Source organism: Rhinolophus sinicus, chromosome 15, assembly GCF_057876585.1.
Source record: "Rhinolophus sinicus isolate RSI-liver-muscle chromosome 15, RSI-T2T, whole genome shotgun sequence".
Classification (NCBI taxonomy): domain Eukaryota; kingdom Metazoa; phylum Chordata; class Mammalia; order Chiroptera; family Rhinolophidae; genus Rhinolophus; species Rhinolophus sinicus.
Window position 1 is genome coordinate 38,856,393 of NC_142515.1, and position 121,896 is coordinate 38,978,288.

Sequence of the window (121,896 nt, forward strand, 5' to 3'; positions counted from 1 at the left end):
CAAGGTAACTTCCATAGCTAGAAGAGACTTAATAAAGCTGAGGCAGTGGTGGGGGTGGAAGCTGCTTATAAAGGGCTCCTTAGAAGACGTGATACATGAGCTACATTTTGAAAAATAAATTCCTAGGCAATCAAGAGGGAAATGGACATTCCTGGCAGAGGAAACCTCCTATCTAAAATCACAGAGACAAGAAAGAGGTAAGTCAGTATTGGGAGCACGTTAAGTGTGAGAGGGTGTTGAGAAATCAGGCAGCAGCTCAGTTACAAAGGGCCTTGTATGATTAGCGTTAAAACTGTGGTCTAATACTTGTTAAACAGGTGACTTTGGACAAGTTACTTAACCTTTGTGAGTCTTCGCTTCCTCAAGAGTCAAATTACAGATAATATTTTCTTCTAGTGTTCTAATGAGAATTTAATGCGACAATGTTTGGTTAATTTCTTAGCATAGCACCTAGCACATGAGCTGCTATCAGGAAATATTAGTTTAATTTGGAGCATAGGGGCACTTCCACAGGCCTTTTGATCACTTTAATGGCCTTTCTATGGAGATCTAGTATAGCTTTCTTTTTAATACTTATCTGTATTTGCTAAATTTTCAATGATGAACATATATGGCTTTCATAGAATGAAATAAACCTTCTCTAATAATGCATGATTTTTTTAGTAGACAAAGACAAGCTTATTCTAAAATTTATATAAACAGGCAAAGGACTTATAATTGGTCAAATAATTTTGGAAAATAAGAATTAAAGTTGGAAGAATCACTCTATTTGATGTCAAGACTGACTTACTACATAGCTACAGTTGCCAAAAAAAAATGGTATTGGCAGAGGGTTCAACACATAGATCAATAGAACAGAGAACCCAGAAATAAACCCACACAAATATGTCAAACTGATTTTTAACAAAGGTGCAAAAGCAATTCAATGGAGGAATCATAGCCTTTTCAACAAATGGTACTGGAGAAATTAAATACACTTAGGAAAGACAAAAAAAAACTTGACCTAAACTTCACACCTTATACAAAATTAAAATACATCACAAAATCAAATATAAAACTATAAAACTTTCAGGAGAAAATCTTCAGCGCTTACAGTTTAGTGAAGAGATTTTAGAGTGACACCTGAAGCACAATGCATAAAAGAAAAATAATCATTAATTGGACCTCATCAAAATTTAAAACTTTTGCTCTGAAAAGGACTGTTAAAAGTATGAAAAGACAAGTTATAGACTAGGAGAAAATATTTGTAAACCACATATCTGACAAAGGACTTATATCTATAATATATAAAGAACTCTCCTACGACAGTAAAAAAAAGAAAAGCCAATCCAATTAGAAAATGGGCAAAAGGCATAAATAGACATTTCACCAAGTATGCATACAGATGGAAAATAAGCACACAGAAAATATTCAATATCATTAGCCATCAGGGAAATGCAAATTAAAACCATAGTGAGATATCAGTATATACCTGTCAGGATGGCTAAAAAAAATAGTGAAATTCCAAATGCTGGTAAAATGAAGAGAAACTGGATCAGTCATATACATTGCTGGTGGGAATGTAAAATAATATAGTTACTCTGAAGTCTAGTTAAGCAGTTTGGTTTTTTAAAAAAACTGAACATTCCCTCACCTTACGACCCTATAATCATACTACTAGGCATTTGACCCAGAAAAATAAAAGCCTTTACTTGCATACACATAAAAAAAATATATGCACATGAATGTTCATAGAAGCTTTATTAGTCAGGGTTCTCCAGAGAAACAGAAATAATAGGATTTTATATATATGTGTGTGTGTGTATATATATATATATATATGTGTGTGTGTGTGTGTGTATATATATACACACACACACATATATATACATATATATGTATATATATAAATATATATATATACACATATATACATACACATATATGTATATATATACATATATTTTATATATATATATTTTATATATATGTATCTCCTAATACATATATATACACACGTATATATATATATACGTGTGTGTATATATATATTCCCCTAATACATATATATACACATATACGTATATATACATACGAAGTCAGACAATTAAGTTCGCAAACTCATCCCAGAAAAAAATGCTACATACCTCATTGCTGAATATCACTACGGTCACCTTCTAAGTACTCCCTTTGGGAAGCTATGCACCAACGCCAACACCCAGTCCACCCTTCAAAGCAATGTTGGAACTCTTTTACTGGAATGGCCATCAGAGTTGTTGTCATCTTACCCTTGATGTCCTGAATGTCATCAAAATGTCTTCCTTTCAACACTTCCTTTATCTTCGGGTAAAGAAAGAAGTCATTGGGGCCAGATCAGGTGAGGAGAGAGGGTGTTCCAATACAGTGATTTGTTTACTGGCTAAAAACTCCCTCCTCACACACAGTGCCGTGGGAGCTGGTGCATTGTCGTGATGCAAGAGCCATGAATTGTTGACGAAAAGTTCAGGTCGTCTAACTTTCTCATGCAGCCTTTTCAGCACTTCCAAATAGTAAACTTGGTTAACTGTTTATCCAGTTAGTACAAATTCATAATGAATAATACCTCTGATATCAAAAAAGGTTAGCAACATCGTTGCAACAAGTTCACGAACTTAATTGTCAAAACTCGTGTGTGTGTGTGTGTGTGTGTGTGTGTGTGTGTGTGTGTGTACCAGGCATGCCAGAAAATGTGTACAAGTGGACACTTTGGTCAACGTTGCTCAAGCAGTAGTTCACCATAATCAGAAGAGTCTGGACGCTGATGGTAGGTAACCACTTTGAGCACCTCTTGTAATTGCAGAAGTCAAATGTGACTTGTAGTCATCTTTTGTCATCAGTATATATTGAGTATTATAATTTTAATACAGTTTTCCTTTCTTAAAATGTGTATACATTTTTTTGGCACCAACTATAGATGATAGATAGATAGATAGATAGATAGATAGATAGATAGATAGATAGATAGATAATTGATTTGAAGAAATTGGCTTATGAAATTGTGGGGGGCTGGCAAATCCAAAATCTGCAGGGCAGGCTGTGCCGCCTAAAGAATGAGGGGAGGTTGATTTTGCAATCTTGAGTCCAAATGCAGTCTAGAGACAGAACTCCTTCCTCCTTGGGGACCTCAATGTTTTCTCTTAACACCTTCAGCTAATTGGATGAAGCCCACCCATATTATGAAGAGTAACCTGCTTTACTCAAAGTCTACTGATGGAAATATTAATCCCATCTAAAAAAATACCTTCACAGCAACATCAAGACTGGTGTTTGATCAAATAAGTGGGTACCATAGTCTAACCAATTAACATATAAAAAAAATTAACAGCAGCTTTTTTTGATAGCCAAAAACTGAAAACAACCCAAATATGCTAAGCAAACTTGTACATCCATATCACAGAATGCACTCAGTAATAAAAGGGAACAAACTAGTGATGCATGCAACAATGTGGGTGAATCTCAAAGGCATTATGCTGAGGTATTTTTGTTTTTTTCTAACCTCTAAAGATACTATATGAGTCCACATATAGGTAATTCTTAAAATAACAAAATTATACAAGTGGAGAATAGATTGGTGGTTAGCAGGAGTTAAGAATGAGGAGAGGGGATTAGTGTTACATCCTGGACCTGCAGCTTTCTTGACATAGGTCAATCTTTAACTAAGCCTATCTATTTTATTGTCTTTTTGCATCTAAGATAACATATCCTTGGAATGTCAGAGTAATCCCTTTTTTTCCAGACCCCTCAGGGCACAGCCCACCTCACCAGAGCACGAAACCACAGAACCTCTCATTGTTATCTTGTTCCCCAAAAACCATTTCTATGTGCTGTACATGTTAATTATTAACTATCTTGTACCCACCAAAGTAAAAGATGTGTCTCTCCATTTTACTTTTTATCCAATCCCAGAGATTTCCCCACTTTTCTTTTTCCCACCCCTTTAATCTATAACAAGTGGATTTCATATAACCCTCCTTATGTCTCGTCCTTTGATTTTAATGTATAAAATATGCTGCAAAACTGCCATTCTCTGGAGCATTTTCTTTATCTGTTGAGATTTTGCTTCCTGGCAATTATCAGTTTGGCTCCAATAAACTCATTAAAAGTCTCTACTGGTCTGGACGTTTCTTACACCGACACTAACCTAATAAGTTATCTATGTTTAACCAGTATCTGTGACTTGTTCACTGTACATCAACTATATTATACAGACTTTCTATTTGCAATTTTGTGCTCCATTTTAAGAATGCATGGGCCTCTGAATGTTTCCCTAAAACTTTTAAAAGACTAATCATGGTCAGCCTTATTTGCGGACACCAAAAGAAGCTCCTAACCATAAATCTCTGTTCCCCATGCCTATCCCATGCCTAAACTCACCTAATGTTAACCCTTTACTAATTGTTATACTGGACTCTAAAAATGAAAAGGTCTTCCCCTGCTGGGCTAAGAATGGCCCTTATTGGTGTCATTTTGCAGTCGTAACATGGTGATTGAATCCCTCTCTCTCACTACTTAAAATATGTCTACAAAATCTTTGTGTTGCCTCTTGGAGGCTCTCACCCCATTTTCCATGCCTACAAAGTGAAATTCTTTCAGAGCCAGTTAGAGCCTAGAAAGAAATTCACAGGCACCCCTCGCGGCCATGATCGACAGGGTGACTTTTACCCAGTACAAAACAAAATCATCTGCAGAGTCTCTGCTGCTGTGTTAATGCCTCATTCAGCTCCAGAGCTCCAAGCCTTCCCACCCACCCTCAGGACAAAAAAGACATTGGAGCATGGCAGAGAAGGAATCAGGCCCCCTTTACAATCTCACTGTCATTGCACCGCCTAAGTAGAGCCCCGGGTCCACTTGCACCTGCATTTCTGTGGTGACACTGCTGAGGCTGCTTCCCTTGTGGGATAACGTGCCCCCGCCCCCCATAGGGGTGGACCCACCCAGGGTCCCCTAGATGCTTTTCTTTTTTCCCCCCTGATTTCCTACTCACATTGGAAGGGAGGCAGGGGATTTCCTTTGACTGACTTGGTGTTTGGCAGCCACTAAGGAATGAGACTGGCTTGTGCTAGACGACTGAGACTTGCAAACCAGCAGGTGCAGGGAGAGAACGACAGCCTGGAAGACAAAGATTCCTGCCTAGATCTATTCCTTGCGTACAATGCAACTGCAGTAATGACTACTCATACTGTGCTGGCAGGGGGAGGAACATAGTTTTTCCATTAGTAAAACTTTGATGCCGAGGGTGCTCAGTGCCCAAGGCAGAGGAATGGTGATAAAAGGAGCCACGAAGATTAAATTATAAGTAAGCACCAGGATGAAGTTGCAAGATGCCTTTCAAATGGTAATAAAATTTTGCAAAGTCCTAGGTGAGTTTTTTGAAAGTGTAAGCTGATATGCATATACATATCTTATATATATATATATGTCTATATTTTCCCCAATTAAATTGTAAATTCCTAGACAATAGGACCCCTAGAGCATCTAGTCTATTTTGCTACATGTACCAGCATTCGCTAAATTAGAGAAGGAAACTAACATTTGCTCAGTACCTAGTCTGTGTTCTTTTGCATACTCAAATTCATTCAGGTTAATCCTCACAAGGAACTCATTGGCACATCTTATTATCTGCATTTTGTAAAAGTAGAAAGGTGCTCAAAAGTTTTAGTAACATGATCAAGGACTTAGAGGCAGTAAGTGGGAGAAGTGACATTTAAATACAGGTCTGTGTGCCTCACTCTAAAACCAGGAGAAAAATCTGAGATGTCCTAAATTCAATAACAGAAGACCAGAGGGTAGAAGGAAGAGACAAGAGGGGGTTAATCAGTTAACAACTGCAGGGGAAAAGCAATGAAAGACTGCTTACATTTCTGAGGGTGGTGGTAGAACTCGGCTATTTCCTCGATTATCTAAAAGAGAATAGCCAGGCGCCACCACACCGCAGGAGCCTCCACTTCTTGCTTACACATGAATTTTCCAAAACCAATCCAAAGGAGCAAACACTTCTTCCCTCCAGACTGTGCCTCTGTCCTAGAACTGCCTCCACTTCCCCTTATTCCTCCCAGCTTATCTGTAGCCAATGTAAATTCTTTCAAAACAACTTTCATCTTTCGTCTCTGTACTCGATATATAAAGAAGCCCATTAATTCCAGGACCACAGACATGCTTGTCTATTCCACCTACCTTTGCTGATGGTTTAGTCTTCATGCCCCAGGATTTGGTCTTTTTCTTGCTAGCAATAGCCCAATAAACACTTTCTTTTAAAAAGGCTTTCAAGCCCTGGAAGTTAAGGTTTTTGTTTTACATCCGTGCTCTTTCAACAGGACCAACCAGCCTCCTAAATATTTATTCATTTAATGTCATTTCAAATGTATGCAAAATGTGTATGTGAGTACGTATATTTTAAATGTCTGAAGTAAGAAAAGTAAATCTGTACTAACCAGCACACATTGAAAGGAGAGCCTCATGATTATAGTTCTAATGACAAAAAGTTTCTTAAAAGTGCTTTCTGGATCAAGCACTACTAAGTTATGCTCCATTTTGTTGTAGTGTTCATTGAAAATGGGTAGTCCAGGTACAGCAACTCTGTATGGAGATAATTTTGTCTATAATGCTTCATCTATAATGCTAAAAATGATAATATTAGCAGGAAAGAAAAGAAGAGAAAGAGAAAAACTAAGAGGAGGAAAGAAAGGAAGGTTGATTTTATGACTTCAGGAAGAAAACTTACCCAGGTTTCAGAACACTGTGAGGTTATTGCAGAGTCTGATTTACAGCAGTTTCTAATTACAAAAATATCTTGATGAGACCTCCCATCTTGTAGGTAACGTTAGGGACTCTGTGTTGGAGGACAACACAAATTCTTTGTGACAGCAATAGAAGTTACAAGCCCTGCCCCACGCAAAATTTTTATTTCTACCCAACAAGCAATTCCAGAGGCATTTTTTTTAAATAAAAGGGTAATATAAATAAATAAATAAGTGTGTGTGCGTGTGTGTGTGTGTGTGTGTGAGATACAGTTTCTCAAATAAGCACAGCATCAGAGCTGAAATTGATACAGGTTAGCTAGCATGTCCCTAGGTAGACAGGGAGGTCCCTGGCGAAATAAACACAGACAGCCATATCCTAAAACTTCAGGTTTTGAAATCACTCCTTTGCTTCAGGACATAATGTAACAAGATCTTGAGGTTAATCATAAAATTCATTTTGGCCTGACAAATGGAGCAGATTTGATAAATAAAGAGTGGGTTACTTTGCTAATTCCTTTAGGATGGGCAAGCAGAACAAACCTGGTAGACGAATTTCATTATAAGGTGCCAGTTCCCTTCTTCAAACAAGTTCCCTTCTTCAAACAGCTCCTCTTCCCCAAGCAGGCAACAGAAGGTATAAAAGTAAGAGCTTTTGCCTCAGTCATGGGGCACCCCCCATTCGGTACTCCCCTCACGCTCGGGAGCTGCAACCTCTTCTCCTGCCTCTAATAAACTATCCTGTTCTTAAAACTTTTTGCCTCTCCCTGGTCCTTGTTTCCATTCTTTGGCTTCACGAGACACCATCCCAGCCCACACCCACAAACTTCCGGCAGATTCAACATCACTTACATCAAAATCTAATGTAGAGTAAACTGCATTAACTGCTGAAAATACTGAACTTTACCAGACACTCATACTCTTGGAAAACAAGGAAGATCAAGAAATACAATGGCTGCCACCACTATTACCCTTTTGCACTTCAGAAAACAGTTTAATGCTATTCAATGAGTTAAATAAGAAGGCCATTAGTCTGAGGCGGCCTATCCAAGCAAACCCAAATCAGGGCCTATAAATGCCTAAGGGTTATGAAATTGAAACCCAAGGACAACCAGTCACAGACAACCAACTAGGCTTTAAGTGCTAGCCAATCAATAACTTCCTTACTTTGTTGTGTGCCTTTTCTCTATAAAAAAACTCTCCCCAGCTCCTGTTAGTAGAGCACTTCTAACTACCTCTGGATTGACACTGCCCAATTCAAATAGATTTTTGCTCAAAAAACTCTTAACATTCTTAATAAGCCTCAGTTTATTTTTTAACACTGCAAAGAACCATCCTTCCACATACGACTTATGAAAGATCCATGGATAATCACCTTGTTTACTTATGACAAGGCCAGACACAGGCCCTCCAAATTCCCATTCTTTGTCTTATAAATGATTAGTTGAACTGTTTGTCCCCACTGAATAATCTGAAAAATGCCCATTAACTTGACTTGCCAAACTTTCCTCAGGCTCCTCTCCTCCCCTAGATCCCTGAACTTTGGCCGACCCTTGAGTTTAAGGAAGCACTGGAAAGCAGAAATAAAAGCCCTTAACAGCTTTTACTGAGAATCAGCTAACCACAAAAAAAGATTTTTTTTCTGCTCAACTGTTCAATCACACCGACCTGCTCACCCCACTCTCGATACCCAGTTCTTTCTAGCCTTGTTTACTCCTCCCTATAAAAGAAAGACCCTTTCTCCTTGGTCTTTGAGACACTTGTAGATATAATGGTCATAGTGTTCTCCTATTGCAACAGTTCCTTTCCTCCTATTGTAATAATCCCCCTCCCCCAACTGCAAGTCTTTTCAAATATAGTCTCTCCTTATCTAAGTCTGGATTTGTTTTTTTACTTGACACTGCTTAAGTTTATAGTTTCTAATATTTTTAGAAGTACATTTCTCCTCTGTCATATTTGCTTTTAGCTATGATTTACCTTTTATGGATTTTAAGTATTCATCCCTGATTCAGAAGCCACACGGGGAGAGAGTTCAAAGCCTCTAAGGGTATTAACAAGCTTCCCACACACTTCTTAGGTTAAAATGGAAATGAATAGGTAGGAGGGCTGCTTCCATATGCAAACACCTCCAGATAATCAATTCTATTCTAATGTCGTGCTGGCTGCAGAATCACAGCCTCTGGGGCCATTTAATTCACTTCCAGCTAATGCCTGGGGTGTCAGTGCATAACAAAGGAAAAAGAAAAAGTCATCAAACTAAAACATTTCATTAGATCACATCAAGTTAAAAGCCTGGCCAAATCCAAGATTCACGGAGCATTTTTGTCATCTTATCCTTGAACTGGCTCAAACGAAAGGTTTGCAAGTATTTACAAACTATCAACTTTGCATGCTTGAAAGCATTTGTTATCATCTAAAGTTCAAAGACATTTGCAAAAACAAAAGTGAGGATATGTAGACTGGCAGAGGATTTTTTTGACTTGTGAATTTAATAATAAAGTCATATGTAAGTTTTCAAAAATTGTAAATCACATTTAATTGCATATATTTAATGAACTGCTAATGGAAGCCATAGCTAACTTGAAACATCCAGGGTACTAGTCATAGTCACAAGGTGCTTTGACTGGTTTCTCACTCATAAGTTTCTGGTATACACTATCATGGTTACCAGAATCAGTAGTGTGATAAGAAATGTTTAACAACCAGCTCTCTGGAAAAGGGTAGGCCCTGATGTGTAGCACTTGCCAATTTGCATGGTGTAAATACTCCCACCATGGCTAATTTTAAGCTATCGGCATGACTATCCTTGAAGTTGAGGAAGAGGTGCTCACTAACACACCACACAGATACAATATAAATAACTGCAAGAGCACATATTAGGAAAATAATTAGGAAGCAATGCATATGTGTCACTTGGGTTTTAATATAACTTGTTTTTATAATTTAATGTTTAAGAATGGCTGCGTGAAACAACTGGCATGCAAAATTCCTGGAAATTCAGCAGTCAGTTTTTGTACGCTGGCATGAGCTGGTACCAGTGGACAACCGTGAGTCTAAGATCCATCCCTCACTATGGTCACAATCCCTAGAGGACTTGGTAACATTAAGACAGAAATTATTTGCCTCACAGAAATATAAGGGATTTTACAAAAGGCATATCTTATCTGTGGTGGGTTGAATGGTGCCCACCGCACCCCCCATCCCCCAAGAGATATGTCTAACTGGAACCAATGAATGTGGTCTTTTGGAAAAACGTCTTTGCTGAAGGGATTAAGTTGAGGATTTCGAGATGCTATCATCCTGGATTATATGAGTGGGCCCTAAATCCAACCTCCAGTGTCCTTAGGAGACAGAAGAAGAGAATACACAGATACACAGGGAAGGAAGCCATGTAAAGACAGAGGCAGAGATTGGAGTAATCCATCTTCAAGTCAAGAAATGCCAAGCATTGCCAGCAGCCACCAGAAGCCAGTAGAGAGGCATAGAACAGTTCTTCCTCCGAGCCTCTAAAAGGAACCAACCCTGCTGACATCTTGATTTTAGACATCTGGCCTCCAGAGCTATGAGAGAATATATTTCTGTCATGTTAAACCACCACGTTTGTGGTAGGGACACATTATGACAGCCTTAGGAAATGAACACACTACCTCATGACAATTAGTCCTGGTCAAATTGGACTTGAAAAGAGGCTTTCAAGATTTTAAAAGCTATAAAATAATAACTTGGAAAATTATGCAATACTGTAACCAGGGACAATCATTTGAAGAAGGCAGGTGAAATTTAAAGGGAAGGACAGTTTATTGCTGGTATCCATCTTATCTGAAAAAGTTATCTCAGATCTTACATTTCTCAGCTATCGCCTACATTTTATCTCCAGAGGGTCTGTTCCTGTTGAACAGAGTATTCTAGTTCTGTTAACTAGGAAAGAAAATAATAAAAGGAAAACAAAAACAAAAATTATGGTACATGAACATCCAAAAGACTGAAGAAAAAAATAGCAGATTTAAAATTTTTCTAATGATTATGATTATTAGTCTAACCACATAATTTGTGGGGCCCAGTGTGAAACTTCAAGACAGTTACAGAAGAGCATTAAACCAAGCAGGGGCCCTTCTAAGCAAAGGACCTTGTACAACTGCATAGGTCACATACCCAGGAACCCAGCCCTATTAATGGAATATCTAACATAGCCACTTACTACAGATTAGAAATTTTGATTCTTGCACTTAGTAAACTAGTCTAAAAAATTTTTTCGGAGTTTTTATTTCCATTTAGAAATGACCTGCCATGTATTTTTTGTAAATAAACACTGATATGCATTTAATTATTTTTTACATAAATGTTTATAGAAGCTTTATTCACATTCACCAAAAAATGGAAACAACCCAAGTGTCTTTCATGAGGTGAATGTAAAATGAACAGGCATAGCCATAAAATGGAATGATACCAAAAAGCAACAACATGGATGAATCTCAAAGATATGCCCTGTGAAAGAAGCCAGCTTCCAGAGGTCACACGATACATGAATACACTTATATGACACCTTGGAAAAGGCAAATCCACAGGAATGGTGAACAGACCACTGTTTTCCAGAGGTTGGGGTGGGGAATAGGCTTTACTACAAAGGGAGAAGCATGACAGAATATTTCAGAGTGCTGGAACTGCTCTATCCTGATTGTGATGGTTGTATAGAACCATGCATGTATCTAAACACTTAGGACCATACATCTAAAAAAAGTTAATTTTATGGTACGTTAATTTAGGAATACATTTCTCTTTAAAAGTGCTTCAAAAGAAATTATCCATCTGGGTTTCTACCAGAAACACTGCTTGGGGTGGGGGTGAGGGGCGCTGCCACACCTGCCTTGCTTTTCTGTGGGCCTGTTTTTCCTTCTGTGGAATGAGATCAATCCAGAGCAGTCATCTTCCACTCATTTTTCTCCCCAGCTGTGTACCTAGGCACTCCCTGTGTGGAAGGGGGGTGGAGGAACATTTGGAAAGAAAGAACATTCAGGTCCACTGGACTCTGGGCCCTCAGCTCTGGAGCAGTTGTGCTTTTGTTTGTCTCATATATTGTTTTTCTGCAGACCTCTTGATTAGAATAGCTGATCCCAAGCCATATCCCTAGGCACCTGGGGAGTTAGAACAACCCCGGATTCCAGAGTTTAGTTGAGGGGCCAACTCGTTTGCCCCTTGAGCAAGTACCCCATGGATCTCAGTGGTCAGCCAAACTGATGCACTGGTTTTAATGGTCTATGATTCTAAACAAGATGTTTGAGGGGGAGCTGGAATAATACTCCTTATTTCCCAATCCTTGGAAACACATGGATTAAACACAATGGGAACTCGGAAAAGGCTGCTAAGTCTAGACCTCCCCTGACATAGGTTCTAAAAGGACCCTACCTCCCCCACCGCACACACAGGATGATTTTTTTGGAAGAGTACTTTGTAAATATAAAATTTTACACAGATAGGGGAAATGCTGTTACGAAGACGAGTGTGCTGACCATGGACCGGCAGGAACTAAAAGTATCACTAATAACAAGAGCTGCCCTTTAAGCCCGTGCCATGTGCCAGGCACACTGGTAGTGATTATTTAATCCTCACAAGAACCCTGTAGAGAGGGGCTGTCACTGCTTTGACTGGTGAGGAACATGAACTACCAACATGCCCCAGGTTATGTGAAGAGGAAGAGACAGAGGTGACAGAGCTGAGCCCAAGCCCGCAGCTCCAAACTTCCAAGCCAAGGCCTGTAAGAGGAAAGTTTGAGGTCTGAAATCGGGCCTGCTCTCTCAGTACATGACCCCAGAGAAAGGGACTAATGCCACCTATCATCAAAGATTGGTGGGAGGTCACTTGGAGACGTTGCCATCTGTAACAGCCATCAAACTTTTAAAAATTTGATATAATGAAATACTTTCTTCAAAGCTCTCTTATGCTTAAGTCCAATCTATAACTCAGAATTGGGCCGCTATGGTTGAAGGTAGGGCCACGGGTGGCCTGAGGACGCCAGGGCTCCCAAGAGCACCACTTGAAGGTTCCTTATCCAGTAGGTTGGCACTTATTGTGAGAGGTACAGCAGCTCCAAAATGCTCTGATGCCTAAGGCTCTGGTTTTGGGTTCCAAAGAATGAGAGGGGATTCTGGCTGACTTGCTCCTGGGTAGTCAACCTGGGGAAGGCTGTAGGACTCCATACCTGCCACATGTATTGAGCACTGAGTGGGCACCACCTACCTCACCTCCTCTCTGGCCTGGCCCCAGCTGTTAATCTCGGTGTGGCACTCATATGGTAGGAAACTTATTTTTACCAACTTGACATTTAATGAGTGTTAGTCTTCAAAGACATACATTATAAGATTAAAAACTGCAGTCACCCTCCCTTTTTGCTGGCCGTTATAAAAGCCATCATCTGATATTCTGTATTGAACAAAGCAGAATGTTCAAGCTCAATCTTGGTGTAGGATCAACGGCAAATTCGCACCTCTGACGCCGGGAGTAACGGTTGGCCAGGATGGCTGTTGGGCGGCTGTCCAATGGACCTCCTCCTCACAGACGTCAGGATCACGCCCATCCGGGAGTTAAGCACGTGCACAGTGTTCTTGCCAAACAGCTTGGACTCTTCGTGAAGGAGCAGCTCTCAAGCCCAAGCGGTTGCTGAGCGGACGATGGCCGTTGCGCCCCGCTGGAGGCGCCCAGTCAGGGCGGTGCCTGGTGCCTCTTGAGGCTGCAGAGCAGAGACAGCCACGCAGAGCTGCAGGGGGCGACCCTGCCTCATCTCCGCCCTGTGGGTGTGTTCAGCCGTGGGGCCTAGGAAGTCGCAGAGAAGCAAAATGCGTGTGTCAGCCACAGGCACCTGCCCGTACTGGATGTCTTCGTATAAGGTGTTCTCCACCTCTGCCGAGACATTGATGACAGAGGTAATCTGGTTGTTGGACATCATGAGCTTGTTGTTGGCAACCACGCCGTTACTGATATACAGGCTGTTGGTGGTCTCTAAGAGGCCATTGGCCGAAGGCTGCCAGAAAACGACCCGGAGAGCCCTCCGGTGCGGTCACCAAGGCTTCAACAGCCAACGAGGAGCGAATGCAGCATCTTTCTGCTAGGCTGAGCCTACAGAAAACTCTCAATGACGGTGTCAGCGTCGGTGTCAGCGAGTAGGCTTGTTCAAGGACCAGGGGTATCACAAAGTGTCTGAAAAGGGTCTTCGGAGCCATAGTTTCCGTGCAGACACAAACCGGCAGTGCCTAGTCTTCGGAGCAACCCCTGGCCTCTGCTCCTGGGGCCCGCACCACCCCAAACCTGGCTCACCTGCCTGCAATCACCCAGGGCCCTCCTCAAAAAGTCTGTGTTGAATTTTGTTGTGCATTTTAAGTAAAATCAGATAATTCCTCCAAATTACTTAGGGAGCTTGAACTGCAGTTCACTCTTTCTTCTGAGCACAAACAGAAGAAAACCCACTTAGGCTACCATATTTGGTATTAAATTCTGAACGAAAACTATTGAGACTGGGAGTGTTTAGCTTTGAAACGGATCTTAAAGAAAATACCCTCTCTGGAAAATTTTAAAGTGGAATAAATCCCAGTGGCCTGGGATCATTTCAGTAAGGTCCATCTAAACAGTTATGACAGTTGGGCCCCCCAAAGCTAAGTAAAGGATTCCCCAAAAGCAATCCAGAAGTCAGAGGAGTCAATGTCCTCAATTACCTAGCATGTTTCACTGATTTTTCAAGAGACAGCTGTGTCTCCGTGGAAGCAAATACTGGGACTGGCTAATTGTTCTCAAGTACCTAGACAGTGCCCACTGGCTGTTGATGTCACTGATTCACAATTCACCAGACTGTAGCCTACAGGTTTTGGAGAGAGCATGACCCCACCAACACCTTGATTTTGGACTGCTGACCTCCAGAACTGAGAGAGAATAAATATTTGTTGTCTTAAGCCACCCAGTTTGTGATACTTTGTCATGGCAACCCGAGGAAACAAATATAACTCTCTAGTCTTTTACTCAGGAAAGTCTACCTTAAGGCAAGTAAGTCAGAGGAACAATATTATAGGAACAGCTTTCAATTCACTCTTTAAAAACAAAATTGTTTCCCAAACCTCACCATTTTAAATGTAATCTGTAACAAATTACGTATTACACACTTTGCAATCAATCATAACACACTCAGGGAACCCACTGCCTGAGCTAAAAACTGCTTGTCCCACCCAACATTTTAATTTTACTGAGGCAATGGAGCTCCACAAATGCCAAACCGCTCGCCAAGGGTGATGTAGCAACTTCATTATGTGTTCCTCCTCATACCTGGCCCACTGTGTTCTAGAAGTTCCTTGAGCACAAGTAGAAAAAAACCTGAGGAATGAAGAGGACACCTCATTATTGCTCACATCGGTCCCCAGATTTTGCCCTCTGACACCAGTTTAAATCATTTTGTGCAGGATGGCTGAATGCTGAAACTTCCATAAGTAATTCTGCTCATAACTCTAACTCTGAAAGCTGATAATGTGCTTCATTCAGCCTGCTGTACAAACTGAATAATTGCTCAGTGTGCTGAGACTAGGATGTGACACAATATCCTGGGTCAGGGCATAGATCTTGGGCAGGTGAGGAAGAGCATTAGCGCTTTGATATTGCCGTTAAAAGATGCAGATTTATTATTAAGCTCTCCTTGGATGGAAAGACCAGTGGTGAATTTATCAAGAAGCCTGAAATATAATGGTGAAGGGAGTGATTTCTCTGCACCTCAAATAAAATTCTTAATATTGGCCTCAAAGGTAGCCAAGATAAAATGTCAAAAAAATCTGAACACGAGGGATTTATAATTATAACTAACTAATATGTTTAGCCTAAAAAGATGTCCTCCCACTTAGGATGCCCTTCCAACAAGATGACTTTGCTGACCTAGATTTCTCACTGTGATAGTCCTATTTGCTTCCTGCCTAAATGCTAATTTAGTTTTCATGTTTCAGAAAATAATGTATCTCCCATTTTTGAGACATAACCAACAAAGTTATAAGAAACTAACTGCTCTGCCAATAAAAAGTTGCCATCCACTCTTCTTAGAAAGAAATTAGAGAATCACGTGAGTAAGCTAAACATTCAAACAACACCTCCAAGGGGGTCCAAATACTCACCTATAATCTCGTACTGAAGTTTAGATTTAAAAATCTTAAAGTGGGATAACCCCCTTGAGGCACTTACAAGAGGAAAGAGTAAGGGGGAAGTGCTGGGAAATAGCAAGGGTTCAGAAAAGCCAACAGATCTGCCTTCTAGCCCAAGGGGTTGCAGTGGTATCTATATGAGAGAGAAAAAAGGTGAGGGCCAGGAGCCAGGCAGAAAGAAAGCCAGTAACAAAATTGGGAGAAAGCGAGGAGGATCCTAGACAATTGCTTTTAATGAAATTGAAAGGGCCTAAAATGTCATTGAAGGTAGATTAAAGATATGATGTATTTTTCTTCTATAACACAGCTGTCTTTATTTATAAATTAAACAAGAAGCAGATTTGGCCCATTTAAAAAAAATGGGGGGGGGGGGTTCTTCAACATAATTTACCTCCTATTACCTCTTCTAGTCTGTCAATGCACCTGCCCTACCCTCAAGCCTAAAGCAGTCTAAAGTACGAAATTATCCATTGCAGGATTGCTATGATCAATTAAATCAATGGCAGACACCAGAGCCAACACCGGGCAATCCATTATCTAGCCATCACCCAATCAAAATGCTTTTTCAAGAATTTACGCGATATCTCACTGTACTCAGTGGGTAGAATGTAATTGAACTAAAGAAACATGTGACTCTGACTGAGCTCACCATTTTGGTGGAGACAAACGTGTAAACAGATGATAGTAATCTGCAGAAAAAGAGACTGGAGCAACAGAAAGAGGCAGACACTTGGCAGCCTGTAGTGTAAGAGTGAGAGGGGAGACTAGGTGCTTTGGTTACTGATGGCATAGCAGTCTTCAGTCACAATTTGTATGAAATATCTATAGGCACTTTGTTTCAATGAGTCCTTTTGTCAAATGTCTCTTGAGTTTTGTCAAATTGTCAAAGTCAAAGGACTTTGGCTAGAGTAGCATGATTAATTACTACCCAAATATGTTCCTACTGTAATCAGATGGCCCCTGGATGGGCAAAACTGTCTTCTAGAGAAAGACAACACTAGGAAACAAGCGGACAAAGAACAAATTATCAAAATTGTACTCTAAAATAAAATACATGTGCCTATACACATCTGCATATAAAACAGTATATTATTGATTCATTGGTATTAAATGGGACAAACTTAACTCTTGCCTTTGAAAAGCCTACAGTTAGTTTCACCCACAGATAACAATTGTTCAAAATGATCGCAAATTCCACTGGTATACATATCCGTTTTATTTCTCTTCCTTATCCTTCAAAATAATGAAGAATATTCTGAATGTACCTACAGGGAAAGCAGTGATACCTATCTGTTTCAATAAGATGAATTATAGATGAGAAATGTTGAACAGGCAAAGTGTAAAAAAAAAAAAAAGAAATTTCATCGTTTTTACAAAATACAGAGAAAAAAGTGGATCATTTTGTCCCTGAACCTTCAGTGGAAGGCAAAATGCAAAAGGTAAAATATGCTGTGAAAAGAACATTTTTTGATGCTTTTTGGCCATAACATGCAGGATTACAAAAAAAGGGAGAGAAGGGGGAGTATAACCAGAAGACCTAGATTATCAGACAGCCATCACTAGTTCTGACATGAAGACCCAAATATAATCGTTCTAATAAAGTCATATTTAAATGACATATTCAAAACTATACTCAAAATCCAATCATGCCAACGAAACAAGGATTCCCATTTTTTACTCAAGTAGAGGAGGAAAAATCTCTAGAAGAAAATGATGATGAAAAAGCTAGCAACAGCATTGTACACAGCACAGAACGGTCTGGCAGGCTGTCATTGCTGAAGCAGCAAGAGCCGGCTATCAAGGTGGCTTCATACAAGGCAGTTCTCTCCAGAGAACCCAGACACCGTAATGATGATTCAAACCAGCTAAAAAAGAAACAGTAAAGAGAAAATTTTGAAGATGTTCAAAGTATTCTCACCTTAAAAGACATTTCTAGTGCTTCAACGGAAGAGATGCTTTTGTAGGTAATTTTACATGCTTCCCTTAGAAGTTTCCTTTATAAATGGAAAAGGGTTTCAAATTATTATAGTAAAGACTATAATAGCATGTCCAGAAAGAATTAAGTCTTGTAAACAAACCATTCTGTAAAAGAGGCTGCTTGCATCAACTATAGTTACCAGACTTTTGAGTGCAGTGGGTAGAAAGTATCCATCATTATGGATAGCTATACATAAATATACATGGATAGTATATTTAAATATGAAACAGAAGATGACAAGCAGATTTGTTGAGAAGGATGAGCTCAAATGGTGGAATGGAAACTGTATAGTATATAGTATTTAATGATAAGCCCGTGTAGAGTGATGATTCAGATCTCAAGGCACAACAACCTAGTTGAGTTAATGGCTCCACTACCTACTGTGTTATCTTGGGCAAAGCAGTTAACCTCTGCAGTTTTCTCACCTAGAAAACCAGCATAAGAGGACCAATGTCATAGAGTGCTTTGGAAAATTAGGTAAACTACCACCCACAAATCACTTAGAACAGAGCCTGAGTCACAGTAAGTGCTAAATAAGTCAATGCGGTGATGAAGATGATGACGATGTGTGATGACGACAATTTCAAGTTGATGTCCTGATCGTCATCACCCTCTGTGTTCCCCAAGTCTTTTCCAATGATGTTTGGTGTGAGGAGGCCACTTTCTTGTTTCAGGTTCCCTGTAATTCTCTGTATATAATTCTTAGTTTTTGAACCTACAAAGACCTATTTCGAGTCCCTGCAAATAGTTTTTCTCCCCTTTATTCCCTGTACATGTGACCTGCTTACTTTATTTGTCAGTATAGGAATGGCATGTGTTTGTCTGTCTGAAGCTGCCATTGTTTAAACTCAGCACCACTCTCTCTATTCTTTGGCATGCCAGTATTTTAGTGGGCAGTCACAACCTACTGGGAGTCCAACTAAAATTCCCTAGAACAACATGATACGTCCTACTGTAACACCATGAAACTTTACTCTTGAATAGTAAATTATGTCATGGCTACTATTACTCATCCTACACTAGCCAAGTATTAGACTCAAACAGTGGATAAGAAATGGTTGTTAAAATAAATTAAATTATAAAGAGAGCATGAAACAGTGGTGTTTCAGGGAGCCTTTGAACAATCTGTTTCAGCCTCCTGAGACGATGGCCATTGCTGTATTGTGAAGCTTCCTTCATCTGGGAACACATAGACATTAAAAAACATTCAGTTGGAAAGAGTGATGCCACGTAGTTTAGGCTGGTCTATTCCACAAGTTACAGGAAAAGGAGGAAACAAAAACATGAGCAATTCTTTAGCCTTACATCTTACTCTGTCTAATAACACGTGAATTTTTACATGTTTGCCACCCTATCATTATTCTATTCATGGAAAAAATAAAGCCTGTCTCTCTATCCAAATAAGAAAGTAAATGTTAAAAAAAAAAAAAAAAAGTAAATGTTTTCATGTAATGCCATCATTTTACATTATTTTGGTTTTAAAAGAAGGGGCATAGGGGTGAACTCAGTCAATTGGCCACCAAGGGAATAATCTTGAGGTCATGCCCACGGAGCTAACCATGAGTGAGCCACGGATATGGTCCCCATTGCTCTGCTGGGTAAATTATTCAAGGAAAGGGACTTGACCAGCTGATGGCTCAAAAGCCAGTGGGAGTCAGATTCAATTATTCCTTAATATTATTCTTTAATATTATTCTAGACAGAAAATAAAAATTTGTTGGGGGAAGAAAAACTACCTATTTTGCGAGTTTCTGTAGTTCTTATACACAGCTCAGTCATTTGCCTCTGTTCAGATAGGTTGAAAGATACCCTCAAAGGGGCCTAGAAAACTATTACAAACACCCTTAACTTGATCTTTGGCCAAAGATGGCAGGAGTCCAGGACAGTTCACCCATGTCAAAAGGACAACAGTGTTCATGACATCGAATCTGACTGATCAAGTAAGGCAGGCCCAGTCAGCGCACCCCATGGCCCATACCATGATCAGACTGAAGACGAGGTCACACAATTAAGTTTGCGACCTTGTTGCAATGATGTTGCTAACCTTTTTTGATGTCAGAGGGATTATTCATTATGAATTTGTACCAACTGGACAAACAGTTAACCAAGTTTACTATTTGGAAGTGCTGAAAAGGCTACGTGAAAAAGTTAGAAGACCTGAACTTTTTGTCAACAATTCATGGCTCTTGCATCACAATGCACCAACTCAGATGGCATTGTCTGTGAGGGAGATTTTAGCCAGTAAACAAATAACGGTGTTGAAACACCTCCCTACTCACCTGATTTGGCCCCCAGGGACTTCTTTCTTTACCCAGCGATAAAGGAAGTATTGAAAGGAAGACATTTTGATGACATTCAGGACATCAAGGGTAATACAACAACAGTTCTGATGGCCATTCCAGAAAAAGAGTTCCAAAATTGCTTTGAAGGGTGGAGTAGGCGCTGGCATCAGTGCATAGCTTCCCAAGGGGAATACTTCGAAGGTGACCATAGTGATAGTCAGCAATAAGGTATGTAGCACTTTTTCTAGCATGAGTTTGTGAACTTAATTGTCCTACCACATACATATCAATTCCTTGAACTGTAGCCAATTTCTCAATACTACTTTCACTACTCCCACGTCAGTGCTGTCACACTCACCTACTCATCTACTACCCATGGTGACCCATCACCACTGTCCACCCAGATGGACAGCCTGCTCATCCCACTTTGTCTCCAACACCCTGCTCTGGGCCAACATGGCTCGCCAACAGATGCCTACCTTGCTAGGCACCATCTTAAGACTTTAGGGAAAAGGACTTTTCTTTTACATTTTAAAATACCCTTTCATTTCATTTGAGCTTTCAAAGACACTATGATGTAGGTAGGGTCTGTAATTTTAACCCATTTTATAAGTTAGGAAAAGTTAAAAATCTTCTCCAAAGCTACTTATTAGTAGGTAGGTACAGTCCAGAGTGTTAGATCCCTGTTCTAGTGTTGCTTCTAGGACCTTACAATGGAGTCCTCATTCATACCTCTACTCTCTAAATCCTGCCTTCAGAACCAGGAGATTTGGAAGACAGATAATCGGGCAGAATAACAAAATGGAACCTGTAAACAGCCTCTGCGGTTAAGGTGGGAACCACCATAACTGACTTCTCATTCATTTGTACTATCTGTGCCTACAAAAAAATCAACCAAACCACAATATTCTTGTTCATGTGCTTCTGATACACACCCCAAGTGCCAGGCCCTCCGATCCACTTCCCCAGTCATTCTCACAAGAGGAAGAGTTAGGGTAATGTATTAGATTCCCATGACTGCCATAACAAATCACCACAAATTTGGTGGCTTACAACCACACAACTTATTCTTACAGTTCTGGAGGCCATAAGTCCAAAATCAGTTTCAAGGTGTTGGCAGGGTCTCACTCCCTCCAGAGGCTCTGTGGGACAATCTGTTTCCTTTCCCAGCTTCTAGAGCTGCATTCCTTAGTTCATGACTCCTTCCTCCATCTTCAAAGGCAGCAGAAGAGTATCTTCAAATCTCTCTCTGCTCCCATCATCCCATCATCTTCTGCCTCTGTGTCAAATCCCCCTATGCTCCATTTTCACATCACTTTCTCTTCTATCATAAAATCTCCTGCTGCCTTACTCTTCTAAAGACACTTGTGGAATTTTAGAGCCCAACTGGATGATTCAGGATAAACTCCCATCTCAAAAATCCTTTAACACATCTATAAAATCCCTTTTGCTATATAAAGTAACATTCACATGTTCCAGGGATTAGAACTTGGATATATTTGGGGGCCATTTTTCAGCCTACCACAGGGGCCAAAGAAACTTACCTCCTACAGAGGCAAGCACTAAGCACATTCCTGCTTAGGATTTGTGCAGGAAAAGTTAGAATAAAGTTGATTTATTTTTCCAATCACAGTTAAGATAATGCCACCAGCTAAGGCATTTCAAAACATTTTAGAGAGTCGAGTATTGTTCTGCTCATTCCATTTTCCACAAAAAAAAAAATCGTTTGTTGAAATTTACCAACTAATTTTCAACAGTGCCTTTCACGTGAAGCATGTAGCTTTTCCATCTCCTATAGATGCACAGAGCCACAGAATTATCATAGAAATGAAAGTGTTTGGTAAACAGTAAATATAGTTTCCCTCAAATGCACTGTGAAAGTTTTTCCCAAGGAGTTTTGCCAAAAAAACAATTATTTTAAGCATGAAATTGAATGTTAAAATTCTAAATATGAAAAAACTCTCTGTCTCCCTTGGTCTTGGTCTTCAGGAAGGTGGGGATAGGTACTCTAAAAGCACAAGAATATGCAATTTGTTTTAGTTGTTCCTGATGTCTTTTATTATGTTTATATTTTACTCTAGAACGTTTCAAATAAATGCAAAAGCAAACAGAATGATATAATGCCATGTACCAATCACCAGCTTTCACAGCTATCAACATTCTGATACTATCATTCCATATACCTCCCATCACTTTATTTTTCTGGATTATTTTCAAACATATACCTCTGGACATCATAAAAATTTCTCCTTAAAAATTAACTTTTATCACCAAAAATTAGGCCTTTTAAAAATATATACCACTACATCAATGACACATTCAGTACAATTAAAAATGATTCATTTATAGTTTTCAATACTAGTTGGTCTTCAGTCAGTTACTTCCACTTGTTTCAAACATACCTTTTAGCAAGTGGTTTGTTCAAGCCAGAATCCAAACAAGGTTATTATTATTTTTATTTTTAAATTCTCTATAGTTTCTACAGTTATTTTATTTTTCCTTTATTTTTCTTTTCTTTTCTTTTTTTTTTTTTTTTTTTTTGTATCTTTTCTCCTTTTTCTTGATCTTGCCAAAGGTCTACCAGTTTTGGTTTGGTTAATCTCTATTATCTTCTGTGGTTATAGTCCTTTTTTTAATTATTGTGATAAAATCGACCACTTTAACTATTTTTAAGTGCACAATTCCATGGCATTAAGTACATCACAATGTTGGGCAACAATTATCTCTAATCATTTCCAAACTTAGAAATAAACAATTTTACAAGGAAACCCAAGACAGTGACGTTAGCTCTTCAAGACAAATTCTATCCTGAAAACAGGTTGAATGCAAACTTCAGAGGAGATATTTGCAAACTCATTAAAAGTTTCTAATTTCATGCCAATTTTAAGCACTCTGACCTAGATCACAGTTAGGTAGCTTTAACTGCCATTTAATAAATGTCATTTACAAGAAGGGTGTACAGCTACATTAAATCCTCATCCAAATAAACTGTCAGGGTCCCACCCTGAGGTAGAATCCTATTAGGTATTGATCTTTTCTATTCAACACCCCATCAAACAGCATCATATAGTAAATGAAATTGCTGATTGCATCCCAAGGCTCATAAAATTATAAAGCTGCTTATAATGACCAACTCACTAATAAATAGCATCTCAGTTTATAAGCACGGGTTTACTCTTTGATATGTTTGCAACCCATCCGAGCCACTTTCCTTATTATTATTATTAATTAGAAGGGATACAAAAAATTCTTAGGAGAATAACCAGCAAACAGTTGGGGCACTCTTCTTTGAAAATGTACTGGGACTAAAGCAATTAGCAAATGTGTAACTTGATTAAAACATTTGTAAATTGAAGAGAACCTCAATGATACACTTTGCCCTTCTAGTTCTACTGGCAAGACACTGAAATAAAATGTGATACCTGTATTTTTTTTAACTAAGCATTTATGCAAGGAAATCAAGAGGATAAGAAAGCAGACATCCTGAACATTGCATGGAATATTCCACATGAGATTTGGTTTATGGCATCACAACTCTTACAAAATGTGAGCGAACCAGTCAGAGATGGGCAGGCCAGTAAGTACTCTGACACATAGCTCTCTGTTAAAATGAGATTCATTTCTGATTGGAAAAACAATCATAAGATTGCAGAGGAAAGAGGAAGAAATAATCCTATGTTTACATCTCATCCAATATGAATATAACATTGGAAAACCTGCATAAGGAATAAGGTATGAAATTACTTTCATGGCTATATGAGCATCATGGTCACTACTGGTCTGTCATAATATTTTTTAAGGGATGTCTTATTCCAGTACTTCACGTTTCAGCTCTTGGCTAAGAGCAGCCTACAAAACATTAGCATGAACTAAGCATGAAATGAGCACAAAACTCTGAATGACACAAAGGGAGGTTAATGAATTTTCTTAGATGTACAATTAAAATAAGACATGATAGAAAATTCTTCTTAGAGATGAAGCAGCTTTGTAGAGGAGTAAATGAAACTGTCTCAGCCGTAAGTATCCTATCTAAATATGTATAAGAGACTATGGATGGGTGGACAATTTTACTTCTGCAACTGATTTTCTTGATTTGTAGAAAGTCCAAGAAAACCAGCTCTAGAGCCAATGCCGTCATCATTCATTCGTGGACTACATCGTGAGTGCCTGCTGTACGCTGGCACTATGCTAGGTGCTGGGGATACAACGGGGAACAAGACAAACATGATTCTACCTTCATGACGCTTGCATGTTGGTGGAAGAGATGATAAATAAATAGATACTTTTTAAAATTCAGGCTCACAAACTAAGTTGGGCAGAAGCACATGAAACAATTACATCATAGTTAGCAGAAACACAATACCCCCCAGGAAACTCTCTCTTCACTAATTACTATGTATATGTCTTCCCTTGATGGATGGTGGTTTTTCACAATAGTCAGCCAGACCCCGCTCCCCCCCACCAAGTATTTCATTGATGATGCTAGTTACTTAGGAAGTCGAACTTCTCTGGAAGCCTCCCTAGCTATGCCTATGGGTCAGAGCCAAACAGAATCTATTTCTACAAGAACACATGTATGTAGACACATCAAGAGAAGACCAGAAGTGCAATATATGCAACATAACCCTGCTATGTATGCTGCAAGACATGGTTCTAGAAAATGTGTCCATAACACAGTAACTTTTACTCCTTACTTGGCCAGTTGCTGCCTCCCTGTGCTCTTCTTCATCTCATTATGGGGGAGAAAGAGGAGCCAACAGCCAGCACCAACTTCCACACCAACACTCTTCCCTGATCAGCCCTGATTGGAGTGGATTGAGGGAGCCTCCATGCTCTGCCCCCGCCCATTCCCTCAGCTTATAAGTGCTTCTCCTGAAGAATGAAAGTCCCACCCAAAGCCCTCCTCTGGGGTGAGACGCTGAGAGCCTCAGTTCAGATTCAGATGTGTTAGTTGTGCCCACCTGAGCCGTTACCACAGTGGTTCTCAGTCCTGACTGCATATGAGAATCACCTGAGAGGCTTCTAGAATTTTTGGTGTCCAGGGTCCACACTCACAGATTTTGGTTTCATTGGTTGGGATGGAGCTCAGTGTGGACAATTTTGAAAAAAGTTACTCAGGTGTTTCTAATGTTGCAGCCAGGGTTAGGAACCACTGCATTAAGGCTTCGGGATAAATTCGTGTGTCCCTTTAAAGAACAGAGGCCTAAGAGAAGGGGACCCATTTCACCAGGAAGGGAAGGATAGAGAGGGAATCAGCAGAGTACGAACCTCTAGAGTGGGTATAAGAGGAGCCGTGTAAAGGTCATATTCTGTACAGGGAACGTTGGAGGAGGCATGAACAATGTGAACCTCTAAACAAGACCCTGACGAGATAATATGGTTTTAAACTCTGGAGCTTGGGTTGTTGGAATAAAGAGGGCTGATCCAGGGGAGGAGTTGTGTATTGAAAAACTCAGCCCTCCCTCCTGTGCTTCTCCTTTACTCACTCTACCTCTGGACTTCTGACTCGAGATTAGGAGACGGGATTCCCACACTCTGTAATGCCAGCTGGGTGTCCTACGATTTAACTCAATTCTGGTCCCATTTTCCCCAGAGACAGCATCAGCTCCCACAGGTCGGGGCGCAGTCCCACAAGACCACCACCTACTTCAGAGGCCGATCACAACTAGTAGTAGGTCCTCAGGTTATTCACAACGTCTGTCCAGTTTGGCTACAACTCGGGTTTCCATTACCGCCTCCCCCTTGGACTTATTTGCTAGAATGGCTCGTAAAACTCAGTGAAACATTGACATTCACCCGTTGATTGTATAGTAAACGCTATGATAAAGGCCACAGATAAGCCACCAAATAAAGAGATACGTAGGGCGAGGTCTGAAAGGGTCCCAAGTGCAGGAGCCCGACTGAGCTGTCCCATGAACCCCTAAGGTCCAGTGATGGACGGGCTCAAGATGTGTGTTGCAGTCTGAGGCTTCACTGGACAAAGTTCGTGGTTCCTTTATATGCCCTTTGCTCCCTCTTACTTCATCTCAAAGACTAAGGAATATTGTCATGGATTGGCCAAGTTCCTGGATTACAGTTCCTAGAAGAAGCGCTTCCAAAGGGATTGAAGCCCAAGTGCACAGAATTATGGTGTCTCTTTATATGTACCTTATTCCTAGAGGCTAAAGAGAGAAGTGCCGGGGTTGGCTCAAAAAGGTCTGACTAAATCTTCCATTTTATTAGGCACTGAAAGGAAAGCAAGGGTGACCTCAGGCATCTGGTTTTGAACAATGGAAAGGGTTATACATAAAAGAAAACCCAAGGCATAAACAAAAACAGTGCTTAAACTGGAGACAATCGAAGAAAGTGAATTAGCAATATGTTAAGGCATTTCCTCCTTCAGGGTGTAATTCTCACAGATCTAAGCAATTCCAGATGAAGAGGTACTGTGGCATAATAACAGTGCAAGGCCCAGAAAGCTGCAGATACATACCAAACAGAAAAAAATGAAAAACCAGAGATCATGAACTATTCTTAGGGGAGTGCCTGTTATAAATGTAGACTACCTGCTACAAGAGAAAATGAGCACTGTATCCCTAGAGAGAACCTACACTGGTAGGGACTGAATTGTGCCCACTCCCCGCCCCCTACCACCACCCCATTCATCTGTTGAAGCCCTAAACCCTAATGTGAGCCTTTAAGGAGGTAATTAAGGTTAGGTGAGATCATAGAGTGGGCCCTGATCTAATATAACTGGCGTCCTGATAAGAAGAAATACCAAAGAGCTTGCCCTCTCTCCACGTGCACACAGAGGAAAGGGCATGTGAGGACACAGCAAGAAGGCAGCTGTCTGCAAGCCATGAAGAGAGCGCTCACCAGAAACCAAATCTGCCAACACCTTGATCTGGGACTTCTAGCCTCCAGAACAGTGGGAAAATAAATTTCTCTTGTTAAGGACACCCAGTCTGTTGGTACCTTACTATGGCGGCCTGAGCTGACTTAATACACTCACTAATTCAGCAATGGAACCCATGGAAGTAGGAGCTCAAAAGAGAGATGGAAAGAAAATTTAGGAGTTTTAAACAGACAAAATAAATACCAAAAGGAAAAAGGAAAAACCTGAGGATGGGTAACACCACCACAGCAGGAGCTATAAGCAGGAGCAAAAAGACAGGAGCTTTTGATGCCACCTGTGGAGCAAAGACAATTTGTAATTTCCCTCCAGAGTACAAGTGTTATTGTGTCACAATTAACTTCCTGATGGGAGATTCCTCCCAACTGAGTTGTAAGTTCACAGGTCCTTCACTCTGGAAAACTGGCGTAGATTGATTACCACCTGGCAAAGCTGAAACCAAGAAATCTTTCTCTTTTGCCCTCTTGTGTTCACTCTATCAATCAATTTCTCCCAAATAACTCTGTATTCGTCTATGGTCCTTATCAACAATGTAGATCTAGAATACAATGTATGTTAAGTTCCAACTAATACTTAGTCAAAAGACACGTTACTATATAAGGAAACTGCTGCTCCAATTGAGAGTTGCTAAAGCAGGACGTGTTGTTGCTGCAGCTTTACGTCTTCTGTGTTCCTGGAACTTTGGACCCATAAGACACATGTGGAAGCTGGAATTAAATCACTCCCAATTTTCCAACGTTTGGTAGAACTGAAGGAGCTGTTCCAGAGGAAAGCAGCTGCTGCATAAGAAAGGCAGATTCCAAACAAGCCACCACTGACAGAGAATGAGTCAACCAAGAAAAAAATGGGGAAAATTTAGGGACTGTAATCTTTCTACGGCAACAAGAAGAAAGGAGATCTGATTTCTCTGATGCAACAAAGAATTGACTTATTAAGGAAATTCTTATTGCTCAACTTTAGGTTTATTATGTTGTAGCATTAGGAAGTAGATGAGCCAGAGTTAAAATCCTCTATCCATCATTTATTAGCATATTGTTTGGGCAGATTACTTGACCTCTCTGAGCCACAGGTTTCGTACCTATAAAATGAGATATACAATGATTCTAACCCTTGCAGAATGGTAATGTGAGAATGTAGTTAAATAATGCCTGAAAAGTGCCTAGCACATCATAATTGCACAATAATTGTTAGATACTATTATTACTATTATTATTATCTTTCTCTGCACTTCGCTCTGGAGCAAATAGCAAAACCCCATGTGGTGAGCGGGGTTGGCAGGGTAGAGAAGGAGGAGGAGGGGAAACATCTAGCACTGACAGAGCTCCAGACATATGCTAGACACTGTGCTAAGCGCTAGGACACGGATTGTTTCATTTTTTAAATGCATTTATTATTCAATTACTATGTGTTTATATTTGTATTTATTATTCACCACAACCTTATGGGGTCGGTACCATTAATTTAAACATGAGGAAACCGAGGTTCCGAAAAATGAAGCATTTTTCTAAGGTCAACATAGGTGGTAATTAGTGACCATAGGACCAAGCCCAGACAATATGATGCCATAGTTCATAATCTTGACAAGGATCAAATAAGACCTAGTTCAACAAAATTCAAGTCAAAATTAAAGAGCAGATGACTTTTCAGGTTAGGTACAGAGTGGTGTTGGACCTAACCTCAAGAAGGCTTCCAGTGCGACGTCAGCAGCATAAAAGCCTTGAGACAGGAAGCCACCCATTTCACAGGGATTGGGAAAGTGGGATTCAGACTGATATTTTCCTGACCTTCCCATCTCATTCTACTCTTAAGGATGAAAAGTTTGTCTCTGGATTGACCTCTGTCCTTGAATGTGCATTTTCAAGAGAGTTAAAGATCAGGTGCATACATGCATGCGCTTTCTTTGTGTTCCCTGGATTCCTTGAAGCTACAAAAGGAAGATGGGAACAGGGCCTGCTCTGTCCTGCGGGGCAAAAAAAATCTGTCCATTTCTGTTTCTTCTTGGCCCCCTTCTCCTTTTTATAGACCTACCTCATACCAACTGGTGAGGAAAAGTGAGTCTGGAGATGATTCCTTCCTGTGGGCTTCTAGAACTTCTCCATCTTTTATTCATCGCTGGTGTTCTGGTCCTTACCATTGAAGCACAAAGAGCTGAGACTCAGGCGTGCACTTAATGGGAAAGAAACAGAATACACTGGCTGTTGTTATCCTTGACTACACATTAGAATCCACCTTGTTAGGCTTTTAAAATTCTGTTGGCCAAGCCACATATTGTACCAATTTAGTCAGTATCTCTGATGGTAGGGGAGAGAACCCAAGCAAAAAACTTTTCTTTTTTTTTAAAAATCCCAGATCCTTCCAATGGGCAACTAGTAAAGTAGCCCACAGAACCTGTTTTGGTTCTAGACTTCAGAACTGCCCTTAAGATGGAAAAAAAATTAAGCCTTCCCTATGGCTCAATACAGACCATTCAAGTTCTGCAATAGGTTTTAGGGCCAGAGCATAAGAAAGAATCCTCCTTGGCGCCATCATTTTATTCTGTTAATATGCATTCCCTTTGGGGACTATGAATGATTAAACTGAAACAGTATTCCAGGGTTTGGGTCAAACCAAAGTCTCACCCTCTTATCCCATAATTTGGGTCAAACCGAAGTCTCACCCTCTTACCCCATAATGTTTTTCACAAATTACAGAGGCCACATTTCTCTCTAATTAGAACAGAGCTCTTTCCCCTTCTAAATTCCCTCAAGCCTCCAGCAACACTTGAGCTGGAAATGTGGTTCTAATTATCATATGATTCCATGAAACTGGAAATGACTTTTTAAAGTATCAAAGAAACACTTCCAAGAGGAGGAAATGTTTGCATCTGACAGGAACATAATAGGACAGCCAAAACTTCTATTTATGTGTATCATGAAACAAAATCAATGGTTCTCTTTGTCCTGTAACTATGAAAAAAAAAATCACAAATTAACTTCACCAAGGAGGAACATGTTTAAGTAACAATAAATTATTGCAGAGAAAGAAGTTAAACAGCATTATCAGAATGAAACAACTACAGCCATAGACTGTGGCTCTCAAGTTTGTTCACACATTACAATCTCCTGGTGCACTTTTCAAAGATTAATTAAACCAGAATTAAAGATTAGAGATGTGGCCCATACATGAGGCGTTTTGCTGTTGTTTTTTTCTTCAGTCTTCCCAAAGGACACCAATATTCAGCCAAGATTGAGACCCAATACACTAAGCAGTGCTTCAGAACCTTGGACAGCTGTATACAGCGTAGGCACAGGAAGAAAAACGATAATAAACTGAGACATTGTTTCTGAATAATTACTTTTTACTGAAATAAAAGTGGAAGAAAGCAGTAAGGGGACAAATATCAAGAGAAAATCCCATTCCTGTTTAAAATAGTATTCTCAAACCAAAGTGATTTATAGGGGCCAGGTAGACAATCTTAAGAAACAACCAAGGTTTGTCACATGATGGTGTTATAAGTTTATCCTTTTGACAAAGATACACTTTGCATATAGTCTGCTCTTCAGGTACACACACACACACACACACACACACACACACACACACAATGTTCTTTGATTTTTCTAGAATAGCTGTGACCTCCTGGGTTTGGATTTTATTCTTCCACTTTTGATAAAAAAAAATATTCATAAGACATAATTGTATTTTCCCTTTTATTCTGCTATAAGAAAAGAAAGATTATACTAAATGGAAACTTTGTGGGACAATAACATGGAGGCTAAACAGAACACGTCTATGGGACAATTTTGGTATATATAACATCAACTTGCAACTAGATAAAATTAACAAAAGAATGCAAAAATAGGAAACTTTCTTTCTGGCTCACCTTAAAACTAAACTCAAATTAATTCTCAGGCCGTAATGCGCTTTATGATTTATGGGTATTTGAGGAAGAGAGATTTTTCACTATTTATCATCAGCTTTCCCTACTTCCTAGTCAACTGATATTAGCAAATTTCCATTTTGCAAAGCACTTGTTGGCTTGATCGCTGCAGCTCATAAAGTACAAAGAACTGTTGCAATTACCTGGATAATTCATGATGAGCAGGTCATTTGCATAGCATTCAGGACACTCCATTATCATTTTCATTACAATGTGGGCAAATTATTTATTGGAAAACCAGAAAAAGCAGTTCACATTTATCAGGCAAAGACACAGAGGCACTATGCAAATACCTCAACCTTTTCTGTCACATGTGGTATTTCAGTCAGTTAATCATTGAAAGCACCTTTCGTTAAGCAAAGGAGCCTGGCTTTGAAGGCCGAAAGCCAAGCAAAACTCTTTTTATCCAGTCAATCATGAGAAAACAGAAAATGCCCACATTGTCTAATCTATTTATAACTGATTAGTCACTGAAAATCAAAAACAGGAGAGAAATTTGTTTTCTCCATGAATAAAGTAAATCACTTTTTTTTGTTTTTTGAGGATGAGGAACTTTCAGGCCTCTGGTTCATCTTTTCTATGACTATTGACCTTCTGCTGATTTTAAACTTTTAGCTTTAGTTTAAAGTTCAGCCTGATAGAGTCAGAAGCCAGCTTTGCAAACCATCCATCCCACTATAGTCCTGTACTATCCGACGAGCCTCATGCCCTGCTCTGTCCCATGGAACGGTGAGCGCTGGGCCCCGCTGCCTACGACTGTCAAGAAGAGAAGCATTAAGGCATAAAGTCAGAACTATTTACAATTGCCAGCAATTCCATCTCTGAGCTAAAATTATAAATACTTGACTCAATTCTAAAGGAACATTTCTGAGATTTTTTTTTTCCCCTGAGAAAGAATTCCAATCTCCAAAAATGTCTGTTGTAAAATAAAATAGAGTTTGGGAAATGTTTCTGGTTTCACAGAACTTTGGAACCTGTGGCACAAGAGATCCTAGAGCTCACCTCTCTATCCCTGACCGCGGCCTGGGTGCCACATGCAAAACTTAGAGGCCTGGGCTGCTCTGAGAGCTTGTTTAGCTGCCTGGGCTGAGGGCTTTCCTAGCAGATCTGCTTCTTTTTATTGTGGCTAAAACCAGCCCACGGATTAGGAAGTGGAACAAGACTGCTGTCCATATTGGAAGGCTAAGCTAATCAATTTCCAAAGCATCCATTTCTGAGATTAATTAACCACATGGGCAGCCAGAGAATACTAAATGTCACTAGCACATAGTTCATTCTATATCCCGGCCTATGTTTGTTTTCCTGGGGTGTAATGAAGACCGTAACAGAGAAAGACTCTAGTGATTTATAATAAAAACTAATGGAGTAGGTGGCTAATTTAGATTTGATAGATAGGACGTTTTCCTCCAAGTGGGAAATTTTGCTCTTTCTAATTATTTTGTGTGGTGTGTGTGTTTTTTATTGAGGTAAAATTCACGTAACATAAAATTAACCATTTTAAAGTGAAGAGTACAGGGTTATCTTTGTAGGTATTTTAAAGCCTAGACTGGCTACCATGCCATTTTCAATGCTAAGTGGAAAGCTATAATCAATCAAAAATTTTTAGTACTTTACCTTTCTGCTATGTGCATGCCAAATGAAAGGTTCAACTGATTTTCTTTTCATATAACTGACTAGTTTTAGACACAACTGACTCTAATCGACTAGTTATTCACGATGTGTTTGTATAACACTGAAATGACTGATCAACCTAGAGAAAAAAATAAAGATGACGTAGGTTGTGTTCTCGTGCATTTGGCTGGTGGACAAAATTTGTACTTTTTAAGCTACCACTGCAGTGTCTTAGAAACATAGCCCTGTGTTCATGACCAGGAAACCTGACCTCATTTCCATCACTGCTCAGAGATTAGAACTTGCCTTTGACACCATGGGATTCAGTTTCTCTGATCCTTCCCAAGGAAGAATCAAACCATTGCACACGACTCCTCTATACTAAGCTGTGAGCCGGGACAGCACACCACAAAAATGGAAAACAAGCAAAGTCTGCTTTGGGGAACCTCAAAATCTGCTGATTAGAATATTTCTCCTTCCTGTTACACTCTTGTGACCAGTGAATTTTTGTGCCTCCCCATAATCAGGCCTGCCTTTCCCGAGAGGATGCCAAAATCCTAAACCTTCCTCAATTCCGATCTACCTAGTGCTTTATGTCCAGTGCTTTGTTGATTGTATAGTAACAAGTCAGAACTGCAAAGCTAAAGGCTGTTAATGAATGACACCCCAGGTTACTGTTGCACTTCTGCCTAGGAGACACAAAGGAGGAACCAGTGAGAAAACTCTCGGTCTTCCTATGAGGCTGAAGGGGAGAATGGATTTGGGGCCCCAGGGTCCTTTCTGTACTCCTGAAACCATCATTGTGGGCTGTTACCCTTGTAAGGCTGATTCTGAGAATGTGCTTATTTTATGCTTAAGAAATAACCAATGTTACTCCAAGGGTGGAGCTTTCATCCCAGAATCACCTGTGCAGATTTTTAAATGGAAAACACCCATGCTTGTTTCCCACCTGCAGCATTTTTAGTGTCCAATTACCTGTACTGTCTGAAAACACCCAGATGAGTTTTAACCACAGCCAGGACTGACGCCCTCTCAAAGCAATTCTAGTCATTAAATGATTATGGTGGACCAACCTGACTCTGAAGTTCTGTAATGTGCAACGACACAGTTCTCTCTCCATAATCTTAAGAGAAAATTACATCCCATCATTTGTTCTGTTAGCCTATTCTGGGACTTAAGATTCTTAGGCAAAAAATTTTGGTACAAAACATGACGTGCAGGTTTTAAATCAGATTTCATTTTTCTCCTAATACTTACTGTCAATGAAAGAGAGATTGAGGTCCAACTGACTTCACTCCATTACTGAAATGAATTGAAAGGCCTTAAAAAATCATCCCTGACCAAGCCATCAATAATGTAAAAACATGTTCCCTGTGGATTGCAAAATAGATGTCTATTTCCATGGGAACATCCTGTGTGGCCTTTGTGTGTGAGGGGGTGACAATTTAATTAAGAGAGCACATCATCCCTGTCAGGACAAAGTCGCCCTCCAAATTCAGTCAAATCTGAACAAGAGCACGTCTGCCACCCAGCGTTCAAATCTAGCATTAAATTCTGTCAGCATTCAGACGGGAGCAGCTCCTTTCTCTTGGGCCTTCTTCAGTCTTACTTTCTTTAACTAAGGTCAATCCTGGGATGTTTGGGGTTGGGGGGAATAGGAAGAGGTATACTTTCTGGGTAAAACCTATAAAAACACAAACACTTGCACTGATTATTCTCACATTCAGTCACTGAAGACTATAAAAATTAATCAAAAACGCCATGATCCATTTGCCTGACTCTCATTCTCATTAAATGTCACAATATTGGCAACCTACATGTTTGCAGAGCCAGACCCTTGCTGTTGTCAGAGATATGTGGTTTCTGTATGCATATCTATAACCTTGAGAAATGTTGCTCCTCAGTGGCTGAAGGTAGTCTATCCAATTACAGTGGTTTAAATTTCAACAAGAAGGTAACAGAGAGGACTGCCCTATTTGGCGCTGAAATTTACATTTCACAAAATACAATTCACATCAAAATGTTGTGTCCCTACAAAATGCCTGGGCTCACAGATCAGTGGATTAACCTGTCCAATCTCCCCAGGTGATGATAAAGACATTTAATCTCTCAAACCTCAGCTGGAAAATAAGCCTGACCTGACTCACAAGGAGGTGCTGAGGAATAGCCATTATATATGCAAGCGTCTTGTAAAAGCAAAGACACACCTTATGTGCTGTCCTGCCCTTTCCCCAGCCACAGTAAGAGCCTTGCTACAGCTAATGCGACTAGGGATTGATCACCAGGTAATGGATTCAGAGAGAGAAGTCTAAGGGGATGACCAGCCTTTCCTTCCTCGTGGTTCCACTTCTACAGTGCAGTCTACCCTCTTTGCACTTTCTCAGGTTAAAAATAAAAACGCTATGACCCCCTAGGAACAAATAAAGGACTTGAGGGCAATCAAGGAAATTGACCCAGCCACCATTGTGAAACTAGTCTAAAGCTGACTCTCCCTCTAGTTACCATTCTTGGCCACAAAGGGAGCCGAATAACTGGCATCAATCAAGCACTTACTACGTATGTACCAGGCATCATATTTTACCTCCATTACCACTCCCATCTCACCAGTGAGAGAGCGTTTACTGTCTGACACCAAAGCCCATTCTCTTCCCAATACCTTGCACCAGTCGGACTGAAAGGATCTAAAGGTTCTCCCAATACCCAGAGAATTCCAGCGTTCTGTTTGTCCTTGGGCTCTGGGCACTAGGGGAGAAACGTTTCTGAGAACTCCAAACCAATATGCCTCAAATGTTACTTACTCAAGCGTGTTGATATGGTCTGGTACCAACACTTTCATGACATAAACCCATATGAACAACAAGTCACCCATCATCCTTTCACCTCATGCCAGGATTTTAACAATAGTCTTCCAACTGATACTTATTTCTCAGTCTATTAGGGTTTTCTGCCAATCCATTCTGCTCTAAACTAATCTTTCTACATATCTCCTTCATCAAAACACATTCAAGATTTCATATTTTCCCTGTGGTCTAGGATAAAATCTAAACTGCTTCATGTGGCCTTTGAGGTTTTCCTCCATCTTACCACAGTCTAGTAGGAGACAATTACGTATGTCGACTTATGAGAAAAATGCTGTTGATTACATTTTCCTGCTCCTTTACCTACTAGATGCTTCAGCTCTAGAGTAAACCTGCCTGCCAATCCTCCCTGCTTGTGCAGAGGCTCCCATGTCATTCTAGTGTCATCGCCTTTATAAGAACCCCCCTGTTGTGTCAGCTCGCAAGGGTGACGGACCCCATGACTCCTCCAGCCCTTGCAGGGCAGGCTACTGAATGCTTCCCTGGTGACTCTGAAGAGGGGCTGTGGAGTCTAAAGAACTCGCTTTCTCATCGGTGAAGGGTCGGGCCTGTCTGCAGAAGTGTCTGCCTGGCATGTGATGCTTCTTGACTTGCCTGGCCCTGAAGCTTTCCCTGAAACAATTTCTTCCTGCTCCACACATGGTCTGCAGGCTGAGCTCTTCTAAACATTGCCTGCATCTCAGTTTGCAGTAGGTTCAGTAGAAAGGTTCAGTAATTTGTACAGGATCATACAGCCAAGAAATGATGGAACCCAAAGCAGGTGGGCCTGTTAGTGCATCCCACCTCACCTCCCTTTCCCAAGTATCTGCTCCTAGACCCCTCCCCTCACTGTGCCCCTCGTATTGTCTTACGGGGTCCGCATTAAAATCCAGAAGCAGCTTGGCCCGTCTCTACAGCCCCACAGCAGAACTGTCTTTTACAAGATAATGATGCTGCAATCACTTAAAATTTCTAGCCACTTCCTGAACAGGCAGACACACAGTTACAGATGTGACAGGGGTGCCCTCTATAGACAGAGTGCAACCACTGGGAGTGCACCACTGGGAGACCAATTTCATCTAGCGATAGAGAAGAATCAGGTAAAATGAAAGCCTCCTGCCAAAAGTGTTAGCTGTCCTTTTAAACAACAACATCAACCTCCATTTGCAGAGAACAGCGTCTGCATCCCTCAGGACACCTGACTCATGGCCTCTATTCCAGTCTCTGGATTAGACAGAGAAGTAAATAAAGAAAATGTGATGCTGCTATCAGAGAACCCTGTGTTTTTTTGTTACAATGGGATGTTCTGGCTACTGATTATCACCATTGATGCTCAAGGTAACAATGAGACACTCACTCCTTTTCTCTGTTGAAGCTCCTGGGAGACTTTCTCTCAAATAGACAGAAAATTGAGAGTCGTGCATAGTCCCTGCCCAAGGCACTCTCCAGTAGCTCACTTTCAGAAGAGAATGGAATCTGTTCCCACTTAGACGCACACCCTAGAAATATGCAGTGTGGAGTAAAGTAATCGGAGAGGAGAGAAGATGAAAATGAATGAGACAAAGAAAAAAAATACAAACATACCCATTCAAATAAAATAGTCATGTTAGGAAAATACACACTTGCTGAAAAGAAACAAACCATATGCCTGCTGGATGGCCCTGGGGCTCCACCTCCCCCGACTCCCTCCTGTCCTCCTCACACTGCCCACCCTTTGCGTATTTTACCAAGGAGCTAGCCCAGCAGGACTGAGCTGGGCTCTGCTGAAGAGTGACAAAGTGACTGGCTCATGCTGGAGCTTGTAGGTGAACTCCCGGCACTATTGACCTCTGGGCTCTGGACACCCTTTTTCCAGCAAGGCCACTTCTTGCACCCAGAAGAACAGTCTGAGTCCGTGCAGACTTCTATAACAAAATAGCACACGTTGGGGAGCTTAACAACAACAGGTGGCTGGAGGCTGGAAGTCCGAGATTGGGTGCCAGCATGGTCGCGTTCTGTTGTAACCTGAGGGTCCGCTTGAGGTTGCAAGCTGCCTCTTCTCGCTGTGTCCTCACATAGAAGAAGGGGTGAGCTAGGTCTCTGGGGCCTCTTTTACACTAATCCCATTCATGAGCCTCTGCCCTCGTGACCTAATCACCTCCCAAAGCCCCAACCTCCTAAATATAGTCTTCAAACCACATCGTTGCGTTCAATGTCATTTCCTTATAATGTGGATGAGAAAAAAAATAGCTTCCTAGCCGGAGTCAGCATGTGTGTGGAGTTTGCACATTCTCCCCATGTCTGTGTGGGTTTTCTCTGGGGACTCTGGTTTCCTCCCGTATCCCAAAGATGTGCACATGAGGTGAACTGGGTGTCTACATTGCCCCATCAGATTATGGGTGTGTGGCCCTGTTGCTGGAAAACTGTCCTGTCCAGGGTGGGTCCCATTTTGCAGCACCCTGAGCTGCCAGGAGAGGCTCGGGCCACCGGTGACCCTGAACTGGAATAAGAGGGTTGGAGAATAATGACCTTGTTTTTATTGGTATTTCTTGAATGGGTGTATAGTTCACATTTATTTCAATGTTTACTATGTTAGAAGGATTTTGGTCCTTATTTAGAAGCTTGGTGATGCTTTTGTGACCAGAAATATGCCATACGATCTTAACTCTGGTTTATTCTAATTAGCCTGTGATGAAATTGGTTTCATGAGACATCATTTCCCTTAAAGTCGCAGTTTCCAGGAACCTACTGACTACATTAAATGAGGACTGACTTACTGTACTATCACGTTGGACATTAGGTTTTTAACATATGGATTTTTGGAAGGACACAAACATTCGGACCACAGCATTCTGCACATATATGTAAAGTGGTAGGCAAGGCAGGATCCTTCCTGTGGCGTATGTTTCCGCCGTGCAACAAGATAAAACTCAAATTGGTCTCCCGATAACTCTGTCAAATTAGGGAATGATTGATCCAGAAGAATCCTAAATAATGATCAAAGTAAAATTGAGGCAGCCAGAGACCTCAAGCACACCACTTACATAGCTTTAGTCATTCACCAAAGACATGGTTTTGAGAAAAATAATGAGATAATGTTTTAGGCATTGGGATTGTATGATTTCAGATCTTCATATCATGTCACAAATAATAACGAGTAGTTTACATGGGCACTTCGAGAATAATATTAAGTACCTGTTTTCCCTGTTCTAGTATTAAGGAATCGGAATCAATGCCAAGACGACAAAATATTTAAGAATTCTACATAGTCTATAGAATAACGTGAAGAGCCTTGTTTCAAAGATTCTCACCATCATGGATCCAGTTTACGTTCCCAGACTCCCCTCAAGAAGATTCCTAACGTCACCAGTGGTGCTACGGCATAAGTACACATTGGTTCTGCGCTGTCCCACTTTTTCAGCTGAATCTTTTCGTGATGCTAGGCATTCTGGGGTAAAGCTCTATGAACACTCTCCTTCTTGTTGAAACTCCGCCCTTCTTTTTACAGTTACAAAAGCATTACAGAAGCAAGAGATGAGCACAGCAGGAGAGAGAGAAATAATAACTAAAATAAAGCTCTGCTCTCAAAATAAGAATGTACTCCAAATGCCAAACTAATTGAAAGAAAATCTAATAAGCCAAAAGATAAATGCAATCAATTTCTGTAATTGTTTGAAATATCAAAATGAGTTTAAGCTGCTCATGACAATAAATGCAAAAAGTACTATTCTAAAAAGAAAAACTACAATTCTAAAATAATGTTATAGATTTATGACGTAATCTCAGAAATTGCCATAAGCAGACAAGACTAAGTCTTCACTTATTCTTAAAAGACATATTCTATCAAAAATATAAACAATCAATATTGAATTGGATTTAGTAAACATATTAAATGTATTAAGTATATATTGGTGCACGCGCACAGACACACACACACACACACACACAAACACACACACACAGAGCCAATGAAGAAAATACACTTTTTGGATACATATACAACATTTATAAAAATGACTATTTTGAGATTTTGAAATAATTTCAGTAAGTTCCAAAGATCAATATATAATTCAGACTCTTTGTTCCAACCATAGTGCAATAAAATTAGAAATTAGTGTCACAAATTTAGTTATTAAGACATTTCAAATTTTAGGGAACCAAATAACATATGACCAAGAAACCCATGGGTTAAAAACAAATCCTAAAGGAAATTAAGATCTCCTTAGAACTGAATACAAATGAAACACAGTTGATTTTTGTTTGATGTTGATTTTTGTTTGACGTAGCTAAGGCAGTGCTTAGAGAAAAATTTTTTGTTTTACATGGACTCATTAGGAATTAAGAAAGGTTCAAAATAGACATGTTTATTATTTCTTTCCTTCTTATCTCTTTGGATGTGCTTTGTTACTTTTTTTAATTCATTGAGTCAAATGCTGTGCTTGAATGACTAAGTACACGGAAAAAATGCTCAGCTTCATTAATATTCAGAGATAAGCAAATGAAAACAATGAGATACAAAGCTGGTTTGTTACATGCATCTGCATAGTCCAAGGTAACTGTTACAATAGTATTTCCATTCTAGCCATGAGAAAAAAAAGGAAATTAAGAAAGGGAAATCCCTTCCTTTAAAAAGGGCATGATCTGTGGTGGCCGGTTAGCTCAGTTGGTTAGAGCATGGTGTTGGTAGTACCACCGATGTTGCCTGTTCGATGCCCTCATGGGCCACTGGGAGCTGCGCCCTCCTTAAAAAAAAAAAAAAATTAATTAGAAAGGGCGTGACCTAAAATATACACACCTAACCACAGTTCACATCCCAGAAATTGGTCACATGACTACACCTGAGAGCTTTCAGAGTGTCTGGGAAATGTGTACTTTATTGCAAGGCTTCCATATACCAAGATGAGCACTTGGTTTCTATTACCCTACAAGGAACAGAAAATGGATACTGAATGGATAGCCAGCATTCTGTGCCACATATGATATGTTTAAGTAAAATGGTTTTAACTCTCATGCTTCTATGACGATCCAGCCCCCTAGTATGTTCTCAGATAGTTCATTTGATTGTGAAAAAGCCTTTGCTGCTCAAGATTTGAAATTTCAAAAATAGGCCAAAAGTAGCTTTGGAAAGGAAAAAAGGTATACACACAAACCTTCCTTTAGGAAACTCCTATTGACTTTATTTAGTCCAGTATTTAATTACTTGTAGCTTCTTAAGCATGCACATTTTATGGAGCTTTTGAAGTAATGCTATCTGCGGCCTTATAAAGTGGAACTGATAGTTCAAATCCTGGGGATTGATGGCAGGCAGCCAAGTATTTATAGTTAAAACTCAGACTCTTTGCATTTCTCTTTATGATAATCCATGATCTACTAACAGTTTTATCTTTTCCGTTTTTTACATACTAAAAGAACTGTAAACAGTATAAAGGAGGTTGACTATAACCCTCCTTGAATGCAGTGACAAGGATTTTTATAACCTCTTTTGTATCAAGTGCACAATCTCTGGAAACTATATGGGCATTTGACAAATCAGTTAATTGTTTAATTGAATTCAGGGTAGCATATTTTCTTTGGGAGAGTTAACTCCAACCAACTGATTTGAAATGCCATAATTTCTTTTCACAGATTTAACTGTCAGTTATTTTCCAAGAAAGAGGGTGACCCAAAGTTACACATTCATAAAAGCCAAATTCCTTTATTCAGAAATATTTTAGTCTCCAACCTCCAAGGCTAAATCTTAGGATTCTGTCAAACACTGAAAGAATCAAGAGACCTGTCAACACCTATGATCCATGATGAATAGAAGCAAGCAGGAAAATGAGAAAGAATGGGGAGAAAAGTAAAAGGAAAGAGAGGGAAGGTGGTGATAGAAGACAAAGAGCTTTACTCTTTGGGTGCCAGTGTTAGAGTTCAAGATCATTGTAATCACTTCCAAGTTCGGTCAGCCCAAGATCCTCACGCCACTGACTGAACAGGGATGAAATACCACTTTCTATTATTCCTCTTCTCTGCACTCCCCCAACCACTCAAAGAAATGTAGATATATGAGTAAAATCAACCTAAAATTTACATTTGTTAGAAAAAAATGCATAAAAGGGAAAATATAGGAAATGGCAACATTGTGTCTTTACTGGGGTGCCATGAGCCAGTAACAGGTTAGGAATTTACTAGGCCCTAGAGATGGATCTAAATATAGCCAGGGGAAATTAGCATCTTTTAGATGACAGATTCACTTTCCTGTGTCCTAAGCTCTGAAATGTGTGTTTGTGTGCATGCATTTCCTCTCGGTTGTCCCCTCGCCTAGCTCAGAAGTCTGGGAAGAGGTTTGGCAGGAATGTGCAGGTATAAGTTGTACAAAAATGGAAAATGACGAAGAGGAGCTCGAGCTAGCACTTATGCCTACGGTAATTATGTTGTGCTGTGTAATGGCTTGACTAGTATCCCCCCAAATGTGTGTCAAAGAGATAGCCCCCAACCCAAGCCCACTCTCTCCCCACCACTACCTGTGAATGTGATCTTATTTGGAAACAGGATCTTTACAGAGGTAATCCAGTTAAGATGAAGTCACATTGGATCAGAGTTGGCCCTAAATCCAAATTTTTAAAGAGAGGGAGATTTGGAGACACAGACACACAGACATTAATAGGGGTGAAAAGGTCATGTGAAGAGACCTCCAGGCAGAGATTGGAGTCACACAGCTACAAGCCAATGAACACCAAGGATGGCGGGCAGCTACCAGAAGTGCAAAAAGGCACAACAGGATTCCATGAGCCTTTAGGGAAAGCATGGCCATGTCAACACCTTGATTTCAGACTTCTAACCTTCAGAACTGTGTGATAGTAAATCACACAGTAAAAACTATGTGAGAGTTGTTTCACGCCACCCAGTTCATGATAATTTGTTACAGCATCCATAGGAAATTAATGCAGATGAAAATTTTTAGGTCAGATTTTTATATTACATTATTGGGAGTTAGTTGCAGGTAGTAGACCCTCAGGGAAATGGGAAAAATCTGGCATTGGTTATTTGGCCTAATGACAGTGAAAACCATATTAATGCATGAAAAGGTATCATATTAATGATGTGGTGAATCACCTAATTAAACTAATTCCTGGGATCGTTTGCAATAAATTGACCATGGAAGGAGATTTAGGGGAACGGAGCTGCTCTCTGGCCATAGAATAGTATGAATAGCACAAGGAATTCAAAATTGTGGGATGGATCCTTCTAGCAAAATCAGAAAGTTTAAATAGAGAAAAATTCAAATTCTCTGGACTAGAATGATAAAGACTATTATTATTTAGCATCAAGGCTGAGAGAACTGAGGTTGTTGAGTTGACTGTCTCATGCCTTCTTACATGGCAATTTCAGTATTGGTCCCCAAAGAGTGGGATACCAAGAATTTGAAAATATGTGGCAGTATTTAGAAGATTTGGACTACCCCAAGCCTCCAACATATCCCCCCATGAAACTCCTCAGACAAATGAATCAGCCTCTCTGCCCCTTCCTGATAAGGCTGCTCCCCCAACCTTCTCAAAGACACTGTAACGCCCTTACATAAGTGAATCCCTTTGCCAAAGGAAGTCACTTCTCAACACCCATTCTAATCTTTCCCTCTCAGCACTCCTCATAGTGTTTGGATAGTAACTAGAGGAAGAAGATATAGTCTATGCTAGGTGACTAAACCCAAGAGGAAAAGGTATAATTGTAGTATGCGACTTCAATTTCAGGAAAGATCCTATATCATGGGGGTTAAGAGCACAAGTACTAATGCAAGACTGCTCTGGGTTCAATCCTCCCCTGTGATGCGCACTGTATGACCTTAGTCAAGATTCTTTACATATTTTTGCTTTAGTTTCCTCATCTGTAAAATTGTAATAATAGTTTTACCTCTCAGGGCTTTTGTAATAATTGAGTCAACGTATGTAACATGCTTAGAAGAGCCGGAACACAATAAGTGCTCTTGTTAGGCTTAGCAATTACTGCATCTTTAACTACCTTTAAGATACAGTCCATGTGGGCTCCAACTTACAATCATCCTTTAGTGTAGTTAGGCTCGGGCCTTTTCCGGTGCAGCCTCCACCCTGATGTGTTTCACACCTTTGGATCCCTGCCAACCCCAACACAGAGCACACTATTCTATGCTGAGCAGGAACACATGGCTAAGGAAACAAAGACAATGACTAAGCTGGGTATGCTGATACCAGATGCATCTTACATGGTCTGCATCATGGAAAAGAAGTAAAACTATATAGTGAGACTGAAACTGAAAGTATGAGGCCCAGGTTACAGCTTTCCCTTTATATGTAACTACCATTGAACGACTTGGGTGTGAAAACTCTCTGTGTGCTTTCCACTTTACAGGCTGTTGTGGACTGAACATTTTGTCTCCCCAAAATTCATATACTGAAGACCTGATACCCACTGTGATAGTATTTGGAGACAGGGCCTTTGGGAAGTAATTAGGATTAGACGATGTCATGAGGGTGGAGCCCCCATAATGGGATTAGAGTTCTTATAAGAAGAGGCACCAAATAGCTCTCCTTTTCCCTCCTCACTCTCTCTCCCCTTCCGTGTGTGTGTGTGAGTGTGTGTGTACACATGTGTGTGTCTACATTTCCTTTCACTTCTGCCCTCATGCGTTTCAAAATTCTTGGAAGAGGTTGGACCAGGAACCACCAGTATTCTGAGGTTTTAAAACAGTCTTGCCCTGCTGAGTGATGGTGGTTTCAGAACCAAGGACAGCACCAGTGCCCATCTCTCCCATATTTAGTTTTCTACCTATATCTATAGGAGTGGTGTGATCGGATTTCCCCCCCACAGTCACACGTTAAGCCAGATTTCTCACACACCACTCTAAGTAAATAAAACTAATAGTAAAATAATAGAAGCAATATCTAACATTTATTGCATACTTAATATATAATATACGTGTATTATTTCATTTAATTCCCATAACAACCCTGTAAGGTAGGTATTTTTATGATCCCCAGCTTACAGTTGAGAAATGAATTCAGAAGGAGGTCAAATGGCTTGCCCAAGATCACATGGATAGTAAGAACCAGAGCCAGAATTGGAATCTCAATTAGGCATTTATTATTTTTATTCAATTTGACATCTCTAATTACAAAACTGTGCCAAAATTATTGTTTTTCTGAATAATTTTTCTGTAATAAAGTGCTGTTTTCTAACAACACTATCAGAATTATGTGCACTTAACCATATGAATACTGTTGATTAATCTTGGAACGTTGAGCTCCCATGAAGTCAGATAATGGGTGGAGTCCCCAGCCAGGAGTCATTCTGTGAGGCTGATGCCAGAGCCCCCAGTTAACCATCGCCTTCAGTCTTACCCTGTGAGTTACTGCCACCAATAGGGAGGAATCCAGGGGATGAATAATAGTCATGGGGAAATTTGTATCTTTCAGGGACTTGGGTAGGCATTTTTGCAATATTTTGAAATTTGATATTCACTTTTAGAAATAAAGTTCATTACAGTTTTTTTTCCATTATAAATACATACTCAAGAGAAAAATAAAACCAAGGAAAAATTTGCTCATTTTCCAATATCTGAAGATAACCACTCTTTCTATTTTTGTTTATTTTTCCCCAGTCTTTTCCTTATAAAGTTAATCGTAGAAAGTGCGGGAGCAAGTGGGCCATGATATTGACCCACCCCATCGCTGCTTCAAAGTTGTTGAACTTTGATCAGATGAACATATTGGGGCTCCAAGTAAATTCTCATTTGAAGAAAATATAGTTTTTTAAGTTAAAGTTTTAAATTTTTATGTAGTGAGGATTTTAGATAAGCTTGTGGATAATTTCAAGTTGAGCTTCAATTATAAACCATAAGTATTTGTAGCTGATTTAGTGAGCATGTAGAAGGCATCTCAAATCTGAGGATTTCGGGAATTCTTAATATCAACTTGCTATCTACTAAAACAACACTAGGTGGTACTAGGTGATTTTTCTTTTCTCTTCAAGTAGTAAAATAATTGTGTATGTGTGACTGTGTGTGTGTTTTACTCCCTCAGGCCTGTTAAGAACTGAAAAAACTGCAAATAGGCTTGAGGGAAATTTGGGGGGGACGGAAACATTCTAAAAGTGGTTTGTGGTGATGGCTCACAATTTTAAATCACAATTTTACTAAAAATAAAAAGTCTCCAATTATACTTCAATAAACTATAAAAAGGAAAAAAAGCTAAAATAAAAATTTCCATATGTGGTATACCTTGAGAGCATTCTTATACTGTCTATTTATTCATAAGAAAGCTGTCTCCTTAGCTACAAGTTAAAATTTTAAATTCATTTATATGATCTGACCATGCTTTGACCACTGTATTTGTTCCTTTAATCTGCATCCTTTCAAAATTGCCTTACCACATCAGAAAACCATAATACGGCAAGTAATTAATTAGTATAATTAAGTACATATTTAAAATCTCTTTTCCTGGGTGTCATGCGGGGTGTCACGTGGGGTCTCTGGTCCCACTCCCCACATAAGAACACAGGACATGGTGTGGCCAAAAAGGAACACCCACGGAGCCATAGATAGGGGAGTCATACCACTATATTCTCGCTGGTGGCTGGGTTGGAGACACAGGAAGCAGGAGCCACACGATCCTCAATCTGCCGTCCACTTCTCTCTGCCAACCAACCCCACTTGCTAGCTGCAATCCGCTGTGCTAACTGCAATCCGCTCTTGCTAACTCAGCCATCATCTTCTTGCTAGTCCCCTTTTTTTTCTGCTAGTGTAGCCACGGCAGTTATATTAGTGGCCAATAGCTCACTGGTTACAGCTGACGGCCAACTAGCCACAGCTGATGGCCATTTAGTACCTGAGCCTGCGCCTTTCCACGTCAGGCCGAGGGCCTGGAAACTGCACTCCTGGCTCTGTCCCCACATTGGGTTACTTACAAATAGAAACAATCCAATTTTTCATTCTGGCTTTTCAACATCTTCTTTAACCTGCAGAGAATCTCTGTGAAGAGTGAGAGTAAACCCACATTTTCAATTTGGCTATTTCCAGAATTTAATATGATGATAGATATTTTTTCAACAATGATGTACATGGTACAGCATATTTTCACTAATGAGACATCCCTGGTTTGGGAAGGTAGAGAATTGGAAAAGTAAGTCAGTCTAGGGTAGTGGGTAAGCATGCTGGCCTCTTAGATCTAGGATGAACTTGTAATAAGCTCTGTGAACTTGGACAAATTACTTAACATCTCTGGGCCTTTCCCTAATTTGTAAACTTGGAATAAAACTCCTCATAGAGGTTTTGTGAGGATAAAATGGATTTGGCATCAGTAACACAGAAAGAAAAAAATGTTACTGAAACTATCATAGCCAATTGTGCTTCTCAAAGAGCAGCTATCGTAATACATCTCAATAAAACTAAATCTCTGTTCTCTATTTACAAATACAGCTGGGAAAGAGGAAACAAACTAAGTCTGAAAGCCTTGGCCAGTGATGTTAAAGTTACAATCTGAAGTAGGCAAATAGCCTGTTATTTTTAATAAAGATTCAGATATAGCAAGTATTAAAAATTCCAGGAGCTGGGGTGGAAGGACTAAAGCACTAGAGTTTAAGACAAGGATGTTTAATATTCTAATTTGTTTGTGTTATTGCAAGGTAACTAAGTTTTTCATTCCCAAGCCTCCCCTAAAGCCTGCAGGGGTGTCCAAACTTTTTTCAACGTTTTTCACCAAGGGCCATATGCGGTAAAATACACAAACAGCCGGGCCACTCACTCGAGGTGAAGTACGTATTGCCTCATCTGGTTTATTTAAGTAAACTAATTATATTTTTGGAATTTGCTACAGGCCAATAAAAAATGGATTGCAGGCCGCAGTTGGCCCGCGGGCCGCAGTTTGGACACCCCTGTGCTACACAAATAAAAGCCCTGTGTGAGTAGTTTGAGAGAAAATCAAGGCAAAGAAGCTGATCAGCTGATTCCCCCATCCCTTCTCCACCCTCACCCCGGCTTTGTAAGGAGCAGAAAGAGCAGCTGCAGAGACAAACAAGATCAAAGCCTTCAGAGGAAAACAACTTGGGGCTAGTTCTTATTGAACTCAAGACTCTAGGATTTCACAGAATTCTTGGGAAACACACTGAACTTCTCATGGTATATGACATAGACGTCTGGTCAATTATGTTTAGACTCCAAGCTAAAAAAATACAAACCTAAATTAGAGATGGAATAATATGTGAATTATTAGTACAGTGGCTGAAAACACACACACACTATATGTATATAGTCACACCTACTTGCTGAAATTTACTTGTAGCCTCAAACAATACTCAGGGCATTTTTGCAGTCATTTGCAGAGCAGCAAAAAACTTGAGTCACCCAATGAAACCGGTCCCAGCGGAGGCTGACCATGGCTATGCTGTGCCTGCTTGTTTTAGCTCTCATAAGATAATAAATGTGTCCTTTTTGCAGTTTATTTAGTGCTATGTGTTTTTCGCATTTTTGTGCTTTTATTGTGTGTAACTATTTAAAATGGCCCCCGAGCATAGTGCCGAACTGTTGTCTAGTATACCTAAGTGAAGAAAGCACAGAAGGCCCAGACAGAAAATACCTGTGTTAGATAAGCTTTGTTCAGGTAGGAGTTACAGAGCTGTTGGCTATGATTTCAAGGTTAATGAATCCACAATGTATATTAACTGAGGTGACTTAGTGAATACACACATTAAGGTACTGCATTACCATTCTGACACTGACCACCCAGGGTAAGTAGCAGACTGCACAGGTTAAAGGGCATAGACCCCAACAACACGGCCCTTACCTCATACGCCAGCCATTAAGTTTGGGGGCTCCAGGCTATCTACATTTCTGACCAACTGGCTACAAATTTGGGGGTTCCAATGACCCCCTCAGGTTCAAAAACTAACTAGAATGATTCATAGAACTCAGGAAAGCACTAATGTATGATTACAGTATTATTATAAAGAAGAGACATGTAGCGTGAGGCCTAGGTGTGTGTGTGTGTGCGAGAGAGAGAGAGAGAGAGAAAGAGAGAGAGAGAGAGAGAGAGACTACTTGAAATGAGTTAACAGAGAATAGGAGAAGAATTGGAGAAAATTTGAGGGATTTTTACTGAAAAGGGACAAAGGGAATGGGGCAGCAGATGAAGGGGCAAGGCAGAAGTTAGTAAAAGATGTTTAAGTAGGGGTATTGCAGGTAGGGAAGAGCTCACTTGTATACTAATGTAAATAATACAGTAGAGAGGGACAAATGCAAGTTTCAGGAGGAGGCACAGTTGCACCAGTGATGTTTCTTTAATATGTAAGGGTATAGCTAAGGGCTACAATGCAGGAGTTGACCTCACGGAGAAACTGGCAACATCCATCCATTCTGACAGCAGGGAAGAAGAAAAGGGAAGTAGATGGGTAGATTGGAGGAGAAAGTGATGTGAAATTCTTTTAATTGCTGCCATTTTCTTAATGAAAAAGTAAAATCATGAACTGAGCGATGGGGGAGGAAACATGGTGATCAGCTGTCTAGAAGAATGGTGGGGTGAACTGGCTTGGGAAGTGTACAAGGATTGCCCTGACAGTATTGAGACCAGTATTGGAACTGGAAGTCACAAATTTCAAATGGTACCAGTTAAATGGCTGTATTTTTCTCTAACCTTTTTTCGCTCTAAGGTACAGATACTGAATTGGTGGAAACACTGATGGTAATCAGTGTTGGGAATTTGCCAGGTTGAGTATGATGGAGGGAATTGGGCTAGGGAGCGTGTGGCTGTGTGTGGGAGCGCGTGCCTGTGTGTGGGAGCGCGTGGCTGTGTGTGGGAGCGCGTGGCTGTGTGTGAGCGTGTGGCTGTGTGTGCGAGCGTGTGGCTGTGTGTGGGAGCGTGTGGCTGTGTGTGGGAGCGTGTGGCTGTGTGTGGGAGCGTGTGGCTGTGTGTGGGAGCGTGTGGCTGTGTGTGGGAGCGTGTGGCTGTGTGGGAGCGTGTGGCTGTGTGGGAGCGTGTGGCTGTGTGTGGGAGCGCGTGGCTGTATGTGAGCGTGTGGCTGTGTGTGAGAGCGTGTGGCTGTGTGTGGGAGCGTGTGGCTGTGTGTGGGAGCGTGTGGCTGTGTGGGAGCGTGTGGCTGTGTGTGGGAGCGTGTGGCTGTGTGTGAGCGTGTGGCTGTGTGTGAGAGCGTGTGGCTGTGTGGGAGCGTGTGGCTGTGTGTGGGAGCGTGTGGCTGTGTGTGGGAGCGTGTGGCTGTGTGTGGGAGCGTGTGGCTGTGTGTGGGAGCGCGTGGCTGTGTGTGAGCGTGTGGCTGTGTGTGGGAGCGTGTGGCTGTGTGGGAGCGTGTGGCTGTGTGGGAGCGTGTGGCTGTGTGTGGGAGCGTGTGGCTGTGTGTGGGAGCGTGTGGCTGTGTGGGAGCGTGTGGCTGTGTGTGGGAGCGTGTGGCTGTGTGGGAGCGTGTGGCTGTGTGTGGGAGCGTGTGGCTGTGTGTGGGAGCGTGTGGCTGTGTGGGAGCGTGTGGCTGTGTGTGGGAGCGCGTGGCTGTATGTGAGCGTGTGGCTGTGTGTGAGAGCGTGTGGCTGTGTGTGGGAGCGCGTGGCTGTGTGTGAGCGTGTGGCTGTGTGTGAGAGCGTGTGGCTGTGTGTGGGAGCGTGTGGCTGTGTGTGGGAGCGTGTGGCTGTGTGTGGGAGCGTGTGGCTGTGTGGGAGCGTGTGGCTGTGTGTGGGAGCGTGTGGCTGTGTGTGGGAGCGTGTGGCTGTGTGTGGGAGCGTGTGGCTGTGTGTGGGAGCGTGTGGCTGTGTGTGGGAGCGTGTGGCTGTGTGTGGGAGCGTGTGGCTGTGTGTGGGAGCGTGTGGCTGTGTGGGAGCGTGTGGCTGTGTGTGAGAGCGTGTGGCTGTGTGTGGGAGCGTGTGGCTGTGTGTGGGAGCGTGTGGCTGTGTGTGGGAGCGTGTGGCTGTGTGGGAGCGTGTGGCTGTGTGTGAGAGCGCGTGGCTGTGTGTGGGAGCGCGTGGCTGTGTGTGGGAGCGCGTGGCTGTGTGTGGGAGCGTGTGGCTGTGTGTGGGAGCGCGTGGCTGTATGTGAGCGCGTGGCTGTGTGTGAGAGCGTGTGGCTGTGTGTGGGAGCGTGTGGCTGTGTGTGGGAGCGTGTGGCTGTGTGTGGGAGCGTGTGGCTGTGTGTGGGAGCGCGTGGCTGTGTGTGAGCGTGTGGCTGTGTGTGAGAGCGTGTGGCTGTGTGTGGGAGCGTGTGGCTGTGTGTGGGAGCGTGTGGCTGTGTGGGAGCGTGTGGCTGTGTGTGGGAGCGTGTGGCTGTGTGTGGGAGCGTGTGGCTGTGTGTGGGAGCGCGTGGCTGTGTGTGAGCGTGTGGCTGTGTGTGAGAGCGTGTGGCTGTGTGTGGGAGCGCGTGGCTGTGTGTGAGCGTGTGGCTGTGTGTGAGAGCGCGTGGCTGTGTGTGGGAGCGTGTGGCTGTGTGTGGGAGCGTGTGGCTGTGTGTGGGAGCGCGTGGCTGTGTGGGAGCGTGTGGCTGTGTGTGGGAGCGTGTGGCTGTGTGTGGGAGCGTGTGGCTGTGTGTGGGAGCGTGTGGCTGTGTGTGGGAGCGTGTGGCTGTGTGTGGGAGCGTGTGGCTGTGTGTGGGAGCGTGTGGCTGTGTGTGGGAGCGTGTGGCTGTGTGGGAGCGTGTGGCTGTGTGTGAGAGCGTGTGGCTGTGTGTGGGAGCGTGTGGCTGTGTGTGGGAGCGTGTGGCTGTGTGTGGGAGCGTGTGGCTGTGTGGGAGCGTGTGGCTGTGTGTGAGAGCGCGTGGCTGTGTGTGGGAGCGCGTGGCTGTGTGTGGGAGCGCGTGGCTGTGTGTGGGAGCGTGTGGCTGTGTGTGGGAGCGTGTGGCTGTGTGTGGGAGCGTGTGGCTGTGTGTGGGAGCGCGTGGCTGTGTGGGAGCGTGTGGCTGTGTGTGGGAGCGTGTGGCTGTGTGTGGGAGCGTGTGGCTGTGTGTGGGAGCGTGTGGCTGTGTGGGAGCGTGTGGCTGTGTGTGGGAGCGTGTGGCTGTGTGTGGGAGCGTGTGGCTGTGTGTGGGAGCGTGTGGCTCTGTGTGGGAGCGTGTGGCTGTGTGTGGGAGCGTGTGGCTGTGTGTGGGAGCGTGTGGCTGTGTGTGGGAGCGTGTGGCTGTGTGTGGGAGCGTGTGGCTGTGTGTGGGAGCGTGTGGCTGTGTGTGGGAGCGTGTGGCTGTGTGTGGGAGCGTGTGGCTGTGTGTGGGAGCGTGTGGCTGTGTGGGAGCGTGTGGCTGTGTGTGGGAGCGCGTGGCTGTGTGTGGGAGCGCGTGGCTGTGTGTGGGAGCGCGTGGCTGTGTGTGGGAGCGCGTGGCTGTGTGTGGGAGCGCGTGGCTGTGTGTGGGAGCGTGTGGCTGTGTGTGGGAGTGGCTATAGTGAAGGGCTCTGGAATCCAGGTTGTGTAAGGATAAAAATGAGGACATGAAGATGATGGGCAATGCAAAGTTAGGATCAATGCACTGGCGGTCCTAGTGGAGAGAAAAAAAAGTTGACCTGAAAATAGCAGAGAGAATTCAAAGTACAGGAGGTAGTCAGAGTGGAATAGTGATTAGTAATGTCCAGGGGACGCTCCTGGGAATGAGTGGTGGCTGAAGTGGGGTTGGAAAGCAAAATCATAAGAAATGAAGTGGTCAGGGACTGAGAGGACAGGATGTTGGGAAAATCACCTGGGTGTGCATGGAAATCACCGAGCATAACGTCAGAAAATCCAGTGAAGACTGACTGTACGCTGGGTGCCATGTTGGACATCCCTGGAGGGGTCGTGAATAGACGACTGCAATAAGGAAGGAGAGCAGGTACTTCCTAGGTGTTTGCTTTTGCTTTGTTCTGTTTAAGGAAGAAGGCAGGAGTAACACTGATTCTGGAAATAGTTAGGGAACGCCTATCACCTCCTGGCCTAAAATTATTTAGGTATGGGGAAAAAACAAGCACCACTTACCTTCAATACCTCTTCTGAAAATAGAAGGAATTGTGCAATGCCATTTGGAAGGATAACTATCAACACAGTTTTAAAATATGTTGATACTTGAAGTAATTTGTAGACTATGTGGAAGCTGCTAATACTTTATGTGCTATTTATGGCTTAACTCAAAAGTATGTAAATATGATATTTCAGTCAAATACTTGAGCTCTTTTGTAAAAGCAAGGTCTCCACACATCTCTAAAGTAAAAATTAAACACCCAGAAAAGCCTACATAGCATATATCTATCTGCAAAGTTACCGAGCACAAGTCTGATTATCCTATTTGAGGGTTGCACAGAATTACCATAGACCTAAGAACTAGATATTAGGGATAAACCCCCTGATTGCTTTGGCTAAGTAAAGTCCAGTGTGTTAGCTCTTTTTATTCTTAAAAGAAGACTTATTCATTTTATTTTCCCCAAGAAATATATTCAGAACAAATTTAAGGGGTGAAAACCATAATAGAATCCCTTCTGGGGAAAATGGATGGGAAATGCATAGGAAAGGGAAATTATGAAGTAAACAGACATTCTCCCAAATAATTTTCACCCTCGCTAGTATAATAGAAAAAAAAAAACAGTAGGGAGAAAATGACAATGAATGAGTTAATGCGAAATTCTGATTTAGGAAAATAAAATCTAGCTAAACTGACAATAAAACAGCACATTCAAGTTCAAACAGTATTTCAGAATTAAGTAGCCCTCGCACTAAAAACTGAACCAAAACTACTAGCTCAATGCAAAAAAAAATCTTAACATCAACTGGTGAATTGGTATCTATACAATATAACAGAAAGTACATGCTTTTTGCATAGAAATTTTCGTCATAGAAACCTAACAGTTTGTACACACTGGGAAGAAAATCAACTGGCATTCAAGGTCTCACCAAGGAAGCTCATGAATAAGACAAGACTGCTTAAGATGCCCAACCACCCCCCAGATTATAACAATGTAGTAATATAAACTGAAGACGGCAGCACTGTCAGCCTACCCAGTGAGTTCTACCTCTGGGGAAGGGGTAGAAACCTGGATGAACTTTTAACAAAAGAGTAAGAGATTCTTTAATTTGCATGTGCTGCTTGTCTTTCTCAGCGTAATTAAATATCCTTTGTCCCATTTGATCTGACATTGCAGCCTGATTAAACCATGACCCTGACAAGCCAAGACTCAGTTTTCTGGCGCCCTGTGTGAGTTGGTGTGAGACTGGACATGTTGATTGCACTGTGCCCTGACCTTGCATCATGCCCTGACTGACTGCAGATTTGGCAATAGTAGCAAACTTGACTCAAACAAGGTTGAAACCTGTTGGCATGTGCAAGTTTTCTCCTCTTGGAACCCTACTCTACGACTAGCAGAAAATGCCCGGGCTAGCCTGCTGAAAGGATATGAGACACCTCATCCCAGGCATCCTCGCCCAGCTCACAACTCGCCCCTCTGACTCCCACTCAGTCGCTCTGCCAGCTGACTGTAGAAACCTAAGTCCAGCCAAGATCAGTAGAACTACCCAACTGATTTGCAGATCCATACAAATCATAAAGGGTGGCTGTTTAAGCCACTAACATTTTTGGGGTGTTACACAGCAAGAATTGCTGAGAGTGGTCAGGCTAGCCCATTACTTATTGTCCCCTCTGCCTCTTGCATAACTGAGATGAGTTAAGGTGAACCATAGTAAGGAGTGGAAAATGGAAGACTGATGACAACTAAGGTATGGCATGGTTTCTTCACAAATTTACAAAAGCGAGGATATCCTCTGAACTGGATCCAAGCCCTATAAGCTACAAATTAATCCTATTTACCTTAAGTTTACAATCTTCAAAATGTATGAGGTGATAGTTTAATTCTTCCACAGAATACCAATGATGCTTCTATAGATCTGACTTAAAACATTTCAGAGCATCCAAACCAATTATACCATGTCACTTATGCCTAACGCATCTCTTTAGAAGGTTGTTAGATGGCAAGTACAACATAATTAACAAGCACATGTGCAATGTTTTCTTCAGTTGGCAAAGTAGTCATCATTCCCACACAAAAAAGGCCAATGCACAAATAATTAAAAATTTAAAAAGTCTATTATTATAGGATTCTTAAGAACCACTGTAGAAGGAAGGCTTAACGGCATGACATAGCCGATGAGTTTGTCTTCCCACTGAGAATGGCTAGAATTATCTTGAGCCATTGCTGCCTGTATTTTCTCACATTCTAAACCCATTTCCTTCTCAGCACTCTCTCCTGGCTTTCAAACAGCTATGGTTGCTTGGATCAAAATGACCCAAGATCTACTGCACACTCCACCCACAACCAAAGAACTTTTTAAAAATCTTGCTACTCAAAGTATGGTCCATGGACAAGGAGCATGACAAATGCCACCCAGGCCTGCTCAATCCCAATCCTCATTTTTGACAAAATCCCCAAGGGACTATTTTCACTTTTTATGATTTCATTTCAGTTTTTGTCTAGTTCTTACACTTCGCTGTAACTTGGGGACAATGGCAGTGGGAGTCCCTATTCTTTTCAGCAGTTAGGCAGCCAGTCGTAAAAAGCAAATGAACTTCTTCACACAGTATTGCTCCTCCCCACAGCGCACAGCAGGAGGCACAAGAAGCAAGCCACACACCTTTCTGGAGCCGAGTCACAATTGCTAGGAGGCTGCGAATCACACACCCGCTGCCTCCTGCATGCCATCAGACTGACCACCCTCTTTCACAGCCCTGCTGTATGTTAACTATCAATCACAGCCTCATGTTTTGTTTCTTTCTACCAAACAGTAAATATCTCCAGGACTGGTACTGAATCTCTTATGCAACTTTTTTAAATCTTCAAATACAGTGCCTGGTAAAGGATAGGATTTCGACAGTGCCCTCTCTTTTAAATTAATGAATGAAAAGAATTAACTTGGTCACTGATTAATTCATGAAATTTCAAATACATGCAAAAAACATTTCACCTACTTCTGAAGTTTTAAAATTGTAGTATGTATTTTCACAGCCAAGTCAATTTGCTTCTACAGTCCACCTCCATTAGGTTGATTTCAAACATTTCAGTCCGTATGATAGAAAAAGAAACAATATTAATAAAAAAGTTTACATACTTTTTCATTTCTTTTTTTTTATGGAGGGCACAGCTCACAGTGGCTCATGAGGGCATCGAACAGGCAACCTTGGTGTTATCAGCACCACGCACCAACCAACTGGCTAATCGGCCACCCATACTTTTTCATTTCTAATGCACAGGCTTCTATTAACATCCCGGTCTTAATGATTCTTATAGTTTCCAGTACATAATCTGCACTCAAATATTTGTTGAATGAATAAGTTAGTATTAAACCTACCATGGGTTTGCTGGCATATTACAATTAATGGGAAAAAAAAGCTCCAATGCAAAACATTTTAATAGGTTGTCAAATATACAGTTATTAGAATTATCTAAATATCACTTATAAAAATCGGTATATCACATTAGATGATTCTATAAAATAAAATCACACATTGACAATAACCCCTGCAGTCCAAGAATACCCCCCATCAATAATACAAATTACAAACACATTAAAAAAAGAGACATGGTTTAGACATTTAAACCAAAGTAACTGACTAAATACATTCATTCATCAAGTACAATAAATTTAGCATAGTCACTAATAACAGTTTAGGTGCAAGTTCACATGCTTCCATAAATCTTCCAGTACAGCTCCCACAGTAAAGTGTCTCTGTGCACACCGTTATCACGTAGATGCAGGGGCAGCATACATCATACTTAAGACTATTTCACTTCATTATTCAACTTGTTTATCTTGTAAGTGACTACCAGGCCAAAATTTAACCCCAATGATGACAAAGTTCAACAATTAAAGAAAATTCTTGGAAGTATATTCTAATTTGTTTAGTTGCATGAATACTGTTTCCTCTTACTAGATGCTATCAAAATAATAAGAATTTGAACACTAACTCCCCCAAAATGGAAACTCGAACCTCCCTAAATATTAACAAGCATTTTAAGTAACAATAAAATCACTCTGTGGGTCAAAAATTAATTTCATATTCATTGCCAAATTTAAAATATCAGTGATTTGCAGGTAAGATTGAGGCCTAAAACATTTGTGCTAAATTGTAAAATACAATGTAAAAAATGTGCAGTAATTCGCTTGTGAATATAGAATGGAATGCTTTTCACAGTAATATTATGTTAAAACACTAATCTAAATGGACAGTCTAAGTAAACGTACCTTTACTAGCAAGAAAAATGAAAAATTAAGGTCTTTTTATGCTATCTATAATTACTACCTGAACACAAAGTCAAATAGAGGGTGCAATGCTGCAAAGTATTATTTTTAACCTCTCTCTCTAACATTATTAGTCGCTTCATCTCAACTCAATAATTACCTTATTTTTACACAAATTCAAATGCTAGTTAACTTTATTATCTTTAAATGAATATTTCTCGATATCTCTATTTTAATTCAGCCTCCAACCCCACCCCATCTGGACAGAACACTGGAAATAGTTAGGGCTTTGTCTGATTGGTTCACAACTGTGTATTTAGTTCACAACTATTATTTAGGGGTTATCAATACTTGGCACATGGTAGATATCCAGTAAATATTTTTAAATGAACTAAGAATCCTGGTCTCCATAGGCAACTCCACTTGTTTTCCCAAAGCATTAAAAGACAATTTATCTCTTTACACAATCAAATTGACAATAATTTTTAAAAAGAAATTGATGTCTACACTATAATAACATTATAGGATGCAACGGAAGGATAACTGAGGCTACACATACATCAAATCAAGGTTAAAGGCACTGGATAAGAAAGATTATTACAAAGCATTGTAAACAATTTTTTAAAGCAAATCAAGTTTTAAAGTATCAAATGCCGAACTTCTATGAGAAAACAGTACTAAAATGATGACAATGCTTTAAAATAGTGGACAAAATTTCTGTAATTTCACAAATAAAATTCTTTGTTTTATGATTTTCTTTCATCTTTTGTCTTCTACAATATTCCAAATCCTAGAAACAAATATTTTCAGTTGCATGGAACAAGAAAATTGCAACTAAAATATCTCCAAAAATTTCTTTCTCTTATGTTAAAAATTTGATAGATGATATGAAGAACATCTTGAAAATCAGAACATAGTAAATTATACTCAATCAAAATCAGAAAACAAGTTCTTATTCAGTTGAACACAATCTAAAGCCCCACAACAGCAAATTGTAGTGTAAGAGGCATAGTAAGCACATCTTTCCAGACACATAAAATAAAGAATGAATACTGAGTTGAAAATACCACGCTCCATGTTAGAATAATGAATACTGAGTTGAAAATACCAAGCTCCATGTTAGAGCCATTTAATATACATTTTCACAACTGTTTCTTGAAAAACTATTTAGATAAAATATTTATCATTTATCAATTTTTATTAATATTTGCATCTATGCAACTTCAATCCATATTAAAATATCAATTGATGTAAATACTTTATTATAAAACTATTATACAATTTAAATTTTTATTAGAGAAATGTATTATTCACTCTCCATAATTTCTTAAAGTTCTTTTTGAGTGCATTCCTTAAGAAATACACTAAAGTCATTATTTGTGTTCCCTAGTGGAAAAATTTTTTTTTATAATCTTGCTAACCCAAACTATATCTTTATCATGTTTACTTCTTAAACATTTACATGTTTAAATATGCTTGGTGAATAGTGATCATTCATTCCCACAGTGGTAAATATCAGCATAATGCTAAATGACTGGACTAGATAGTAAAATAGTCACAGGTAGATTACATAAACAGACACTTATTCTGTTATATGTAAGCTTACTTATAAAGTAACATAAAATGAGCATTGGATAACAGTGATAAAAAATGTAAACAAACAGAATTAAATGTTAATCCCTTCCCTGAAAAACAAAAGAGATTGTTTTATTAAAATGAAACAAAACATGATCTATTATCAAAAAGGTTAAGACACTGATTTTACAAAACTGTATTTCCAAATATGAATAAAGAAAATCTGGAACAGTTCATTCACTTAATTGAGTTAAAATGTGCAAAAAACCTGATAATACTTAAATGTATTAAATTCATTGTATATAGGCTGATACCTTCCCATACAAAAGAAGCCTTATTTTGTTGATTCAAAATAGTGTCTAATTATCTGAACTTAAGATTTATTGAACCATATCCAAATAACAACAACAACAACAGAAGTCTATATTGTAGGAGAAATAAAACTAAAAAATTTCTGACTATTAATTATGACCTGAAATTCATCCCCACAAAAAAAGCAAAAGTCAATACCCATTTAGGCAGTAGAGAAAAATATGAAGTCCCTATGGAAAATACTTACAATGACTCTAAATAAAAAATTAAAAACAATCAAATTTTGCTATAACAAAACGCATATGAAGTTTAAAGTTACTCATATTTAATAGATATACTAAGCACAGAATTCATAGAGAATTTGGTACTTCTGTTTGTGCTGATATATTTGCAAAGTGTCCTCAGAGAGGGTTGGAAAGGTGAGATTTATGTAAAATTGTGGTACATTCCTCTACACCCAAAAAAGGTGGTTGGATTTAAGTTTAGTTTGTAATTCTAGAGGGGGGAAAAGGTGTATGCATGGGGGAGAGAATCTAGCAATGCACAACTCTAAAACATTTTCCAGGAATATGGCAAAACCGCTAACTACTTAGATGGGTTATTAGTGAATCAAAATGCAAGTAATGAGAGCATAAACATCTACCATATTTGCAAATTTAATTTCAAAGTTTTAAACATTTTCAATAACAACTGGTTGTTTTTAAAAAGGTGGTAGATGTGAAATACACATAATACAGAAGCTAATTTATCCAGGAAAAATAGCATTGCCCCCCTCCATGAAATTAAAGTATAATTTCTCTCTTGAATATATTATAAAACTATTCTGAGTAAGAGTAAAATAGAAGCATGGATTTAGATATGCACGAAACTCTCTATGATTTACTAATTTACATAGTACTTTTGATAACACAATGTTGGATGTTGTCCTTCACTGCTTATTAGAATTCTGAGAAACACTATTTTTAGCAACATATTTATACTACTGCTTAACTGAACGGAGACATACAAAGATTTAAAAAAAAAAAATCTCAAGTTATTTAAAAAAGAAAAAGCTTCAAACATCCACCTTTTTGAAGCTGCAGTTGTAGGAGAAGGTATTATATGATTTATAACACTTTTCATGATGTAGTAAATATATATTCCAATTTGCCCATAAATAAGATTTTAAAAAAAAATTTTTTTCGTTCCTTCCAAGTAACTTCTCTCTTCTTGTCCTGGCAAGAATAATTATTAATGCCCTTAATTTCAAGATTTTTGTTGTTGTTGTTGTCCATTTCAATAATCTTTTTCATGAAGTACACAGTATTTTGAAATATGAATATAAATTAAAATTAAAGGGAAAATCTGCTTTTGGAATGCAATAATTTGAAATAATTTCACTAAGAAGCACCTTTTGATATGCTGGTCTGAACTTTTAATATAAAACCTAAACAGTACTTATTTCTGAAGTAGAATTTTCTCCAGTTTTAATAACTTCATATAGCACTACTAAGGACATTAACCTGTGCTTTCTAGATTTGTGAGTGTTCTCATAATGTAATGAGTTAAGATATGGCTCATTGTCAAGGTTATGGGTGGACAGAGATTTCATGATAAACTGGCTACAAAAAACTAAACACTTAATGACTGAATGTTTGCGTGTTGCTTGAGCCAAATAAATGTTTAAACCAGGTACCACCACATTCCCTGCTTAACATTCCGAAGTTTCTTTATTCTTCATAGTTTTCAAATGAACAAATAATTAGTTTTCCTGAGTAAGATTATAAAAAAGTTAACCCTTCTACCAAAAGTATAAAGACAAATAAAATGTAGACTCACAATACAAATTTTTTACATAGCCTTACAAGTACAGAGATATTGATTGCTGCTCTTCACTATGATTGCCCCATCCCTTAAAAAGGCTGCAGCAAAGGTTTCAATTGTCTAAAATACTCTGCAGTACAGTAATTAAATGCTTCAGCCCATAAACATATCCCTCATCTATTGTGTTGCTAGGGAAAACATGAGCAAAATCTATCATTCGCACTTCTACTTCTGCAATCTCTTGGCAATCAGTGGGAAAATGGTAGAAAACTTTTTCCAGTTGGGAAAGTACATTTCCGTTTAAATGTTCCTGTGACAAGCTTTTCCACCCATTGTCTTGCTCTATATTTTCAACTTTCAATGAAGTCTGACTGTGATGCTTTTTTGAATACATTTTTCTGTGACGAGCATACATCTTGGACAAGCTTTTGCCTACTGAAGCCTCTATTTTTCCATTCGCTGTGGAACTTAACACTCGAAAGTTATTATTGTACTCCAATACATCTGTGTCTGAGAGTTGTCCTTTGAACAAAAATTTTTCTGCCAAAGTTCTGTCATTTGATTTTGTAGTAGTTGGCTGAGATGAACCTTCATAAACAAACAGTAATGAACTTGCATAAAAGTTAAGCTGCTTCTGGGTTTCAAACCACTGCAGAATATTCTCAATCTTATGAATACTGGCAGCAACAGCATCTTTTCTTAAGCAGAACCCATTATGAAAAAACCTGGAAATCCCTATAAAAAGGAAAATATAGTATTGTAACATATTATTATGATTATACTAAAATTATGAAACAGCTATTACTTGGGAAGTAAACTCATCTTAGATACAATTCTCCAATTTTTTCCCGTCATCCCTTGCAATTAACTGAACAGGTAAGAATTGTAGTCAAACACAGAAACTTGGACCTCAAGCTGATTTCTGGTGAAGATGCTCTTACTAGAAAATATTTAAATGGCACTTATGTAAAATGAAATATCCTATTTAGACAAAACTATTTATTACAGAGAGACTGGTAATTTAGTTCTCTCTGTATATATTCTCTTAATGAATGTGATTCCAAGATTTGCTTCATTCATTATTGTGAGCTTTTATAGTAAGATTACTTGTCAGAATCACATTCAAGAATTAATAAAAAACCTTGAGTCAAATCATAACCATTTTTAATGGTATGAATAGCCCATCACCAAAATATCAAATCATAACTGTACTAAATTTTTTGTTCTCAATAATACTGATTAAATCAGTCTTTTCACAAAAGTTAAGCTCACCTTGGGGATTAGCACTAGTCCAGTTTGAGTATGTTATCCAAAATTGAGACTTTTAAATGTTGTAACCTATCAGATTACACACCTTTAAAATTATGCCTATTTTATCATATTTGGAAATTTATGGGCATATTCCATTTGATTTCTGCTTTTAAGCAGTTTGTTACCCTACTTTGGGACAGAAACTGCTAAATATATTCAGCTTAGGCTGAGAAATATTTCAATAAAGAGCCAATCTGCCTATTACCTTGCTGTTGGCCAAGGCAAATATTATTTGTTAAGACCACACTGTGGATACTTGTTTTCTACACATAAAATTTTTTCTTCAAACTCTTTATACTACACATAAGCTGTTCCCCATCTTTGGTAAAGCTAAGACTAAGCTTCCAATAGAATATTATTTCCAGAAATCTAGGATATCATTGCTTTTGCACTTATCTTGTCCATAAATATTTTAGAAGCATGTATGTTAACATATTTTATTTAAACTATTTTTAATGCCATTTGTTCATTCATAATATAATTCTAGAAACTTACAATATACAGCTCACCTATACATGGACAATTTCAATAAAAATAAATTACATGGTACAAGACACATTTTAAAGTCTTTTACTTAAAGTAAAAGTCTTTTACTTTTACAAGCAGTTTTAATATACTATGATCTTAAAGATAATCTGTAGTTCCAGTACTTGGACTAGATGGTTGGTTCAGAAGTTCATTTTTTAAAAGTATATTAATAAATAATAAATGAGTAAAAATATAAGACTGTTCATGGACCCATGGTTTTGGTATATCATGAACCGGGGATTATGAGTAATCCAATTCTGTGACTCTAAGGTTTGTTTGTTTTTTTCAGTTTATTATTGTGAATTGAATTATACCAAAAGTGAATTAAAATTGAAATCACTTTAGAATTACTTTGATAACTGTGCAGTAATAAAAGGTTTTATTATCCTTACCATCCTTTAGAGTTTCTTTTGTTAAGCTTCTTCCATAGTGCTGATTTTGTGTCTCATAGCTATCAGAATGAACATGATAAACCTGTCAGGAAAAGCACTAAATGTTAAAAATGAATACTCCTTGACCATGTAAGGATTTATCCAAGCAATGAAAAGATGGTTAAAGTTGGGAAAGTCTATTCATATGATTCATTCTAATGGATTTAAGAAGAAAAAAATCATACTGTCTTATCAATGGATGTTAAAAGGCATTTAATAAAATTATATCTACCATTGACGAAAGCTCTTTAAAAGGATAGATGAGTATTTCCAATACGAAAAATTGATGTAAAGCTACTAAAAGGTAGCCTCAAGTTTAAAGTAGAAATAAGAAAGCATCTGTCATAAAATACAAGAAGCTTCCACAAAAAGTATTCTACCACAATGTCCTTTATCATCGCTATCTAATATTTTGTAGTTTCTAGCAAATGCAAATGTACAAAAGGAAAAAAAATCGGAGGTATAATAATTTGGAAAGAAGGAGATAAAAATAATACTCTTTGTAGATAATTACTCTTTGCAGATAATTACTCTTTGTAGACTGGAAAATCAACTGAAAACCTAATACAAACAAAAACTTGAAATGGTGACTGAATACAAATTAGTAAACAGAAAATAAGCTTTGATATATACAAATAACTGGTTAGAAACCAGTAATGGAAGACCCCATTTACAAATGCAACAAAAAGGAAATAAAACACCAAAATAAACTAAATAAAGGTTAAGATCTATATAAAGACATCTTTAACACATTCCTAAGACATACACACACATATTCATGTTCTCAGAGAGGAAAATTCAACATAAAAGATACCAACTCTATTTAAGTTGACCACAACTAAAATGAGATTATAATAAAACATCAACAATTGTTGTAACCTTATATGCGAATTCTAAAGTTCATATAGAAAAGCAAAAATAGCTAGGAAAATCGAAGGAGAGACTACTAACTACTAACTACTAAATTCAGGAGAGTCTACTAACCTTGCCGTCCTACCAGATACTGAAACATATTTATATTTTTTCAAAATTAACTGAGGAATAAATGACAAATATAATTGTACATAGAGAGGGTGCAAAAAAAAACTGCATACACATTTTAAGAAAAAAAGAAACTATTAAAATTGTAATACTCAATATATACCGATAACAAAACATGAATACAAGTCATGTGTACAGATTTTTTTGGCACCCCTGGTATTTAAAGTGTACAATGTGATTATTTGGTATACATATACACTGTGGAAAGCTTACCAAGATCAAGATAATTAACACATCCATCACCTCACACAGTTGACTAGTTTTGTGTGTGTGTGGTGAGAAAGCTTAAGATCTACTCTCAGCCATTTTCAAGTATGCAATGCCATATTATTAACTATAGTCACTATGCTGTTGTACATTAGATCCTCAGAACTTATTCATCTTATAACTGAAAGTTTGTACTCTGACCTACATCTCCCTGTTTTTCCTTCCCCAAACCCCTGTAAACCACCATTCTATTTTCTTTCAATGAAATCAGCTTTTTTTTTAATTCCACATATAAGTGATACCATACAGTATTTGTCTTTCTTTCTTTGGTTTATTACACTTAGCATAATGCCCTAAAGGTCTGTCCGTGTTGTCTCAAATGGCAGGGTTTCAAAACTCCTACTAGGTATGGCATGTCTTTGGGGAGGTATAAAAATGTTCTAAAGTTGAATGTACTAATTGTTGCTCAACTCTATGAATACACTAAAACCAACAAACTGTACACTTTAAACGAGTAAATTGAAAGGTATGTAAATTATATTTCAATAAAGTTATTTTAAAAATACATCAAACAGAGGAACCTCTATCTATCTGGGGATATGACACATCCCAGGAGAGCTAATTGCAATGCCTTATTTACTTATCCTGTGAATGCACCCTAAAGCAATGGAAAGCCACTGAAGAGTTTTAAGGGAATATTATGATTAAATACATACATTCTGCAATGTTTGGAGAATAGACTGGAAGAGAGCAAAACTGAACTTGAGAGATCAGTTAAAAGAACAGACTGGAGTAGGATAATGGTGATAATAGGACTCAAGAGATGTTTAGTTATTGAGATCAACAGGATTGATGCATAACTCTGAGAGGTAATGGTGACTACACGGTTTCTAGTTTGTAAAACTGAATGCATGGTGGTGCCATTTATTAAGATAAGAAATAACAAAGATTTATTGCTATGGTTGTGGTTGTTTGTCTGCAAGAGAGATGAGTATATCACTTTTTTATGTATTAGTTCTAGATGTTTTTAAGTTATCCAAGTAAAATGTCTAGTAGGCTGTTGGCTTCACAGATTAAGAGATCAAAGAAAAAGAAGAGGCTGAAGATATGCATTTGGGAGTTATCAGTGTGAGTGAAAATGAACCAATAACAAAAAAGGACATTGCATAGAAAAAAAACAAAAACAGAAAAGAGAGGGAGGCAGTAACATGGAACAGAACAGAATGTCTCAACATTTAAAGAATAAACAGAAAAAAGAAAAGAGCCGGCAAAGAAAACTCCAAAGTGGACTTTGGGAAAAAACAGAAGAGGGTGTAGTGTCATGGACACAAAGAGGAATGTTTCAAAGAAGACCCAGTCAGCCTTGAAGGCTGCTTTTTAAAGTGAAGTGAGGTGAGTAATGAAAAATGCCATCTGGATTTAGTGACATGGAGATGTCGTTTGGGACTTTGGTGAGGAGCCAATTTGTAGCATGATGGAGCAAAAGCCAGACTGAAGGTTGAAAACTACTGAGTGGGAAGGACGACAATGGGAATAACTAGTGTGGTTGCTAAGGGGAGGCAAGTTAAACCCACCGCTGGAGAGCAGAGCAAGGTAAAGGTGGGTTTTGATGTTTTGGTTTTTTTAAAAATTGAGAGTGATTTGAACATATATAAAACAAAAGGGAAAGAGTCAGTAAAGAGAAGAGAGAGAAGTTGAAGATATAAGACAAGAGAGCATCAATAGTATTAGGTTCCTGAAGAGGTGGGAAGGAATGAGATCCAAAGGGCATTTCCTTACACAGAGGATGGAAAATTCTTCAATGTCACAGGAAGGAATAAAGAAGGAATGAAAACACCTGCAGGTTAGGTGTGTACATCCATTAGCAGGAAATTAAAAGAAAACCCGTCTGATGGCTTCATTTTTTCTGAAAGAAGGCAATGTCCCTGCTATAAGTGAGAAGGAAAGGGGGAGGGTGAAATTTGAAAACAGTGAAGGTTTAAACAGTTGCTCAGTTAGATTCCTGTGGGATGTTTATTTCTTATTTGTTTTAACATTATTCCATTACCCTTTTTCGTTTTACTGTATACTCACATTTAATTATAGTTTTCTAAATGAAATAATTGCATCAACAATTTCTTTGGTCTTATTAAAATCAGAGTATCAAATTCAACTGTGCTGTTATAACCATCACATTAACAATTCAACTATAATACTTACTATTAATTCCCTTGTTTAAAACTCAAAAGGAAGATCCATATATCTTACATGATGAATTTTAAAACTATCCATTATGCTTATATAGGTACACAATCATTTATCACATCTATAAATTTTACCTTCACGTCTAGAAGACATACCATTTGTTTAGAGAATTTTACTCCATATTACTTGACTGTGACCCATTGTTTACAAAGATGGCCTCAACGATCCTTCTCATCCATGAACACACTGCCCTTTGTATTGTGATTTCCCAATTTCCACCATGAGAAGTGGAATCTATTTCTCCTCCCTATCCATAATATGGGCTGACCCTGTGTGTATACTCTGACCTATAGAATTCTAGAGAAGTAACAACACTTCCTAACCTAGATTTCAAGAGCCCTTGTGGCTCCCATTCTTGCCTTCTTGGAATGTGGTACATGATGAAGCTCTAGCTAGCCTCCTGGAGGATGAAAGACCACATGGAAAAAGGCCCATCCAAAAGTTAGTACAAACTCCCAGACATAACAATGAGGTAATTTTAGACCATCTAGCCCCAGTTGAGCCATCAGATGAGTGCAGCCACATAAGGGACCCTAGGAGAGATCCGCAGTATTATCTACCTAAGCCCAGCTCAAATTGCCAACCCACAGAACCATAAGGAAATGAAAAAACTGTTTTAAATTACAGTCTGCAACATTGGCCTAATTTTAGCTTCTCTATTTTAAAAATATAGAAAAAATTACTGAATATATAAACGTAGCACTTTACTCATGGAAAAATCATAAATAATAAAATATTTACTTATCACATTTATTTTACACCTACACTTAAAGCTTCTTTAAAACAAAATTACCATAGTCAGAGTCTTGAGGTTCAGCCATTCATTCATTTATTAATCACATACTATGTGTCAGAATCATTTGACACTGACCAAATATCAGTGAACAAAAGAGATAAAAATCTCTGCCCACGTTGGGGAGTTATAGACAACCTAATTCCAAAAAATATTACTTTCTAATATATTAGTATTATAATGACATCTATAATTTTCAAGGGAAGAACATCTAATGAGAAATGTGCATATTATACTAATTAATAATCACTCTTACCCTCATGCCAAGCACCAAGAACCCAATCTCTTCCATTAATGGGTACTTGCTGACCTGTTGCTGAATCTTCTCAGCTGAAGCAAAAGGATCATAGCTTTTTCGCCCTATCTTTACATCCATTATACAGGGCTTATTAAATTTATGGGTCACATCTTCCAGTTTCAGGTACAAATCTGTTATTAAAGAAATACTCTAATTAGTAATTGGTAAACATAACCTCTCAAGTAACTTCCAGGGGAAACAAAATGAGGAAAACTTAAAACTGACAAAAAAGTTAAAATAAATCCAGAATCAACAATTATAATAAATCTACCTGAAAAAGAATTATAACAAATATACATATCACAAAGAATCTCTTGCAGGAGGTGGATTAAATAATATTCAACCATAAGCAGAAGGTATGAAGTAGATAAAGGTTTTCAAGGACATACATTAAAAAGGCAATGAGATTACTTCAGAAACTGTTCCAGAATGCATTCCCCTTTTCATACAGTTTATGTCATCTATGCCTCAGCAGATCTCTTAGTATTTTAATTTTTAAAAAACTTATTCTTCATTTAAAATTAGTAATAAATAAATCCTTCCCAGAGTACATAACAGAAGTAAAGGTTAAGAAAGGCAAATCAATTCAAATGATGGTCACTGCCAAATATACATTCTAGTCTTACTAGTCTCAAAGGAAAAACAAACACCTTGCCTTTTAGAACACAAGCATTCCTCTTAAGTTCATTTATAAATCACTCTGGCAACCTGCATACATCTCCTAAAGAAAACTATTATAAATGGAGATTCAAGTAAAAACTTATAAAAGCCCCAGTTATCACACTAGCTGAACTATTTACAGTTTTAGCTTGAAAGTAAGGGTCCAACTGAACTGAGGGAAGGAAGTAAGGCAAGAAATTCTTCCCCCCTTTCCTCGTGAAAGAATTTTCCCAGAGTGCTAGACTGTACTATAATTTTAAGTTATGAATATACTAAGAAGCGTTTTTCCTCAAACACAGTTAAGATTATGTCTGCTTATATCAAAGTAATAAAGTTAGAGAAGGTGTATGTTTTCTATGAATTAAATAAAAAACTACCAGGGGAAAAAAGACTGATCCTTTAATGTCTTTTCTTTTTCCTTGTCCCACCAAGACTAGTACAGTTATTAAATTGCAAGAAAGAAGTCAATGCCAAACCAAAAGTGAGAACAACCCTGGTAAGGCTTGAGAAAGCTTTAAGCCCCTTAGATTTAAGAAATAGATTTAAGGATACGAAATAAAGAGATAGATTGTATTCTATAGTCAAAGGAATATGGTGGGGAGAGGGTTATAACTGTACAGAACTTGGGGAAGTCAAGCCCAAGTATGACAAAAAAGAACTGCAGCCTAAGAGAACAACACTGGCATACAAGAAGGACCCCTTCACATTTTTTTAAAAAGGATCTCAGACATCTTGAACAGGATAAGAGAAAACAAAAAGTCTGGATACAGACATGAAACCGCTAACAGTGAAAGGTAATGGGACAAATGGAAATATCCTGATCAAGAAAATGGAGCCCCTCCCACCCCCATCCAGCTTCTGCACTTGAAAAGATAATCACAGATGGGATGAGAAGATGGGAAAAACTGCAGCACAGGACATTTCCCTTCAGACTCTCTCCTCCCATCTCCAACTAACTTGAGCAAAAGGGAAGGAAAACCATTCATCCTTTCTCTATAGCTGTGTAAAAATTTCAGTAACACAGCCTTCATTTCAAATATCAGGAAAGACTAATTACATCCTAATACACTACATCACTGGCATTCACAAATTTATCATCATTAATTTCCATAAATCAAGAGACCCTAAAAGTATTACCGAGGTGAGGCTGTGCGTGGGAGTATAAAGACAGTGAGTGAACCTAGCTGACTATCACAGCATCTATATCCCACTGCAGGGTTATTGTTTTCTACTTGCCAATTTGGTAGTGATTAAAAACAAACCATAAACGTTTCTATAATAAGATATAAATGACAGACGCTACAGTAGAGAAGAGCAAATCTGAATACAAAATCCCTATTTCTTCCTTGTCCTCTTGGGAAGGAGGAAAATGCAAATGCAAACTCTATAAATAGTAGGGATATAATAAATGTTTGCTGAATGGATGATACCTGCCCTTCTCATTCCTATTGACCAGTGGACTTTGGGCTTGGCTTTCCTCATACCATGATAAACTGTCATTCCTTCAGTAGATAAGCCTGAGTATTACGAGTTTCATTTGACTATTTTGACTGGCCAAACGTGTTTTTCTTTACCTTACTTTCATTTTCATTTTTCATATAATTGGAATTACCAAATAACTGCTAAATTATTATTAGCCTTAAGTTAACAGTTTTTAGGTGAAGGCTTTCTGAGAGTTGGTTTAGTGTTTTCTTTTAGCTCTCTGGCCTCAATTTTTTTTTAAGTGAAAAGTAAAAATCTGAGATTTTCATTTCTATCATTCCCTCTAAGTTATAAACACCAAAACCTGCTTTAGAGTTGCAAAGGTTTTAAGAATGAGTACGATGTTATATATCTAGCAGCTTGCCACAAGTACTTTAAATAAAACAGGTAAATAGAAAAATGGGACATGATCTGAGCCTCGAGAGCTTTACTTTTTTTTCTACAGGTCAACATCACTAGAAATAAATCTGAATATTAACTCTCGGAAAAATGCTTTTAACAAATTATTTCACTAGAACAGACCTTAAAGCAGGACAGTCTTGAGATTCAGCAACTTAAATGATCAAAGGCATTTAAACTACTCCAGATAGAAGATCTATCTTAGTCTGTCAGGCTTTTTGGATGAGTTTTAGAACTTACTTCCTTTTTACCTACAAATTTAAAAATGCTTCTTCAACATATACCCAGAGAGGCCTAGCTGAAAAATCGTCCCTTGTTACCCAGTGTGTGGTATTGCTTTGTAAGCGCGGCTTCCCTGTTATTAAGTTCATTCTGACCAAGGTCACAGAAATAAATTAAACTACATTAATATGATATATGGAAAATATCTTGGAAATTAATTATGATTATTTGCTATCATGTAACTTATAAGATAGAATTTTGAATATTAAAAAAATGAAGAGAGCTGATTTTTACATATATACGCATGTGTATTTGTATGTACATAAATCATAAAGATAGCTAGCATAATAACTAGATTTACTCTTCTAAATTCTGGAAAGCTCTAGGACAACAGATTCTGATGAAACCAGTCTGTCAGCGAGCCAAGGACTAGCATTTGTGAACCTCAGATCTAAGAGAGCTATTCCATAATATTCTGCAAGGTTTAGTCTTGGTTATTTGTATAATAAATAAAAGGACATCTACTTTTCATAAACGCAGTTCATTACAAGGTTACACTGACTAGAAATATAGTTAAGTTTAATAGTGTATGGCTGAGATAAATCTATTACTTATCTGTTAATTTATGGAAAGTATATATAGAATTTCCATAATTCCTTAATTTTTTAAGGTAAAAATAACTACCAGTTATTGCAAAATAAACCACTTCATGCTGTTATAAGCAGACTATTAAGTAAGATTTTGCAGTGGCTTTACCAATGCCATGGTTACCATGCTCAAAGTATTTACATACTTTATACTGTTGATGATAGTATAAGATTACACAAGTGTAAGATTACGCATTATTAAGAATGAAGGAAGCACTTAAAAAAAAATTAGAGACAATATCTGCGACAAATATAGAGGTAAAAATCCCAACAAAATACTAGCAAATCAAACATGGTAATACATTAAAAGATCACAATCAAGTAGGGTTCATTCCAGGAGTGCAAGCATGGTTCAACATATGCAAACTGATCCATGTGATAACCACAGTAACAAAGTATATGCCACACTAACAAAGTAGAGGATAAAAATCATGATCATATTAATAGATGTAAAAAAAAAGCATTTCACAAGCTACAACATGCACTTATGATTAAAAACCTTAATAAAATAGGTATAGAAGTACCTCAACATAACAAAAGCCATATATAACAAACCCCCAGCTAACATACTCAATGGTGAAAAAACTGAAAGCTTTTCCTCTAAGATCAGGAACAAGGCAAGGATATCTCCTCTTACCGTTATTCAAAATAGTACTAGAAGTCCTAGCCCGAGCAATCAGGAAAGAGAAAGAAATAAAAGGCTTCCAAACTGGGAATGAAGAAGTAAAATTGTCACTTTTTGCAGACAACATGATTCTTTATATAGAAAATCCTAAAGAAACTACCAAAAAACTATTAGAAACAGTAAACAAATACAGTAAAGTTGCAGGATACAAAATCAATATACAAAAATACATTGTGTTCCTATATACTAACAATGAAATATCAGACAAATAAAAAAGAATTCCATTTGCAATTGCAACAAAAAGAATAAAAGACCTAGGAATAAACAAAGGATATGAAGGATCTACACACTGAAATCTACAAGAGAACTGAAAGAAACTGAAGAAGACACAAGGAAATGGAAAGATATTCAGTGTTGATGGATTAGAAGAATCAACATAGTTAAAATGGCCATATTACCTAGAGCAATATACAGATTTAATGCAATCCCCATCAAAATCCCAATGGCATTTTTCAAAGAAATAGAACAAAAAAATCATCAAATTTGTATGGAACCACAAAAGACCCTGAATAGCCAAAACAATCCTGAGAAAAAAGAACAAAGCCAGAGGTATCACACTCCCTGACTTCAAATTATACTACAAATCTACAATAATCAAAACAGCATGGCACTGGCAGAAAAACAGACCAATGGAACAGAATTAAGAGCTCAGAAATAAACCCACATGTATATGGGGAACTAGTTTTTGACAAAGGAGCCAAAAACATAAAATGGAGAAAAGAAAGTTTCTTCAAAAGCCTCTGTTGTGAAAACTGGAAAGCCACATGCAAAAGAATGAAACTAGACTGCTGTTTGCCCCATACATAAAATTCAACTCTTCAACTCGATATGGATTAAAAAAACACCCTAAATATAAGGCGTGAAACAATAAAATACATAGAAGAAAACATAGATAGGTACTAAACTTACAGACCTTGGTCATAGAGAGGATTTTAAGAATTTGATCCCAAAGGCAAGGGAAGTAAAAGCAAAATTAAATAAATGGAACTATATCAAACTAAAAAGCTTCTGTATAGCAAAAGAAACCATTAATAAAACAAAACAGCAGCCAACTGAATAGGAGAAGATATTGCAAATAATACCTCTGATAAAGGGCTAATATTCAAAATATATAAAGAACTCATACAATCCAACAACAACAACAACAACAAAAAACAATTAAAAAATGGGCAGAGGACTCGAACAGACACTTTTCCCAAGAAGATATACAAATGGCAAACAGATATATGAAAAAATGTTCAACTTCACTAGCTAATAGGGAAATGCAAATCAAAACCACAATGAGATACCACCTCATACCTCTTTAAATGGCTATTACCAATAAGACAAGAAATAACAACTGTTGGAGAGGCTGTAGAGAAAAAGGAAACCTCTCATACACTGCTGCTGGGAATGTAAATTGGTACAGCCTCTTTGGAAAACAGTATGGAGATTTCTCAAAAAATTAAGAAAAGAACTACCATACGACTCCGCAATCCCTCTTATGGGTATCTACCCGAAAAATTTGAAAACATTTGTTCCTATGTTCATTGCAGCATTATTCACAGTAGCCAAGACACAGAAACAACCTAAGTGTCCTTTGATGGATGACATATATACAATGGAATACTACTCAGCCATAAGAAAATATGAAATACTGCCATTTGCGACAACATGGGCAGATGTTTAGAGTATCATGCTAAGCAAAATAAGTCAAGAACCAAATGATTTCACTCATATGTGGGATATAAAACAGAAAGCAACAAACGAACAAACAAAACAAACTCATCAACACTGACAACAGTAAGATGGTTACCAGAGGGGAAGGGGGTGAGGGGAGGATGAAGAGGGTAAAGGGCAAATTTATGGTGATAGAGGGAGACTAGACTTTGAGTGGTAAGCACACAATACAGTATGTAGAAGATATGTTACAGAGCTGTAAACTGGGAACTTACATACTGCTAGTAACCAATGTCATCCCAATAAACGTAATAAAAAAAATGAAGGAAGCTTATCTATTTTAAACATATTTCCTATTTAAATATGTATAATTAAATATAATTATCTTAAATATAAATTAAATACAGTACTTATATTGTATGATAATATTAAGCATAAAAAACTCCTACAGCAAATTTTCTACTGCTGGAATATAGTCCTGACACTCTGAGAGGCAGAAAAGATCCCAGGCTGGGAGAAAAAAATGTAAACATTTGAATACTGTGGAAAAATAAAGACCTACAAATAACTGCCATATTTCCCTGGAAATAAGACCGGGTCTTATACTAAGGTTTGCTCCAAAAGACTCATTAGGGCTTACGTTTAGGGCATGTCATCCTGAAAAATCATGCTAGGGCTTATTTTCCAGTTAGGTCTTATTTTCGGGGAAACATGGTAAACAGTAAATATAACTAGTTTCTTTAAAGAAAAGACAAGGGAGAGGGTATTTAGGGAGTAGAAGAAAGACTTATTTAGATCTCCTTAATGAGCATTATTGCTTGTATAAATTATGAGAACATGTGTTCCAAATTCATCAAGCTCTTCTTACCATAAGCTGATTGTCCGGCTAGGTCTTATTTTGGGGGAAACACTACCATATCTAGAAAGTCTACTTGTCATTAGCTATTATCTTCATTTCTGAACCTCCCCAAAAGAAGAAAAGGCCAGGTGGGGAACCCCTGCCGAGCTATGAAGCCAGATGGAAAAACATAAGGCCTTGCTTCTCTCTGCTGCTTTCCACATCAATCATCAGCCATTTCTGGGATCAACAGAAGCCGAAAGTAGAAAGAATTTAAGTAGAGAGCTTTTAGCCTCCAAACTTGGGGTAAAAGGGGAGGGAGGGATTAAACATGTATGCCAGTTTATTTCAGTTCATGCTTCCTGAAACGTGACTAGTAACTAGACCCAGAAACCTATTGATCAATTAGGCTGGAGATTATATTTGAGAACTCTCAATTTGCTCAAACCTAATTGAACATGTACTTTTCTTTTTTCTTTTTTTTTTTAAGGGAATAATAATTATACAGTAACTAATTTTTTTTTTAATTTATTGGGGTGACAATTGTCAGCAACATTACATAGATTTCAGGTGTACAATTCTGTATTACATCATCTATAAATCCCATTGTGTGTTAACCACCCAGAGTCAGTTCTCCTTCCATCACCATATATTTGATCCCCCTTACCCTCATCTCCCACCCCCGACCCCCCTTACCCTCTGGTAACCACTGAACTATTGTCTGTGTCTATGAGTTTCTGTTTCTCATTTGTTTGTCTTGTTCTTTTGTGAACATATACTTTTCTATTCCTCCAAATAACTATCAACAAAAGTCTTTTGATGGTACATGTACTAGGAATCTGAGTTTATACACAGGTACAAATGAGATTTAATATATATAACTAGGCCAAAATCTTCAAAGATAATTGCCAACAATTGATTTGTCTTAAAAAAAAAAATTCCATTGGTCATGTTCTAAAATTAGCAGTAGTGATAATTGTACAACTATAAATATACTAAAAACTACTGAATTATACAATTTAAATGGGTGAGCTTTGTGGTGTATGAATTATATTTCAGTAAAACTGTGATAAAAATTTTAAAAAAAGTGTTAATCAGTACATTCTTTTGTCTCTCAAGTTACAATAATTTGCTCAGCAAATTGGTAGGTAGACCTTTTACATTTTACTACTTTTGATAATAAGAACTCTATCAAGTTTTATGAAACTACCATGAGCACATAAAATGCCCAAATAAAAAGGGAAAAAAAACAGTAAATAATCATTAATTTAATACTATGTAAAAGACAGTAATACATACCACAGTATTCTAAAATTTGAGTATAGTTGAGCTTTGAACAACAGGGGTTTGAACTGTCTGGGTCAGTCCACCTATATGTGGATTTTTTTCAATAAACACTATAAATATATTTCCTGTTCCTTATTATTTTCTTAATAACATTTTCTTTTCTCTAGTTTACTTTATTGTAAGAATACAGTATATAATACATATAACATACAAAATATGTGTTAATCTACTGTTCATGTTATCAGTCAGGTTCTGGTTAATTGAAGACTATTAGTAAAGTTCTTGGACAGTCAAATACTATACACAGAATTTTGACTGTGTGGGAGCAGGGGGGACGGTCAGCACCCTTAATCCCCAGTTGTTCAAGGGTCAACCATATTTGTTTTTATGATCTTGTGGAATAAACATGAATGAAAGTTTCCCATCCTATATTTGTATCACTTATAATCAAAAGGATAAAAACAGAAAGATGACTGCATGAACTCTCTAGCAAAATCAAAGCTAAACAATCTGCATGGTGCAACACTTTTGTCCAACTTCTTCCAGAGCTAACAAAACAGGAAAAGAATAGGAAATCCTCTGAGGCAACTCTAGGTATTACTGAACCACTCTACACACGTATATGTTTTTTATTCCCAGTCTTTTTTTCCCCCTTCTATTTCCATTTTCTCCTCTTATTTTCCTCACCTTGTCTTCTCATCTCGGTAGCACCAATATTTACAGTTATATTCAAATAAGAGTATTAGAATTTGCAAAGCATTCTCACATAACCTGCGTCTTCACAACTCTGTGGAGGTATTATTTTCAATTTATAGAAGAAAAAGTAGAACTCAAAAGGTTAATGAGTTAGGCATGTTCACAAAATTTGAAAATAACAAAGGTAGAAGCTAACACTTTTGATTTCAAAGTTATTGCTTTCTATATTAGCATAGATGTCCCTTAATGTTATTTAGTATAGAAGACCAAAAAGGTTCTTCATTGCTAGCAAATCCTTGATTCTTAAATCATGTGCTAGTAATCCAAACTATAAAATGTTACTTTTAATTATTTCTTCTCTTATCCAAATTTTTGTATATACTCTACTTTTCAAAATAATGATGGTGTTTGTTCAGTTAGTCTACCCTTTCTAAAGTCTTTTAAAACTGAGCATTTAATTATCTAGATATCTAATATCTAACACCATCCTCAGCAACTTTTGTTAATCTTTCAATGTCATTTTATTGAGACATAATGATCTGCTCTAAATTAAACAGCAATCAGTAGCAGTTAATTGGAACCTAGCTATCTTAAATTACACAATGGAAATATGTACAAATCAAAAGTGATCGTAATGATTTGTGAAATAATTTAAGCAACATGTTGATGTGAATCAAGCACACACACACGGAACTAAAAAACAAGAAAGGAAGGAAGGGGGAGAAAAGGAAGGGGGGAAGAAAAGGAAGAGGAGAGGAGAGAGGAGACAAGGAAAGGGAGAGGGAGAGAAAAGAGTCTCCACTCATTATTTTTTTTCCATGCAATTGAAGTATAGGAGAAACCTAAACACCCAAGGGAACCACTGATTTAGTATTACCTGAGGATACTCACAGGGAGATAACATGAGCCCCTATTAATGAAACTTGACTCACAGTCAATGAGTCAAAGGAAGATCAAGAACTAAGGAAAAGAACAAGCTGAAAATCAAGCCTCCTGCTTTCCTGTTCTCAAAATGTGATTCAAGCACTATCTACACCAAAAGTTTGTAGTTTTATTTAAGAAGCATACCACTGAACTCCAACTTAAATCTGTATAATCAAAATGTCTGGGAGTTGAGCCTATTAATGTGCATTTTAACAACCCTATGGGTTATTCTTAAACCCAGTCAAGCTTCAAACTCCTACCCTATTCATGAACCTTCTTCAATCGTTACACAAGCTGTTTGTTCAATTAAATTCTGTCTACTCAGTCAAAGTCCCTGGAAGTGGTAAATACTGCTTCAAGTATTAACTAATATTATGAAGGAGAAATGCTATGCCCTTAACACAGATCAGTTTCTCCTGTAAACTTACTGGTGTTTTTAAAAACACTTCAATTTAAAGCCCAAAGATGGGGGAAGAAGGAGTGGAATAGGAGACAGGGAGAAAGTTATGCAAAGAAAATATACTTCCTGATATTTTTTCCTACGCAAAATTCAAATAAATAAATAGCCCAGTAAATTATGAAAAGAGAACACCTATACATCAATACAGTATTAAGTACCAGTATAAATATTTTCATTCAATTGTAACAGATTGGACATTCATTTGTATATACCATTTAAGAAACTGGTAATGAAAAACAAGTGTATTAATAAGTTTTCTTTAATGAAGTAGAGAAAGATTAGGAAAGAAATACACATATATGCTGTTTTTGTAATACTAGGCTCACTTTTATATAAAGCCTTTTAAAAAGTCACTCTCCTGAACTAAGAATAAAAGATGGATTTTGGGGAAAAGATTACCATTTGGTGCAGTGGGAGGTGACCAGATGCCATAATATTTTGGCAAATACTTTCGTAGCTCTGTAAGAACACCATCAGTACAATCAGCAGCATAAACCTAAAACAGAGAAATATAACACTTGCATGTTAGTTTCTTATAATGCTTTATAATTGCCCTACATATTTCTCAAATAAAACAATACCGTTGAATCATAATTTATCTGGTAAGAGCTTTAACTGGAAGTAAATTTGGAATAAGTAAAAAAAAAGGGTACTGTGTGCCTCCAATGAAAAACTATGTGCTGTTTACAGCATGTTCTTTTTGATTATCTAGTCTAGTCTTTCACTGTCCTTGAACTATTTTACAACTAAGTGAGCAATAGATAACTTTTAGCAAATACAAAAGAAATCTTGTCCATATACATGCCAATAGGTTCTGGCCAGAGAAGATTCAACTGATTTCCCTCCACCCCCATGGAAGGGGGGAGTTTAGTGTCCATGTGTTTCATTTATTTGTTTCATTTCATTCCATTTAAATTTGTGCTTCTGCCACTTCTCTTTTGAACCACATTTAACATCTGCCTGGTTCCCTCATTAAATGAGTTTAACAAAATCTTTAACACATGCTTATTTTAAATCTGTAAGGGAGTTGTGATTTACCTTTTTTAAAAAAAATTATCCTTTAGTTCATTTTCAGTCTAATTATTGCCCATTTAATTCCTTCATTTATAACCAGTAATAATTCTAGAAAATACTAGAAATGTTCAGATATCCTGGAACTAAGATTCTTACTTATTTTCCTCAAAGAAGAGAGAAAGAAAATATTTTAAAAACAACTTGTAAGACATTTCATTTAATTAACTTTTTCAAATATGGTCTACCTAGTTATCCGAAACCATTAAAGTTCACTGGTATAAACTGCTTATGAAATCTTAGTATTAGAATTCTTATTATATATGTGAAGCCATATTAAGTACAACGCAATTCTACAGAATACACTCAAGTGTGGCAGACACTCACCAAATATACATGAGATACATTGTATTTCGCAGCCTTCCCTGTTGAAATGTGAGCAGAAGTGATAGTCACTTCCAGGCCACGGGAATTAAGAGCAGGGTGTACCTGGCACAGTGACAGTGAGGGCAGTGTTCATAGTGATGTAACAAGATGGAGGAACCAAGGATATATCTCTACGTACTGACCTAAAATAGTTCATGATACACTTTTAAGTGAAAAAGATAAAAGAACTAGAAGAGCAGAGAGGTAAACTTTCTCTTCTTTTTAAGTATTTTTTAAAAGTAGAACTGGCATTTACTAAACATGCCAGAAAAGATAACTTAAAAACCTTTCTACCTAGAAATGCAGAATAAAACACAACAAATATATATTTTTTTAAGTGCATAGCTGAGCTCCCAAGGAAAAAAAAAGAAATTCACAGGGACCTAAAATCAAAAGGAAACCAAAAGCATTAAAATGAGCAGGTTGGTGGCTGCCAGGGATCATGCCATAGGGTTGCAGGGTTTTCTTTTGGGGAGATAAAAATGATTGTAACTAGATAGAGGTGTTGGTTACAAAACACTGTGAACATAATGAAAAATGTTCCTAGTCATATGGTTAATTAGATGTTAAGTCTGACCCTTTCCCCCCTGCTTTGGAGAGTCACAATGCACCTCAGCACTACGCTCGAAGAAATCCTATAGTAAAAACACTTATTTAAACTCAGCATTTCTGCAAAATACAAATAGTGTTTCAGTTAGGTGTTTTTCAAAATGTAGGTCACAGCCCATTAATTAAAATGAATTTAGTGGATCAGAACAGAAAATAAAATACTAGGTTACATCAGTAAAAATAAGCACTGTATTTCATAAAGCTTTTGTTTCAGTCACATACATTCATTATACATCAAATGTATTTCTGAGTTACCACTAGAAAACTGAAAAACACTGTAAATGTAAGAAAACAAATCTTACCTCACTTACCATATTATAGAATTCTAGCTCTCTTGGACCCCTTGGGGGTGGCTGTAACTGTTTCAAAACTGTGCCATCTGGATGTTGCAATATACCTATAGAACAAAAATCCCATATTTTTGTAATGCTTTAATAATAGTGTATCTTGTATCCTAGGATAGATTTAGATTTGTTCCTGAAGTTACAGATAAACTATTTCATAAATTTAAGGGTTTTCTTTTACTTAGTTCAGAAATTTTAGCATTCAACCAACATGTTTCGGTGCTTGTTATATGCAAAGCACCAGAATACAAATTCTAAATAGTTTGGTTTTACTGTCTCCAACTTCTATTTCCGTTACAGCCTAGGCTTTCTAATAAATAGAACACATGTGTCAATTTTTATAGAAATTCTTCAGTAACAGACTTTCCAGGAGATGTTAATTGAAACAAGAAGCAGGTTAAAAGCAGCAAAAATTGATCCCTTTTTTATAAAGAGAGAAAAACATGTTAACTGTGGTCCTGTATTAATTTCTTTGTAATTTTTTAAAAGTTTCTTTCATCTGTTTTAAGAAAGCAACTAAATTTTTTTTTCCTGATTCAGATGCATTGTGTACAGCTGTAGATATAGAATGAGGGCACATAGCCAGTGGGAAAAGTGGAGGCAGCAATCCTGGAGCAGGAAGGGGAACCTTTTTAATCTGCCCTCTCAAAGAAGGAGCCTTCTTCTAAAGTATTATGTATGTACTAGCACTGGCCCTATCACTAGACCATGAAGACTCATTCCCAAATTTATGTTAAAAATCTTAAAATTTCATTTATTGAGTTTTCACAAGATCATGCTAGTTAGAACACAATAGGATTCAAATAAATCTATTTACAACCTTGATAAAATATGCCACTTAATTTTTTATTTCCTTTGGCAATTGTTAGGATTTTTAATATGATAAAAATGCAGAATTTAATCAACAGAAGCAGAAAGTCTCAATTTAAGAAGTACAGTAATCAAGTTATTAAAGACCTAGGTATAAAATAGGTAAATAGTAATCCATATGGATAAGATTGGTTGGTAAGCAGTCAAAAGATGTTGAGAATTTAAGAAGTTGTCTAATATAACTAAAAATTAGTGAAGAGAAATTGTATTCCTGAAGGTTGGAATGTAGAATGAGAAAGGCCTTCACTCCCATGGTTAGAGAAATTTTCTATGGGCTAATGAAGAGTGGTAGATACAACAAAGCCTTGATGAACTGAATTCCAGAAGGCGGGGAACACAATTGAGTAGAGAACCATGGCAGCTTTTCTAGCTTGGGGCAGGCACCTAGTCTAGATACAGGTGAACCTGCCATTAGACAAACACATTTTAGCAGGCAAGCAAAAATCAGTTTGATTGTAGACAACAGTGTGGGGTAGCTGGAGGGATTAGAGACAACAGTTTTAACATAAAAAGAGACTGCTTTGTCCAGCAACTCTCCCAAACTACTACTCACTCCCCTCTGGGTTTTCAGAAAAAGTAGCCATGAAAAAGAAGATAATAATCCCCAGCATTCTCCCTGCGAATGAATTCCAGTATCCAAAAGTAAACCAATGTATCTTAAACTGCAGCCAAATTCCTCCCCGCTGAAAAGCTGTATCAGGATAAAAAAAGAAGCATGTTGGCAGACTGAGCCAATGACAGATACACTGAATCTACGACTGTAGCTAGCACCAGCTCAATTAAATTCTATGAGGAATATGACTTATCAGACTCTTACTCTAACACAGGAAAGGGCTTATACTCTATGTGGAGTAAAACAAAACAAAAAACAGTACACTTCATTTCCCAGTTTTTTAAATAATATGTGCAAAATCCAGTAAGAAAATTATAATACATATAAAAAAATCAACAAAATGTGATGCATAATCAAGAGAAAACATAGTCTATACAAGCTGGCAAATAGATGCCAAATAATTGTCATTAGCAAACAAAAATGTTAAAACAACAATTATAAATACGTTAAAGAAATTGTAGGAAAAAATGGATTTAAATGTTGAACAGAAGAGGTATTTTAGGAGAAAAACAAATTCTAAAAAAGACCTAAAGCAGAGGATTAAATAGGAATATTGAAAAAAAAAAAAAAAACTCCTTGGCAAATCAACCCCATTCTAAACATAAAATTACAACAGAGGAATTTCAAGGCCATGGTATACTGAAGGTTACTCATCTTCAGTTATTAGCTCAGGCTTCCATAACAAAATAGCACAGACTGTGTGGCTTAAACAGCAAACATTTATTTTCTAACAGTTCTAGAAGTCCCAGATCAAAATGCCAGAGAGTTGTCTTCCTAGCTTGTATTGTAGCCTTCTCACTTTGTCCTTACATTATGTGTGTGGGTTGGAGTGAAAGGCGGTAGGGGAGAGAGGAAAAGGGGGAGGGGGAGAGAGAGGGGGAGAGAGAGAGAGAGAATACTCATGTCTCTTTTTATAAGAACACTAATCCTATTGGATCATGCCCCCACCCCTGTGGCCTCATTAACCTTAATTACCTCCACAAAGGCCCTATCTCCAAGTATAATCATACTATTGGGGGTTGGTTTCTCAACATATTAATTTGGGGGGGACACAATATTCAGTCCATAACAGAAAGTAACCATAACAACAAAACCCAAACTTGCTTCTACTGATTAGACTGGCTGAATCACCAACATTAAATAGTATAGCTGAAGAGGCGTATTAATTTAAGGCATAAATACTGTTTGCCTAAGTTGCTGCAGTCCTACACGTGATGTCCACAATTTAATAAAAAATTACAAGACATATGAAAAAGCAAGGGAAAAGCACTATCAAGAGATAATGCAAGGGTGGCCAGTTGTCTCAGTGGTTAGAGCACAATGCTCACAACACCAAGGTCGCCAATTCGATTCCCACATGGGCCAGTGAGCTGCACCCTCCACAACTAGACTGAAAACAATGACTTGACATGGAGCTGATGGGTCCTGGAAAAACACACTGTTCACCAATATTCCCCAATTAAAAAAAAAAGAGAGAGAGAGAGAGAGAGAGAGAGAGAGAGAGAGAGAGAGATAATGCAACAGACAGAACAGTTTAAAATCACACTGATGTTAGAATTATCAAAGGAGCTTAAAATAACCATACTATGTTAAAAGGTACAACAGAAAAGGTAAACAACATGCATGAAAAGATAGGAAATTTCAGCAGAGAGAAATATTGAAAGTCAAATGGAAAGTTAGAAATAAAAAATGTGGTAACAGAGACAAAAAAAAATGTTTTCTGTGGGCTCATCAGTAGACATAAAATAGCAGAGGAAGGAAGCAGTGAATCTGATAACAGGTCAACAGAAATTACCCAAATCCAAACACAAAGAGAAAGAAAAAAAGAGTGGAAAAAAACAAAACAAAGCATCCAAGATCTATGGAATATCCAACAGTCTGAGGTAACTATCATTAGAACCCCAGAAAAAAAAAAAATGGTACACTCATGTTCTTTGCAGCCATTATTCACAATCACCAAGAGGTAGAAGCACCTAAATGTCCATCAACAGATGAATAAATTTTTTTTTAAATGTGGTATATACATATAATGGTATATGATTCAGCATTAAAGAAAGGAAATTACTTTATATGTTACATGGATGAAACTTGAGGGCACACCTAAATGAAATAAGCCAGTCACAGAAGTACAAATACTGCATGAGTCTATTTACATGAGGTATCTAAGTTAGTCAAACTCATAGAAACAGCAATTACAATGCTGGTTTCCAGGGACTGGGGGAATGGGGAAAGGGGGTTTTGCTATTCAATGATTAGAGTTTCAGTTTTATAAGATGAAAAAGTTCTAGAGATATGTTGCACAAAAATGTGCATATAGTTAACACTACTGTACTGCACACTTAAAAATACTTAAGACGGTAAATTTTATGTTGTTTTTTTGCCACAATAAAAAAAAATTGTGTATTCAGTAAGATTACAACTATAAAAAAATTAATGCATGTTAAAATTCCTATCTGTGGATGGAATAGTCTAGGTAACTTTTACTTCTTTGTTGCAACTTTTCCCCAGAAAATTCTGTAATAAGCATACATTGATGTTAGAATTATCATAAAGAGGAACATTTCATAATGATAAGGTCAATTCATTAAGACAAAACAATCTTAAATGTGTGTACCTAAATAACAGATTCAAAATACATGAAACAAAAACTGTAAGAACTGAGAAGATAGGCAAGCCTACAATTATTCTCTCAATAACTGATAAAACTATATAGAACATCAGTAATGATATATAAAACTTAAACAACAGTATCAAACACTTTACCACACTGACACTTACAGAATGCTATATCTAACAGATTATGTTTTTTCCTGTACAAGTGGAACATTTACCAAGACTGACCATGTGCTGGACTACAAAAAACAAGTCTAAAATCTAAAAAGATTAAAATCACACAGAGGACATTCTCTGACCATAATGGAAATAAGAAGAAGATATTTGGGAAAATACCAAATAAATGGAAAGTAAACACTTTTAATTAATCCATGGGTCAAAATTCACAAGTGAAATTAGAAAATATTTTTAGCTAAATGATAATGAAAACTCAACACATCAAAATTTGTGGAATGTAGCTAAAGAACACTAGTGCTTAAAGGAAAACGTGTAGTTTTAAATGCTTGTATTAGAAAAAAGGAAGGTTCTAGAAAAAGAACAATCTAGCCCCAAATATGTGGAAAGATAGCAGCAAAAGAAAAAAAAATCGAAGACTGGACAATGGAGAAATATGAATAAAACGAAATAGTTCTCTGATAAACCTCTAGCTAGACAGATCAAGAAAAGAAAAAGAGGTCCAAGATGGCGGATTAGATAAATGCTATGCCTACTGTATCTGAAGATCACACCAAAATTACAAATAAATTGTAAAACAATCAACCTCAAGAATCTTCTGAAGACTAGCTGAACAGAAACCCTATTATTAACTAAGGATATAAAGAACAAGACACATCGAGACTAACCAAACAAGGAAGGAAGGAAAAAAGGAAAGAAGGAAAAATTACCATTATTAGGAATAAATGAAAGATGAGATATCACTACAAATCCTACAAACATTAAAAGCATAAGAAAATTATGAACTTCATATCAACCAACTGAACAACTTTAATGAAATAAATAAATTCCTTTAGACACTAATTATTAAAGCCGACACAAGAAGAAACAAAATCTGGGTTGTCCTATGTCTATGAAAAATATTGAATTCATAATTTTAAATATCCTGAGACAACTATAGGCTGAAATAGCTTCATTAGTAAATTCCATCAAAAATTTACAGAAAAAAATAATACCAGTCTTACCAAATATGACCAGAAAAGTAGGAAACATTTCCCCACACATTTATTGAAACCCAGGATATTCTTGATTTTCAAAAACCCCAACAAAGTTTTAAAAGAAAATTACAGATAATTATCTCAAATTAACAGTCACAAAAATCTTTAGTGAAACATTAGTAAACCTAATCCAATAATATATAGTGGATAATTTATCACAACCATGTCAACTTTATTCTAGGAATGCAAGATTCATTTAAATATTTCAAAATGCGTAAACATTGATGTTTTGGGAGACAGGATTCTCAATGAGAAAGGAGATACAAATATAGACTAGGAAAAGCAAAGAACTCTGTCGTATTAAATTGTAGGTATAAGCATAAACTCAAATTTAAATTGTAGGTATAAGTATAAACTCAAATTTTTAAGAACATAAAATTATGTATTTTTTAGTCCAATCTGCTTGAAGGACAAATAGCAACCACACCCAAGGAGCAATGAGTATACCTATTGCCCTGAACTTGGTTTTTAAACACCATTTACCCCTAAAGGGACCAGGTTCTTGAAGAAAAAAATGGATCATTTCAGGGATGGAGCAGGGAAAGTACAACATGAACATCAAACATCTTTTTATGGCAGAAAGTGAAAAATGCTTTAAAAGAAAAAATGGGAAATGTTTAAAAGACACAGAAGCCAACTTGAAATAGCTCTCATTGCACAAATCTGGGACAATATGAGCATCAAAATAATCAGCAACAATGATGGCTAAGGTCCATCCACTGAAGTTTGAAAAATCCATTAAGGAGGGAGAGAGGGAGGATAGGATGGAGGGAGGGTAGGAAAGAGAGAGGGAGGGAAGGAAAGAAGGGAAAGAGGGAGGGAGGGAGGAGGACATTACAGGAATAATGGACATAAAGCACATTATAGGAATAATGGCTAAAGCCAAATGTTAAATACTCTGAATTTGATCATTTTACTGTGATTAAAAAACATTCTCATTGTTAGAAGATACACACTTAATTATTTGGAGAAAAGGAATCATGATGCCTACAATTTAGTCTTAAATGGCTCTATAAAATCATCATATACTACAGAGAATGATAAAGCAAATGTGGCAAAATATTAATAATATGTAAATCCAGATGAATAGTATATATCAGTTCATTGTACTATTCTTGCAACTTTTCTATAAGTTTGAAATTTTTCCAAAAAAAAGTCTTTAAAAAGGAAGTACAATTTTCAGTAGCATCAAATCCTTAGGGAAAATCCAGTGAATTCTGTATTAGACCTCTACACTGAAAACTATGATTCACTAAGAAAAATTAAACCTAAATAAATGGACATATACCATGTTCAAGGATTCAAAGACTGAATATTATGAAGAAATCAATTCTCACCAAAGCAATCTATAGATTCAAAGTAGATATAAAATCTTAACATTTTCTTGGGGAAAATTACATGTTGATTGAAAATCTACATGGAAATGCAAAGGGCCAGAAAAAGTCAAGACAGCCTTGAAAAACAAAGCGGGCTGCTTACTCTTCCTAACATCGAGACGTATTATAAAGTAACTTGAATTAAGTCAGTGAGGTATTCTCACTAGGAAGAACAAATAAATCAGTGAAAATAAAAGCCCAAAAACAAATCCAGAGAACTGACTGAAAAATAGGGTGTATATGTACAATGGGGTACAATTAAGCTGAACAAAAAGATGAAGTACTCTATGAACTGACACTACTGACTTCTAGGGCCTATTCTTAAGTTTAAAAAGCAAATTACAAAACATTATATATAGCACACTACTTTTTGTGTCAGAAAGGGAAATGAGAAAACATATATTCGTAGATCTGCTTATTTTTGCACCAAGAAACACAGAAATGAAAAATCAAAAGCAATAAACTTGATTACTACCTACAAGGGATGCTGAGGAATGTGGTAGAGTGATAGAGAATGGTATGGCATTTCTGATATAATTTTCTGTAAAGTTTTGACTTTTGGAAGCATGTTAATTTTATAGGCATTCAAAAATATCTAGCTAAATAAACAAAAATGAAGAAAGGGAGCTCATTTTAAACAGAAACAAATGAATCCACTGTACTTCAAAAGAATATTACCATAGAAGAGGGGGTAAAAATAACCCACCCAAAAAACCAAATCCAAATAGCTTTTTAAGTTTCCAACCACATACCCTCAGTATAAGGGACTCTCATCTTGCATCTTGAATTCCTTATTCTTGTTTGTTTTCTGCAGTAGTATGGGTGTGGACATTCTAAAAAATTACAGAATTGAGCAAATATACCATACAGTCATCTACGTATGCATAGATATATTTGGGAGCCAGGATTCTCATTGAGATAGATGGAAAATACAAATTTAAAATCAGGAAAGAATGCTGTTGAGTTGGAATGAAATTGAAAGTATCAGGATGAAATTACATCTAAAATATTTATACATACTTTTTAGTTATGGCCATTGAAAAGGCCTAGAAGCAATGACACTCCAATAGCAATGAGCACACCTAGCATCCAAATCTTGATTTCTAAATACCATTTCCCACGAAAAATGAACCAGGCATCCTTGGAGAATTGGCTGGATCTAGAGCTGGCAAGGGAACGTATGAGTCTAAAATAACTGGTGACAGAACGGAAGGCAATGCCACTGACAACATCTGGAACAATTTGAACAGTAAAACACGTAAATTTTATAATAGGTTAAAATACTTTATAAAGAATCCAGGAGTCCAAACCGATCACAAATAAGGACATACATACATAGGAGTAAATAAAGGGAGAGTTATTTCTTATAACAAAATGCTGTTAAAATAGAAGGTAGTGGTAGAATTGCGGGGGGGGGGGGGTGAATCACAATTTTCCCACTATCAGAGTAAAGACTGCTTCAGGCAAGAATCAAGAACAGATGCCAAATCTAGTGATGAAGTATGATGAGGAAATCTGCATGATCTTAAAATGTCTCCTAACAGATGCTTCTTAGTTGCAGGGGGGAAAATATTAACTATATACTGGAGAAGCAAGACCACACTTGGGCCAGATGATCAGAATTAATAATGGCCAGATGGACATTGTGAGCCTCCAGATGTGATACCTCATGGACACACCTGTATAATGCCCCAGTCAGAAAGGCATCACCTGAATCTCATCATAAGAACCCATCAGAAATCCAAATTAAAGAGTATTTCATAAAATCACTAGCCTGTATTCTTCAAAAACGACATTGTCATAAAAGACAAAGAAAGCCTGAAGAACTGATACAAATTAGAGGATTCTAAGAGATGTGAAAACTAAATGCAATAAACGATCCAGGACTAGATCCTATACTGAGAAAAACAAATATGATAAAAGATATGAGAATAGCTGACGAAATTAGAATACGGACTACAGATTAGATAAAAGCATTGTATCACTGTTAAATTTCCCATATTTGACAAATGTACTGTGGTTACAGAAATACACACTGAGTATTAATGTATAAAGAGGCATGAAGTTTGCAACGTGTTCTCAAATAGTTCTGGAAAAAAAATAAATGCATAGAGAAAAAAAATCAGCAAAATGTTAAGTTCTCTGTATTGTTCTTGCAACTTTTCCGTAATTTTGAAATTATTTTAAGTCAATTAGTTTCAGAAGCTATCTAAGAAAATAGACCAGAAAACCAAAATAGTTGTGACCTTTTCCCCCAAAACAATATGAGTTTAAATCCCTCTTTTCTCTACAGACTACCTCATTCTGTATCCTAAATCAGATCAGGATACAAATACTGGATTTCAACGATTTCTTTAAAACATCAAGGTCTTTTGAAAGAAATTAATGGTATTTGTTTAGTATTAAAACAGAAAAAGGATTTTATGCTAACTTTGGCAAGCTTTGGGAATTTAAATTGATAGCAATTACACTTTTGTGAAACTTTCCTATAGAAAAAGTTACACAATGTGCAAGTTACAATGTACACGCATGTTTAATACATAACTTATAATAGCAAAAAAGTGGTGAAAATCTAAAAATCCACCACTAGAGGAATAAATTTTGATACATCCACACTACAGAATACAATTAAAAAAAAAAAATGAAGTATAGCATAAGTACAAAAATACATATTACATATATAATGAAACAAAAAGTTGCTGATATACCTGTTTATATGAAAAATTAGAATTGTGTTGTGTTTATGTATGTGCCCAGAAACAAAGGTCCGAAAGGATACACCCAAAATAGTTAGTTACCAGCTATTGCCCCTGGGAAAGGGAGAGTAGGGGGAAGAGCATTACTATACCGTTTTACTGTTTAAAAATTATGCAATTTTTTACATAAAAGATCATGTACTACTTTTACAATTAAAGAAAAAGATTTCAATATAGTGTGATGAAATATGATTTCAGTGAAGAACATAAAATATAACTAATATCAGAACATTCCTGTCACTTAACTATAACAAAATCTATTTTTCTGTTCAAGTACCTTTAAGCTACTGGTTCCATGTTTTTAATTTTTAATTTAACAGTCAATGTCAATGTAAGAAATGTCCAAACCTGTAGAGAATTTTTATAAGAACTTGAGCCAAAACTGACAACAATCACCAGGAAGCAAGAGCTCAAATGCTCTGCAGAATGGCAGTTTGCAGTTTCTTTTATGCTTTGGAAATTAAGGAAGATGACATGGGGGGGAGGGGGGATTAGATTACAAGAAAGTTAACAAGATTACGTGCTTTCTTGAAGGTGATTATTTCAAAGGTGTGTTAATCCTAGATGTACAAAAACATGGACAGGGCTTAGTTAAGGCAAAAATAAATCTTTTACTAAAGAAATTATATGCCTAGGGTATGACGACCTACCACGATCTGCCCAGTTAGGAATTTATGATCGGATCACCCTGTGAGGTTATTCTCCATAGAAACCCTTTCTCATCCACACTAACAACTTCTTTTTGGAAATAGGTAAGATATCAATCCTAAATGGAAAAACCCTGGTTACTTAATGACAGTAATAAACATTTAAAAAACAAAACATAAACAAACACCCACACAGTGTCTTTAGAAAGATTTTTCTGAGAATTTCAGTTGACAGCCAAACCCAAGTCTGATCTACATGATGTACTTTACAACAATAAACAATTTATGCTAGTGGAAAGACATATAAATTCTTGAACTCTGAATTACTGACCATCTTGTTATCCATTTTATGAACAGGTAATATTATCAGCATTCAGGTGTCTTTTCACTAACAATATAAGCAAGACAGGGTAAATAACAGAATTAAATTCATCAAATATTTATTAGGGTGCTAGCACAATATGTTTGAGGCATTGGGCACTGGCGATACAAAGACAGTCAGTCCCTTAGTCAAGAGAACCTTACAAAATTGAAAAAAAAAAAGTTTACGTGAACTTGCATGCAATAACAAAATTAAGGACTCCTCCTTCTAAAATCTAAACTACTCCCTTAATTAGGTAATTTGGGTGACAAATTCTTTCAGTCACTGCTTGCAATGCAGTTTGTTTGTTTTTAATTTCAAGTGTACAAAACAACATAGTCATTAGACATTTACATATCTCACAAATAACCCCAATCAGTCTATTACCCATCTGACACTGTACGTAGTTACAGTTATTAAAATAGCAATGTAGTTTAAGTCACATTCAGAGTACATTTGTAATGACTCTGAGACAACTCTGAATAGGCTATTACATACTTCAATAAGCAGTGGTTACACTCGTGACAATCATCATTGAGACTGTGTTTATGTTGAGATTTTTTTTCTTTGTTTATTCTCCTTTGTACATAAGTAAGTCGATCTCTAGGGACAATTACTTTTGAATTAATATTACTATAAATATTATCATTACAATTCATTAATAGAAAGCAATAGGTATGTATAGAAATCTATTGACAGTAATTCTGTAAGTACTCTCAAACTCTCATTACCAGAAGTGATGACACACTAGTGAATAAGTCTATGCTAAATATCTTGAGAAGGTTGTTTCCTTACAGATCTGCTAAGCACCTTGAGAATGATATTTGTTTCTTTACGTGGTGTACTAAAAGGAACAATCAATTTTCACTCCTTCACTATTTCTGGAGTTTAACTGAGCCCAGTGTACAAGGCTATTGGGGATAAACAGATTTGGCCTCTTAACTTCAAGGAACTCAGTTTAGTGGGGAGAAAGGCACACAATCTACATGACAACATCATTAACGCCTATTTTTCAACAAGAAAAACGTAGGTAAAGATAAAAGTAGTGGGAAATGTTGCTCTTCAAGAAATAACACACATTCAAACGAGCACTCATCCATTTTCAAAAATCCTTGTGTATCTGCAAGCACAATACACGGTGGAAAAACAGTGCTCTGACGCAGGACCCTTGGTTTCCAGATTCTAACTGTGTGACTTTAGGCTTGTCACTTAACCAGACTTGGCCCCAGCTACTTCGTCTAAAAATGTCAATATTATCTTACCAGCCTAAACCCAAATCATCTTACCAGCATAAACCCAAACCGTCTCTAGTGACTTCCAGGTCGAAGAGTCGAATTACGCACATATTCATCCATCAGATTCCCCAAGTAGTCATGGCCCAGGGAACCAGTGAGTAAGCTAGGTGAGTTAGTTCCTAATATGAACTTTCACATCACCAAGATAATAAACTTGAGATAGGCCCTGTATTGTACTTTAAACGTTGTGAGCTCAACAAATGTATTACACAGGCCATAATACAGTCTTATAAAGATGATCAATAACTAAATGCCCGATCTGTGTACCATTGTAGTATAACAGGAGGGTGTTACCTCCGACCAAGAATCCCAGTGTCTGCACTACTGGAACCACGTCTCCAGGAGAAATCCACGAGACATCAGAAAAATCTCTCAAGGGGGGAGAGATCCTGGATAAGCTTAGACAAGCTCTCAAAAAAAAAAAAAAAAAAAAAAAAAGGGACCTGTTTTTTCCTCCCCTCAAGCTATGCACTGAAAAGCACTAGATTAGCATCATCTGCATTTCATTCCTTTTCTTTTGCAATAGCTACCCGCTTATAATAAACAAACCTTGTGCTCAAGGGAGAATTTACTTCCCCGTCCAGTAAAAATGAAGTTCCTTATTTTCATTAACAACGCCGTCTCCAATCAACACCTACCCTCCCTGGGGAGGAGACCAGACACTCCTCTCTCCGCCACCTCCTGCTGCAAGCTTGACGCCCTACACCCTAGAAATCGCCCCACTTTTCGAGACCCTGCTGTCCGGGTCGCGAGGCTCCAGGGGAGAGCGGAAGAGGCCGGGGACGCGGCGTGCAGATACAGAGGGGCGTCCAGCCCAGCCTCTGGGCTGCCTCGGCCGGCCGGGGGCTCCCAGAGACGTAAAGAAAGCCGCAAGCCCCGCGCCACCCCCACTTACCCACTTTGTCCTTTCCGTACATGTGCCCGGCCACCTGATGCGAGAGGGGCACGCAGCCGTTGAGGAAGCGGAGCCTGCCGCTCGCCAGCTTCGGGGTGCTATCAGAGACGGCCTCGCTCTCCGGTGGGGTCCTCATTTCTGGGGGGCCGGACGCCTCAAGCCGGAGGGGGGATGGTGGCTCCGTTGCCATAACGGAGAGCTGAAGCGGTAGCGGCGGCGAGGGCAGGAAAAAAAGAGGGCGAAGGGAGAGGGCGCCGGAGAAACTGGGGGTAGCTCAGGCTCGGCCGCGAGGAGGCCCGGGGGTTCCCGCGGCTGTTGTCCGCTGAGGCCCGGGGAGGGGGCCCATGACGCCGCAGAGGCGCGGGCGCTGCCCTGCCCAACTCGTAGCGGAGCGTGGCTCCGGGCTTCTGCTGCTCTGCAGCCGCGGCTGCCGGCCCCGGCGCAGTCCTAGAGACTAAACCCAGCCGAGGAGTGGCGGCGGCGGCGCCCCGCGCTCCCTGGGGCCTTGACGGCGACGGCAGCCCCACCTCCCGCGCCCCCGCCCCCTTCCGCCCTCCTCCAGTCCCTTCAGCTGCCGCGCGCGCGTCAGCGCCGCCTGCACTGCCGCCGCTGCCGCGAGCTTCCGACTGCGCGACCCGCGGCCGCGGCCGCTACTGAGCATGCCCAGAGGCCGCCCGACGGGACCACCTCCCCCCCTCCCCGCCTCCGAAGCGGGGGCGAGAAGAGGCCAGGGAAAGCCGACCGCGACCTGGATAGGGCGAGCACACTCGTGGTCCTTTACACCCCCATCCCCGGGCCAGCGTTACGAGACCACCAGTGCTGTGGTACCTTCATTCATTCAGTGCGCGTTTCGGCACTTCCTGGCGTCGGCTCAAAGGCGCCAGGGGCTTCCAGTTGTGACGAGCGGTCAGTCCTGTGTTAGGAGAGTTAGGAGGCAGCAGCAATGCCAAGGGTGGATTGGGAGGCTACCCTTTAACTGCAGTCAGCTCCCTCCAACTCCCATCCCACACAGAAAAGGTAGGAATAAAAACAGGCAGCTTCTTAGAAGACGCATCTTCAAAACACCTTTCAAATTAATCTTAACCTCTCTCCCCAAATTGGTGCCCCTAAGTGGCTTATAAAATTTTTTGGAACTCACACTGATTTGAGAATGTAGGAGATAATCGTTGTTTTTAAGTGAGCACCTTTTTTGAAGAAAAGAGCCAGTTTTTTTCTCCCACTCGACCCTTAGTGCAGGCTTTAAGATCCTCGACAGATGACTAACTGGGTCAAAGGCAGAAGAAACGGGTGTACACCGGGAGCAAGGAGAGGTTCTGGAACGGGACTCGACAGTTCATTATTTTGTCTGCCACTGGCATTTTATATGAAAGCTGAACCTAGCCTTGCAGGTGCCGGACTGAACAAGATATTTTTTAAGATTTTAGATACCTGATTATGGCAAGTGTCCTACTAACAACACCTGTCCACCGCCTTAAGAGAACCACACACCTGGGAGAGACGTAAAATCAGGCCTGGATTCCCTATTCCCAAGGCCCTGCCCCTGAACGACAGGACCCCGCCCCTCAAGATTGCGCAAACTCAGTTGCTACCGCTCTCGGTCTCTTCCTCCTCCCACCTCCTGCAGCTGTCAAAATCCGGACAGTAGACTTCCCTAAGTCCCAGGACGCCGCTCTGCGCATGCTCCGCATCAGGGCGGATAATACACACGTGCTTGCGGACTGCCGCGGCGCCTGCGCCGTAAAAGCCTGGAGTCGGTGCACTTAGGTCGTTTTTCGCACTTTGATTCCGTCTGTCCGCGCTAGCCCGTTTGTGTTCAGTGTCCTGTACACACGCCCTGCAAGCGACGGCGCCATGAGTCTGACTTCCAACGTACGAGGTGAAGTGGGGCCGGGGAGCGGGTGAGACTCGGCCTGCGCAGCAGCTTCGTCAGCTCCTCTCTGGGCTGTTACCGCTGCTCTGCGCGCCTGTGGGTCTTGTAACCTTGAGATGTAGAAGGGCAAGCTCTTGGCCGGCCTGCGGGCTGTCTGGGCCGGACAGGGAAAGTGGTGTGGATTGGTGGTATCCCGGACATAATTGGCGTGGGGGCCATGCTGGCATCTACCCAGGTCTGGATCACGTTTCCCCCAACTAGCCAAACCCTAAAACCTAATGATCCCGCTGCTAGCTTTTCTTGTTCTCCCTTGAGACGCTTCTGTGTTCTTAAGTCACAGGGCTTGGAAAAGTGGAAAGGAAAAATAACAAAAAAACCTGTTCCACCTTCTTCCGTTTAAATCACCGTGGAGTGAGAAAGTGGATTTCCTGCGACCCTGAAGAGATGCATGACTAATCACATCTTAGTCTTGCACATTTTTTTTAAAGGGAAGAAACTCAATCCGAGATCTTCATTTTTTCCAGGTTTTTATTATGCGTCTGGCATCTGGCGCTGGGTGGCTGTAGTCCAGGAGAGAAGATTGAAAACCGAGCTCTTTGAGCTTTCAGTTTTTTCAGCCTTGCTTCCGGTGCTAGTACCATAGCTTTTGGAAACGTTACTTCACAGAAGATCCAATTAAAATTAAGAGACTTTCTAGAAGTCAGTTAATGTGGAGCTTCACATAATAACAATTGTTAGTGGTGATATAATTATTAATAAAATACTGTGCACCAGCTATGTAATACATGTGATCTCTGCCCAGTATAAAACACCACACCTTAAGGTTTGGTTACCTGTAACAGTAGTTAAGTAAAGGTAAAGAAATTGTCCAGAAATTAATTAAAAATAGCCCCATTGATTCATTTAGTAAATACTAAGCATCTAGAGTGCCATATTCTGTAGAAGGTCCCTACTAACTTGAGCCCTAATTTTGTAATAGATTCTATAAATTGGAGAATTCCACTTCTGTTGCCAAAAGTTACCTGACAGAGTGAGGGTGATAACCCAGGACATTTTAAAGTTACTAATGAGATATATAGGAGGTGATTATTTGCAAAAATGATTGCAAAGGATAGGATACCCTTCTTGAAGCTCCTTTAAATAGAGGCTCCTCGGTGCACTTAAAATAGGGAGTGATTTTTGTGTTTTTGTTTTCAGAAAAACCAAACCTATATTTTCTCAGGAATAAGACTGTTGTGTAAATAAAATATTCATGTGACTTGAGCCACTGGTAATTTTATAGGAAGGCAGTTTGCACTAGTGTGATATGGGTGGAAAACTTCCACAATGTGTCTTTAAACTGTGGAGTCTTGTGTAAATGGGCACGAAACTCTAGGTAGCATACTATTGAAATGTGAAATAGGTGAACCCTAGGACTTCTTAATGCTGCCTGCAGGCTAATCTTTCTTGCAATCAAGACAGATTTGTTTTGTTTTGTTTTTTCAATCTAACCATAGGGGAATCCAAAGGTGACTTTCCTATTAGTTTGCCATTTTCTGAGGGGTAAGAGATTGCTTGGTGAAGATTATCATTAACCTAAACTTGAAGAACTCAACTTTGGTATGAGAAGTAGCAACTTTTTATTTCATCTAAAAGCATAAAGTTTGTTGTGAGGACCAAAGCCTTTGTAAATCTTTTCTCCCAGCACCATCTTTCTCAAATATAGTGGTATGGCACGGTAGGGACAGAGAATGTCTTGGGAATTCATGTGATTTGTAATGTTTAGATCTCAAATTGTTCTACTCTCAATTTTTGAACCAAACCTATTAGTTTCTAGAGATTGAAAATCAGTTTGATTTGGGGGGAAGATGGCTATGTCTCTTCTTAGTTAAATAGTTAATAATTATAAAGGGCTTGGAATGATATTTGTCAACGGTGAGCACTATGTAAGTATATGTTCGATTAAAAAAATAAAAGGTGTATGTATGCATGCAGAATTCTTGTTTATATTCAGAAGAAAAATAATAGATGGGTTATTATATAAAATATATATTTTATATATTAAATAGATATAAAACATATATAAAATATAGCAAATAAAGTTAATGTGGATCAGGTCAGGACCTCAATCTGGAGAAGCAGTGAGGACGAGTGATTGGAATTGAAATCCAAAGATCCCGGTCAGTGACATGGCTCTTGATACCCATTTGGTCTATGATATATCTCTTTCTTCCTTATTGAGATATAATTGACATACATATACCAAATTTATTTATTTGCTACCAAATATTTTACTATAATTCATTATAGTTTCGAACATTAAGTGGGTTTTACTACTATGGAGTTCGCAGTCTCTAATGACTCCTCATACCCAATAGAAGACCTCCAGGAAGTTTACTAAACATTTTGCTCCTTGACACCCCCAAAACTCATTGAATCTGCTCTCATCCTTAATCCCTTTCCTTCTGTTTGCAAAGAAGAGATTAATTGAGACCATTCTCCACAGCCTGCAGATGTCTTTTTCTCCTGCTTCCTCAGTCCTCTCCCTCACCGGGGTTTTCTTTTTAGATACCCAAAGTCACTCATAATTCACCCTCATATTTTTAAAAAAGCCAACTTAACCACATATTTAAAACAGCCTCTTAACGTGGTATCTCCTCAAATCACTTTTTTTTTCATATTTGGCTTTACCCTTAGGTTACAAAATAGGTTTTCATTTATACCTTGCACTTTATTGTCCGTTGCCAACTCTGAACACTGCAATAACCAAAACAAAATTTCTTGAGTTCTTATTTTCTGACTTTTATATCCTTGTCTGTTTTATTGAAGCTAAGTTATAATTTTCCAATTCATTTAACCTCAACATATGAAACTACTGTTTGGGTTCAGTAAGTGCACTGAGTCATTTAAAGTAACTGCTTAAAGGTTTGGTTTTCTTGAGAAGGAATGTGCAGATTGAACAGAATAAAGGAGATAGCTCCAATGTGTTATAAACAAAAATAAATAATGGAAGGGAATTGGGGGATAAAGGGGAAACAAGATTGGTGGTGAGTTGGTACTTCTTGTTGCTGGGAAAATGGGAGTTCATTATAGTATTTTCTGTGTATGTCTGAAATGTTTCATAATAAAGTTTTATTTTTAATCTCAGACACTATTTAAATTCCACTCTTTGAGGCCAAAGATAAGGCATTTGGTGTAAGAGCAACGTGATGGTAGGATGGACAGATGGATCTGCAAATTCAAGCTAGTAAATCCGTTACTTCTTTTTACTCAGTTTTATATTGAACGTCACCTGTATGCCAGGCCTTGAGAAAAAGCATTAGCAGGCACAGCCTGCCAATCTGGGGGAGACCTAAGGGAGGGACAGATTTAAACACAGCTCCCCTCTACCTCTCCTGAGATGAAAGGAACATTCTGATTCTGTGGCAGTTGACACTGGGCAGGAAAGGACAGTTTGGGGCAGAAAAGGGGCTAAAGGAAAAGAAGCAGGGTAAGATTTCTGTGTAAATTAAAGCAAACTAATCCCCACACTAGAGAAAAGCAGAAGAATGGAATATAAACAAGGGTGTAGGATTTGGGAACAAGTTCAGTTTCGCTGTATCTGAATAATACTAAGGTTTAAAAACCAAAGATTATACAGTAGTAGGCCAAGGGAAGAGTAAGAAAGGGAAGGATTATTGAGGAATGTATTTTCTGTATTTTGTTCTTTATATTGGCTTATTCTTGGTATTTGTGTAGATATAAAGCATTGTTAAACAAGGTTGGATAAGGTGGGGTTTGCTCTAGCTGTAGGAATACTGTACCTCAAGAGATGGCTATAGAAAAGGGGAGTGAGCATAAACCAGAAAAGGCAGAAATAATGATCAGTATTTTTCTGGACCCCAGTTTAGAGTGTCTAAAAGGTATCAACTGAAATAGTTTTTAAAACTGGGTCTTGGTAAAGTCCCTTGTTGCCTCGGACATTGTGTATTCTTAATAGACATATACACTACCAAGGGCTAAATGTTATCTGGATTTTATTGTTTTTGTTTACTATCTCAGGCTTTCAATTCTTTTTTTTTCTTCTATTTGTTGACTTTTGAATCCATCATCATTCTTGTCTATCTTCATATAGTTTCCTTTTCTTTCTTTTCCCTAGAGTTGTCAGTACTATCCACAGCTTTTTGGCCAAGCTGCTGTTAATGAAATGGTAACAGCAACATTTTTCTTAGTCTGGGAACTTTTACATTTGTAAAACTTTTACATTAGAGAATGAGATTAGAGAATTCAAAATTAGGAAGGTGTAAAAACAAGAAATGGAAATTCTTAAGATCTTCTCTAAGTCTGGGATTCTAAAAAACTCACTAGAGCAAATACAAAGCCATTTTCTAAGCCCACGTGTGTGTATGTGACCTTTATGTAGGGTCATAAGTGACCTTTGTTAGGCAGCAGAGTCACAGAGTGCATATTTTGATTCCCTGTGAGGAAGCCACTCTTGGGTGATATCTAGAGTCAGTTCCCATTTCTTTCATTTGCAGTTGCCTCTTTTCTTTGTCAGTTATTCTATCATTTCTTGCACTGTCAAAAAATCCAGGGGAGGTAAATGTTTACCAAAAAAAAGTCCACATATGGATTCATATGAGAACAGAGAATAGAAGAATGTTTTAATGGCTAAGAGAGATTCTTTTGGCCTATTATGAGTTTCAGGTAGAAATTACAACTGGATTCTCTTTATATCTTGAGTCAAATTAATACTTGGCAATTGGAGTTTTTCTTTGTTTTCTTTGGATCGCAGGCTTTTTTGTAATATGTAGGCATATTAAAACAAATCTGTTAGAAATGGATTCATAATTCATCGAAAAATTAAGGTGTAACTAAGATCAACAGTATTTAGGGAATCGTATTCTTTTAATAGTTTGGGATATTTCCCCCTTTTTAGTTTATTCTAAAGATAACATTCAGCAAACATATTTGAACATACACCATGCAAAGCAATATTTTAGCCCGTTTTTGTGATAGGTGCATTAACTATTCAGAGTGGTTTTCCATTAGCGATGAAGTAGATTGCTGTAGCTCCTAACAGAGAATGTTTTTTCAAGGGAGTTCCATGGTAAATAATGCATCAAGAAAGATCATGAATCAAGCTAGAAATCAGAGCAAAGTTTCAGCCCGGCTTGGAATTGCCACAGGGTAATAATCATGAAGCAGCACTAAAAGTCAAGATGAATCTACACAAAATGTGCAGTTCAAAAGCATCCTTAAAGAGGCCAAACGTTTGAAGCTGTCAAATGACTTGCTATCTTTTCTCAGTGGAGCAGTACCTGGGAAGGGCATAATGTTAATGTTTATTTTAGGGGATTCTAGCAAGAAGGAATGGAAATATTGTGGGAAGGAAAACAAACTAAATTACTTTGTAGAGAAAAATCCTGTGGTTGAAAATAGAATCCAAGGAACAAGCTAATTAGAAACATTTGATAAAAACTAAATTATTAAATAAGCTAGAAGGACAAGATAAAAGGAGCATGGTTGTTCCTTTCCCTTAGAGATTTGTAAGAGTGAGCTCCAATTTTATGTGCTATTAGGTAGGTGATTAATCATATTAGTGCAATCAGAAATTTGACTCACTGGTGCAAATAAGCCTGACAGGTAATTATTCATTATATGTTTTTATTTGGCGTTGGAATGTGTTTTTTGTACTTATCTCTCTAGGGCTTTATTTGATAGTCTGGGAACTTATTTCAAACACTGTGAAGATCTGACTCAGGAAGTACTGGGAAGCAGTCCAGTGTGTTTATCCTGACCCCTGTTCACCTTCTTCCTGCAGTCCACTCCATGCTGGGAATAGACAACTCTCCTCTGAGGCTGAGGCTAACCAGACTATGCAGAACTATCTTCTCTCCAACATTCTCTGGAACTGGGGTAGTTGTTAAGTGCTTGAGTTTCTAAGGGCTCCTTGAAAAGAATAGATGGCTTGTTAATCAAGTAAATAATGAGTAGAAAAATGTCATTACATTTAAAATGAAGTTTGTAGGGAATTCAAATAATCATCCACTGATGGATAATGGAAATTTAGAATGTATTACATGAGAATATCACTATAATTATATTCATCATGTCTTCTATGAAATATGAAATTAGTACATTCTGATTTTCATTTTAATGAGAAAGCACTTTGAAATTAAAAAAAATCTTTTGTGCGACTTTGAAGCCCAGAATCCTGCTGGATATATTCCTTTGAATGTTTAATATTACAGGTGGTTTTGTTTTATTTGTCCTTTTTTTGTTTTTTCTTTGGATACAAATTCTGTTTCTGGTTATGCATTTTAAAACCACTGTAAATGAACTCTGATGAGTCATTTTGTTAACCTAATCACCTCCTGATTTTGGCAGGGTGGGGTCTTGTTTGTAATCTGATTTATTTATTTATTTATTTATTTATTTATTTATTTATTTATTTTTTATTGGGGAAGGGGAACAGGACTTTATTGGGGAACAGTGTGTATTTTTCCAGGATTTTTTCCAAGTTGTTGTCCTTTCCATCTTAGTTGTGGAGGGCACAGCTCAGCTCCAGGTCCAGTTGCTGTTGCTAGTTGCAGGGGGCACAGCCCACCATCCCTTGCGGGAGTCGAACCAGCAACCTTGTGGTTGAGAGGACACGGTTCAACCAACTGAGCCATCCAGGAGCTCAGTGGCAGCTCAGCTCAAGGTGCCTTGTTCAATCATTAGTTGCAGGGGGCGCTGCCCACCATCCCATGCGGGAAATCAAACTGGCAACCTTGTGGTTGAGAGCCCACTGGCCCACGTGGGAATCGAACCGGCTGCCTTCAGAGTTAGGAGCACGGAGCTCCAACCGCCTGAGCCACTGGGCTGGCCTGTAATCTGAATTTTTTAATGTATCATTTTTTTAAAGAAATAGATACCTGCAGGCTCACCTTATTATAAATCTTTTTATGAACACTTTAAAAATTACGAAGCCTTTTTTTCTTCTCCATCTATAAAATAATTCTTAAGTTTCCAGTCTTGTATCTCAATGTAGCTATCATTAGTCAATAGAAAATACACAATTGCCTAAGTAAGGGCTGGGGAAAATCTTAATTAAAGGACTATTGCACCAGTGTATTCTAATCATTCTGTTAACATTAAATGTCTTTGCCTGTTGGGATGCTTAATACTCTAAACACTGGATCTCCTGAACAGTCATGTTAGATTATTAGCGTATATTTTGGTTTTGATCATCATTCTTGTTTTCCTTCCCTGCTGTAGTTGAATGGATTGCAGCAGTTACCGTTGCCGCTGGGACAGCCGCAATTGGTTATCTAGCTTACAAAAAATTTTATGCGAAAGATCACCGCAACAAATCTATGGTGAACCCTCACATCCAGAAAGACAACCCCAAGGTCGTACATGCTTTTGACATGGAGGATTTGGGAGATAAAGCTGTGTACTGCCGTTGCTGGAGGTCCAAAAAGGTGAGGAAAACAAGCCATTTATTGAAATACCATCTTTAAAGTAACATTGCTGCTTAACCTATTCTATCGAACTTGTTATCATCAGATATTTTTTAAGATATCCCTTTTTCTTTCTTTCTTTTTTTTTTTTTTTTAATGTATCCTGTTTTCTGTTTTCCATGTGCTCTTCGGGAAGGTATTTACAAAAATGTATAACCACTGCAGTAAAATGAAATCATACTCTCATTGAGTTCATGAGACTGTAACCATATTCTTCACCAAACAAGAGAGAAAAATCCCTGTATTTGCTCTTAGGATTTCCTCCCCAAGTGGATCTTAGCCTCCACTAGCCCAGGAAAGGGAGTATGCAGCCTAAACACATAGAGAAACAGAAGAAGTAAATTCTTTTCTTGAGCTTTCAAGCTCCTGGATTTGGGACAAGTTTTAGAAATTTCAAGAGAAAGTTTTTTGGATAATTAGCCTTGAAAATTTCTTATCTGGCAAGCATATCGACTCTGTTTCCTATGTTTTAAGCTGCTGTTGCTATGGTTAAGTAACATAGGATTTTTTCATTTTTAATTTTCTTTGATGAGAATTGCATTTCATCAGGTTCCATTTGGAAGTGCCAACTGTGATACCTGCAGCTGTTTTTTAGTGATGACAGCTAGTGATCTAAAGATGGTGAAGTGCTCTCCTAAGGTCATCTCAAAAAGCTTCGCGCATTGAATGACTTCAGAATTTTGGTGTATTGTAAGAAATATGGTGAAAATACTGTATGTACTGCCACTAGTAGCATTTAAATAAAATGGATTTCGCTAAAGATGACACTACAAGACCTAAGAAAACAGACAATAAAAATGATGTATCTGTTTCTAAAAGCACCTTATGTCAGGGACCTCTTCCTGCGGCAGACAGTCCTCCCAAATTATATATCGAAAATAAGGAAGAAGTCACATAGTAGATACTGGAAAGCATATTGTACTAACCCGCTTCTCCCAGTGCATTGATGATGTATAACCCAGCAATATCATGCTTACATAACATCATTGTATCTGAAAAATGCTTGAAGAACATATGGAATATGAGCCAAAAATTAATAGTGCCATTACAAGTTGTACCTTAAGAATACTGTTCATTTGGAATGTGGGATTGTTCATAAGTACTAGAGGGGTTGCTGGAAAATAATTCTCATTAATATTCTATAGACTAAGCCTGGTTTGTTTTTAAAAATTATGCGTATAATAGGTTTCATTCTCTTGTTGCTCACCAAAATATAGAAAGTAATAGCTTTAGAAATGAGGAATTTCTAAGTCAGGGTTGTAATAGTTCTTTAGTCAGTGATTTTAAATGGTTCATTGAGTGTCTACTATATATACATGCATGAGAAAAGTTAAATAGTAAAACAGCAGGTATCATAGATGCCTATAGCAGATGCCGTACAAGTGCTTTAAATAAAAGAAAGCTTACACTGTGGGCTAGAATTTCCTGGGAAGACATAGTGATATACATGGGAGTTAAATTTTGCTGGAAAGATTGGTGGCGTTTGAAAGAACCAGCAAACATTGGGGACTCTTTCTTAAAATCTGTTGGAAAGGATTCCTGTGAGCAGAGATGGGCTCAATGAAGACTCTAGTCTGGTTGTTGCATCCCCCTCCCCCCAGGAATAAGTCCAAAATGAGGCGAGTCTTGAGTATACCAGTGTGAGGCATTTGTTCCTCCAGACATGGGGGAGCTCCTTGTCAGGGATCAGGCATAAAGTTCTGATGTTGACACCAGGGTGCTAGCTGTGGGAATGGAGAACAATAAACAGATACATGAAACAAGTTGAGGGAAGGATTAGTCAAATGCAAGGATCTATTTGTGTGGAAGACTGGGGGAGAAAAACTAAAGCTCACTGAAATAGCTAAACCTGTAGGATTACCATGAACAGAAATAAGGAATTCAGGGTGAAAAGCTGATTTCCTAGGACAGTGATAAGGAGTTCAATTTCAAAGTGAATTAAAGGTGACATTTAAATGGAAATGTACAGCAGACAATCTGAAATGTGGTGAGAGGACAGGGTTAGAGATAGCGATCAGCAAAAAGGATGAGTCAAGCACAGGAATGCAAACAGCAGATCCTTGGTACAGATAAAAATCAAGGGCTAAGTATGAACTCTTAGAGAATTTTCTGCATTTTGGAAAGAGGAATAAGAGCCCAAAAAGGAGATGAAATGGGTCTGAGTTAGAAGAAAATTAAGAGTATCATGGCTTCACAGTGGAAAGGGGGGAAGTTTCAAAGATTTGGTTGTAAACATCAGTTTGTGCAAAGTCATTTAGGTGAATAGACTATTATAGTAAGATTTAGGGATTAAACAATTGACCTTTTGGTGTTATTTCAACATAGTAGTTAGAATAGGAGCTGTGTCCAAATAGGTTAAAGTGTGAATTACTAATAAAGCCTGGAATTCTGAGTTTATGGCAAAATTTTGGTAAATGTGACAGTAAATGGAAAGAAAAAGAAAGAAGGTAACAGCTTTAGTGAACTCTAAAGCTTAGCTTTGAGGTCAAGAAAAGGGTGTTTACTTTGAGTTTTCCCATAGGGTAAAGGTCAGTAAAGTAAATACATACTTTCATGGTCTAAGATCTCAAGTATTTCAGAAAGAATCACAAATGGACAGAAGCTAGTAATTTAAATGTTTATTAGATTTTATAGTTCAACAAAACATTCCAGGATTCTTGCATCATACAATTTAGAGTTTCCAGATGGTTGAACTAGGGATTGCCATGTCCCATAAGGAAAGGAAGGTCCAACCATTCATTTTATTTTCAATTTTCTCAATGTCTTTTTATTGGTTTATCTTTGCTGCCATTAGTGATCCTCTTTGCATATAGGATTTGTCAGTTCTGAATTTTCACTGAATCTTGGGTACTTCTTATTCCCTCATGAATCAAGTTAAGAGTTTACTATGAATATTCAAGTTAATGGATGTTCTGATTCTTCAGGCATGTTGGAAGCTCCCCACATTCTGGGGTTCCTAAGGTTATCACATAGGTGCCAGGTGACACACTTACGTATCAGTGCACAGAAGACTCGTAATTAATACCTTTGATTAGATACCCGTATTGAGTTTACATTCAGTAATTTTTTTCCTTACACAAACCGGTTGTGTTTATAATAAAACTTAAATGCCTCTTTTACCTATTTCAAAAAAAAAAGCTATATGCAACATAAACTTTAGTTTCATCCTAATTCATTCTTAAGGTACTGATATAGGTATTCTGGTGTATTTCCTGGTTCGTGATATCACAATCGCAGAGGAATGGAAACACGGATATGATGCAAATATAAGCAGCACACAGTTTTATTGTAAAACGCAAGAGAAAAGCTCTCCAGAGAGAGGGGGGATACGAAAATGGAATGCCCCATACGCTAAGCTGCACCGGGAACTATGTGTCCTTGAGTCTGCAATCTTTAAGTTGTTTAGCAGAAGCTGATTGGCCCCCCGTACCTGGACTAGTGCCTTGGCTGACTCTGCAGTTTGATGTGGGAGCCCCTCCTGCCCAGTTCCCTTCTCCACATTTTTCTGTCAGTTACTTTGAAACTGTTTTCTTTGGCCTTGATGTCCTCCACTGCGGTCCCGTCCCTGACTGCCTATGACTTTCTTATCTCAATGCCCTCTGATGACATAACCCTATCTGCTGTTAGGGGGAGGGACAAAGACCACTTCGGCTGCTTCCTGCTGAGAAGGGGCGAAGTATGGGCCAGCAGTGGGCTAGTCAGTCAGAGGGCGGTCTGGTGGTCCGCGGTAGATGGGTGGGTTTTGGAGGTCTATGTGCACCTTCATGTTGAGTACCATTTGTAGCTTTACGGTTTCTAGGTGAGAAGAGATAAGCCAAATGAGCAGATTGAGGATGCAGGGTCCAAATGAGAGCAGAAAGAGGAGGACTAGTAGAGGGGCCAGGAGGGGCCATAGCCATCATAAGAGTTGAGCTCTCATGGATGCTCACCAGTCTGAGAATTTTCAATGGAAGTTATGAGTTCATTTGCAATGTCTGAATGGGTGACCATGGACCCAGTATGATGTATGTAGAAACAGCATTCCTCTTTTAGGTACACACATATTCCCCCCGCATAGGAAGTTAATAAGTCTAGGTCCCATCTTTTCTGAAGAGCGACCCCTGCTAGTGAATCTACCTGTTGGGTGAGCTTCTGTATTCCAGTAGTGATTTCTTTTAGAGCTTTTGCTAGTGGGACTGATAGATGGATGGAGCTTCCTCCTAAGGAGGTAACGGATACTCCTAAAATCCTGGTTAGAAGCGGGATTACTAGAACCAGTGTTACTGCGACCATCTGTACTCTGGGCTACAGTTATTTCAAAACATGTGGCATATAGCTGGTGCCAGGAGCATAGTCTGCCATGGGAGCTAGGAAAGCAAGGCTACAGCAACCCATCCAACCAGGGGGTAGGGTGATGTAGGCTCTGGTGCCCCAGAAGAAAAAGAGACCTTCCTCAGGTATTAAATTAAGATTAAACCCACATGTATAAAGGGTTTGGGGTTTGGCGGACCAGAGGACGTTCCACTCAGTTTTTGCCAGATTAAAGTTAAATCTGTGTTGAGTCTATCAGAGACTGTGGATGCTGAAGCACTTGAGGGGTAAGCTTTTAGGGAGAACCAGTGAGTGGAGAGGAGCAGTCCTGAGGCCAAGGTGAGCTGAGATGTGTTGCAGACTACATGAGACCATCCTGCGGAACAAGATAGGTTTGTGGTGCCTGTAAAGAATGCCCTTCTTGGGGGTTAGGGGGGTAGTGGGGTCCTAAAGAACGTGATATTTGGTGGGATTTTTATATGCCTGCAGGGTGTTATATTTTGAGGAATTCCAATGTTCTTCCCCAGAACCGGTGGTGACCTTAAAAGTGAATTTACATTGGGGAGGAGAGAAGTTCCCCAAGGAATAATTCTGGGCATACAGCTTGGGTAGCATTTTCAAAGCAAGGTGGAAAGGTGGTAGAAGTATTAAGGCTTAGCCTGTCTAGCCAGGCGAGAATCTGGGCTACATTGGACCAGGGACTCTGTTGTCGCTTGCTCTCCATGCCCTCCCTCTAGGTGATCAGAAACAGTCCCTCAATGGCCTTGTTGGGGAAAGGACTATTGTAAAAAATGGAGGGGGGTGACAGTATACTTAGCTCATAGCCAGGTGAAAATAGGGGCAAGAATGACGGTCCCCAGGGATTCCCTTCCACAGATCCAGCAATCGGTTAGATTAAAGGTGGTTACCATCAGCTGGACCCATTCTAAGATTCATTCTGCCTGAGGGCGTAGGTGGCAGCCAGAAGGAGAACACGGGAGATGAGTCCCACGGTCATCCCGGACGGACAGGAAGGTTTCGTAGGGCCAATAGAGTGAGTCCTAAGAATACAATACAAATTAGTCCTAAACTCAAGCCTGCTCATGAGAGACCGTGGCAGGGAAGGGGTGTTAGGTCTAGGGCACCACGGATGAGGGTGACAGTGAGAAAGGAAAAAGGCAAGTATTAGAAGAATGTAACCCCCCACTATTGTCTCTCTGGGGGTTAAGTCCCACCATCCGGGCACTTATCTGAACGGCGCAGGATTAATTTCAGATCTCCCTGGGGATGGCTGGAGTATTCAGGGCTGGGATCTTCGGGTGTCCAGGGCTTGACCCAAGAGCGGTGGATCCAGGAATCGAATTCTGGCACCTTAATTGCTGTGGGAGTAGAGAGGATTACCGTGTAGGGCCCTTTCCAGACCAGGTCTAGACTTGGAGACAAAGAGGGAGGGTTTTAATAAGAACTTCATTCCCTGGAGAAAGCAGAGGGCTGCCTTTTTCTCTGGGTTGTGATCCCGATATCTGTTGGATGGCCTGTTGGATTTGGGCTAGAGAGGTAACATGCTGGGTCAATTCTGTGGTTTCACGGTCTACTAATAGGTCATTTGTTAGGAAGGGCCTGCCATAGAGCATCTTAAAAGGGCTTAGACCCTGTTTGTTAGGGGTGTTTTGAATACCAAAGAGACCTGTAGAGAGCAAGGTGGTCCAGCTTTGGCTTCTTGAGATAGCTTTCAAAGATGTCTTTTAATAATATCATTGGTCTTTCTTACCTGGTCAGAGGACTGGGTCGCCACGCACAGTGGAGATGGTAGTTTATTCCCAAGGCTTTAGAGACTCCTTCAGTGACTGAGGATTTGAAAGAGGGTCTATTGTTGCTTTGGAAGGACCTGGGGAGATCAAACCTGGGTACGTTGTCTGTGATTAGAGCTTTAACTACCTCTATAACTTTTTCAGTCCTGCAGGGTAAGGCCTCAACCCAATGTGTGAAGGTGTCTACCCATACTAGGAGATATTTGTATCCTTTTGCTTTGGGCATGTGGGTAAAATCTAATTGCCAGTCCTCCCTGGATATTTACCCTCCCATAGGTGTCTGAGGATGCGTTAAGGGGTTGTTTCTATGGCAGACCTCACAGGAGGTAAGGATGTTTTCTATAGTTTTGCAAATGTCTTTGCCTGTGAATATCCGTTGAGCCATCTGTAGGGTTTATGTCCCGCCCAAAATGGAAGCCTGGTGTAGGGTTTTGAGGACCTTCCACTGATTCGCTTCTGGGAGGTGCAGTCGGCCATCTTCACTTTGTAGCCATCTTATAGGCATATAAGTGTAGCCCATCTCCTTTGTCCACTGTTGTTCTTCCTGTGTGTACGGGGGCCTGCTATGTGTTGCCAACCCATCCCAGACTAGGGGAGCTATTGTGGGAGCTAGTTTAGCGGCGTTGTTGGCTGCCTGATCTGCTAGATGGTTACCTTCAGAAACCTCGTTTCCCTTTTGGTGTCTCTTGCAATGTATGACTGCTATTTTTGGAGGGAGAGGTGTACTGATTGGAGTAACTGATTGATCTCCTGATGATATTTGATGGGAGACCCAGTGACTGTTAAGAAATTTCTTTCTTTCCATATGGTTTTATGCGGATGTAAAACTAAGAAGGCATATTTTGAGTCAGTAAATATATTAGCCCTTTTGTCTTTGCTCAGTTCCAAGGCTTGGATGAGGGCAGTAAGTTCAGCTAGCTGAGTGCTAGTCCCAGGGGGCAGGGCCTTTCCTTCTACGGTCGCATGCAAAGTGACTACGGCATAGTCAGCTTGGCGGTCCCGTTTTCTATAAAAGAGCTCCCATCAGTGAAGAGCATCCACTCTGGGTTGTCTAGGGGCATATCTTGTAAGTCCCACCTGGCCGCATAGGTCTGTGCTAACACCTGTTGAGAGTCATGTGTCAGTCCCGTGTCATCCTCAGGGAGGAAGGTGGCAGGGTTTAAGGTAGAGCATGTCCTGATCTGTGTTCTCAGGCCTTCTAGCAGCAGGGCCTGGTATTTTAGGAGATGAACATCTGTGAGCCAGTGGCTATTTTCAGTGTTTAGTAATCCCTGAATGTGGTGTGGGGTGTGTACTGTGAGGTCTTGCCCCAGGGTGAGTTTCAGGGCCTCTGGTATTGGAGGGCGGTTGCTGCAAACATCCGGAGGCAGGCAGGCCGGCCACCCACGAGCTACTAAGTCCAGCTCCTTGCTTAAATACCCTATCGGTTGTTGGGCCAGCCCTTTTTGTTGGGTCAAGACCACCAATGCCATTCCTTTCCTCTCTGTGATATCTGAGTCGTAGGGCCACCTGGTCGGAAGGCTCAAAGCTGGGGCAGTTAGTAAAGCCTGTTGCAAGAGGTTAAAGGCCTGCTTTCCCTCAGGATTCCCGAGCACCAGGTGCGACTTGGCTTCTTGTGTGTCTTTCATTATTTGGTACAGAGGTCTGGCTATCTCTCCATAGCTAGGAATCCATAGACGGCAATATCCTAATGCCCGGAAAACCCGTAGGTTGCCTGAGAGTCCTGGGGAGGGGAATACGTGAAAATGGGTTGGACCCTTTCTGGCTCTAGGGCTCTCTGTCCCTCCCAAAGTGTTAAGCTGAAATATTTGACTGTGGTCTGGCACATCTGGACTTTGGCTTTAGAAATTTTGTAACCCCTTATAGCCAGGAAATTTAGGAGGGCAGTTGTTCCTTGACTTATAAGGTTCTCAGAGGGAGCGCACAACAAGAGACCATCTATTCTACATATTGTAACAGGGTGCACTGGTCAGAGGACAATTCGGACAGGTCCTTCGAGAGGGTCTGTTCAAATAAATGTGGGTTGTCTCTAAACCCCTGGGGAAAGACCATCCCAGTGAGCTGCGAGGTCTGGTTTTTGGGGTCCTCAAAGGCAAAAAGGTATTGTGAATCAGGGTCTAAGGATATGTAGAAGAAGGCATCTTTCAAGTCTAAGGCAGTAAACCATTTGGTTTCTTTAGGTATTTGGGCTAAAAGTGTGTAAGGGTTTGGAACTATAGGGTATATGGCCCGGAGGTCCTGCATCAATCGTCAGTCTCCACTGGGTTTTCGGATCCCCAGTATGGGGGTGTTGTAAAGTCTGTTACACGTCCTGAGTAGCCCTGTTTTCTTAAGGTTGTTGATAATTGGGATTAATCCTTGTTGTGTCTCGGGTTTTAAAGCATACTGCCTTCGACAAGGGAATATATAGGGATCCTTGAGATGGATACGGATTGGCGTAGCAGTTAGGGCGTGGCCAACTATTCCAGGCGCATCCCAAACTTCAGGGTCAATGTCTGCTTCTATTCCTGGGAGACAGCTGGGGATTTGTCCAGGGGTCTGGAGGACTGTGGTCCCTAGTTTTGTCATGAGATCTCTTCCCAGCAGTGGAGTAGGACTTTCCAGCATGCCCAAGAAGGAATGAGAAAACACCCTACAAACACCGTAGGGGTTGTGAGAAATATTTGGTGACTGGCTTTCCTGTTACCCCACAGATGGTAACACGGCAATTTGAAAGAGAGGGTTAGAGAGGAGGATATAGAGAGTAGCTCCTGTATCTTCAGGGAGGAAGTTAACAGGCTTGCCCTCTATTTCTAAGAGTACCCTAGGTATCTAGGGCTCAGGGGTCCCTATGGGGAACTGGAACATGGGAGCCATTATTAAGAGCCCGGGACCCCCTCAGTCTCGTGTGGGGCCTGGCTGGACGCGGCTGGCCCCCAGGGTTGAGGCCTCCGAGGACATTCCGATTTCTAGTGGTCTCCTCCACAGAGGAGGCATGGTCGGGGTGGTCTCCTTGTTGCCCCCAGTCTCTGAGGACAGTCTGTGAGAGGTCGCAGGTTGCCAGGATTAGTCATGCTCACCTGGGCTGCCTGACCCAGACCCCACGCGAATGCTTGCTTACCCCTATGATAGGAGACCTATAAAATGCATGGCTGACGATGGGCTGTCTTAGGGTGGATGGATGGAGGCCCCGGCTCTGGGCATCCTAGAAATTGATGGCCAGGCGATGTAAAAGCCACTCCATTTGAAGAGAACAGAGATGAGGGTATAAATGGCTCAGACCTGGAGGGAGGGGACGTCTCTAAGGGAAAGGAGCTCTAAGGAATCCCAGTCCTGATAGGAGCTAAGAAAAATGTTGTGAAAGCCCCAAAAGGCCTCAAAGAAAGAGGATTCCTTAACATAGAGGGAATCGAGTATATGGGAGGTAACTTTGGTGACTCTGCCAGAGGGGTGGCAAAAACAGGTAAGAGAAAGGTGGCGAGATATTCGGGCCCCCATGGAGGGAGGCCCAAGTGAATATGGGCTGCCAGGCAAGAGCTACTGAAGCAGCAAGAGTGGGCCAGGGAGCAGAAACAACAGAGATGCTGGGTGGGAACCTCAGGGCAACACCAGGCTGAGGGCCCAGAGGAGATCCCAGTGGGACTCGAGGAGGAATTCCACGAGGTGTTTGAAGAAAAAACGTCCCGGTGACTAAGAAAGTGTGGTAGAGGCAAAGGTCCATTTTCTTAACTTAGATGTCACGGGGAATAATGTGTCAGATGGGTGAGGAGGTCTAACGGGAAAGGGCCAACGTCTTACAAAACGTCAATAATAGGAGAGGCTGCAAAGAGAGCGACAGTATGGGAGGGGGCGGTCCCAGGCACCCATTCGGGCGGTCGGACTGGCGTGGGACCGCGGAGACCTTTAGGATCCACCGTAGTGGCGCTAGGGCCAGGGTCATGCAGTTGTCATCCTAGGTCCGTTCGCCGGTCGCATGCCGAGGACATTCCCCTCGGTGCAGAGAAAGAGAAGCCTAGCGGCAGGCGGCCAGCATTCCCGATGCAAACGGGGGATCAGCTGCCTTGGATCGCGGAAGGCCTGTTCTCCGAGTCTTAGCGATTGGCAGCCGTGCTACTATTGCCTTTAAATCGCCGACGGAGGCCCAATTTTTGTGTGATAGGAGAAAAGGACAAAAATGATGACGGCCCGTACGTGGGCAAGTAGAAAGGCAAGGATAATACTTACCTCTGCTTATCTCCTGGGTAAGCCCCCCAGTGATATAGGTAACCTGGGGTGTTTCCTGGATCGTGATCTCGCAGTCGCCGAGCAATGGAAACGCGGATCTGAGGCAAATTTAAGCAGCACACAATTTTGTTGTAAAACGCAAGAGAAAAGCTCTCCAGAGAGAGGGGGGATCCGAAAATGGAATGCCCCATAGGCTAAGCAGCACCGGGGACTATGTGTCCTTGAGTCTGCAATCTTTAAGTTGTTTACCAGAAGCTCATCGGCTGCCCGGTACCTGGGCGGGTGCCTTGGCTGACTCTGCAGTTTGATGTGGTAGCCCTTCCCGCCCAGTTCCCTTCTCCACATTTTCCTGTCAGCTACTTTGAAACTGTTTCTTTGGCCTTGATGTCCTCCACCGCGGTCCCGTCCCTGACTCCCTCTGACTTTCTCATCTCAGTACAGTCACTAGTTTGTTGTGTGCATTTAAAGAGCAATTTTCTCAGACCTAATGAACCAGATCTCTTAGTAAGGTGCAGAAATTACATTTTTAACACATCTCATTCCTTCTGCCTTCCTCCCAGCATTGGTAAGTCCTCTGCTGTTTCAGAAACTTGCCTGTTTCATAATACCAAAGGTGCCAAACAATTGTACACAAGTGGACACTTTGGTCCACGTTGCTCAAGCAGTAGTTCGCGGTAATCAGAAGTGTCTGGACACTGATGGTAACCACTTTGAGCACCTCTTGTAATTGCAGAAGTCAAATGGACTTGTCTTCATCTTTTGTTATCAGTAGATATTATTACAATTTTAATACAGTTTTCCTTTCTTAAAATATGTATACATTTTTTGGCATCCTCTGTATTTCAAAGTATCCACATGTGAAGTGAGAAGGAAAAGAGCCAATAGAGAGGAAATGATTAAAGTGACTACAGGGAAAGGTACTATTTGAGACGGGTATCTTGAAAGAGGGTGGAAGGAAATGAGGCTAAGAGCACAGATGTGAAACAGCCATAAAAGGAAGAAAGAGAGTCTTACTTTGGAAACAAAAAGATGAGGGAACATTGCTGCTTTAAGAGGGAAGAGTATGCAACATAGTCTTCCTAGATTCCCACCCCACCCGACTCCCACTTAAGTGAGGTGTTACATCATTTGCTGAGTTGTGTGGTAGCTATCTAGGAGGCAGGAGAGAATTTGAACAAGGACTCCAGAAGAATGCAGACTAAGAAATAAACAAGAAATAGAGGAAAGGCATGCCAGCTAACATCAGGAGCTCAGCTAAAATTGCAATGAAATGCAACTGGACATACTATATAGAATTATTTTCTTTCATTTACAACTTCAGAAATGGAGTCCGTTTTTTTTGTTAATGGTGTGTGTGTGTGTGTGTGTGTGTGTGTGTGTGTGTGTGTTATAGAAAGTCTCCATCCTATTAATGGTTTGGGAGTGGGTTGCACCAAGTCCATTTTTTCAGAGAAACAATACTCTGCATGTTGATCAATCCATCCACATAAGGACAGTTGTAAAATCTTAATTTCTGCTTGTATGTTTTCCTATTGTATCTGCTATCTTCTTACATGTTGCTAAAGTTAAGTACGTAAGAATGGTATAAAATGCCATATCCCCTCAGGAAGTCTCAGAGATCTCATGGCTTTTTTCTTTCTCAACCAAAGCAATCATGTGTCTCAGAGCTGTTTATGGTAATGAGCCAGAATGGCCCCAAGCAACTTCCTTGGGAAATACAATCCAAACTCTCATTAAAAATACAAAGTTTGGAGAAGAAAGATAAAAAATGTTTTTCAGTTGTTGTAGATAGAAGATATTAAGTCAATAAGGAGCTTGTATTTATTTCTCCCTTGAATACAGAAACATCATAACTTGAGATATGGGGCCATTAAAAAGAAACAGACCTTGTGTTTTTTATGAAGACCCTGACAATGTTGCTAGTTTTCCAAGTGGAACAAGGATCCTGGTGATTTTTTTCCCTCCTAAACATTTATTCCGATCTTTTCTCCATAATCCTTTCTTCCCTAGTTTTAAAAATATTTGAGATTCATAGTTTTTTAATTGGGTTAACAAACGTAATAGGATATTTTTTATACATACAGTAAATTCAGCCAATTCAATTCACAAACTTTTCTCCAGGATGTGTTAATAAACAAAGATTGGCATCTTAGAACAAATTTTATACTCAACTCTAAGCTAAACTTTTTTTCATCAATTATTTCATTGTTTTAGTTTTTTTTCTTTTTTTTAAACTCAATTACTTTTTTTTTTTTTTTTTTTAATTTTATTTGGGAAGGGTAACAGGACTTTATTGGGGAACAGTGTGTACTTCCAGGCCTTTTTTCCAAGTCAAGTTGTTGTCCTTTCAGTCTTAGTTGTGGAGGGCGCAGCTCAGCTCCAGGTCCAGTTGCTGTTGCTAGTTGCAGGGGGCGCAGCCCACCATCCCTTGCGGGGACTCAAGGAGTTGAACTGGCAACCTTGTGATTGAGAGCCCACTGGTCCATGTGGGAATCGAACCGGCAGCCTTCGGAGTTAGGAGCACGTAGCTCCAACCGCCTGAGCCACCTGCCCCTTGTTTTAGTTTTTAGTTTTAAGTATCAGTACTACATGACCTGAATTAAATATGCCCCTTGTTTTCTAATTTCAGCTCGTGGCTTGACAAATTTAACAAATTTCAATTTTTTTAAGTGAAAGAGGGTTAATAACATTTTTATGTTTTCATTACATTATTTAATACAAAAACTATACTAACTACAAAGGGTGCCAAAAAAATGTATACACATTTTATGAAAGGCAAAAACTGTATTAAAGTTGTAATAATGTATACCGATAACAAAAGATGAATACAAGTTACATTTGACCTCTGCAATTACAAGAGGTGCTCAAAGGGGTTACCATCAGCGTAATTTTAATTTTTTTCCTTTCTTAAACTGTGTATACATTTTTTTGGCATCCTCTGTAGATTATGTTAGAAAGCATGTATCTTTCACTTATTTTCTTTCTCCTGCATATAAAGATTAAAAATAAATAAGACACTTTCTGAAAAACGTTATGTAATTTACTATTTGAATTTTAGTGCCAAGTAATTACCATTCATTCATTTATACTGTGTTAAGAATCATGAAGTAATTTCAATAAATATATTTCATTGACATGTACAAAGTATTTCTAAGAAATTTTTAATCTTATCTTGAAATAACTCATTCTGGCTTTTAGTCGAAAATAAAATATTTAGTCGTTTCATAACTTAAAGTGAGAAATTCCTAATTCATAAATATAATGAGAATACTTAATCTTCACATGAAGTTTGGGGTATGATTCCGATTTAAGTCAATAATTCCTATGGTTAAGTGATAATAGAAAGTACTATTAAAAGATATCTGTGTCTCTGAACAAATGATTTTTAATATCTAGTTTACATTTTAAAGGCATAAAAGTTTATATACTTTGAAAGCATGAAAGTCTGTTAGCAAATAGCCAGGATCTACTGCTCACCACTTTTTAAAGAAATGTTTGTTTTTTACTTGTTTACTTTTAAAAACATGATGAAACATGTAAATTTCAATTTTTAGGCAGAACCAGATTTTAAAAAGTATATGCTCATTTTTGATGTATGGCTTTCTTAATCTTTTATGATTTTCTTTATTTCTGTATAGATTTCTCTCTGTTATTCATTCTATATATAGAGGAAAAGAAGAAAGTGGTAGCTTTCTAGTATTTTTAACATGAGATTTAAAAAGAAATAAAAGTTAAACATGCTACATCAGTAAGTTATATTTGAGGTTTTGTAATTTACAGAGATTTCATTTTCCAGAAATATTGTTTATAACCTGTGTGCATAAAACTTTACAGTGACATGTTTTGTGTGAGCTATTTATAAAAATGGAGCCTTTTACAATGTAAACTTTTATTCTCACTGTAAAATCATCTGTTTGTTTATTAAACATATGTCACTTTGAAATGCTGTACTTTGCTGTAGGATATGTTTTAGTTTAATTATTTTTTGCCAAAAAAAAAAAAAAAATCCCTGAAAGCTTCGGTTCATATTTTTGCTGCAAGGATTTATTTTTAATATGAATAAACTGAACATCACATCTTACTGACCTAAAAAAGAAGAAATATGTAAGTTTTATATACATTGCATTTGTACTGCCATCTATCCCAAGATAGAATTTATACTCAAAAATATAAGATAAGCTGATACCTTCAGTTTTTCTGTAATTTTTAACTAATTTACTGCCTCTTAGAATATATACAGATAGTAAAATTAAAATTGAATTTCTCAAACATTAACCTAATATTATTTTATTTAGTCTTATATACTATTATCGACTAGTTCCAAGTATCTGAATTATATACTTCACTGTAAAGTAATAAAGCGATTTTACTGTTAAGGCCAAGACTCTTGTTACTTTACTCTTCTAAATAGGCTCCTCAAATGCAACATTGTCCCTTATACTAAACATGAAACTAAATTCTAGAGTGTGGGTACATTCCAGATATAAAAAATATAACAAAGATGCTAGCTATCATCGTTTGACATGAAATAGAAATAAAAGCTGTAAATATAGAAGGAAACAAAATAATGTACTGATAATTGGAACTTCGAAGTGTAAAATCCTGAGGAGACACCTAAAACATTATTGAATTCTTATTTTTATCATTTAACAGTAGGAAGGATATACTTGCAAAAACCAATGATGTAGATGGAGGGAGGGGGTCGGGTATGAAAATATACCTAATTATAACAACCGTATAACATACAACACAGAAATAATCCTGTCAGAATATTTTTGAGACCTGAGGTTGAAAACTATAAGAGAAATAAAATGGGACTTGGCAAAAAAATTCTCATGTTTATCTGAAAGAATAAATAGGTAAAGTTTAATAAAGTTAGATAAAGAATAAATAGTAAAGATTTAATAAAGAAGAAGAATATGGAGGAAAACTAGCCCAATTTTAGGCATATTTTAAACAGTTATTATCTCGGTGGCGTAGGCTGATGAATATGATAACATACTTGTAGAACTTACAAAGAGGTATTTTTATATGTAGAATTTATTTTGATAAAATTATGAAGAAAGGTGTAACAATTTAAAAAGCAACAGCCTTTGATAATATTGAAGTAACAAGATCTAGAATAGCATTTTGCAAAGTGTGCTCTATAGAACACCGTGATAATGGATATTAATGTTAAAGGTGTCCATAGTCCAGTCAGCTTGGAAGGTTTAAGGTTAAAATAATGTTTTTTATAGTAGGACCTTTTTAAAATAATAATGTATGTTGTGACTCAAAACAGCTATGTATGTTTTTTAAACACAGAATGAAACCATATCAGAATATATTGCTGCACTTCTTTGGAGAACACTCTGGGAATCACTGCTAAAATTTTAGTTTTGTCCCTTTACCCCCACTGGACACCACAATGTCAATTATATCTAAAATGTGAAATCATGAAGAGGAATGGAAATCTACCACATTTCTAGGAATAGGTCTCCATGAAAGATGTTAAGAAGGGAAATGTTGGCCTATTTGTATGAAAGTGGAAAAATTAAGGGTATGAAAAAATAAGCAAAATAAAAAGGTTTGGGGGAAAAATTGCTACAAAGATGATCAACAGCGGGATAATGTACAAATTTATTTTAAACATATTAGCTTACAAATAAATAGACAGTGGACTGTTTCAATAGAAAGGAAATGTAACTAGTGCATAAACACGGTAAAGGTTTTCAACATCCATAATCAAATGTGACAAATGGAAATGCAATTTTATATTAAGAATTACATATGTGAATTGAACTTCACCTGCACTCTGCTAAACGTAATACTGATTTTGCGATTGGACATTTCACATTCTCTTTTTCTCTTCCTAGTTCCCGTTCTGTGATGGAGCTCACACAAAACACAACGAAGAAACTGGAGACAACGTGGGACCTCTGATCATTAAGAGAAAAGAAACTTAAATGGACAGTTTTAATGCTGCAAACCAACTTGTCATGATGTTACCTGGTTGTTTAATTAGAATGACTACCACTTCTATCTAATTCACCTTCTCTGGGTTCTAGATGTGATATATTGCAAACTGCAGTTTTCGTATTTATGGCATTTGCCAAAGTTGAACCATTTGTTTAAACAAAAAAAAAAAGGAAAACATGAAACCAACTTCATGGCCTGTGGGTTATTTTGGTCTTGTAAGGATCCATTTCTTTACATTCAATATAATTACTTTATGAATATAGTTGTATGTTGAAGTTAACGTATTAAATTATTCTTAAAATCACGTATATGCAGATTGTACTTGTAACTTTCAAGAAAAATTATCAACTTTTATTGCTTAGTTGACCTAGAAAGAGAAATGGGTGTGATTAAGCTACATTAATCTCTTAATACAATCTAGGAAAATCTTATGACCTTGATTTTCTTCTTGACAGTGGTAATGACAATGAGAAAATATGGCTTCTGTGTTTTCTCAGTTTTCAATCTATGAATTTTGAATGTTATTCTGCCTATTTTTAAGTGGGCCAGGGCAATAATAAAGGGGCGGTAACGTCTTTGCATTCTATCTTCGTAGATATTTAATTGATCCATTAAAGTAACCAATAGTGGAAATTTAGATCACAGTGATAATAGATTTAAAGTAGTCATAAAGGATGTCTTAAAATATAGTGTTCCAGAATTCTAGCCCAAGGAGTGGCAGGCACTCAAACTGGGGACACTGAAGGAATGGGAACACAGTGTCGAGTCTCTCGAACGCAAAGCCACACACATCCGTGACACAAATAGTAGTCACAAGACGAGATCAAAGGTATGAGAACATTTTTATTTCCCACTCTTGATAATTAGGAACATGAGTTATTCTAGTAAAACTCTTTTGGAGAGAAAAATAAGAGTTACATCCTCTTTTAAATTTGTATGATCTTTTTCTTCAAAGCAGAAATTTGAAGACACATGTTTGTTTATGTCATATTCTTCAAAGACTCAGATCAGAAACATTCCATTCATTACTGATTCAGAAAAGAAATGTGAAAACTGTAAATAAGTACGGGCAATAAAAGAATTAAGACAGGAGTAGTTAACATTTTTTTTTAAACTTTTATTTAAGTGTGTTTTTCCAGGACCCATCAGCTTCAAATCAAGTAGTTGTTTTTAAAGACATGTTTTTGAATTTTATGGGTTAAAAGGAAAAACCATGACAAAATACATATGTAACATAGGCAAACATAATTTAAAATTCACAAAAGCAACAGGTAAGCATTCTTACCATTTCTTTTAGTATACTTGAATGCCAACAGTAGTCAATTACAAGCTTCTAGTTGATAAAATCCAGAATTACCTTGGAAGTCACAATAGGAATCAATGAAACCAAATATCACCATTTCTATATTATATGATCACTGATACTTTTTAAATAAACAGTTTTGTGTATTATGTTTGATAAAGTTGAACCCAGATTTGGCATGCTGGTTTTAAGTAGCCCACGTGACTTACTTGGACGTGTCCGTAAGGCACATTTTCAGCACAAAATCTAAAATTACAAACCTTGATTCTATCATATTCTTAGGGTGAATTTTTTTCCATGTCCTTCCCTCCTTTTTAAAGTAAGTATAAATGGATCAGCAAAAGAGAACATCATGCTTTAAAAAGGTTCTTATTTCAAAGAAAACTCCATGAACTCCCAAAGTTTCTGATAAAGGGACATTCTTTTAACAGACCAAACTTTTCTTAATTTTGAATTTCAAATTTTGTCATGCATTTTTATAATTAGTGGAGGGGGGATAAAACCTAGTGCCAATTCTCAAAACTATTTTTCAGAGGTATAGGATTATGTGGGTGTATGTGTTTATGGTGAAATTGAAAAGGATCACCTTACTGTGACATGCAGATCTACCATAGCATTTCAATAGTCCAAAATAATTAGGTAAATTCCTTTTTAAGGGTCATGTTAAAATTTTATTATGTGTTCTTGAACTAGAATTTCTTTGGCTATTAAAACCTTTTTATGTTATTTAACCTAAAAAGTAAAGTGGGTGTGGTTAAGTTAACGTGAGCTGTTTTCACATAGAAGTCAGTGTGTTCAATTACTGTTTTCATTTAAGTACCCCAAAGCTTATAATTGCTTTTTTATTTTATTGAGAAATCAAGCAAGTGGAGTTCCCCCACACCACCACAATCTTTTTTTCCCTCTGTATCATTTATGTTCCAGTGATTTTTTAAATAAGATTTTGTGCTAGGTTGAGAAGTTTCTAATGTTATGAAGAAACTTGTTTTGCAGTAATTTAGAGTGACATTCACCCATTCATGCAACAGACATTTATTAGGCATCTTCTATAGATTTTGTAATTGAGAATGAAACATTCTGAAGAATTAAAGGTTCACAGTTTAGATTATATCATTTTTTACATAAATTACATAATTTATGGTTTGGTATTATTTTCTTTGACATTATAACAGGTACAGTCACGTATGCCAAGGCTTTTGACGCAAAGTAGGTTGATTTATTTGATTTTGCATTAATTTTTGAAGGATCTTGGGTTGGTTTTTTTAATAAATTTTTTGAGAAATATTGGGGAACAGTGTGTTTCTCCAGGGCCCATCAGCTCCAAATAGTTGTCCTTCAATCTAGTTGTGGAGGGCGCAGCTCAGCTCCAAGTCCAGTCGCCATTTTCAGTCGATTTGGGGGGGGGGGTGCCATAGCCCACCATCCCACGCAGAATTGAATCGGCAACCTTACTGTTGGGAGCTCTCGCTCTAACCAACTGAGCCATCCAGCCACCCAGACCTTGGTTTTAACATAAACATCAATTAAGGTTCCTAACTACCCTGTTTCCCTGAAAATAAGACCTAGCCGGACAATCAACTCTAATTCTTCTTTTAGAACAAAAATTAATATAAAACTGGGTCTTATGTCTTGACCTGGTCTTATATTAATTTTTGTTCCAAAAGATCCATTAGAGCTGATTGTCCAGCTAGGTCTTATTTTCAGGGAAACACGGTAGCAACATGTTTAGTGCTTGGGTATCTGGGAGGGTGTATTACTCTATTAGTTGTCAGAAGATATGCTCTCTCTCCCTGATTTTAACACTAACTGATTTTAGGCAAAGGCACTCACCTCTCAGCCTTTTAATCAAAGTAGTTGGACTAAATCGCATTTTAAGCATTTGTTCCCGAATTCTAGGCCAAAACTAAATTTTCAGCATCCATAAAGGAAAATAAAAGGAAAAGGCTGATAGGTTATCAATTCAAATTTAATTTTTATAAGATTATTTCAACTTTTGCGGTATTGAAGTATCCTTTTATGAAATGTTGATGATAGTATTTGTTAGTTGCTTTAAATATCTTGGCAAAATGAAAAGTTGGCAGTCCTATATTGGTCCCCACTTTATATATATATAATATATATATATATATACACATATATATGTATATATATAATTTTTTTTTCTTTTTTTTAATTGGGGAAGAGGAGCAGGACTTTATTGGGAACAGTGTGTTTTTCCCAGGACCCATCAGCTCCAAGTCAAGTTGTTGTCCTTTCAGTCTTAGTTATGGAAGGCGCAGCTTAGCTCCAAGTCCAGTTGCCATTGTTCGATCTTAGTTGCAGTGGGCGCAGCCGACCATCCCTTGCAGGAGTCGAACCGGCAACCTTGTGGTTGAGAGCACACACTTCAACCAACTGAGCCATCAGCGGCAGCATCCATCTCAGCGGCAGCTCAGCTCAAGGTGCAGTGTTCAGTCTTAGTTGCAGGGGGTGCAGCCCACCATCCCTTGCTGGAGTCAAGCCAGCCTGCTGGCCCATGTGGGAGTTGAACCGGCAACCCTGTTGCACAGAGCTCATGCTCTAACCAACTGAGACACCCATGCCCCCCACTTTTTTTTTTTAAACTACTCCATTAAATCTGAAAGTCTGGAAACTAAATCTGAAAGCAAGGTCCTATATAAAGGTCTCAGACTTACAAGTTTATTAGGTATTAAAACAGCATAGTTTTATTGATTTTGATGTTTAGTTTTTATATTTGAAATTTTTCATATTAGCACAATTCATTGAGCCTTTATACAAAGCTATTAATATTAAAATGGTTTCTACTTCAATTTACCATCATGGATTCAAACTAAGGATAATGCCAATCCATTCTCATCCCTTCACAACATATAACTTCAAAGGATTGAGTAA

At 38.7% G+C, this 121,896-nt stretch overlaps 2 protein-coding genes and 1 long non-coding RNA gene across 6 annotated transcripts; 1 reads left to right on the forward strand and 2 right to left on the reverse strand.

Moving 5' to 3' along the window:
• Nucleotides 1-55,746: 55,746 nt before the first annotated feature.
• IPMK (inositol polyphosphate multikinase) lies at nucleotides 55,747-93,501 on the reverse strand. 4 transcript variants are annotated; one of them, XM_019731842.3, is made up of 6 exons: nucleotides 92,125-93,501; nucleotides 79,446-79,540; nucleotides 77,497-77,593; nucleotides 67,151-67,269; nucleotides 62,517-62,598; nucleotides 55,747-61,020 (listed from the first exon to the last, which is right to left on the reverse strand). In XM_019731842.3, exons 1-6 carry the CDS (start codon nucleotides 92,312-92,314, stop codon nucleotides 60,398-60,400), a joined length of 1,206 nt encoding a protein of 401 aa, XP_019587401.3. In that variant the 5' UTR covers nucleotides 92,315-93,501; the 3' UTR covers nucleotides 55,747-60,397. The 4 variants fall into 4 exon arrangements, with proteins under 4 accessions (XP_019587401.3, XP_074195541.2, XP_019587399.3 ...); XM_074339440.2 differs by having other exon boundaries at nucleotides 79,455-79,540; nucleotides 92,125-92,679; XM_019731840.3 differs by having other exon boundaries at nucleotides 67,097-67,269; nucleotides 92,125-92,679.
• Nucleotides 93,502-93,755: 254 nt separating this feature from the next.
• On the forward strand, nucleotides 93,756-118,287 carry CISD1 (CDGSH iron sulfur domain 1). The gene is made up of 3 exons (XM_019731843.3): nucleotides 93,756-94,000; nucleotides 101,216-101,421; nucleotides 117,599-118,287. The coding sequence occupies exons 1-3, from the start codon at nucleotides 93,976-93,978 to the stop codon at nucleotides 117,686-117,688; spliced, it is 321 nt and encodes a 106-aa protein (XP_019587402.2). The 5' UTR covers nucleotides 93,756-93,975; the 3' UTR covers nucleotides 117,689-118,287.
• LOC141572932 (uncharacterized) lies at nucleotides 103,758-112,096 on the reverse strand. The gene is made up of 4 exons (XR_012498502.2): nucleotides 111,744-112,096; nucleotides 107,501-107,617; nucleotides 106,659-107,108; nucleotides 103,758-105,255 (listed from the first exon to the last, which is right to left on the reverse strand). It is a non-coding gene; the product is annotated as an uncharacterized LOC141572932 (long non-coding RNA).
• Nucleotides 118,288-121,896: the final 3,609 nt, after the last annotated feature.

Excerpts from the sequence above, each read along its gene's own strand:
- IPMK (XM_019731840.3), bottom strand. The coding sequence starts at position 92,314 with ATGGCAACGGAGCCACCATCCCCCCTCCGGCTTGAGGCGTCCGGCCCC. Across the intron at positions 67,270-77,496 it reads ACCTCCCACTGCACCAAATG|ATTTGTACCTGAAACTGGAA; the intron begins GTAATCTTTTCC and ends CTTTAATAACAG. Across the intron at positions 61,021-62,516 it reads AAAAGAAACTCTAAAGGATG|GGATTTCCAGGTTTTTTCAT; the intron begins GTAAGGATAATA and ends TCCTTTTTATAG.
- CISD1 (XM_019731843.3), top strand. The coding sequence starts at position 93,976 with ATGAGTCTGACTTCCAACGTACGAG. Across the intron at positions 94,001-101,215 it reads TCTGACTTCCAACGTACGAG|TTGAATGGATTGCAGCAGTT; the intron begins GTGAAGTGGGGC and ends TCCCTGCTGTAG. Across the intron at positions 101,422-117,598 it reads GTTGCTGGAGGTCCAAAAAG|TTCCCGTTCTGTGATGGAGC; the intron begins GTGAGGAAAACA and ends TTCTCTTCCTAG.